A 144179-nucleotide genomic window follows, 5' to 3' on the forward strand; every position below is an offset into this window, starting at 1 on the left:
TGCAAGAGGGGGTCAAGAGAGCAGGGGCAGCAGTAGTAACCCACGAAAGAGAAGTTGTCTGGAGCGCAGCCCTGCCGCCTGGCACTTCAGCACAGAAAGCAGAACTTATTGCTCTCACTGAGACCCTGGAAAGAGCAGAAGGCAAGCGGGCCAACATTTACACAGATAAGCAGATTTGACTTTGGCACTGTCCATGTCCACGGTGCCATCTACCGAGAAAGAGGAATCCATTCCATGGAAGGGAAGAGACTGAGGAATCTGCAAGAAGTCCAAAGACTACTAGCTGCTGTCGAAAAACCCAAAGTGGTAGCAGTTATACATGTACCGGGCCACCAATCAAAGAAGACACCTGAGGCCATCGGCAACAGCCATGCTGATGCGGAAGCTAAGAGGGCAGCCCTCTCAGACTCCCTTGTACTTGCAGCCCTCGAAATACCCATACCTGAACTGCCCGCCTTGCCACCCAAAACTGAGTATTCCCCCCAGGATCTTGAGTAGATTAAGAAACAAGTCTCGGAGAAAGTGTTTGAGGAGGGAAATTAGAGTAGGGACCAAGAAGGTAGGTTGATCCTGCCAGAAGCATTGGGGCAGTACATGCTTGCTATCTGCATAAGTCCACTCATCTAGGCTGGAAAAAGCTGCTCAGCCTTTTCCAGTCTGCGCAGTTAGTGTTTCCCCACCAGAATGAGGCAGCTCGTCAGATCACGAAAGAATGCAGTAGCTGTGCAAGGCTAAGACCAGCCCCAAGAGGGCTGCACCCAGCAGGTACCTGGGAAAGGGGGAGGGCTCCAGGGAGGAATTGGGAAATAGACTTTACCGAAATAAAACCAGGGAAGTATGGATACAAGTATTTGCTGGTTATGGTAGATACTTTCTCTGGGTGGGTGGAGGCCTTTCCAACCCAGCATGAGACTAGCCAAGTAGTAGCAAAAAAATTAATTGAGGAAATCATCCCCAGATATGAGGTCCCTGAAGCAATAGGTTCCGATAATGGCCCGGCTTTCGTTAGCAAAATCCTGCAAGGACTAGCCGTAGCTTTGGGAGTAGATTAGAAGTTACATTGTGCTTATAACCCACAAAGCTCTGGGCAGGTAGAAAAAATGAATCAGACCCTGAAAGAGACACTTTCTAAATTAGTATTGGAGACTGGCAGGGACTGGGTGACCCTCCTTCCCTTAGCCATCTTCCGCGCTTGGAACTCCCCCTATGTACATAGTTTAACTCCATTTGAGATAATGTACAGGGCCCCTCCACCCATAACCCAGCGAGTGCAGCTTCCCGGTGCAGAGGACCCATCCCCTATTTGAATGTGTTGCAAGCTCTTGCTAAAGTGCAGCAAGAAATCTGGCCCCTGATCAGAGCATATTATGAAAGCGGGAAAATTCCGAGCCCAGAACATGGCATAGTCCCAGAAGATATGGTATAAGTCAAAAGACACCAAGTGAGGACTCTCGAGCCCAGGTGGAAAAGACCTTACGTTGTATTGTTTACCACCCCCACTACTCTCAAGGTTGATGGTATCGCTCCATGGGTGCACCACACCCACGTTCGAATCCTACCTCATAACGATCCAAGGAACCAAAAAGAAGAGTAGAAGGTGCAGCAGCATCCTGTCAATCCCCTAAAACTACACTTAAACCAAAGATGAAAGAGATCCTGCTAATAAGCTCCTTAGTATAAATCTTCATGGGAGCCACATCTGTAGAGATCAAATGCACCAACCCCCATCAACCAAAGAACCTGACCTGGATGCTGATTGATAGCAACAATAGGGAAGTCATCAACTCCACACAACACAGTGCGCCAATCGGAACCTGGTAGCCTGACCTGTATTTCTGCTTTCAGCAGATCAACCCCGTTTACCGATCCATCCCTCTAAATTTGGCTCGCTCCCATGAGTCTTATGCCTGCCCAGGAACAAGTAAAGGAAGGCACTGTGGGGGGGGGGGGGCATGACTTCTTTTGTGCCAGCTGGGACTGTGTAACCTCGAACGATGGAGATTAGAGATAGTTACAAAAATCGATTCTGTCAAATTTACTTATGTCAACAAAGGCATCCCTCGTCACCAGCCTATGACCCTTTACAAAACCAAGGCTTGTGACAAAATGGACCAAGATTAGGTAAGAGTTCAATTCACCGAGACGAGCATAAACACTGAAGTATCGTGCTAGATAAATGGACTAGCGTGGGGAATAGTGTATTATAAATGTGGGGGGCATGCCGGCTCGACCCTCATCATTAAATTAACCGTGTCAACTCCCACCACCGCCATAAGTCCCAACCCAGTTATAAATCCCCTGAAACCTTCAATCCAGGACAAAGGCTTGAGCAAAAAGGATGAGAAAATGCTGACCAGAACGCTTGCTCCAGAGCCCACAAGAGGACCGGGTCCATCGACCTCTGGGTTATAGGCCCAGCACACTCCCTCCGGGTTAGATAATCCCATGTGAGAAATGGTGCAAGCAGTAGTAGAGACTCTTAACCACACCACTTCCTCCCTCACAGATCCCTGTTGGCTATGCTACCCAGGTTCACCCTCCTTCTATGAAGCAATCGAGATAAATAGCTCCTACACTATCAACAACTCCCATCCCACTTACTGGGACGAGAGACCGAGGGGACTTACAATCGCTCAAATCTCAGTCGTTAGTACGTGTGCAGGCACAGTCCGGACGACCCAGAGCCAGTTATGCTCCTCCTATAATAACACTATGTAAGAGCAAGGAAAGTAGATTATACTCTCCTCGGGCTGGTGGCTCTGCTCAAAGACAGGCCGCACTTAGGCCCTATCCACCTCTGTGTTCAATGCTAACAGTGACTTTTGTGTGCTGGTGGCCATTCTACCTCGCCTAATGTATCATTCTCATGAATCTCTCCTTTCTTATTGGGAAGAAAGGCTGAGCCCCCACCAGAGCAAGAGGGACGTTGTTACCGCCCTGACCATTAGGACCCTCTTCTCCCTAGAGATAGCAGGGGCAGGCACTGGGGTCGCAGCCCTTGTGATGCGGGAAAAAGGGCTCACAGCCCTGAGGCTGGCAGTCGACAGAGACCTAGAACAGTCAATATCAGACCTGGAGCAATCCCTCACCTCCTTGTCAGAGGTGGTCCTACAGAACCGAAGAGGCCTGGACCTCTTGTTCTTAAAAAAAGGTGGGCTATGCGCAGCCCTAAAAGAAGATTGCTGGTTCTATGTAGATAAGACAGGTGCAGTCAGAGATTCCTTAGCCAAACTAAAAAAAGATCTTGACAGGTGGTGTAAAGAATATGAAAGCAGCAGCAGCGAAGGCTAGTTTGAGTCTTGGTTCAAGCACAAGCCATGGTTTGCTACCCTCCTCTCGGCCGTTGCAGGGCCACTGGTCATCCTGCTGTTTTTGCTTACCATCGGCCCATGTATAATAAACAGGCTGCTTAAGTTTGTGCAAGAGAAGTTTGACACCTTCCAACTCCTGGTCCTTCACCAGAAATATCAGGCCCTAGACACTGCTGCAGATGATTCCTTAGTCTGATCAAGAAAAGGGAGGAAATGGAGTGCAGAGAGCATCAAGTCAGGAAAAAGAACTAATGACACTTAACCTGACTGCCTAGAGCTAGAGCCACCCAGTCTTTTCTTGTGTAAATTACCCGAAGCTTCTGAGGAATGTGCCTACCCTAAGTTAGATAACTAGAAGTGGGCAACAGCCAGGGAACGCCTGGGGATGTAACCGGTGATAAGTCACATAGACATGCTTGAGTAAGCAAGAGATAACAATTGAAGCGGGCAGGCAACTGGCGCATTCCCTAAAAAGGTTACAATGTTTCCCATTAGTTACAATATAGAGTGTGTTTTAAACCTATTAGTTGTAGAACTGCACGGGCTTTGATGTAACTGCTGTGAAGATCCTATATAATCAATACCCAAAGTTGCTTCGGGGTCAGCAGCTCAGACTCGGCCTGCATGTCAGGAGAGGTGCTGTCGACCCCAGCTTGCTGGCTGAATAAAGACTTTGCTTAGATTTTCATCTCCGTGTCTGTGTATCTTGTTCTCTGAGAAACCCCAGAGTCCTAGACCCTAACAGGAGCTCATGACGGGGAGATCATGCAAGAAAAACAACTCTGAGGGGGGACATAAGATAAAACCACTCCTTCCCAACAGGCAATTATCTCTGAATTTCCCCCCTCCAAATAGATCACTAAACTGACAGAAATTTTAATAGAGTAAAAAAAATGATTGCTCCTTTGGACATCTCCTTCCTCTGCATGGCGTTTCATCTCCTCAGATGGTCTCACAGCCGCTGACCACTAGTACGGGCTCTCCCCTGCATTAAAATCATATTTCAGCTCAGAAACAACTTTGTTCCTCAACACTTCTCTAAACATATTTTTTAAATGAAATGTATTTTAAAACATTTTTATGGTATAGTATTCTATGAAATCCTTTGAATTAGTAATGATCACTAAATTAATATCACAGTTGGAATATTTAATGGTGTATTTCTATGAATCTTTTGAAAAACTAGTGCTAACCAAATAAATACCATACTAAGACAAATTTAGTCATATTGTATCTACATTTTCCTTTCTATCAGTTTCAATTATATATAATGTGTTTATAAATTTGAATATACACATTTATATTTAGGATCTTATAAACATTTATATTTATAATTTTATGTTATTTAACCAAATTCAGATAAACAATATTCAATAAGAAGCTCAATTAAATGGATTATATGCTTTACTTACAGAAGAAAGTTAATTTGTGGTAATACAATTAACATATGCATGTGAGAGACACATTCATGAAAAAACAATTTATAAGCACTCCTGCAAATATACACACACAAAGACAGTATTTACCTAGATAAAACATTAAAGAATTGTACCCTCCAAGATTCTGATCATAATTATACTTCCCATGACCTCCACACACCTTTATTTAGGTCTTGCCTTTGGAAAGAGGAAAAGGAAGAAAATCAGATTGGTCTGTGTGTGTGGACTGAGATGGTAGGGGGTAGTTTGAAAGTGAAAGAAGAGGGGAGGAAAAAAAGCATACCATGTTGATTTAAATGAAAAAGGAGAGATTACAAAATCAGCCAGATAGTTGGCAATAAAAATTGAAAAAGTTAAAAAAGACATGCCCATACCCCAAAGTGAACAGTGTCAAATTAAATATTTTAGTACTTCCCCTTTAATGTATTCAATAATGATTTTTTTAATCAATGCTCTCTTATGAATATTAACTGAGTACTCTATATGTACTGGGCACCCTCCAAGCTGGTGGGGATAGGTATCAAAAAAACAGACAAAGGTATCTCCCTGAAGGAGCTTACATTCTATTTGGAAGAAGAAAATGAACAAATGAATGGATAAATATATAACATGGCAGGCAGTGATAAGTATTAATGAAACTAAGTAGTCTGAACAATATAATGATATGGTAAAAGAGACCAGAAAAAGGCCTCTCTGATAATGACCCCATTAGCTGAGTTCTAAAGAGGCAAAGGCATCAACCATCTAGTTACCTGACATGCAGCGAACACACAAGCTTGAGCAGGACACTGTGGCTGGAGGGAAGGGACTGAGAAAAGCAAAGGTTAAAGGTGATATTGGGGAGATTGCATTTGACCAGGTTGCGTAGAATCTTGTAGAGATTTATTGCACAGTCTTGAAATTTTATTCTCCTTTAAGTGGAAAGACATTGGAATGTTTTTGGTAGAAGAGTCAGGCCTGATTTGCATTTTATTAAAGTTGAGCTGATGTACTAAATAGAATAGACTTGATACAAGTAGAGATTACTTGAACACTTAGGTTGATGATGTAGTCTGGGAATAGAGTTGATGGCAGGAGGTTGATAGCAAGTTTGTTTTCTGATTAATTTTTTCTGAGAGTCTGTGAAAAAAAGTCTATGGAAAAAAAAAGTCAAAGAGGTCAACTGTGAGACAGAGGGCCCCTGAGATGGAGAAGACTGTCTGAAGCAGACATCTGGGAGAAAGAGTGGGAGCCCAGTCTGGGACATAGGAAATTTGCAATGCTTATCATAAGTCCAGGGAGAGCTATCAAATACACAATTGGATACAGGAATCACTAGTGAATATGCATGATAATTAAAGCCTCATTTCTAGATACAGTCACCAAGAAAAGGAGAGCAAATAGAAAGAAGACAACCAAGAACTTACTGTGCTTCTGGTTCCCTCCCAACAATGTCAACCCCAAAGGCAGTAAAAAGGGAGACAGATGTTTGAGAACATTTTCTCCAACAATGGAATATGCAGATACTGCCTTGAATCCTTTTGTGTGTTAGGGTATGGGGAAGCCAATTTTGAGGGTTGGAAGAATAAAATAGGAAGGGAGATGTCAGAATTCTGCTCTTAATTTTCATCCAGTCCTGCCTTGGATGTCAGTGTGTTGTCACTACACAGGCACAATTCCTCAATTCCCCTTCCTCCTCTTCTTGTTCTTGATAAATGTCCTAGAGCTGTCACTTAAATGTCTGGTGCAAATGAGACTGTCTGAAAAACAGGTACGGACCACTAGACTTGGAGAGGTTTTTGCCTACCCTCCATTCCAAATCTAAAAGGTTGGTAGAATATGATTAAAGTATAACTTTGAAGCATATTATTCTTATTCGTTGGTATGTTATTTTTATTATATTTAATGTTTTATTTCCACACATTTTTGTTTTAATGTAATTTTTCTGAAAAAATATGTAGGTAAATATTATTTCATTGTGATTTTTCTAAATTGTATTCTTCTTAGAAAGGCATTTCTATTCAGAAATTAAATAAAATCTTCATGTGTACCTATACTTTTTGCTTCCATTTTATGCATTTAAATCTTTAATCCTTTTGAAATTTATTTTCACACAAAGTACGACGTGAGATGTAGACTGAATTTTTTTCCCCATACAGCTGCCAAGTTTTTCCAGTACTGCTTGAAAATACTCTATTCTCCAGTTTCTTGTGGAGATTGTTGCTTTATCAAACATTATGTCCCAATTATACTAGAATTTCTACTTTGTTTCATTGATTACACCAGTTTTCATGTGTACCTACAAAACTGTTTTAATGATTACATTTCTTTGTATTTCCATGTCATGGCTGGTACCAAGATCCAGCCTCATTATTGTTTTTATGAAATGTTTGTTATTCTTGCCTGTATTTCTTTCCAACTTTATTGTCAAGTTTCTGATAAATATGTTTTGAAGTTCTAACTATGATTTTATTACAATCATTTGGAAAGAATCAACAGCCTGGACCATAGTTAACTGTTAACTGGTACAAGAGAAACACAAATCAATTAGAATAGACAAGGAAAGTATCGTCTGGAAGCAGTTATCACTCTGTCTCAATGAAGTTAAGTAGTTTTCCTCACAGCTCCTTCACTTTTCTTTTTAGGATACCCCTTCTTTCCTCTACATGTTAAACAGTTTGTTATTTTTCACTCATGATATCTCCTGCTTGTTGCTTCCAGTAATTTTTGTGTATTTATCCTATTTCTAGTTTCTTGATGTCTCTTATTAATTCTAAGCATCCTTTACTTAATTCTCCATAGATTTATCTGTTTCTTTCTTTTACATAAAAAAACTGCTTCATTTTGCATTTTAATTATCTAACCAGAACTTCCAGAATAGTGTTAAGTTCATGTATACTTTTAAATGGATATATGGGGATACAAGTGTAGCTGGTAATTTTTCGCTGAATAGAAAAGTAGAAGAGAATGGGATTCAGACTGCAGAAGGGAAATATTCCAGATCACTCAGACAGTTAGACCTTGACCTTGCTGCTCCTAAGCCAGCCTCTGAGTGAAATAAGCTAATCTCTATATTATTCTTCAACCCAGCAATTTAGGAATCATTCCAGAATCTTCGTATCTACCCAGTTTCAATCTGTCATCAATTTTTGTTTACTGTTATTTCCTAAATATTTTCCTCCTAACCTACCGGATTTCAACTAAATTCTCAACATATGTAGTTAAAGTTATCACAATAGCTTCCTAACTAGTTTCACTATTTCCAATGAAAAATTTTCCTCCCTTCATCTTACACATTTCCAGTGTGGTATTCTTGCTAAGAATCCTGACCTGTACATCAGTCTCTTGCTTAAAATCTCCAGTGGTATTCAAACACATACAGAGTAGCTCATCCTTAAACATAAACATCCTAAGTTCTGTAAGACTGGATTCATTTATCTCTTAACTCTCAGTTTTCCAGTTTCTTCCCCTCTTTACCCTGTTCTTGTCATAATAAATTTACTGCACTTTCATGAAGACATGTGCTTTATCATAGCGAAGCTTTTGAACATCCTTTTTTCCCTTCCTGGAATGCCTTCTATATATCCTCTCTATTTTATAATGGCTTGTTTTTAGAGATGTAGGTTAAAAATCATTGTGACAGGAAAGTATTTCCAGAAATCCTCCAGGCTGTATTAAGGAGCCTCTTCAGGGCTCCGGCCATTCCCTATCTGCTCTTTGGTCACAGCATTTATCACACTGTGTAAGAAAACTGCAGACTGGGAAGTTATTTTCTTTATTTCTCTCTCTCTTCCTCCCTCCAATCTCTCTGTCTTTCTGTCTCTCCCATGCTGTTTAGGACTTTACCTAACATCATTATTCTCAAAAAAGGTTTTGTTATTAGATATGATTCTCCATAATGTAGATTAAAAACTTGAGTTAAAAGAAGAGTAGGAATATGTTGGAAATCTAAACCATACACATAAATAAGAGTATAATTATGTATAACTATGTTGAGTTAGTAATTTGGTGTCCAATAATTTTGAACCAACAAGGAATTAACTATCCCAGCCTTAAAAGTGGTAGAAATGAAAACATTTGAAAATAAATCAATGACATAAAATTAGGCAAATATGATCGTACAACCACAGAGATGAGAAATCCCAAGGAAGAGACCCAGCACATTCAGTCATGTATCCTGGGATTTTGAAAAGCAGAAATTAAAAAGTTAAAATATAAGCAAAAACTTATATTTACATGAATTCACTTTGTCCTACTCTAAATTTCTTTCTTCTAGGTAATTATTTTAATCAATAATATTTTGTTTCATGTTTAATACAGATTAAACACAAAAAATATGTTGAAAGGAGTCCTGCCATCAATAAACTCTAAATAAAATATGAAAATGGGAAATATTAATATCTGAGATGGATATTATGAGATATTTAGATAATCTCTTTGTTTTATAAGCCCAAAAGGGAACAAAAATCATACTGGGGATACAAAACATGGAATAGCAACGTTTATTTCCTTTTCTTTCCCAATTTCAACTTTCAATAGGATCTTAACCTCCCTTTAATGAAGTATCCAGAACAGTGCTTAATATATAGTAGACATTCAGTATGTTCCATTGAATGAATACATGAATGATTGTTACTTTTTTTTCCTCCTATTTTGGCCTTATTACTATTGAGAAAAATGGTACAATGGCCCAACTACTGACAGCCATGGTGCAGATTTAATTGCACAATATGTTGTAATTTTTTACTACTATTAATTCAAATGTCAGAGTTTTAAAGGAATCTCCTTCATATAAAATTCAGTGAATTACTGAATGCTTTCTTGAATAACAAAAAAAAAATGGAGTTACACTATTGCTTTGAACTGGTGTATAACTGAATACTGTGGGATTGATGGGATTAATACATAAATCAAGTAATATAGAAGTCAAATGTACAAATGCATATGACTTGATTGTTTCTCCTACAACTCCTGAGTCATGATTAATAACAAAATGAGTAAAGACAAAACAGTTCCTACAATTCGTGCCAGCCCTCACATGGTTTCGGTGTCCTTGAGGAACATCACGCCCTAGGGCTGGACTCAAGGTCAGATAGTGATTGTGTGTTGATCATGTGTTGAACCCCCTACTCAAAATTCTTTGGATGTTTGGGTTCATTTGCTCAATAAATATGAGGAGTGCCTTTTCAGCATTACTCTTGCGCTATTACACCTTGAGTCCCCTGACTGGCCCTTCAGATTTTCAAGATCTCATTGCGTCTCCTCCCTTATCTGAGGGACAGAGGCAGGAAAGGGACCGACATGTGGTGCCCGAACAGGGACCCTTGAAACTCAGAGCAGAGAAGCTCCGAAGATCATCGATTCGGTAAGACTCCCAGGAAAGTGTATGTAGGGATAGGATCGAGACGTCAGGGACACTGTAATGGACCAACATGAAACTAAAGCAGATAAACTGGAGGATTACTTAAAATTACTCCATGCCCTCCTAAAAACATCAGGAGCGAAAACTTCTAAAAAAGATTTTGCTCAGCTTCACAAATACATTAAAAAACATTGTTACTTGTTGCCGCCACAAGGAACCCTAAGACAGGCTGACTGGAGTAATGTATTAAGAGATTTCAAAAAGGCTCACAGACAGGGAAACATTATCCCTGTACCTGTTTGGGTGGATCCATGGCCCCTCAATAAAGAAAAACTGGCAGCTTTACACACATTAGTTCAACAACAGCTTCAGCTAGATAGATTCAAATTTTCCACAAGCCCGCAGAATTCCCCTGTATTTGTTACAAAACAAAGTCTGGAAAATGGAGACTCTTGCATTACTTAAGACAAATTAATGCAGTCCTTAAACCTATGGGTCCTTTTTAAGAAGGCCTCCCTTCTCCAACTATGATTCTGAAAGACTGGGACACAGTTATCATTGATCTTAAGGATTGATTTTTTTTTTTCGATTCCTTTAGCTGTGGCAGATAAGGAAAAGTTTGCTTTTACTGTACCCTCCTTAAATTTACAAGCTCCTTCAGAAGGATTCCAATAGAAAGTACTTCCTCAAGGAATGTTAAACAGCCCTACAATTTGCCAAAATTATGTGCACAGGGCTCTCTTGTCGCCAGGAGCTGTCTGTCCTCTCACTGTATCTCTAAATAAAAGCCTCCCCTTAACTCTCCTACCTTGACTGTGTGCTAAGTTCATTTATCAGCTCTGCAAACAAGAACACCGGCATCATCTTTGGGGGTTCGTCCAGGATAGTTTCGAAGGTGAGTATCGGTACCCAAACCTGCCTTTTCTCTTGCTGTCTTTACAGAAGGAAGCTGTCTACGGCACACAGCATCGGGCACTCGTCAGCCACTTAAAGGTACTAGCCTGGCTGTCAATCTCAGTTTTGAGCGACAGTGGATCCCCGGTCTCCCTTGGGAGCTGGGAAAGTCAGGGAGCTGGGAGCTGGGAGTGGAGGCCAGGATTCCCTTTCAGAGGCATCTCCTCGGATGCGAGGGACTGAGGAAGGTCATGGGCACCTGCGAGAGTCTAGGCTGAGGCTGCCCTTCAGCAGCTTCTCAGAGGGCTGCAGTCTGGATCAGGCCCGACAGCCCTTCTGGGTATCCATGAGGAGTGTCTCCCTCTGTCTCTCTGACTCCCAGCCTGTTGCTTCAGGCCACCCTGGCCTCTGAGTGAGGCCACCCTGGCCTCTGAGTGAGAGTTCCTAAGTCTCTCCTAACTTCATCAGTTTCACAGAACCTGATGCCCACCACTGCAAGGTAAGAGATTGCTCTTATTCCTGACTAAATGCTGTACTCTTTATCTCATAAAATGTGTCTCAGCACCTGTTAGCCACTTAAAAGACAATTAATGTTGGCTACCAGTCTTAAGTCTCTGATTAGAAAGGCTTGGCCCCTGAGTGAAGTATACAGTATAATAAGATTATGCAGCTAAATATATTTTGATGCAAAGAAGGGAAATGGTCAAAAATCCCATAGACTACAATATAGAACTAGTTTTCTAAATTATTTTGGTGGAAATCTATTCTTATTGAGTTCATTATCTTCAAAAATTGGGAGGTTTTTAAACTAGACTCCCTGAAACAGAAGAAATTTATCTTCTGCAATATATCCTGGCTTTAAATAACTAGTGCTAGAATTGTCCTTGCATTTCATTTCCAGCCCCCTGGACACACACAGTCCCTATCAGTTCAGAGCCTTCATCAGCCCTGTTAGTCTGGGGCCATCTAAACCTTAACCAAGTGATGCAAACTGCTCTCCTTTAGAGTGTATTCTTGAAAACTGAGGTACCTGTAGTGAAATAAGCTAAAAAGAAAGAAGGCAATTGGATATCAGTAACTCAAATCTCTGTATCAGTTTGTCTGTGTATATGTTCTTTTATGAAAAGTGATGCTAACTGCAGTCATTATGTCTCAATCTGTATCTTTGTGTGTGTAAGTGTGTAGATGAAAAATATTTTTCTACCTCTGGCTGGTACTATTAAAAATTGATTTAAAGACAAGTGCTTGTAAAAATTGGACATTCTAAAACTTCCAGAAAATTCTAATAAAAGATACTAAGCATTAATGCTAATTTAAGTTAAACTGAAATGGACATGTCCTTATGGTTATCAGCTGCCTAGTTTACCTAAAGTCATTGAAGTTGATGTTATCTGTTAAATCTTTCAAGAAAAAATGCTTAAAGAGAGTCTTGACTTTGTCTATTGTTTGGTAAAAGTTTTGTGAGCATACTTGTTAGGAATAAGTAAACTAAATAAGTGTAGCAAGTAAACATATTAGTAATAGTACGTTAATGTATTACAGTGTGTTACAGTGTGTATACACCTACAAACAGCCTGAGAATCTTTGTAGTAACCTAAAACCTTAAAGTTTTGCTAAGTAGACACACTTTGTGCTTAGTGAGAGATTGTGCTGTAAAGCTCATAGTTACAGAAATTACAAAATGTGTTAATAAATTTGTCAATCTAAAGAATGGTAGTGTAACAGTTTACAATAACCTACTTCTCAGTGTTCACTGAAACTTAAAGTTCCTAATGATTTTAAATTTTAATTAAAACTACTTGAAGTAATAAGGAAAACATTTCTGCCTGCTAAAAAAATGTGTCTTTTGGTAAAAGAAAGTAATTTTGTTCTAAGGTATAGCTATTTATTTAAAGAGGGAGAACACTGAATGTAAAAGAAAAGTTGTAGGAAGCTTGTGGAAAAATTGATACAGTCATGCTATGTGAAATTAAAGTAAAGGAGTCTCGATATCAAGTACACAGCAAAATTAGTATTTTGTTTTCAGTTAAAAAGACAAAGTTTTCTTAAACTGTTAAGAATGCTTTTAATGTTGAAAGATTACAAAAGGTTTTCTAATTGTTTTATCAAAGCAGTTTCTCATGCTTAAAGTCTCAATGAATTGTCTTGAGTATTTAAGAAAATGAGATCTTAATATTAAAAGGACTAAAAGCTAAACTTTGCTGACAACTGTGTAACCTTCTGTATTTGACTTTGAGGTATTTTGTTGTCATTCTGGTTAAATGGATAAGTTGCTTCATGGCGACCTATAATCTTATTTAAGCAAGTGCCAAAGAAACTTTCTCCTGACAACTTTCCAAAATCAAATTCAAAAAGGTGCTTTTACCTCTAGTTAACTCTGATATGTTCCAGAGAGCCTCTGGAACATGTCAGAGAAATTTTTTCTCCTCATCAGGGAAAATATTTGGCTAATTTGACTTATTTATCTGATATATATTTACCTGTAAAGCACTGTCAAAGGGAATGATGCTAAACTTTGTTACTGAATATTTTGTGTTACAAAAATATCCAAATTTCCTTATGTTAACTGTCTCATAGTAAGCTCTCATCAGTTCTTTAACCATTGTCATTTGTCTTTTGTCATTTATAGTCACTGTTTTATTACTCCTAACTAGTAAAGAACTAGATTTCAGCAGAGTAAGTATTGGTTACATAAGATTAAGTAAACTAAGGAAGATGATTTTGTGGCTTTTTGTTTCAAATGTTGCTGATGAGCTGACAACAGTTTAGTAAATGACTATCTTTATAAGCAGATTTGAAACATTTATCTTCCTCTGTACCTGATCCCTTGAGAATTTAAAAACTTTCAGTGAATATTTTTATATTTCATGCTAGTATGTTTATTTGCATAAGTTCAATAAGAATCTGCTTTCCTTACAAGAGGATCAATTAAAAACACTGTTATATTACCAAAGCTTTGACTGGAATGTCATACCTGAGAGACCCATGCATAAACTCAGATATAACCAGACAGCTTTAAGGAACTAAGGTTGACTTTATAAAGCCAACAAAACCCCTTGGAAGAACTGGCCTGGTACCTTGCTTACAGGGTTCCCAGCAGCCTTACCAGGTGAGTAAGGAAGGTCATTTTCTGGCAGGTGCTGGAACCTCCAGATGTCTTGGGGACCTCAAGAAGAGAGGAATTCACCCAAATCTACAGGTACTGCAGGCAAAACCTGATGGCAAGTCTGGCTTGGCTTTCTGGCCTCAAGAGGCCTTTAAAAGTCCAATATGAAATTCCTTACAAAAGGTTCCAGCAAAGTACATTTAGAAGAGCCTATGTAATCAATTGCTCTTCTTGCTGCACTTATGCAAATAGTCAAGCCAAGTGTTAATTATTTTCTTAATCTAGTTACTTCTAATAAAAATGAGGATGATTTTAGAGAAAGTATTGGTTCAATAATGCAGCCTTATCTATACAAAATCCCAATACTAGTCATTGGAACATAGACTAGATCCAGAATTCTAGTTTCCCCAAAATACCTAGCTATGATTCTCCAGATGTTTTAGTGTTCTCCCATTATTTCAATTAAAATTTTACTATTTCTAGTCCTCATATTCAGCCATACTTTCTTAATATTGTCAAGTTGCTCCAAAAAGGAAAATTCAACTCCAGATGTTGCTAACTTAACCTAATATGATTTGTCCCATCTTGCCTAAAAGCCATAAAACTGCAAATAGTAATAGAAATGGAACCTGGAATAGAAGTACTAATCTACCGAGGCCTTCTCAACTGACCAGTGATGGGAACCTAACTGTGCCCCCTCTCAGCATGAAGCAGCCAGAATGGTCATCACCCCTTTACCCTAGCAGGAGCTAGGTTCTCTATCTGTAGAGAGGGCAATGAGACAGGGACCATGGGCTTAGACAGAGTAGGGTGAGGGCCTCTGGAAAAAGCAAGGCAGGATATATGCAGTCAGAGCAATGTAACTACATGCAAGGAGACCCCCTACCAAAACTCTGTGTTAAACATTAAGCTCTAGAGTCATTATTCAGTGAGATTAGTTAAAGCTCAAAAGGCCAGGAGCAACTTGGCCTGGAATGTTTGAGTGTTCTGCAAATAAAGAAGGGTATCTCAGCATAACCAGTGACTTCACTGCAAACAGCCCTAGTAAACAGACAACCACCCAGCCCACATCAGGTGAGAAATTGGGGGTCAACAGAGGTGAGGCTTATAACCTCACCCCCACCCCCAGTTTTGAAAGAAATCTTCTGCACCAGTGGCTGTTTGGTTGACCTTGTCTAGCTCGGATCAATACCTTGTCTATAGGCACCTGATTGCCTGCACTTGCTTTCCCACTACACTAAACTCTACTTTCCATTTTTATTTTACACCATGAGATTTAAAAGATAGAACTTTTAGTGGGAGGATACCTGTAGGAGGTCAACACCCTCCTAGTTCAGGAGTAGGGGCTAGACTTGAATGGTAGAATGCTCAGAAAAAGCCAGCGAAAAAGAATACTTCTGAGATGATAAATAAGACTATGCCATATATTATACCATATAATCCAAGCCCTTTTTGGACTGTAGGTGTATGGTGGCCTTGAAAGGTACTTTCTCATACAATATCACATCATCATTGATACATTGTTAAAAAAATTTGTTGTTAATCCTAAGGATAATAAGATTATGAAGTTAAAGTGGAATCATATTGCTAGGCCTGACGTTATTAAGAGGGTGGATAGGGCTCTGGTTAAAGGTGAAGGGCTTGGATTTACTATGTGGTAAGAGTGAGTTTGGTGGGTCATTATGTGTTGTCATGTAAGTAAAGGCTAACTAGTAGAGTAAATACGTATGCTTGAATGAGTGTGACTGTGAATTCAAGAATTGTAAGTAGGACTAAGATAATGAAAGTAGTTGTTGCTACAGTGAGACTAATTGATATTAGGGCTAGAGTTGTGCTTCCAATTAGATGTATTAGTAAATGACCTGCAGTAATATTGGCAGTTAGTCGTACTGTGAGTGTTACAGGTTGAATAAATAGACTGATTGTTTCGATAATTACTAGCATGGGGATAAGGAGGGTTGGTGTACCTTGGGGTAGAAAGTGGACTAGAGATGCTTTTGTTTTGTGCCAGAAGCCTGTAATTATGGTGGCTGCTCATAGGGGGACAGCTATGCCTAGGTTTATTGATAATTGGGTTGTAGCTGTGAATGAATGGGGTAGTAGGCCTAGAAACTTTGTGAATGCAATGAAGATAGTGTTGTTAGTATTAGGGTTCAAGTTTGTCCTTTGTAGTTGTGGATGCTTATTATTTGTTTAGATGTTTGTTGTAAAAGTCATTGTTGAAAAGATACATGATTATTAATCAATCGTTTTCATGATGGGAAAAGGATTATTGGGAATATAATAATTGTGACAATAGGGATTCCTATTATCACTGGGGTAATAAAAGAGGCAAATATATTTTCATTCATTTCTTTTCTGTATAAATTTAATAGTGTGATTTTATCATAGTTTCTGTATTATGGGGATAGTGGTATTTAGAGATTTTTAATTGAAGTAGGATAAAGAGAGTTAGAATTATGGATGTAATTGTGATAAATCATGTTGTGGTGTCTAATTGGAGCATATCATTAAGGAGAAGCACATTCTCTGTCTCTAACTTAAAAGGTTAGTGCTACTAGCTTCTTAATGACTTACTGTATAGATGTAGTTTAGTTTTCAAATGTTTTTAGAGGTACTAGTTCAAGAAAGATTGGTATAAAGCTATGATTTGAGCCACAGATTTCTGAGCATTGTCCATAGAATAGGCCTAGTTGGGTTGATTATTAAGGTTGTTTAATTTAGACGTCCAGGAATAGTGTCTGTTTTTAGACCTAGAGATGGGACGGCTCAAGAGTGTAGAATGTCTTCAGACGAAATAAATATTCGGATAGTTATTTCTATGGGTAATACAAGTCAATTATCCACCTCTAAAAGTCGAAGTTCACCAGGCTTTAAGTCTTGGGTGGGAATTACATATGAGTCAAAACTTAGGTCTTCGTAGTCTGCATACACGCAGCTTCAGTACCATTGATAGTCCATTGTTTTTATGGTTAAAGAGGGGTTATTGATTTCATCTATTCTGTAAAGGATGCTTAAGGAGGGTAGGGCAATAAGGATTAAGATAATTGCAGGTAGGATGATTCAGATAGTTTCTACCTCTTGAGAATCTATTGTGTTTGTATGGGTAAGTTTAGTTGTTATGAGAGAAATAATATATAGGACCAAGGAGCTAATTAAGAAGATGATTATTAGTGTGTGATCATGAAAATGAAACAGTTCTTCTATAATTGGGGATATGGTATCTTGAAAGCCTAGTTGGAGTGGATATGCCATAGAAGTATAAAGGATTTAAACCTATAACTTAACTTTGACAAAGTTATATAAATTTTACTAATACTTCAGTGATTGAGAGAGACATAAAGGTTATGATATTGGCTTGAAACCATTATTTGGGGTTTGATTCCTTCCTTGTTTTGACTAGGTTTACAAAAGTACGTTCTTCAAATGTGTGATAGGGTGGCGGACAATCATGTAGTCATTCAAGATTGGTATTTGTTGATTCTACTATGAGAACTTCTTGTTTAGAGGCAAATGCTTCTCAGACTATGAAAGCTACAAGTATGACAGCAGTTATTAAAATAAAAGATCCTATGGAAGACACAGTGTTTCATATTGTGTAAGCATCTGGGTAGTCGGAGTAACATCGAGGTATTCCTGAGAGTCCAAGGAAATGTTGAGGAAAAAAGGTTATATTCATGCCTACAAACATAATTGTAAAGTGAATTATTGCTCATGTGCTGTTGAGAGTGTATCCTGAGAATAGTGGCAATCAGTGTACAAAGCCTCCTATGATAGCAAAAACTGCACCTATGTGAAAGTGGGCTACTACGTAATAGGTATTGTGAAGGACAATGTCTACTGACGAGTTGGCTAATACAATGCCAGTTAAACCCTCTACTGTGAATAAAAAGATAAAGCCCAAAGCTCATAATATAGCTGGGGCTCATTTTATGTTTCCTCCATGTAGAGTTGCCAGTCAACTAAATACTTTTATGCCTGTTGGGATTGCAATAATCATAGTAGTTGACATAAAGTAGGCTTGTGTATCGACATCTATTCCAACTGTAAACATATGGTGTGCTTATACAATAAAGCCTAGAAAATCAATGGATATTATTGCTCAAACTATGCCCATATATCCAAAAGGCTCTTTTTTTCCTGAGTAGTAAGTTACAATATAGGAGATTATTCCAAAACCAGGGAGAATTAGAATGCATACTTCATGATGACCAAAAAATCAGAATAAGTGTTGATGTAAGATAGGATCCCCTCCTCCGGCAGGGTCAAAAAAGGTTGTATTTAGATTGCGACCTGTTAAAAGTATAGTAATGCCAGCAGCTAGTACAGGCAGGGACAATAGTAGAAGTACGGCTGTGATTAGGACTGATCATACAAATAGTGGAGTTTGGTGTTGATTTATTGCAGGGGATTTTATGTTAATAATAGTTGTAATAAAATTAATAGCTCCCAGAATTGATGAAATACACGCTAAGTGGAGAGAAAAAATAGTCAGATCTACTGATGCTCCAGTATGTGCTAGATTACCTGCTAAAGGAAGATATACAGTTCAGCCAGTTCCAGCTCCAGCCTCTATTATGGAAGATGCTAGGAGAAGTAGAAAGGAGGGGGGAAGCAGTCAGAAGCTTATATTGTTCGTACGAGGAAATGCTATATCAGGAACTCCAATTATTAAGGGCACTAGCCAACTTCCAAAACCTCCAATTATAGTTGGTATTACTATAAAAAAGATTATCGTGAATGCGTGTTTGGGGACAATTACATTATAGATTTGGTCATTGCCTAGAAGGGTTCCCAGGTTGGCCTAGTTCAGCACAAAGTAGAAGGCTTAATGCACTATCTACTATTCTGGCCCAAGCACCAAATAGGAGGTATAGTGTGCCAATATCTTTGTGATTTGTTGAAAACAATCAACGGTCAATGAACATAGGTAAGGTGGCTGAGTAAGCATTAGACTGTAAATCTGAAGGCAGGGGTAGAATCCTCTTCTTGCCAGGTTCTGAGGTGATTACTTACTGAATAGCAAATTCAAAGAAGCTGCTTCAACTCTGCCGGGACTTCTCCTGCCACTTTTTCTTTATGGCGGGAGAAGTAGATTGAAGCCAATTGATTAGGGTTTTTAGCTGTTAACTAAAGTTTTGTGGGCTCATACCCCACCAATCTAGCAAGGATTTAGCTTAATAAAAGTGCCTGATTTGCATTTAGGTGATGTGGATTAAATTTCTACAGTCCTTAGCTCAGGGACCAGATAATTTATATTTGCTTAGAGCTTTGAAGGCTCTTGATCTGTGTAACCTAAGTCCCTAGTTTAGAACCGATATAATAGGGGTTACTGGTAATATCATTGTGGATACAGTGATTAGGGGTGAAGTTAGTTTTATAATTTTTGCTGTTTCAAATTGTCATTTTATTTTTATGTTGTTAGTAGTTGGAAATATTGTTGGTGTTGTGGAGTAGGCTAGGCATACATAAAAATATAAGTTTAGTAGTGCTATTACTGCCATTATTGTTGGTAGTATTACCATGTTGTTTTTAGTAAGTTCTTGGATAATCATTCTTTTGGGTATGAATCTGGTTAATGGGGGGAGGCCTCCGAGTGACAGTAGAATTAGCAGTGGGAAGACCGTGATTAGTGGTATTTTATTTGACAGGTGAGATAGGCATAGGTTGTTGTTGATGAGTTGTATAATAGTACTGTAAACATGGATAGTGTTATTATAATGTAGATTAGAAGGTTTACGATGGCAATGTCTGGGTTGTATGCTATATTGTTATTCAGCCTATATGAGCGATTGAGGAATATGCTATGCTATGATTTTCCTTAGTTGGGTCTGATTTAAATGTCCTCAGCCCCCAATTAGGATTAAAAGTGTAGCTACGATTGTAAGTATATTTATGTTGATTGTGGGTGCAATTTGATATAGAACTGAGATAGGTGCGATTTTTTGTTAGGTTAGAAGTAGTATGCCTGATGATAATGGGCTTCCTTCTGTTACTTCTGGCACTCAGAAGTGAAATGGGGCTGTTCCTAATTTTATGGCTATGGCCACAGTGATAATGATCGATGGTATAGTATTGTATGCTTTTGTGATGGCCCATTGTCCAGAAGATATTAGATTAATGGTGATAGCTAATATTAGTAGCATAGATGCAGTGTCTTGAATTAGAAAATATTTTGTAGCTGCTTCTATGGCTCGTGGGTTAAAATTTTTTATTAAAATGGGAATTATGGCTAGTATATTTATCTCGAAGCTGATTCAAATTATTAGTCAGTGAGAGCTAATTAGGACAAGTATAGTCCCTAGGAATAGGGTTATTAGAATAACGAATATAATGGGATTTATTAGTATGGGAAGGACACAATCCAACATTTTTGGGGTATGGGCCCGATAGCTTATTTAGCTGACCTTACTGTAGATTATGGTATAATTTGGTAGCACAGAGATTTTTGAGTTCTCAGGTGCAGGTTCAATACCTGTTTTTCTAGAAATAAGAGGATTTAAACCTCTATTGTTTACTCTATCAAAGTAATTCTTTTATTAGACATATTTCTTATGATTCAGGGGGGATGCTTGATATGGTGATTGGTATTGATACATATCACATGTATAATGCCAGTGTCAAAGGTAGAAAATTTTTTCTTAATAAGTATATTAGTTGATCATAGCAGAATCATGGGTAGAATGCTCAGATTCATAGGAATATGGCGGTTAGGGTGAGTGTTTTTAGTACAAAGTTAGTTGTGTAAAGGCTTGGAGTATAGGGATCGTGAAAAGCTCCTATAAAAAGTGTTACTGAGAGGATATATTTATTATGATGATATTTGCATACTCAACTAAGAAGAAAAGTGCAAATGGGCCTGCTGCGTATTCTACATTAAAGCCTGAGACAAGTTCTGATTCTCCTTCTGTTAGGTCGAAGGGTGCTCGATTGGTTTCGGCTAGGGTTGAGATAAATCTCATTATGGCGAAAGGTCATGTGGGTACTAGTAATCATAATTTCTCTTGGGTAGTGATCAGGGTGGTGAGTGTAAAGGATCCACTTATTAATAGCAAAGATAATAAGATAATTGCTAGTGTTACTTCATATGAAATAGTTTGAGCTACTGTGCATAGCACCCCAATGAGGGCATATTTAGAGTTGGAAGTTCATCCTGATCATAAAATAGAGAATACAGCAAAGCTTGATATAACTAATATAAATAATACCCCTAGATTTATGTTAACTAGGGGGTGTGGTATTGGTAGTGGTACTCACATAGTTAGGGCAAGTGCTAGTGCTAGAATAGGTGCTATAGTAAATATTGCAATTGAAGATGTTAGAGGTCACAGTGGTTCTTTAGTAAATACTTTTACTGCATCAGCGATTGGTTGAAGTAGACCTCAAGGGCCTACAATGTTTGGGCCTTTTCATAGTTGTATATAGCCTAGTATTTTATGTTCTACTAGTGATAAGAAGGCGACAGCTAAGAGAATTGGGATAATTATTAGTAATATGTTGATAATGTACGTTAGTGCTAGGGAGAGGAGTTGAACCTCTGGTTATAAAAGTTTAAGTTTTATGCAATTACCATACTTTGCTACCTTAGCCAATCATGAGCCTAGGACTGACAGTTGTTGTGAATTAGCTAAATTGAGAAGGATCATTTATTAATTCGAGGTCATCTGTGCAAGGTAGGTCCTACTTCTCTTGTCCTTTCTTACTGGGAAAAGTGTATAAATAGATAGAAACCGACCTGGATTACTCCGGTCTGAACTCAGATCACGTAGGACTTTAATCATTGAACAAACCAACCATTAATAGCAGTTGCAACATTGGGATGTCCTGATCCAACATCGAGGTCATAAACCCTATTTGTCGATATGGACTCTTGAATAGGATTGCGCTGTTATCCCTAGGGTAACTTATTCCGTTAATCAAGTGATTGGATCAGTTAACGGATTATCTAGATTTGTTAGTCTGGATTTGACCACTTGTAGGTTGTTCTTTGTTCTGAGGTCACCCCAACCAAAATTGACAGCTTAGGTTATTAATTTTTATCTCTTTTAGAGTGGTATTGAGTTAATTTTAAGCTGGTTAATTAAAGCTCCATAGGGTCTTCTCGTCTTATTATATTATTCCCGCCTCTTCACAGGGAGGTCAATTTCACTGGTCACAGATGAGAGACAGTAAAGCCCTCATTTAGCCATTCATACTAGTCCTTATTTAGAGAACAAGTGATAGTGCTACCTTTGCAAGGTCAGGATACCACGGCCATTTAATGTGGGTCACTGGGCAGGCAGTGCCTCTGATACTAGTTATGCTAGAGGTGATGTTTTTGGTAAACAGGTGGGGCTTGTGTTTGCCGAGTTCCTTTCATTTGTTTCAACCTTGCCTTTAAGTATGCACACCTGTGTTGGGTTAACAGTTCATTAAACAAAGTTTTATTTTTGAATTTATTTTTGTTGTTAATTATCAATGGATTATCTGTTCTGATATAAGCTTGTGCAAGGAGATTTGTTTCTTGTTACTCATACTAACAGTATTTCTTCTATTTGTTAATAGATTAGTCCAATATTAATTTAGGAGTTAATTTTGATTTTTAGTATTAGTCATGTTTTATTGTTGAGCTTGGATGCTTTCTTAATTGGTGGCTGCTTTTAAGCCAACTATGGTTATTCTATTATTTACTCTCTAATTAAGATTTAATTCTGTTTCTAAAAAGCTGTACCTTTTTAGACTATACTTGAAAGTTACATTATGGTTTTTAGGCCTTTAGGTATATTTCAAGTTGAACTTAAATTCATTTTTTGGACAACCAGCTATCAGCAGGCTCATTAGGCTTTTCATCTCTACCTGTAAATCTTCTCACTATTTTACCACATAGATGAGTAGGTTCTTTAAACTGCTCGCAGGTAGCTAGTCTGGTTTCGGGGTTTCCGGCTTAAATTCTCTTTATTGGAGGTTTTCTAGTTAGTTCATTATGCAAAAGGTATAGGTGGTAATCTTTGCTATTTTATACTGTAAATATATCTTTCATCTTACCCTTACGGTACTTCTTGTATAGCGCCACAGTACAATTTCTATCACCTATACTTTGATTTAGTAAATGCTTTGGTTTATAGATTTTTTAATTTTATATTTAATGTTAGTTGGGCTAGCGTTTGTTCAAAGTGAACATATTATTGAGATCTCCTGGGTGTAGACCAGATGCTTTATTTAAGCTACACTTTGATTGTCCAAGCACACTTTCCAGTATGCTTACCTTGTTGTGACTTGTCTCTTCTTATGCTTTAATATTTGCTTGATATGTTTAGTTGTATTTAAGAATTTGAAGAGGGTGATGGGCGGTGTGTGCGTGCTTTAGGGCTGGGTTCCGTTGAGTTTTCTATTCTCAGCTTACTACTAAATCCTCCTTTGGCTCTCATTTTCATGAGGGCATTCATTTGTATTCTATTTTAGAAAATGTAGCCCATTTCTTTCCAATTCATAGGCTGCACGGCTCTCATTTTCATGAGGGCATTCATTTGTATTCTATTTTAGAAAATGTAGCCCATTTCTTTCCAATTCATAGGCTGCACCTTGACCTAATGTATTTATATTTTAATAGTCTTGCTTACTGTATATCCCTTTTAGGGTTTGCTGAAGATGGCGGTATATAGGCTGCATTAGCGAGGATTGGTGAGGTTTATTGGGGTTTATCAATTATAGACCAGGCTCCTCTAGAAGGGTGTAAAGCACCGCCAAGTCTTTTGAGTTTCAGGCTGTTGCTAGTAGTACTCTGGCGAATAATTTTGTTTGATGAATTATTTAAGTTTAGGGCTAAGCATAGTGGGGTATCTAATCCCAGTTTGGGCCTTAGCTATCGTGTGTCAGTTTGATTAAAGTTACCTTCGTAATTTATTTTTACTATAACCATGGCTTTTTACATTTTGGTCAAGGCTTAACTTCATTTAAGTTGAATGCACCTTAGCACATTTTACGCCAATTTTTTATTAATCAGGGTCAATCGTATGACCGCGGTGGCTGGCATGAAATTTACCAACCCAGCACAATATGACTAAGTCGAACTTTCGTTTATGGCTTAATTTTTATCACTGCTGTCTCCCGTGGGGGTGTGGCTAAGCAAGGTGTTGTTAGCTACCTTATTGGCGTGCTTGATACCAGCTCCTTTTGGTTTTATATAACTTGAAGGGCATTTTCACTGGAAGGTAGATACTTGCATGTGTAATTCTACTGAAAATTAATAAACAGGCTGGGACCAAACCTATGTGTTTATGGAGTGTATGGACTCATCTAAGCATTTTCAATGCTTTGCTTTAATTTTAAGCTACATTAACTTTAGTTTTAAAGTCTTTTATGAAAAGGTAAACTGTGTTAAAAAGCTTTCTGTTAGAAACTATCTGCTTGCTACAAAGAAAAGGGGGAAATGTGGGATTGATGGGATTAATACATAAATCAAGTAATATAGAATTCAGATGTACAAATGCATATGATTTTTCTCCTACAACTCCTGCCTGCCCTCACATGGTTTCGGTGTCCTTGAGGACATCACGTCCTAGGGCTCAACATCAGATAATGACTGTGTGTTGGTCATATGTTGAAACCCCTACTCGAAATTCTTTGGATGTTTGGGTTCATTTGCTCAATAAATATGAGGAGTGCCTTTTCGGCATGACTCTTGTGCTGTTATGCCGTGAGCCCCCTGGTTGGCCCTTTCAGGTAGGTCTTCGATGTCTCATCGCATCTCCTCCCTCATCTGCGGGACAGAGGCAGGGAGGGGACCGACAGAATACATAAACATATGTATCTACAATTTCAAAAATGACTTATTTGTACTATTCATCATTTTTTAAAATTCACTGCCCACTCACCAATTTTTTCCCTTGCACTTTATTCTTCTGTATTTTTATTTATGCTATTTTCCCTTCTTTCTGAAATGCTGTTTATAACCAAACACCTTGGCATATTTCTACTTAAAGTTTCATCTCAACTATCACATCTCTGTGAAACTTGTCTTTCTTCTTGATTGCATAGCATTTTATACTGCCTCTATAATATGAGTAAGTATCTCAAAATCATATAAGTACTTTTCTATATATTTTACTATTCTTTGAGGGCAAAGAAAACAAAGTCTAGTACAAATAATGTTAACACTCCTAAATCCTTGATGAATGAAAAGTCTTAAAAAAATGCTTAGAACACTTACATGAACTACTTTCTGATGCTTGTTTGAATATCTGCTGTAGTATCTTAATGTGATTATCCAAACTTTTAGTTGAAATACCAGTTACTCAATCCTTCTTAACACAGCTCTTTCATAGTTATACAGATTAGAATAATTTTACCCATTTGAACCATGTTTCCCATTATTGTTTATTTTCTATCCTAACATAACCTTCGGGGTACTGGAATAAGTTTAACTCACCTTTTGAATGGATGTCTTTAAATATGTAAAGACAATTACACATATGCTACCCAAGTCTAGTTCCCTACTAATCTATAATTTCTAAATTAAAATCATTATCCCATTGCTCTTATTGAAACAAAAACCATAAAGCAACCTTAACCATTAAATAAGGCAGTTGTAAACCTACCAATTTGAATAACATAGATTGCACAATGAATATTTCTTTTAGCATCTGAACTGAATTAGACCCTGAAAACTTTGAGTGTGGCTCAGAGAACACATTTCTCTGCTAATACGGAAAAATACAACTATTTTCATGTCCCTCCACATGCTAACATGCAACTTAATTGAAAATCACCAAGAGGAAACACTGACCACATAATGTTGCTTTCAGTTAAACAAAAGCAATTTTAGATCTAAAAAAAGAGCAAAATTACTAAACACTATGCTTTCAAGACAAGTCTTGAAAATATAAGACAAATTTTATTTTTCATGGTGTTTTCCTTGCTTCATACCAACATATGTGGAAAACTTGCAAATGTCATTAACTCTTGTTTTTGTCTGTCTTTAAATGACTGGATGGATTTAACTTTCAATGTTTGCAAACAAACCAACCTTTCTTGAAGTAATTCCAAGAAAGAAATTATGTAATCACAGAACATTCGGACCACTGGTCCATGACTCTCCAAAGCACTTCTACCGAATAGCTCCGTGGCTCAGCCGGTTCACCTGCTATGTTCTTTGTCTTTGCTCATATACAACTGGTGGACAGACTGATCCTGTCTATATTTTAAATTGTAATCTACCAACCCTAACCATGCAAGCCTGACACCTGTTACTCTGTTCTACTCTTTCCTCATTAGCACTTACCACTTTTTTAACAAATATACACTTACTGTATATGTATATTTAATTACTCATTTACTCACTTATATTTATCTATCTCCATGTTAACCTAAAATGAAAGCTTCATGAAGCAACAGTTTTTATTTTATTCACTAATATACCCTCAAAATCTAAACAGTTTTGATGTAAAGATTGTGATTAATAAATATTTTAGAATAAACTCACTTTAATTTATTTTTGGTTGTGTTCACAGAAGAGCACAAGTGACAACTGGCCCCAGATATCAACCATGCAGCTGGTTGGTATATTCTTTTCCTAATCTTGTCAAAAAACTATATAATTAGGACTTTTTTTCCTGTTTTTGAATTTACCATAATGAAAGCATAGAGTGTTGAAAAATTAAATCTCACAGTTGTATGTTTACCAAATTGTCTTAATTGGAAACAATGTAAAAAAAATCTGGATATCTTGTACTTATAACCAGGGTGAATACCCTATAAATTTAAATTATATATAATTATTTCAGGAATCATGAATTTTTAGGTGATTTATCACTCATAAGTGCTTCAATACATGACTCCTGATAGAGAAGAGTGGAGCAAATTATTGCTAAGTGACGTGCATTCAAATCTAAATAATCAGCCTAGGTCTGCTGTGTGTTATATTTACCCCAGCAAGCATAACCAAATGGTACACAGACTAACTGATACAGTACATCCAGATACCTACACACTACTATTTCAGAATACTACCATGACTTTCTTTGAAACCAGGTCTGCATCTTACAGTTTTTTCTCTATTTTTGTGTATTCATGTTTACCAGTGTGGCAAAGAGGAAAGACAGACTTCCTAAGGAAATAAGGCAACTCAGAAATAATGATCATGACCTGTAACACAGTTTGATATAACTGCAATTCTTACTGGCAGAAAAGTGTCATAAAATGAATATATAGGCTTTTCTATAGACACATCCTTTTTACAGTCTTTTTCAAAAGAACTTTTGGTTTTGTCAAAGTTATGTACAAGTTTCTGAAAGGATTCTATGGATTATAGAAAGATGATTAAATGTCAACATTTATATATTCCATTAAACATTGTATAATGTTATAATACACATGATCTAATTTATTCTTTATAACTTTCCATGTCAGGTAGATTCATTGTATCTGCATTTTCCTTGTAACACAGTTTTAAGACGACAGCAGGGAAATAAAAACCATGAAATATCAAGCAGCATTCTTCTTCCTTGATCTGTGTTCACTTCCATTTTTTACTATCTGTCAACAAAGTCACATGAATAAATAATTAAACTAAGTTTATTTAATTATCTTCAAAATCTACACATTTGAAGGTTTTCTCTACCAAAACTGTTGAATTGGTATTTAATGATTAAGAGCCTCTCATAGAAACTGTATGTGTTTTGGCTTTTGTACATATCTGAACTCTCCAGAATGATCATAGGCACCTGAAAGCAACAAGCAAAATATTTGGGAGCCTCCATCTTAGACACCCCTGATTACTACTGAGTTATAGTCTTTGATTGGCTCTGTTCTACTAAAAGAAAGCTTTGGGGCTTCTACTTTGCAATTCAGTTGTGCTAATATTAACAATGAACCATCTACTGCTCAGCACAGAATTGTTTCTTACATAATGTTGACAGACCAAAAGACAGCAATGATTATTTTTTAAGAATAGGAAACATGTAAACACAATATACACACAAAAAAAGCAGATCAATAAACATAAAAATCTCACACATAAAAGGGTGAGTTATATTCCATGGTGCATTTATATTTCATGATTTTATGTTGACATTTTCAATTGTACGAAGGTTTTAAAATAAGCAAGATTTGATGATAGCACATTTGCTTTTCAATGAGCTTAGGAAGGAATATAAAATCTTAAGGGAAGTAGAATATTATTTTCCTGTTTATAATCCCCATCAATTATGATTGAGAAGACTGTTTTCAGTGATTATATGTTATAGTCATACCCACATGATGTAACAGGGTAAATGACACAGAAAGGGTCATACTGTTTCACAGTAAAGAAAGTTTCATGTAATGTCCAACATTGTAGTATATCTCATCATCTTGCAAAAACTCTCAATGGTGAAATGATAGTCTCGTGAGGGGATGTGGGTGTTTTTTCTGTATGTTACATATATTATTTACTGTAATCTTATGATAAAGTAAGGTAGAGAAAAGGAAAATTTTTTTTGAGAGGGCATCTCTCATATTTATTGATCAAATGGTTGTTAACAACAATAAAATTCAGTATAGGGGGGGTCAATGCTCAATGTACAATCATTAATCCATCTCAAGCCTAATTCTCGTCAGTCGCCAATCTTCTGAAGCATAACGAACAAGTTCTTACATGGTGAACGAATTCTTACATAGTGAATAAATTCTTACATGGTGAACAGTACAAGGGCATTCATCACAGAAACATTCGGTTTTGATCACGCATTATGAACTATAAACAATCAGGTCAAATATGAATATTCGTTTGACTTTTATACTTAATTTATATGTTGATCCCACATTTCTCCCTTTATTATTATTATTATTATTTTTATTTTTAATAAAATGCTGAAGTGGTAGGTAGATACAAGATAAAGGTATAAAACATAGTTTAGTGTTGTAAGAGAGCAAATGTAGATGATCAGGTGTGTGCCTGTAGACTATGTGTTAATCCAAGCTAGACAAGGGCATTAAAACATCCACGTATGCAGAAGATTTCTCTCAGAACGGGGGGGGGGGGGGTTCTAAGCCTCACCTCTGTTGATCCCCATTTTCTCACCTGATGGCCCCCTGCGACTGTGCCTGTCTTAGGTTGTTCCTCCCTTGAGGAATCTTACCCGTCTCTGACTAACCAGTCATCTTCCAGGGCCATACAGGGAAATGTTAAGTTGGTAAGTGAGAGAGAAGCCTTATTGTTTGAAAAGGTTAGCTTTTTACTTCTTTGCATATTTTATGCCCTGTGGCTTCTATGCCCAGCATTTTTCTTGAGGTGTCTTTACCACTTGGAAGAATTATGATACTCGGTAAATTCGATATGAGGCACGAATTCTACTTAAGGGTTATAATTAGGAAGGAAGAAGAAAAGCTATAGAAGTAGCAGGTGGAAGAAAACCTGGGAAGATTGATTATTTCTTTGACATACCTTCTTGTAGAGTAACTTCAGCATGTACAGGTTTTAAACTACTAATTAAATTGCACACACACATTAACATAATAGGAGTACAGTTACATAACCAAAGCATACCTGTAATTACCAGCCATCTCCAGTGAAACCAAGAAAACCAGTTAGGCACCTTAGGCATTTGTGAAAACTTGTCTATAATATGGTGAATATTGTCCAACTGAACTTGAACAGTCTGAGAGAAATCAGACAAATTAAAACAACCATTCCTGGGGACTGTTCACATCCCATATGTTCTTTTAACAGTAAATAATCTGTATTTGTAAGATTTTGGAGCGCTTCAATTTGCACTTTTCCTAATTCTTGGTTGAGTTCCAACAGTTTAGATCCAGTCAAATTTGTTGTTTTGCTGTATTCACAGGCCAGCTTAGATATCTCCTTCTTCATTCCCATGGCAAGTCCAGGAACTGGTGGGATGAGTGCATCTACACCTGTAGCAGTGCATGGATCTTTGTTGGGGTTTTTTGATGGTCATCTTTTGGCATGAGTCTTCCCGAGAGTGCTGATTTTGGAAGTTCTTTTTCATATCATATCTTAGTTCATTTTCGGGGTAGCCAAATTAGGCTTTCATCCTCTGTATAAACACAAACAGACCCTTTGCCTACACTTTTATATGCCCTTTATTTCATTGTGTAGAACTCACTGGAGGTCACCACACAGGAACTGCTTTTTCTTTCTTTTTTTTTTAATCATTAATCTACACTTACATGACGAATATTTTGTTTAGTAGGCTCTCCCCTATACCAGGTCCACCCTATATACCCCTTTACAGTCACTGTCCATCAGTGTAGCAAAATGTTGTAGAATCACTACTTGTCTTCTCTGTGTTGTACAGCCCTCCCCTTTTCCCCCCCCATGCATGCTAATCTTAATACCCCCCTTTTTCTCCCCCTCCTTTATCCCTCCCTATCCAACCATTCTCCCCAGTCCCTTTCCCTTTGGTAGCTGTTAGTCCATTCTTGAGTTCTGTGATTCTGCTGCTATTTTGTTCCTTCAGTTTTTCCTTTGTTCTTATACTCCACAGATGAGTGAAATCATTTGGTATTTCTCTTTCTCTGCTTGGCTTGTTTCACTGTGATAATACCCTCCAGCTCCATCCATGTTGCTGCCAATGGTAGGATTTGCCCTTTTCTTATGGCTGAGTAGTATTCCATTGTGTATATGTACCACATCTTCTTTATCCATTCATCTATCGATGGACATTTAGGTTGCTTCCAATTCTTGGCTATTGTAAATAGTGCTGTGATAAACATAGGGGTGCATTGGTCTTTCTCATACTTGATTGCTGCATTCTTAGGGTAAATCCTAGGAGTGCAATTCCTGGGTCAAATGGTAAGTCTATTTTGAGCATTTTGATGAACCTCCATACTGCTTTCCACAATGATTGAACTAATTTACATTCCCACCAGCAGTGTAGGAGGGTTCCCCTTTCTCCACAGCCTCGCCAACATTTGTTGTTGTTTGTCTTTTGGATGGCAGCTATCCTTACTGGTGTGAGGTGATACCTCATTGTAGTTTTAATTTGCATTTCTCTGATAATTAGCTATGTGGAGCATCTCTTCATGTGTCTGTTGGCCATCTGTATTTCTTTTTTAGAGAACTGTCTGTTCAGTTCCTCTGCCCATTTTTTAATTGGGTTATTTGTTTTTTGTTTGTTGAGGCGTGTGAGCTCTTTATATATTCTGGACGTCAAGCCTTTATCGGATCTGTCATTTTTCAAATATATTCTCCCATACTGTAGGGTTCCTTTTTGTTCTATTGATCGTGTCTTTTGCTGTACAGAAGCTTTTCAGCTTAATATAGTCCCACTTGTTCATTTTTGCTGTAGTTTTCCTTGCCCGGGGAAATATGTTCAAGAAGAGGTCACTCATGTTTATGTCTAAGAGGTTTTTGCCTATGTTTTTTTCCAAGAGTTTAATGGTTTCATGACTTACATTCAGGTCTTTGATCCATTTTGAGTTTACTTTTGTATATGGGGTTAGACAATGGTCCAGTTTCATTCTCCTACATGTAGCTGTCCAGTTTTGCCAGCACCATCTGTTGAAGAGACTGTCATTTCGCCATTGTATGTCCATGGCTCCTTTATCAAATATTAATTGACCATATATGTCTGGGTTAATGTCTGGATTCTCTAGTCTGTTCCATTGGTCTGTGGCTCTGTTCTTGTGCCAGTACCAAATTGTCTTGATTACTATGGCTTTATAGTAGAGCTTGAAGTTGGGGAGTGAGATCCCCCCTACTTTATTCTTCTTTCTCAGGATTGCTTTGGCTATTCGGGGTCTTTGGTGTTTCCATATGAATTTTTGAATTATTTGTTCCAGTTCACTGAAAAATGTTGCTGGTAGTTTCATAGGGATTGCATCAAATCTGTATATTGCTTTGGGCAGGATGACCATTTTGACCATATTACTTCTTCCTAGCCACGGGCATGGGATTCATTTCCATCTGTTAGTGTTGCCTTTAATTTCTCTTAAGAGTGACTTGTAGTTTTCAGAGTATAAGTCTTTCACTTCTTTGGTTAGGTTTGTTCCTAGGTATTTTTTTTTTTGATGCAATTGTGAATGGAGTTGTTTTCCTGATTTCTCTTTCTGTTGGTTCATTGTTCGTGTATAGGAAAGCCACAGATTTCTGTGCGTTGATTTTGTATCCTGCAACTTTCTGTATTCCGATATCAGTTCTAGTAGTTTTGGAGTGGAGTCTTTAGGGTTTTTTATGTACAGTATCATGTCATCTGCAAATAGTGACAGTTTAACTTCTTCTTTACCAATCTGGATTCCTTGTATTTTTTGTTTTGTCTGATTGCCATGGCTAGGACCTCCAGTACTATGTTAAATAACAGTGGGGAGAGTGGGCATCCCTATCTAGTTCCCAATCTCAGAGGAAAAGTTTTCAGCTTCTCGCTGTTCAATATAATGTTGGCTGTGGGTTTTTCATAGATGGCCTTTATTATGTTGAGGTACTTGCCCGCTATTCCGATTTTGCTGAGAGTTTTTATCATGAATGGATGTTGAACTTTATCAAATGCTTTTTCAGCATCTATTGAGATGATCATGTGGTTTTTGTCTTTCTTTTTGTTGATGTAGTGGATGATGTTGATGGACTTTCGAATGTTGTTCCATCCTTGCATCCCTGGGATGAATCCCACTTAGTCATGGTGTACGATCCTTTTGATGTATTTTTGAATTCGGTTTGCTCATATTTTATTGAGTATTTTTGCATCTACATTCATCAGGGATATTGGTCTGTAGTTTTCTTTTTTGGTGGAGTCTTTGCCTGGTTTTGGTATTAGGGTGATGTTAGCTTCATAGAATGAGTTTGGGAATATCCCCTCCTCTTCTATTTTTTGGAAAACTTTAAGGAAAATGGGTATTATGTCTTCCCTGTATGTCTGATAAAATTCTGAGGTAAATCCATCTGTCCCGGGGGTTTTGTTCTTTGGTAGTTTTTTGATTACTGCTTCAATTTCATTGCTGGTAATTGGTCTGTTTAGATTTTGTTTCTTTCTGGGTCAGTCTTGGAAGGTTGTATTTTTCTAGGAAGTTGTCCATTTCTCCTAGGTTTTCCAGCTTGTTAGCATATAGGTTTTCATAGTATTCTCTAATAATTCTGTGTATTTCTGTGGGGTCCGTCATGATTTTTCCTTTCTCATTTCTGATACTGTTGATTTGTGTTGACTCTCTTTTCCTCTTAATAAGTCTGGCTAGAGGCTTGTCTATTTTGTTTATTTTTTCGAAGAACCAGCTCTTGGTTTCATTGATTTTTGCTATAGTTTTTTTCTTCTCAATTTTATTTATTTCTTCTCTGATCTTTATTATGTCCCTCCTTCTGCTGACCTTAGGCCTCATTTGTTCTTCTTTTTCCAATTTTGATAATTGTGATATTAGACCTTTCATTTGGGATTGTTCTTCCTTTTTAAAATATGCTTGGATTGCTCTATACTTTCCTCTTAAGACTGCTTTTGCTGCGTCCCACAGAAGTAGGGGCTTAGTGTTGTTGTTGTTGTTGTTTGTTTCCATATATTGCTGGATCTCCATTTTGATTTGGTCATTGATCCATTGATTATTTAAGAGCGTGCTGTTAAGCCTCCATGTGTTTGTGAGCCTTTTTGCTTTCTTTGTACAGTTTATTTCTAGTTTTATGCCTTTGTGGTCTGAAAAGTTGGTTGGTAGAATTTCAATCTTTTGTAATTTACTGAGGCTCTTTTTGTGGCCTAGTATGTGATCTATTCTGGAGAATGTTCCATGTGCACTTGAGAATAATGTGTATCCTGTTGCTTTTGGATGTAGAGTTCTGTAGATGTCTATTAGGTCCATCTGTTCTAGTGTGTTGTTCAGTGCCTCTGTGTCCTTAATTATTTTCTGTCTGGTGGATCTGTCCTTTGGGGTGAGTGGTGTGTTGAAGTCTCCTAGAATTAATGCATTGCATTCTATTTCCTCCTTTAGTTCTGTTAATATTTTTTTCAGGTATGTTGGTGCTCCTGTACTGGGTGCATATATATTTATAATGGTTATATCCTCTTGTTGGACTGAGCCCTTTATCATTACGTAATGTACTTCTTTGTCTTCTGTTACTTTCTTTATTTTGAAGTCTGTTTTGTTTGATACCAGAATTGCAACACCTGCTTTTTTCTCTTTGTTGTTTGCCTGAAATATCTTTTTCCATCCCTTGACTTTAAGTCTGTGCATGTCTTTGGGTTTGAAGTGAGTCTCTTGTAAGCAGCATATGGATGGATCTTGCTTTTTTATCCATTCTATTACTCTGTGTCGTTTGATTGGTGCATTCAGTCCATTAACATTTAGGGTGATTATTGAAAGGTATGAACTTATTGCCATTGCAGGCTTTAAGTTTGTGGTTACCAAAGGTTCAGGGTTCGCTTCTTTACTATCTTACTGTCTAACTTAACTCGCTTGTTGAGCTATTATAAACACGGTCTGATGATTATTTCTCTCCCTTCTTATTCCTCCTCCTCCCTTCTTCATATGTTGGGTGTTTTGCTCTGTGCTCTTTTTAGGAGTGCTCCCATCTAGAACAGTCCCTGTAAGATGCCCTAAAGAGGTGGTTTGTGCGAGGCAAATTCCCTCAACTTTTGCTTCTCTGGGAATTGTTTAATCCCTCCTTCATATTTAAATGATATTCGTGCTGGATACAGTAGTCTTGGTTCAAGGCCCTTCTGTGTCATTGCGTTAAGTATATCATGCCATTCTCTTCTGGCCTGTAGGGTTTCTGTTTGAGAAGTCTGATGATAGCCTGATGGGTTTTCCTTTGTAGGTAACCTTTTATTTCTCTCTGGCTGCCTTTAATACTTTGTCCTTCTCTTTGATCTTTGCCATTTTAATTATTATGTGTCTTGGTGTTGCCCTCCTTGGATCCCCTATCATGGGAGTTCTGTGTACCTCTGTGGTCTGAGAGGCCATTTCTTCCCCTAGTTTGGGGAAGTTTTCAGCAATTATTTCTTCAAAGACACTTTCTATCCCTTTTTCTCTCTCTTCTTCTGGTATTCCTATAGTGCGTATATTGTTCCTTTTTGATTGGTCACTCAGCTCTCTTAGAATTCTTTCATTCCTGGAGATCCTTTTATCTCTCTCTGCATCAGCTTCTCTGCGTTCCTGTTCTCTGTTTTCTAGACCATTAATGGTCTCTTGCATTCCATCCATTCTGTTTTGAAGTCCTTCCAGAGCTTGTTTTATTTCTGTATTCTCCTTCCTTAGTTCTTGCATATTTCTATGCAAGTCCATCAGCATGGTTATGACTTGTTTTGAATTCTTTTTCAGGAAGACTGGCTAAATCTATCTCCCCAGGTTCCTTCTCAGGGGAAGATGTCTGGGTTAGTCTTGTCTGGATCATATTTTTTTGCCTTTTCATGTTGACAGGTGCAATTGACTGTCAGCTGGGAGGACCAAACTTTTCAGTTGCTACTGGCCTTTCTTTACTGGGACAACTGCGACCCCTAGTGGCTTGTGTTGGGTAATTGTGTGCAGGCTGGGCCTTTGTGTCTTGCCCGGCCGAAGTGTAGGAATTTTCCTTTCTGCCTTTCTGTGGGCATGTTTTGCCTTAGGCTGTTTCTCTGCTTTTGCAGCGCCAGGAGGGGTAATGGACTGGGGGGGAGCTGTTTGGCTGTTTACCCCCATGAGGGGTCTCAGAGCTGTTGCCCGGGGGGTTAGTGCACCCAGGTTTCCCTGTAATTTCCAGCCACTGGGCTGTGACCTGTGTTGTTTCCATCTAGCTGTTAAATCCCTGTCCCTTTAAGACTTTCAAAGAGCACTGGCTTTTCTTTGTCACAGGGGCATCAGCTTCGGCACCCACTCAGAGGTCTTGCTGCCCTATTTCCCTAGTTCCAGCCCTCCACGCATGCACTGTGTCTGTGCTCTGGTGCGGGTGGCTGGGGCTGGGTGTTTAGCAGTCCTGGGCTCCCTCTCCCTCCCTCTGGGAGCTGGGGGAAGGTGTGCTGGGGTCCCGCCGGCCGGGGCTTGTATCTTACCCCTTTCACCAGGCGCTGGGCTCTCGCACGTGTCGATGTAGTCAGGCTGTTGTCCTGTGTCTTCTGGTCTCTCTTTTAGGATTAGTTGTATTTGTTGTATTTCAAAAATATGTATGTTTTTGGGAGGAGATTCCCACTGTCCTACTCATGCTGCCATGTTGGCTCCACCCTCCTGATTTCTCTTTCTGTTGGCTCATTGTTAGTGTATAGGAAAGGCACAGATTTCTGTGTGTGAATTTTGTATCCTGCAACTTTGCTGTATTCCCATATAAGTTCTAGTAGTTTTGGAGTGGAGTCTTTAGGGTTTTTTATGTACAATATCATGTCATCTGCAAATAGTGACAGTTTAACTTCTTCTTTACCAATCTGGATTCCTTGTATTTTTTGTTTTGTCTGATTGCCATGGCTAGGACCTCCAGTACTATGTTAAATAACAGTGGGGAGAGTGGGCATCCCTATCTAGTTCCCAATCTCAGAGGAAAAGTTTTCAGCTTCTCGCTGTTCAATATAATGTTGGCTGTGGGTTTTTCATAGATGGCCTTTATTATGTTGAGGTACTTGCCCGTTATTCCGATTTTGCTGAGAGTTTTTATCATGAATGGATGTTGAACTTTGTCAAATGCTTTTTCGGCATCTATTGAGATGATCATGTGGTTTTTGTCTTTCTTTTTGTTGATGTGGTGGATGATGTTGATGGATTTTCAAATGTTGTACCATCCTTGCATCCCTGGAATGAATCCCACTTGGTCATTGTGTATGATCCTTTTGATGTATTTTTGAATTCGGTTTGCTAATATTTTGTTGAGTCGAGTGTTTTTGCATCTACATTCATCAGGGATATTGGTCTGTAATTTTCTTTTTTGGTGGGGTCTTTACGTGGTTTTGGTATTAGGGTGACGTTGGCTTCATAGAATGAGTTTTGGAGTATTCCCTCCCCTTCTATTTTTTGGAAAACTTTAAGGAGAATGGGTATTATGTCTTCTCTGTATGTCTGATAAAATTCCGAGGTAAATCCATCTGGCCCAGGGGTTTTTTTCTTGGGTAGTTATTTGATTACTGCTTCAATTTCTTTGCTGGTAATTGGTCTGTTTAGATTTTGTTTCTTTCTGGGTCAGTCTTGGAAGGTTGTATTTTTCTAGGAAGTTGTCCATTTCTTCTAGGTTTTCCAGCTTCTTAGCATATAGGTTTTCATAGTAGTCTCTAATAATTGTTTGTAATTCTGTTGGGTCTCTTGTGATGTTTCCTTTCTCATTTCTGATACTGTTGATTTGTGTTGACTCTCTTTTCCTCATAATAAGTCTGGCTAGAGGCTTGTCTATTTTGTTTATTTTTTCGAAGAACCAGCTCTTGGTTTCAGTAATTTTTGCTATTGTTTTATTCTTCTCAATTTTATTTATTTCTTCTCTGATCTTTATTATGTCCCTCCTTCTGCTGACTTTAGACCTCATTTGTGCTTCTTTTTCCAATTTTGATATTTGTGACATTAGACTATTCATTTGGGTTTGTTCTTCCTTCTTTAAATATGCCTGGATTGCTGTATACTTTCCTCTTAAGACTGCTTTCGCTGTGTCCCACAGAAGTTGGGGCTTTGTGTTATTGTTGTCATTTATTTCCATATATTGCTGGATCTCCATTTTGATTTGGTCATTGATCCATTGACTATTTAGAAACATGTTGTTAAGCCTCCATGTGTTTGTGAGCCTTTTTGCTTTCTTGCTACAATTTATTTCTAGTTTTATACCTTTGTGGTCTGATAAGTTGGTTGGTAGGATTTCAATCTTTTTGAATTTACTGAGATTCTTTTTGTGGCCTAGTATGTGGTCTAAACTGGAGAATGTTCCATGTGCACTTGAGAAGAATGTGTATCCTGTTGTTTTTGGGTGTAGAGTTCTATAGATGTCTATTAGGTCCATCTGATCTAGTGTGTTGTTCAGTGCCTCTGTGTCCTTACTTATTTTCTGTCTGGTGGATCTGTCCTTTGAAGTGAATGGTGTGTTGAAGTCCCGTAAAATGAAAGCATTGCATTCTATTTCCTCCTTTAGTTCTGTTAGTATTTGTTTCACATATGCTGGTGCTCCTGTGTTGGGTGCATATATATTTATAATGGTTATATCCTCTTGTTGGACTGAGCCCTTTATCATTATGTAATGTCCTTCTTTATCTCTTGTTACATTCTTTTTTTGAAGTCCATTTTGTCTGATACTAGTACTGCAACACCTGCTTTTTTCTCTGTATTGTTTTTATGAAATATCTTTTTCCATCCCTTGACTTTTAGTCTGTGCATGTCTTTGGATTTGAGGTGAGTCTCTTGTAAGTAGCATATGGATGGGTCTTATATTTTTATCCATTCAGTGACTCTTTGTCTTTTGATTGGTGCATTCAGTTCATTAACATTTAGGGTGATTATTGATAGGTATGTACTTATTTCCATTTCAGGCTTTATATTTGTGGTTACCAAAGGTTCCAGGTTACTTTCCTTACTATCTAAGAGTCTAACTTAACTTACTTAGTATGCTGTTACAGACACAATCTAAAGGTTCTTTTCTATTTCTCATCCTCTTTCTTCCTCCTTCATTCTTTATATATTAGGTATCAAATTCTATATTTTTCTCTATCCCTTGATTGACTTTGGGTAGTCAATTAAATTTTGCATTTGCCTCACAATCAGATGCTCCACCCTTCCTACTGTGGTTTTACTACCTCTGACGACAGCTATCCAACCCTAGGAACACTTCCATCTATAGCAGTCCCTCCAAAATAGACTGCAGAGATGGCTTGTGGGAGGTAAACTCTCTCAGCTTTTGCTTATCTGGAAATTGTTTAATCCCTCCTTCAAATTTAAATGATAATCTTGCCATATAAAGTAATCTTGGTTCCAGACCCTTCTGCTTCGTGGCACTAAGTACATCATGCCACTCCTTTCTGGCTTGTAAGGTTTCTTCTGAGAAGTCTGATGTTAGCCTGATAGGCTTTCCTTTGTATGTGATCTTATTTCTGCCTCTGGCTTCTTTTAACAGTCTGTCCTTATCCTTGATCTTTCCCATTTTAATTACTATGTGTCTTGTTGTTGTCTTCCTTGGGTCCCTTGTGTAGGGGAATCTGTGGATCTCCATGGCCTGAGAGACTATCTCCTTCCCCAGATTGGGGAAGTTTTCAGCAACTACCTCCTCAAAGACACTTTCTATCCCTTTCTCTCTCTCTTCTTCTTCTGGTATCCCTATCATGTGAATATTGTTCCACCTGGATTGGTCACACAGTTCTCTCAATACTCTTTCATTTTTAGATATCCTTTTTTCTCTATGTGCCTCAGCTTCTTTGTATTCCTCTTCTCTAGTTTCTATTTCGTTTATTGTCTCTTCCACCGTATCCAACCTGCTTTTAATATCCTCCATCGTGTTCTTTAACAATTATATCTCTGACCTGAATTCATTCCTGAGTTCTTGCATGTCTTTCCATACCTCCATTAGAACATTGATGAGTTTTCTTTTGAACTCCCTTTCAGGAATAGTCATGAGGTCCATATCATTTAAATCTTTCTTGGGAGTTGTATTAACAATTTTACTCTGGACAAGTTCCTTTGGCATTTCATGTTTGTATATGGTGCCCTCTAGTGTCCAGAGCTATTCTGGAGCTGCTGATCCCCTGAAGCAATGTCAGGGGTCCCAGGGGAGCGGTACTTGGGGTAGGAAAGACTGTTCCCTGCCTCCCGGCTGCTGTGCCTGTCTCCATTGCCTGAGCCAGTGGGCCCTTTACACAGGTGAAACTTTTTGTCCCAGAACAGCCAGATATGGATCCCTGCTTTCCACAAGCAGCCGGAATCCCAGTCTCCCCAGGAACTCTGTATTAACTTTCCAATCCAGCAGTCGTGCGAGTCTCAAGAAAGCACCATGAAATGGAGGTCTGTGCTCCCAGCGCAGATCTCCGGAGCTAGGTACTCAGCAGTCCCAAGCCTTCCACTCTCTCCCTGCTCTGTTTGTCTTCCTTCCGCTGGTCAGCTGGGGTAGGGGAGGGGCTCGGGTCCTGAGGAGCCCCACCTCCGATACGTTACCCTGTTCACTGAGGTCTGCTCTTTTCTCCAGGTGTGTGCAGTCTGATGCCATCCTCTTTCCTATTGCTCTCTCAGAATTAGTTGTGCCAATTAAATTTTCTAATTGTATCCAGTTTTAGGAGGAAGCCTCTGTCTCTCCTCTCATGCCACCATCTTTTCTCTGTAAACTTTTAAACCTATTAAATTTAAGATATGCAGAAAAACCATGTGAAAACATATTTGTATTCTACACTGCACATTCAGTTACCTATGGAAATAAATTATGTATGGTTGGTGATACATAGAGTTCAGAGGAAATGTATTAGAAACAGAAACACTGCCATATCTTAAATTAAAAAATGCATTAAGGAATTAGCTAACTCTTGCATCAATGTAAAAATCACACATGCCAAAGCCAGAATAAATTCACTTCAACCTTAAAGAATAGTACTAGTAATTAAAGAAAAGGAACACTTAAAAAATATACATTTGTACATATCTGTGTACTTACTTAAAGCTTTTCAAATATGAAAGACTATTTTTAGATTCATGACTTGAGCCTAATAACTGCTTGCTCTGTGACTGCAATTTTCTTTTTTCTTTTTTCTTTTTCTTTTTTAATTTTGGTATTATCAATGTACAGTTACATGAGCAACATTATGGTTACTAGACTTCCCCCATTATCAAGTCCCTATCATATACCCCATTGCAATCACTGTCCATCAGTGTAGTAAAATGCTATAGAATCACTGCTGTTTTCTCTGAGCTATACTGACTTCCCCGTGTCCCCCCCACCTACATTATGTGTGTGAATAGTAATTCCCCTTTTCCACCTTATCCCTCCCTTCCCACCCATCCTCCCCAATCCCTTTCCCTTTGGTAACTGCTAGTCCATTCTTGGGTTCTGTGAGTCTGCTGCTGTTTTGTACCTTCAGCTTTTCTTTGTTCTTATACTCCACAGATGAGTGAAATCATTTGATACTTGTCTTTCTCCACCTGGCTTATTTCACTGATTTCACTTATTTCACTTATTTCACTAGCTCCATACATGTTGTTGCAAATGGAAGGATTTGTTTTCTTAAGGCTGAATAATATTCCATTGTGTGTATGTACCATATCTTCTTTATCCATTCATCTACTGATGGATACTTAGGTTGCTTCCATTTCTTGGCTATTGTAAATAATGCTGTGATAAAAATAGGGGTGCATATGTCTTTTTCAAACTGGGCTCCAGCATCCTTAGGGTAAATTACTAGGAGTGGAATTCCTGGGTCAAATGGTGTTTCTATTTTTAGTTTTTTGAGGAACCTCCATACTGCATTCTACAATGGTTGAACTAATTTACATTCCCATCAGCAGTGTAGGAGGGTTCCCCTTTCTCCACATCCTCACCAACATTTGTTGTTGTTTGTCTTTTAGATATTGGCCATCCTACCTGGTGTGAGGTGATATCTCATTGTGGTTTCAATTTGCATTTCTCTGATGATTAGTGATATGGAGCATCTTTTCATGTGTCTGTTGGCCATCTGAATTTCTTCTTTGGAGAAGTGTCTGGTCAGATCCTCTGCCCATTTTTAAATAGGGTTATTTGCTTTTTGTTTGTTGAGGTGCATGAGCTCTTTACATAATTTGGATGTTAACTCCTTATCAGATATGTAAATTATGAACACATCCTCCCATACTTTGGGATGTCTTTTTGATCTACTGATGGTGTCCTTTGCTGTACAGAAGATTTTCAGCTTGATATAGTTGCACTTGTTCATTTTTGGTTTTTTTCCCCTTGCCTGGGGAGTTATATTCATGAAAAAGTTGCTCATGTTTATGTCCAAGAGATTTTTCCCTATGTTTTTTCCTAGGAGTTTTGTGGTTTCATGACTTATATTCAGTTCTTTGACACATTTTGAGTTTACTTTTGTGTATGGGGTTAGACAATGATCCCGTTTCATTCTCTTACATGTAGCTGTCCAGTTTTGCCAACACCAACTGTTGATGAGAGTGTCATTTCCCCATTGTATGTCCATGGCTCCTTTATCATATATTAATTAACCATATATGCCTGGGTTTATATCTGGTCTCTCTAGTCTCTTCCATTGGTCTATGGGTCTGTTCTTGTGCCAGTAGAAAATTGTCTTGATTACTGTGACTTTGTAGTACTGCTTGAAGTCAGGGAGCATAATTCCCCCCACTTTATTCTTCCTTCTCAGGATTGTTTTGGCTATTTGGGGTATTTTGTAGTTCCATATGATTTTTAGAACTATTTACTCTAATTCATTGAAGAATGTTGTTGGTATTTTGATAGGGATTACATTGAATTTGTAGATTGCTTTAGGCAGAATGGCCATTTTGACAATATTAATTTTTCCTAGCCAAGAGCTCAGAATGTGTTTCCATTTATTGGAATCTTCTTTAATTTTTCTTATGAGTGTCTTCTAGTTTTCAGAGTATAGATCTTTCACTTCGTTGTTCAGGTTTATTCCTAGGTACTTTATTCTTTGATGCAATTGTGAATGGAATTGTTTTCCTGATTTCTGTTTCTGCTAGTTCATTGTTAGTGTATAGGAAAGCAACAGATTTCTGTGTATTAATTTTGTATCCTGCAACTTTGCTGAACTGAGATATTAGATCTAGTAGTTTTGGAGTGGATTCTTTAGGGTTCTACAATATCATGTCATCTGCAAATGGACCATTTGATGTCAGTCCCTCCCTGCCTCTCACCCGCAGTCAAGGGAGGAGACACGATGAGATCGAGGATCTGAAAGGACCGGCCAGGTGGCTCAAGGCTTAACAGTGCAAGAGTGGTGTGAGAGGGCACCCTTCATATTTATTGAGCAACTACATGTTAACAACAATAGAATTCTGTGTGGAGGACTTAATAGACAACCATTAACTAACTCTAATCTTAATCCTCAGCAGTCTCCAGTCTCCTGGGACACGACATCTTACATGGTACTGAAACAATACCACGGGCAATTATGTAACAGAAACTGTTTTGGTCTTGTTTGTTCTGTTCTTGATCACTTATCAGGAATTACAGGAAAAACAGTCAAGTCATATATGATCATACATTTTATTTCTGTACTTGATTTCTATATTAATCCCACATTTCCCCCTTATTTTTTAATAAAATGTTTAAGTAGTAGGTTGACATAATAAAGATTACAGTTTCTAATAGAAAGCTTTTCAACACAGTTTACCTTTTCATAAAAGATAATCTATCTTTTAAATCTCATGATGTAAAAAAAAAATGCAAAGTAGAGTTTAGTGCAGTAGGAAGGCAAGTGTAGGCAGTCAGGTGCCTATAGACCAGGTATTGATCCGAGCTAGACAAGGGCAACAAAACAGCCACTGGTGCAGAAGACTTCTCACAAAACTCGGGTAGGGGTGAGGTTATAAGCCTCACCTCTGTTGTCCCCCAATTTCTCACCTGATGGCCACCTGCAACTGTGCCTGTCTTAGGTTGTTCCTCCCTTGAGGAATCTTACCCATCTCTGGCTAACCAGCCATCTTCTGGGACCATACAGGGAGATGTAAAGTTGGTAAGTGAGAGAGAAGCAATATTCTTTGAAAAGGTTAGCTTCTTACTTCTTTGCAGATTTATGCCCTGTGACTCCTATGCCCAGCACTTGTCTTGACATATCTTTACCAGCTGGAAGGATTATGATACATGGTAATTTTAAGTATGAGGCATGAATTCTAGTAAAGGGCTGTAATTAGGAAGGAAAAAGAAAAGTTATAGAAGTAGCAAAGGAAGAAAATATGAGAAGATTGATTATTTCTTTGACATAACTTCTTGTAGAGTAATGTAAGCATGTATAGGTTTTAACAACCTACTAATGAAATTATGTACCCACATTAACAGAACAGGAATACAGATACATAACAAAAGCAGACCGACAGTTATAATTCCCATTGTTAGCAGGATCCTCCTTGATTTCACTGAAATTCTCCTTCCTTCTCTTGGGAGTTTGGCTTCTGTTACTCTATAGAATGTCATGATTTGTGGATATGAGGGGTTTAAATCCCACAGCTGGAAATGCTCCTTGATTTATAAGTAGAAACAGTCTCACTACCTCAAGACAACTAGATTGAAAGTGTATAGGGCTACTAATGGCTAATATTAATTAGTACTTATCATGTGCTCCAAGGGCTCCTGTAACAAAGTATCATAGGCTGGGTAACTTCGCCAACAGAAACTGATTGTCTCACTGTTCTGGAGGCTAGGAGTCTTAGGTAAGGTGTTGGCAGGGCTGGTTCTTCTGAGGGCTGAGGGGAAAATGTTTCTGGCATCGTGTCTAGTGTCTGGTGGTTTCCCAGCAATCTCTGTTGCTCCTTCACTCATAGGAGCATCCTCCTAGTCTCCACGATCATCCTCACAAGATGTTCTCCTTGTGTTGGTGTTTCTGTGTCCTGACTTCCTTTTAAAACAACACTAGTCGTACTGGATTAGGGCCCACTGGAATTACCTCATTCATATTAACTAATTAGATCTGTAATGACCTGTCTCCAAATAAGATGACACTTTGAGCTACTGGGGGTTAGGACATATGAATTTTACTGCTTCATTGCCCTGTCTTATATCTCCTTATGTCATTTTTACTTCTCTTTCCCTTATATAGCAGTTAAGTTACTTGGGAGAAACTAATGAACACTAGCAATAAAATTTTTATGATGACCCAATACTGCCACCTAGTGGTTAAAATTTAAAGCAGTTTCCAACGTGCTGGGAAAGTTGGATTGTGTGAAATGCTCAGCAGCCTTTCAGCTAGTTATGCCCACGTAGTCAAGCAATTATGGATTTTGCTTGATCCTGCTTTGACCCAAACACAGGGCATATAAGTAAGAGTGATAACAGAGCAGCACAAATGTTGAGTCACTGAAGGGATTTAAGTTTTGCTGATTAAAATATGTAACCCATCATTGAAAACCCTTGAGAACCTATTCTGTGATAATATGTATTTAACAGCTTTATATTTATTATAACTATACCTGGTCTTATTCTGTTTTGAAAAACTGGTTTCTCCTGATTCCCTCGCTCTGATGACTGATTATAAATACTATTTCTTTCCACTGTTCAAACTTGGGATTCAAAAATAACTCATGAGTAGTTAGAAATTTCTAATCATGTACTGCTTTTTGAAATAAAAGAGAGGGGCTGTACAGAAGAATTGACTTTGTCAGCTTTTCCATCTCTGGTTGTGTAGTTTCCTAGGTTGTGCATGTTCCTAGGAGATCTGGCACATTTCCTAAAGTTTGCTGTCCACATTAGATATGTCATACAATTCACAAGTAATTTTGGCATAACATGCTCAGCAAAAAGCTAGAAAATAATCATATTGAAATTAAATAATTTTAGAGCTGAAAGACACCTTAAAGTTTATATAGCCTAGATCATACCATCTCTTTTCACAGGGGAAACATGGGGACTTAGATGAAAGATTGAATTGACTTATGAGGGTGGTAGCCAAATCAGAAATTATTCATAGAGGCCTACTCTGATCTGTAGGGACATGGCCAAGGTGAGATGTGGATACTGGAGGAGGGGTTCTGATCAACAGCTTTAACAGTGGTTCACTTTTGTCTTGGATCAAAGACTCTCAACAATACTGTCATGACAAACTGGCCTGCTCTCAACCACAACATGTGACAAACTAGCGCACTGAGCTGAGAGGCTAGGAGGCTGCAAGTAATGTTCCTCATACTTTTGGTACCACTGTTTGTAAATGCTCTCCCTTAAACAATTTCAAACTAAGAAAAGTTGCAAGTACAGTGCAAAGAACTTTTTTTAATTGAGGTATCATTGATATACAATCTTACAAAGGTTTCACATGAAAAACATTGTGGTTACTACATTCACCCATATTATCAAGTCCTCACCCCCCACGCCCCATTGCAAGCAGTATCCATCAGTGTAGTAAGGTGCTATAGAGTTAATACTCATCTTCTCTGTGCAATATTGTGACCCCCTATATTTTGCATGTTAATAATAATGCTCATCAATCACCTTCTCCCTCCCTCCCCACCCACCATCCCCACCCCCTTCCCTTTGGTAACTGCTACACCTTCTTGGAGTCAGTGAGTCTGCTCTGCTATTTTGTTTCTTCAGTTTTGCTTCATTGTTAGACTCCACAAATGAGGGAAATCAGTTGGGACTTGTCTTTCTCTGCCTGGCTTATTTCACTGAGCATAATACTCTCTAACTCCATCCATTTTGCTGCAAATGGTAGGATTTGTTTTCTTCTTTTGACTGAATAGTATTTCATTGCGTATATGTAACACTTCTTCTTTATCCATTCATCTACTGATGGACACTTAGGTTGCTTCCATTTCTTGGCTATTGTAAACAGTACTGCAGTAAACAGGGGTGCATATATCTTTTTGAATCTGAGAACTTGTTTTCTTTGGGTAAATTCCTAGGAGTAGAATTCCTGGGTCAAACGGTATTTCTATTTTCAAATTTTTGAGGAACCTCCATATTGCTTTCCACAATGGTTAAACTAGTTTACATTCCCACCAGCAGTGTAGGAGGGTTCCCCTTTCTCTGCATCCTTGCCAGCATTTGTTGTTTCTTGTCTTTTGGTTGTTGTCCATCCTAACTGCTGTGAGGTGATATCTCATTGTGGTTTTAATATGCACTTCCATGATATTTAGCGATGTGGAGCATCTTTTCATGTGTCTGTTGGCCATCTGAATTTCTTCTTTGTAGAGTTGCCTGTTCATATCCTCCACCCATTTTTTAATTGGGTTATTTGCTTTTTGGGTGTTGAGGCATGTGAGTTCTTTATATATTTTGGATGTTAACCCCTTATCAGATATGTCATTTATGACTATGTTCTCCCATACTATAGGATGCCTTTTTGTTCTAGTGATAGTGTGTTTTGCTGTACAGAAGCTTTTAAGTTTGATGTAGTCCCATTCATTCATTTTTGCTTTTGTTTCCCTTGCCTGAGGGAGATGTGTGCAGGAAAAAGTTGCTCATGTTTAGATGCAAGAGAGTTTTGCCTATGTTTCCTTCTAACAGTTTTATAATTTCATGACTTGCATTCAGGTCTTTGATACATTTCAAGTTTTGTGTAAGAAGTTAGACAATAATCCAGTTTCATTCTCTTGCATGTAGCTGTCCAGTTTTGCCAACACCAGTTGTTGAAGAGGCTGTCATTTCCCTATTGTATGTCCATGGCTCCTTTATCACATATTAATTGACCATATATGCTTGGGTTTATATTGGGGCTCTCTAGTCTGTTTCATTAGTCTATGGGTCTGTTCTTATGCCAGTAGCAACTTTTCTTGATTACTGTGGCTTTGTGGTAGAGCTTGAAGTTGGGAAGTGAGATCCCCCTTGCTCTATCCTTCCTTCTCAGGATTGTTTTGGCTATTCAGTGTATTTTGTGGTTCCATATGAATTTTAGAACTATTTGTTTCAGTTCTTTGAAGAATGCTGTTGGCATTTTGATAGGGATTGCATTGAATCTGTAGATTGCTTTAGGCAAGATGGCCATTTTGACAATAATTCTTCCTATCCATGAGTACAGGATGTATTTCCATTTATTGGTATCTTCTTTAATTTCTCTCATGAGTGTCTTGTAGTTTTCAGGGTATAGGTCTTTCACCTGCTTCATCAGGTTTATTCCTCAGTATTTTATTATTTTTGATGCAATTGTGAATGGAATTGGTTTCCTGATTTATCTTTCTGCTAGTTTATCATTAATGTATAGGTATGTAACATATTTCTGTGTGTTACTTTTGTATCCTGCAACTTTGATGAATTCATGTATTAGATCTAGTAGTTTTTTAATGGATTCTTCAGGGTTTTTTTATGTACAATATTATGTCATCTGCAAATAGTGACAGTTTGACTTCTTCTTTACCAATCTGGATGCCTTGTATTTCTTTGTTTTGTCTGATTGCCATGGCTAGGACCTCCAGTACTATGTTATAGCAGTGGGGAGAGCGATCATCCCTGTCTTGTTCCTGATCTTAGAGGAAAAGCTTCCAGCTTCTTGCTGTTAAGTATGATGTTGGCGATGGGTTTGTCATATATGGCCTTCATTATGTTGAGGTACTTGCCCTCTATACCCATTTTGTTGAGAGTTTTTATCATGAATGGATGTTGAAGTTTGTCGAATGCTTTTTCAGCATCTAATAGAGATGATCATGTGGTTTTTGTCCTTTTTGTTGATGTGGTGGATGATGTTGATAGATTTTCGAATGTTGTACCATCCTTTCATCCCTGGGATAAATCCTACTTGGTCATGATGGATGATCTTTTTGATGTATTTTTAAAATCAATTTGCTAATATTTTGTTGAGTGTTTTTGCATCTATGTTCATCAGGGATACTGGTCTGTAGTTTTCTTGTTTTGTGGTGTCCTTGCCTGGTTTTGGTATTAGAGTGATGCTGGCCTCATAGAATGAGTTTGGGAGTATTCCCTCCTCTTCTACTTTTTGGAAAACTTTAAGGAGGATGGGTATTAGTTCTTCATTGAATGTTTGATAAAATTCAGCAGTAAAGCCATCTGGTACAGCAATTTTATTCTTAGGTAGTTTTTTTTTTATTACCAATTCAATTTCATTGCTGGTAATTGGACTGTTCAGGTTTTCTGTTTCTTTTCAGGGTCAGTCTTAGAAGGTTGTATTTTCTAGAAAATTGTCCACTTCTCCTAGGTTATCCAATTTGTTAGCATATAATTTTTCATAGTATTCTCTAATAATTATTTGCATTTCTGTGGTGCCTATAGTATTTTTTCCTTTCTGATTTCTAAATTTTGTTTATATGTGTGCACTCTCTTTTTTTCTTGGTAAGTCTGGCTAGGAGTTTATCTATTTTGTTCATTTTCTCAAAGAACCAGCTGCTGGTTTCATTGATCTTTCTACTGTTTTATTCTCAATTTTATTTATTTATGCTTTTATCTTTATCATGTCCCACTTTGGGCCTCATTTGTTCCTCTTTTTTGAATTTCATTAATTGTGAGTTTAAACTGTTTATTTGAGATTGTCCTTCTTTCCTGAGGTAGGCCTGTATTGCAATATACTTCCCTCTTTGAATGGCTTTCACTATGTCCCACAGATTCTGGGGAGTTGAGTTGTTGTTTTCATTTGTCTTCATATATTGCTTGATCTCTGTTTTTATTTGGTCACTGATCCATTGATTATTTAGGAGCATGTTGTTAAGCCTCCATATAGTTGTGGAATGTTTTGTTTCCTCTGCACAATTTATTTCTAGTTTCATACCTTTGTGGTCTGAGAAGCTGGTTGGTACAATTTCTATCCTGAATTTACTGAGGCTCTTTATGTGGCCTAGTATGTGAGCTCTTCTTAAAAATGTTCCATGTGCACTTGTATCCTGTTGCTTTTAGGTGGAATGGTCTATAGATGTCTATTAGGTCCACCTGTTCTAATGTGTTGTTCAGTGTCTCTGTCTCCTTACTTATTTTCTGTCCATTGGAGTGAGTTGTGTGTTGAAGTCTCCTAAAATGAAGCATTACATCCATTTTTCCCTTTAATTCTGTTAATATTTGTTTCACATATTTAGGTGCTCCTTTGTTGGGTGCATAGGTTTTTACAATGGTTATATCCTCTTGATATTTGCATGAAATATCTTCTTTCATCCTTTCACTTTTAGTCTGTGTATGTCTTTGGGTTTGAGGTGAGTCTCTTGAAAGCAGCATATAGAAAGGTCTTGTTTTTTTATCCATTCTACTACTCTGTGTCTTTTGATTGGTGCATTCAGACCATTTGCATTTAGGGTGGTTATCGATGATACATACTTACTGCCATTGCAGGCTTTAGATTCATGGTTACAAAACGTTCAACAATAGCTTCTTTACTATCTAACAGTCTAACTTAACTCACTTATTATGCTATTTCAAACAGTCTGTAGGGTTTTTTCTCTCTCTTCTTTCTCTTCCTCTTACAGTCTTTTTGTATTAGGTGTTATATTCTGTACTTTTTGTGTATCCCTTGACTGACTTTGTGGGTAGTTGACTTAATTTTGCACTTGCTTAGTAATTAATTGATCTACTTCCTTTATTGTGGTTTTATTTTCTCTCATGACAGATTCTTAGCCTTAGGAGCACTTCGGTCTACAGCAGTCCTTTAAAATACACTGTAGAGACAGTTTGTGGGAGGTAAATTCCCTCAACTTTTGCTTATGTGGAAATTGTTTAATCCCTGCTTCAAATTTAAATGATAATCTTTCTGGGTAGAGTAGTCCTGGTTCAAAGCCCTTCTGTTTCATTGCATTAAATATATCATGCCACACCCTTCTGGCCTTTAAAGTTTCTGCTGAGGAGTCTGATTATAGCCTGATTTGTTTTCCTTTTTTTCTCTCTCTGGGTGCTTTTAATCCTCTTTCCTTATCCTTGATCTTTGCCATTTTAATTATTATATATCTTGGTGTTGTCTTCCTTGGGTCCCTTGTGTTGGGAGATCTGTGCACTTCCATGACCTGAGAGAGTATTTCCTTCCCCAGATTGGGAAATTTTTAGTGATTATTTCCTTAAAGAGACTTTCTATTCCTTTTTCTCTCTTCTTTTTCTGGTACCTCTATAGCGGATATATTGTTCAGTTTGGATTGGTCACACAGTTATTATTATTCTTTCATTCCTAGAGATCCTTTTTTCTCTCTGTGCCTCAGCTTCTTTGTATTCCTGTTCTCTAATTTCTATGTCATTTACTGTCTCCTCTACCTCTTCTAATCTCCATTGTATGTTTCATTTCAGATACTGTATTTTTCAAAGTTTCTCTTTCTTGAAGTCCTCCCTGAGATCTTGAATATTTTTATGTAACTCTGTGAGCATATTTATGATTTTTATTTTGAAATCTTTATCAATAAGATTAGTGATTTCAATTTCATTTAGCTCTCTTTCTGGTGTTTGAGAGATTGTGGTTTGTACAACGTCCTTTTGCCATGTCATATTTCTAATGATTAGTATGAAATAATGACTTTATGGAGGCACTTCCCTCTAGTGCCCAGAAACTATACTCTGTGGTGCTTCCCAGCACTTGGAGCAATGGCGGAGGTCACAGGTGAGTGGCACTGGTGCCTGTCAGGAGGAAAGAGCTCTTTCCTGCTTCCTGGCTGCAATGCCTGCCTCCACAGCCAGGGCCAGTGGGCTGAGCATGTAGGGAGGAACCTCTGCGTTACACCCCTGTAGCTGCTGTCGGTAGGGCTGCCCTCCAGCTGGCCTTGTGCAATGGAGGGGACAGTAGGTTTATTAGCAGTTGCTGGCTGGGAGAAAGGAGCAACAGGCTATGTATCATGGTGGGCGGCCTCAGTGCTACATTGCCAGCTGGGAGATAGAGCGCCTGAAGCTCCTGGAAGTTCTGAACTTGTTGGGGTATGTGGACTGGGATGATTTATTCCACCTGTCCTTTCTCCTGAGCAGTAAGCTTTGTGTAATCCTTGCCCCTTTAGCAGCCCTCTCACTTTAGGGAAGTCTTTCAAAGCACCCACCTTCTTTTTTCCGGGAGCAGCTGGTTTGGGGTACCTGTTCTCCACGAGTAGCTAGAATCTGTCTCTGAGTATTCTGCCTGTCTGCTTTCCAGCCCCTCTAATCTCCAGAGCACCATGCAATGTGGGTTTGTGCTCCTGGAGCAGATCTCCACGGGTGGGTGTTCAGCACTCCTGGGCTTCTGCTCTCTCCCTGCTCCATTTCTCTTCCTCCCACCTATGATCTGGGGTGAGGGAAGGACTTGTGTCCTGCCAGATCATGGCTTTGATACTTTACCATTCTCTGTGAAGTTTTCCCCATATGTAGTAGTCTGTCTCAGTCTTCAAGTTGCTCTTTCAGGATTAGCTGTATTTGCAGATTTTCATGTTACATGTGATTTTGGGAGGAGGTTTCTGCCTCACTTCTCACACTGCCATCTTTTTCCCTGCCTCCCCCAAGAACTTTTTTCCCTCAGAGGGATCTGAGAATGTTGCCACTCTGATGTCCCACCTTCACTTAACCCTCTAATGTGTATTTCCTATAAACAAGGATGTTCTCTTAGATAACCTCAGTACAGCTATCAAAATCAGGATGTTAACACAGATACATTATTACTGTCTAGTCCTGAGACCCTATCCAAGTTTTGCCAGATATTCCAGCAATTTCAGTGGCAAAGGATTTGGTTCACAATCAAGCAGTGACATTAGTCATCATTTTTCTTCTTTGAGGACCAGGTTAGAGTAGTTCCATAGTCTTTCCTTGACTTTCTTTACCTTGAGACTTTAAAAGTCTGCAGTTATTTTATAGAATATCCATCAGTTTGTTTTGGTAGGATGATTCCTCAGGATTAGATTCAGATTAAGAATCTTTGGCAGAAATACATGTCATAGATGTGATGCTATGTTCATCTCACTGGATCCTATGAAGTGGTATAAATTTCGATTTGTCCCATTACTGATAATCTTCACATCAATCTTTTGACTAAGGTGGTGTCTGCCTTTGTGATTAGTGTGCATTTTGTGGGTGAGATGCTTTGAAACTTTATACTTCATCAAAATTTCAATTTATCAATTAATATATCAGTGTGGACTCATGGTTTCCTGTTTATCCAATGGGTTATAATGCTCACTATATGTATTTTGATGGTCAAATTTGGTCACATTTGGTCACTATAAACTGGCTCTTATGATCCAGTGACATATCCCCATCTTCCTTGACTATGTCCTTGGTTTCTGGCAGACATGGCCTTCTTACCCACTCAGGCTGCACCTGAGCCAGATCTCTTCTCTGCTTGGACCCCTTCCTCATCCTATTCAGGCCTAACACCCTATTCTGAACTACCAAGTCCCCTCACCAATCTGGACAGGGATGTCTATCGTTCTCTGACCTACCTATTGGCTTTTTTTGACTTACCTAATGGCTTTAGGACTGAAGTGTTCAGGAACAGAAAGGAAGGAAAGGGAAGGGAAAGGGGAGGGAAAATAGAAAGAGTTACATACAATAAAAAAATTGCAACAATTCTCTTTCATTTACTTATATTCCGATGTTTCTTCATTCCCCACTAGAATGTAAGCTCCATGAGATGGTGCTAGTTTGTCTTATTTTACCATTATATGCCTAGCACTTAGATTATTTCTTGACACAAAGTAGGCATGTTTTAAACTTTTTGAATAAATTAATGAATGAATGACATGAGAAAAAATTATCTTTATAGCTACTATGTTGGAAAATGTACAGAACCTACAACCCAACTTACGCAAGCCTTGAACTGAAACCTGGCTTGAGTGTCACACCCAGCACAGAGCATGGCTCCTAGTAGGTGCTCAGGAAGTTCTTTCTGAGTGGGCACACCCAAGGAGTTACCTGATATGTACATTTTACTTGCTGTGTGTGTCACAGTGGAAGAAAAAGCTGGCAACTATGGTTTTAAATGATGAAAGAAGTTTACTCAATTTTCATATGATAACAGGATGAATAGGTTCAATGTTCAATTTGAACATAACAAACATTTAACACTTAACAAATGTTTGTTAAATAAGTGAGGTGGAATAATCATCAGAGGTGGAAATGGAGTTGGATAAATTCAGGCTAGTAAATATGAGAAGGAAAACCAGAAATTAAATGATTTAAATGCTGGGTTAGACAGAAGGCAGAGATCTGTGGGTCTCAGTAGAGACAGACTAATGACAAAGAAAGATGCTGAAGGGTGTACTCTGATTATAGTTTAAAACCTCATTTCAAGATTTAGTGACATAAAGTAAATTACTAACATGATTTGCCAGCATCTGTCTACTTATAACTACGGTTCTTTCCTCCACAGCAATAGGAATGCTTTTCAAATTAAAATAATTCATTTACCTCCCCCATCCAGGTGGAGTGTAAGAAAAAAGGTCCTACAGACTTTTAACCAGATGTATTTAGGCTATTTTGTATCAACCTGAAAGATGAATTGTTCATCCTTTCAATAAATACTGATGGTCTAGTCTGTGCAAAGGTGCTGTCTTAGGTGCAGGAGGTACAACACTGGGGCAGGGAGGATCCCTACCTCCTTGGACTTTGCAGCCTGATAAAAGCCAGAGTAGACAGAGACAGGGGAGGCCCAAGGACAGACTACAGAGCCAGGACATCAAAAACAAAATGGAAAAGTCAGTGTTTTGGAGCAATGAATCAGTCCTTCAGAACACGTAGTCACTGCTTTTGCTTGAGATATTGTCGTTTCACAAAACACACTTCTCCAAAGCAGGCATGAATGTTTTCGTTATCCACCCTGTTCTCTGCCCCAGCATGGCAGGTGATTGGGCAATCATTATAATCCAACTGCATCTGATGCTAGTTTGACCCAGACTATTTAACTGTGTAGAGTTTGGGGTTCCATATGTGAGGCAAAGTTACAAAACTCTTAAAAAATAGGATATATGAGGAAAGACTAAAGTAATAAGAGGGAGGTTGCTGGTGATAAAAATAATAGCCTTCAGGACCTTCAAAGTGTGACTGATGTTAGGCCAAGAAAGTTTTCTCAGATTTGAATTTAAAAGTGTTTGAAATAGACAAAAAAATATATTTAAAACAAAAAGGAAAAATTGCAATCATGATTAGTAGTAGTGTTATCTCCACACTGCAATAAAAGGAACACAAACAGAACAACATGCAACATTGGGCCTGGGAACACAGACCAGCCTAGAGACCAAGACTCAAATTTAAGTTTAGTTTCTAAACTATTTTCAAGTTGAATATGTTCAAGTTTGGATGTCAAGAGAAAGAAATAAAGGTCCCCTGAGGCCATGCAGAGGAAGAGCTGTAGACACAGACTGACTAATGTTCTGCTTCCTGCTTTTTATTTGACTTGCTATAAGAATTGCCACCCAATGGCCAGCATACATGGGCTTTGAAAAGATCTGTAATTTCTTTCTCTTCGTGATTCTGTGCGCTGCTGTATAGAGCAAGAAAAACAAAACTAGAGATGGTTTTCCTGATTCCCACAGCCACAACCTGCCCTTGCCAATGAAAGCCCCAGCCCCTGAAAGTCAGACATAACCCATCAGTCGATGTTCATTTTCTACTGTGTGTCAGGGCAAGGTGCTTTCTCGTAAGGGTGACCTGGGTGAGAAGCTGGGATAAGGGATATACCCAAACCTGGGGACCCAACAGGAGCTAATGCGGATCACATGCTCACCCCCAGGGCCTGATCTGAACATCTTCATAGAACTTGTAAGTATTTCTCTTATAGAAAATAAGAGAATTTTGCTTCTCTTTTCTTTCCCATTCTTGTCAGTTCAAGTTTTTTCGTGTGTCCTAATAACCATATATTTCATTTTCCACCCATCCAGACTCCTCGCTTCTCCCCACTCGGTCTTGGGAGAACACATAGATGTTATTGGTCACAAAGCAACTCTCCATGCTTGCCAGAGTCACAAATCCACTTTCGGATGGGTTCACAGCAATGTTGTCATAGTCACAAGACATGTCATCGGGAATGGCTTCTCTTGAACACACTCGGAATGAAATGTTCTGCAGGTCTGGCCGGGTCTCAGCCAGATCAGCCTCGCTTTGTTTCCGTATGACCTTATAGACCTCTAGGTCCGGGCTGTTTCCTTGGTGAGGAGAGGGCCAGATGGCATGCTGCCCCTTTGTGCTGGGGCCTGGCTGCTCCCATTTCCTAGGAGGAAGGAAAACCAGGGCTGAGTATTTTAGACAAGGGGATCAAGTTACCTCTATGCCTCCTGTGCAGACAGAAGGAAGTCATCCTTGTAGTCACTATGCTGTACTTCTCACCCACCTACACTTATAGGTCAGGGCTTGGGGTGGGGTGGGGTAACAAAACAGGAAACTGTTATGTTCACTGTGATGGTGTATTTATCACTCCCTGCTGCCAGAGCACAAAACAGAGGTGGTCATACTGGGATCCCCAGATCCCCCAGAGGCCCATGGATAGAGCTGGATGGGGAAAAATATCACATTTTTAGAAACTTGTCTCTAAGAGAAATCTAGCTTGTCTTCCAATTTGTGTAGAATAAGTAATATCTTTGACTTGGTCACCAATAGAAATTAGTATTTTCATATTACATCACTGTTATTATAGATGCCTTATAATAGTTTGCTTTCATCTCTATTTCAAAATTATGATCATTATACCCACCACTAAATAATGGAACATTAATAAAGAAGCACATGCATTACTGTATCACCTCTTCAGTTTTGGAAATATTTGGTAAGCTGCGTATCAGCATAATTGCTTCCCTTACAATCCAGTGTATTCTGGGAAGAGGTCTATAAGTTTCATCAGACAGCTACAGGGATTTGTGGCACAAAAAGGGTTAAAACTTCCTGAGATGGACTCCTGCTTCAAAGTCATAATTCCCAAATCCTGGTGAGGTGCTAAATAGGTAGAGAAAGAGAGGGAAATCAGGAATGATTTGTAGCTTTTGAAATGGATTCAATTTTTAGATTAAAAGGAATTAACTAATAAAAATGGTCAAAGTAAGAGCTATCATTTTTGAGTGCTTACATATGCTTGTTCTGCATGTATTAATTGCTTTTATTTTCCTCCTAATAATCCTATAAGGAAGTTATTATTAAATGAAGTAGGGTCTATACTGGAATCTTACTAATTCATCTTAAATTGCTCATCTAAGATCTAAGTCAAATTTTAAATCAGACATTAGTTTTCCTGCTGTGAAATGGGCATACCGGCCCTCTTCTATGCTTATCACATTGATGGGGAATAAATGGTAACTGAGAAGAGCTCTGGGTACCTAAAAAATGTTGGCACTTCATGGGCAAACAGAGATGCTCTAGGCTACTTAGTGTAGTTATTTTGTGGCAACCTACAATTGTGTATTCAAGTAAAGGAAAAGTCAGTTTAAAGGATTTGGTTATTTCATTTTGAACAATATGATTTAGTTTCAGATGTTTGCCAGAATGCTTTAAAACAGTCATTTTTCATGTGGCTCATTATTCATTCCTTCACTTACCCAACAAAAAATTTTTGTTGTGAGAAAGTACATTTGTGAGTGCACTTTGCTGAATGATATGTGGATACACGGGAAGTGAATAACACAGATTCATCCCTCAAGTCATTTAAAATCTTCCACACAGAAAAATTAAAGAATGTTTAAGACAACTCTCTTAATTCCAGCTAAGCACAAATGCTTAGTACTTCTGAATACTCTGAGTCCATCAGAGATATTACTTTCAAATCTGCCATGATGATTCTCTTGGAAAGGTCATGGTTTTTAATGAGTAAACAGGGCAATGTTGAAATGTTAGAGTTCAGAACTTACAAAGATTTACATGATGAAGGTTTTACTTGCCTCCTTCTACAGACCCAAACCCAACATACAACTGTGGTGACCACGAGGAGGAGGAGAAGGGGAATGCTGGGGATTAGGATGTAGGTAAGTTTCAAGGCAGCTTCTGAAAAGAAAAATGCACATTATTAGCATTATGTGCTCCAAAACAGGCTTAAAAAAGCATAATCAGCACAGAGTATTCCAAGGAGCACATTCCTAGAAGGAGATAGATATACTGTTACTCAGTTAGGAAAGTCCCCTAGTTTTAATAAATGAGGATTTTCTACCTGTCCTATTACCCTAACCACTAGAGAAAAGAAGTTTAGATTTTGTGGTCTCTCGTAAAATATCAGAAGGGCACTTCTGTTAACTAAAATTTTTTTTCAGAGGGAAGAGATTCTCTCTTTTCTTGTTCTTCCTCTCCCTTAATAAAGCAGAGGCTGCTGGATGGCACGATGTCTTGATTCTAAGGACAGAAGTAGTGGTCTCAAGGTGGGATCGGAGAGAGGGAGCGAAATGAAGCAAGCTGGAAATCTCAGTGTTTATTACCAAGAAAGACAAGGTTTCAGGAATCCCATGCATCAGACTGTACACCCTTCCCAACATTTCTAAAGCTGATTGGATCCAGCAGGGCCATGAGCAGGGATTGCGGGTCTACTGTCCTGCCCTGTCTTCTCCTCTACAACTTAGGACCTGAGGAATCAAGGATTAGGGACTGACCCCTTTCCTGTTCTCACTGGTCCAAGGTTTCCAACCAGGCAGAGGGTGTTGCTTGTCTTTCTGTTAGGTTGCAAACCTGATGACCACAACAAACAAACAACCAAAAAAGAAAAAACCTACTCTGACCACCACCAGAATAATAATGACCAATAAAAATGCCACCCACCTCTGTGTAGTACTTTGTACTTTTTTCAAATCACTTTCGTGTATTATTTTTGTTGTATAATAATTTGACTGGTCTTTGTCCCTGGTTTATGGGACATAGGTTCTAAATCTTTGGAATTTCTCAGGAGTGACTTTTTGTTTTAATTTTTTATTAAGGTATCATTGATACACACTCTTATGAGGTTTCACATGAAAAAACAATGTGGTTACTACATTTAACCATATTATCAAGTTCCCACCCATACCCCGATGTAGTCACTGTCCATCAGTGCAGCAAGTTGCCACAGATCCACTATGTGCCTTCTCTGTGCTACACTGTTCTCCCCGCAATGCCCCCCACCATGTGTACTAAACATAATACCCCTCAATCCCCTTCTCCCTCCCCCCCTGCCCACCTTCCCCCACCCCTCCCCTTTGGTAACCACTAGTTCATTCTTGGAGTCTCTGAGTCTGCTGCCATTTTGTTCCTTCAGTTTTGCTTCATTGTTATACTCCACAAATGAGAGAAATCATTTGGCATTTGTCTTTCTCCACCTGTCTTATTTCACTGAGCATAATGTCCTCCAGCTCCATCCATGTTGTTGCAAATGGTTGGATTTGCTTGTTTCTTATGACCAAATAGTATTCCATTGTGTATATGTACCACATCTTCTTTATCCATTCATCTACTGATGAACACTTAGGTTGCTTCCATATTTTGGCTATTGTAAAAAGTGCTGCCATAAACAGAGGGATGCATATGTCTTTTTGAATCGCAGAGGTTGTATTCTTTGGGTAAATTCCAAAGAGTGGAATTCCAGGGTCAAATGGCATTTCTATTTTCAGTTTTTTGAGGAACCTCCATACTACTTTCCACAATGGTTAAACTAGTTAGTTTACATTCCCACCAGCAGTGTAGGAGGGTTCTCCTTTTTCTGCATCCTCACCAGCATTTGTTGTTCTTAGCCTTTTCAATGCTGGCCATCCTCACTGGTGTGAGGTGATATCTCATTGTGGTTTGAATTTGCACTTCCATGATGATTAGTGATGTGGGGCATCTTCTCATGTGTCTGTTGGCCATCTGAATTTCTTCTTTGAAGAACTGTCTCTTCATATCCTCTGCCCATTTGTTAATCGGGTTATTTGCTTTTTGGGTGTTGAGGCATGTAAGTTCTTTATTTATTTTGGATGTTAACCCCTTGTCAGATATATTATTTACAAATATATTCTCCCATACTGTAGGATGCCTTTTTGTTCTGTTGACAGTGTCCTTTGCTGTACAGAAACTTTTTAGTTTGATGTAGTCCCATGAGTTCATTTTTGCTTTTGTTTCCTTTGCTTGAGGAGATGCGTTCAGGAAGAAGTTGTTCATGCTTATATTCAGGAGATGTTTGCCTATGTTGTCTTCTAAGAGTTTTATGGCTTCATGACTTTCATTCAAGTCTTTGATCCATTTCGAGTTTACTTTTGTGTATGGGGTTAAACAATAATCCAGTTTCATTCTCTTGCATGTAGCTGTCCAGTTTTGCCAACACCAGCTGTTGAAGAGGCTGTCATTTCCCCACTGTATATCCATGGCTCCTTTATCATATATTAATTGACCATATATGGTTGGGTTTATATCAGGACTCTCTAGTCTGTCCCACTGGTCTATGGGTCTGTTCTTGTGCTAGTACCAAACTGTCTTGATTACTGTGGCTTTGTAGTAGAGCTTGAAGTTGGGGAGCATAATTCCCCCTGCTTTATTCTTCCTTCTCAGGATTGCTTTGGCTATTCGAGGTCTTTTGTGGTTCCATAGGAATTTTAGGATGATTTTCTTTAGTTCGTTGAAGAATGCCGCTGGTATTTTGACAGGAATTGCATTGAATTTATAGATTGCTTTAGGCAGGATGGCCATTTTGACAACATTAATTCTTCCTATCCATGAGCATGGGATGTGTTTCCATTTATTGGTATCTTCTTTAATTTCTCTCATGAGTGTCTTGTAGTTTTCGGAGTATAGGTCTTTCACCTCCTTGTTTAGGTTTATTCCTAGGTACTTTATTATTTTGATGCAATTGTGAATGGAATTGTTTTCCTGATTTCTCTGTCTGCTACTTCATTGTTACTGTATAGGAATGCCACAGATTTTTGTGTATTAATTTTGTGTCCTGCAACTTTGCTGAATTCAGATATTAGATCTAGTAGTTTGGGAGTGGATTCTTTAAGGTTTTTTATGTACAATATCATATCATCTGCAAACAGGGAGAGTTTAACTTCTTCCTTACCAATCTGGATGCATTTTATTTCTTTGTGTTGTCTGATTGCCATGGGTAGGACCTCCAGTACTATGTTGAAGAGAAGTGGGGAAAGTGGACATCCTTGTGTTTTTCCAATCTTAAAGGAAAGGATTTCAGCCTCTCACTGCTAAGTATGATGTTGGCTGTACATTTGTCATATATGGCCTTTATTACATTGAGGTACTTGCCCTCTATACCCATTTTGTTGAGAGTTTTTATCATGAATGGATGTTGAATTTTGTCAAATGCTTTTTCAGCATCTATGGAGACAATCATGTGGTTTTTGTCCTTCTTTTCACTGATGTGGTGGATGATGTTGATGGATTTTCAAATGTTGTACCATCCTTGCATCCCTGGAATAAATCCTACTTGATCATGATGGATGATCTTTTTGATGTATTTTTGAATTTGGTTTGCTAATATTTTGTTGAGTATTTTTGCATCTATGTTCATCAGGGATATTGGTCTGTATTTTCTTTTTTTTGTAGTGTCTCTCCCTGGTTTTTGTATTAGAGTGACACAGAATGAGTTTGGGAGTATTTCCTCTTCTTCTACTCTTTAGAAAACTTTAAGGAGGATGGGTTTTAGGTCTTCACTAAATGTTTGATAAAATTCAGCGGTGAAGCCATCTGGTCCAGGGATTTTGTTCTTTGGTAGTTTTTTAATTACCAGTTTGATTTCATTGCTGGTAATTGGTCTGTTCAGATTTTCTGTCTCTTCCTTGGTCAGCCTTGGAAGGTTGTATTTTTCTAGAAAGTTGTCCATTTCTTCTAGGTTATCCAGTTTGTTACCACATAAATTTCATAGTATTCTCTAATAATTCTTTGTATTTCTGTGGTGTCCATAGTGATTTTTCCTTTCTCATTTCTGATTCTGTTTATGTGTGTAGACTCTCTTTTTCTCTTGATAAGTCTGCCTAGGGGTTTATCTATTTTGTTTATTTTCTTGAAGAACCAGCTCTTGCTTTCATTGATTCTTTCTATTGTTTTTTTCTTCTCGATTTTATTTATTTCTGCTCTAATCTTTATTATGTTCCTCCTTCTACTGACTTTGGGCCTCATTTGTTGTTCTTCTTCTAGTTTCATTAATTTTGAGTTTAGACAGCTTATATGGTATTGTTCTTCTTTCCTGAGGTAGGCCTGTATTGCAATATACTTTCCTCTTAGCATGGCCTTGGCTGAGTCCCACAGATTTTGCAGTGTTGAATTATTATTGTTATTTGTCTCCATATATTGCTTGATCTCTGTTTTTATTTGTTCATTGATCCACTGGTTATTGAGGAGCATGTTGTGAAGCCTCCATACATTTGTGGGATTTTTCATTTTCTTTGCATAATTTATTTCTAGTTTTATACCTTTGTGGTCTGAGAAACTGGTTGGTACAATTTCAATCTTTTTGAATTTACCAAGGCTCTTTTTGTGGCCTAGTATATGATCTATTCTTGAAAATGTTCCATGTGCACTTGAGAAAAATGAGTATTCTGCTGCTTTTGGGTGTAGAGTTCTGTAGATGTCTGTTAGGTCCATCTGTTCTAATGTGTTGTTCAGTGCCTCTGTGTCCTTACTTATTTCCTGTCTGGTTGATCTCTCCTTCAGAGTGAGTGGAATGTTGAAGTCTCCTAGAATGAATTCATTGCATTCTATTTCCCCTTTTAATTCTGTTAGTATTTGTTTCACACACATCGGTGCTCCTGTGTTGGGAGCATAGATATTTATAATGGTTATATCTTCTTGTTGGATTGACACCTTGATCATTATGTAATGTCCTTCTTTGTCTCTTTGACTTTCTTTGAAGCCTATTTTGTCTGATACAAGTACTGCAACTCCTGCTTTTTTCTGTCTATTCATTGCATGAAATGTCCATCCCTTCACTTTTACTGTATGTATGTCTTTGGGTTTAAAGTGAGTCTCTTGTAGGCAGCATATAGATGGGTCTTGTTTTTTTATCCATTCAGTGACTCTATGTCTTTTGATTGATGCATTCAGTCCATTTACATTTAGTGTGATTACTGATAGTTATGTACTTATTGCCATTGCAGACTTTAGATTTGTGGTTACCAAAGGTTCAAGGTTAACTTCTTTACTATCTAAGAGTCTAATTTAACTCACTTAATATGCTATTACAAACACAATCTAAGGGTTCTTTTCTTTTTCTCCTCTTTTTTCTTCCTCCTCCAGTCTTTATATATTCAGTATTATATTCTGTACTCTTTGTCTATCCCTTGATTGACTTTGGGGATAGTTAATTTATTTTTGCATTTGCTTAGTAATTAGCTGTTCTACTTTCTTTACTCTGGTTTTATGTCCTCTGGTGACAGCTATTAAACCTTAGGAACACTTCCATCTACAGTTGTCCCTCCAAAATAGACTGTAGGGATGGTTTGTGGGAGGTAAATTCTCTCAGCTTTTGCTTATCTTGAAATTGTTTAATCCTTCCTTCAAATTTAAATGATAATCTTGCCAGATAAAGTAATCTTGGTTCCAGGCCCTCCTGCTTAATTGCATTAAATACATCATGCCACTCCCTTCTGGCCTGTAAGGTTTCTGCTGAGAAGGCAGGAGTGACTTTCTTATTCATGAGACCCTCAGTTGGTACCAGAGTTTAGGCTGATGAGATGTCTCAGGAAAGGGACCTAGAGATGGAGCTCAGTTATACAAACAATGATCAAGTCACTCATGCCTAGGTAATGAAACCTCAATAAAATCTCTGTGTAACAAGGCTCAGTGGAGCTTTCTGGTTGGTGAACACACTGACTTGCCAGGCGAGTGGTGCATCTGACTCCACAGGGCAAGGACATGGAAGGTCTCCATATCTAACCCTATGTGTTTCTCCATTTGGCTGCTCCTGGGTCCTTTGTAATAAAATGTAGTCATAAGTATAGTGTTTTCCTGAGTTCTGTGATTGTTCTAGTGAATTATCATACCTGCGGGGGTTGTGGGCACCCCCTGAATTTGTAGCCAGTTAATCAGAAGTGCAGGTGGCTTGGGGACCCTCCTTCAGCTTGTGGCTGAGGTCTGTCATGAGGGCGGTCTTGTTGCCAACTGAGCCCTTAACCTGTGGGGTCTGTGTTAACGCAGAGTGTCTAGTGTCAGAATTGAATTGCAATATTGCAATATCCTATTTCATTTTATGGACACAATAATGCTCTCAGGTAAGTGAGAAAAATATTATTACTTCCATTATGCAAATGATCAAACTGAAGATAATGAACTGGTTTTTAAAAATTGCCCAGTGACAAAAACCCAGATCTCCCTCTTGAAACTCCAGGTGAGAGTTGAGGTTGAAAGTCCATTAGCACTATAATTTATCACCCCATTTTTAAAATATTTTACGATTTAACTCTTAAAATGTTTTTGCCCATTTCCTCTATTTGTTTCACAAGTGAACGTTAACCATGCTGTCATTCACTACAGCCTGGGTCTTTCTCCCACTTCTCGACATCCATTTTCCTTAGGATCTCCCACCCCCACCGAGCCATGACTTCTGGGTGGCTCCCAAGGCTCTGCTTTCACACTAGTTTTTCACCTCCTGTCTGGTCTAATCTCTCCCATTGTCTCAAGATAGCTCCATTTGCATACTTCTCTGATAAAATCTAACACTTAACACAGTTTCCGAAAAGTCACAAATGCCCTGCTAGTTCCACTTTTAAGTGGCTATGGGAAAGAACAAAAACAGAATGTAACCACAGTTGACTTGTGATTGGGAGTGTTCCATTATCTGCTTTTCCCTGGACACATCTGTCCATACCTTTGTTTGCTTTAAATGTTTCTTTGTCATCTTCTTTCTCTGTGTCTTCTGGAAGTATGGGTATTGCTGGCTCTGTTTTTACCCCTGGAGAGAGACACATGGACCTGAGACCCTGGGGAAAAGCAGCATAATCCAGATATTCTCTGAGGTCCTACCAGGTTCAAGGTGGGAGGCCAAAAAGCAATAGCAATCTGACCAGTGCCATGTATAAACATAGAAAAGCAAAGAGTTTAATTTGTTTGTCTAGAGGTTCAATTGTTTTCATTTTTCTGGTGAGACTCTTATTGCCAAGAATCATGCACTGAAATGACCAGCAAGTAGCTGGCACTGAGGCCTATAAAATGCTGAAGAGCCAAGGGGAAGGGCCAATGACTCACTTCTTGGACCAGAATTTATCACTTTGGCTTCTTGTCTCATTAGATGAATTATTCCTTTCATATTGTCAATGATGACAAGTAATATCCCAAACTGAATTTGCAGTTGTTGCTTTTCAGCTTTGAGAGAAGTAAGCATTGTTAGAGAGTGAGATTAATGAACTACTTGTCAAGGCCAGATATGGCATATACCTGTCCAAATGGTCTAGGTTAACATCAATGGTCTCTCTGTTGAATAATCTGGTCTACCGAACATGATTCTAGGCTTATGAAGAGGGGCTGTGAAACAGCCCAAATTAACCCAAATCTCAAATAACAGGCTTACCTCCAGGCCTTTTAGGAGCTGTTGGTTTCTCTAGCAGAAACAAAAATGAAAATGATTACTAAATTTGTACCATCTGAATTAAATTGGCCAGAACATAGCATCCATTTATTTGCTCATTCAGTCATCCAATAAACTGCATTCAGTGTTACTAGATACCAGAAACTGGGTTAGTAAATCAGAAGAGTCACTTCTGCACAAAAATTAGCCCTCCCCCAGCAGCTGCTTATGAAATTAGAAAGTCGAGAATTCAATCACATAACTTGGGAGCAGACTCATTACCACTGGAATATTTGCAAATGAAATTGTTCTTCACGTTGCATCGGTCGTCATTCCACTGGAACATGTAGGGGCCACCAGTGCCAGCAGGTGCAGACGGCTGATAGTACATAACCACACAGACCTCACTGCCACAGGAAGGCTCATCCATGTACCAGTTCCTGTAAGAAAGGGGACAAGAATGGAATCAACTGGAGAAGAATGCCCAAAGATTTCAAAGCCTTTGTTTTCCCATCAGCTTCTATTGAGCCATGAACTTAAGATTCTGCTTCAGAACATGATACAGAGAGAGGAACAGAAGTACTGCCAGTAAGTAGATCTGCATGCTTTCTAATATGGACATCACAATCAATCATCTGACATTTGCCATGACCTCTATGCAGGGAGGAATATACTACCATATGATGTCTGCAAAGTACCATGAGAAAAAGCAGCTAGCCCAGCCAGTTTTTATCTTCTTAGTTCTTTCTTGCTTTTTGCTATGTTTTGTTCTTCTTTTCTAGAAATCAGATGCACTGAGAAGAGGTATGGTTTATCTCATCCAGATCTTGCCCTGAATGCATCTCCCTGTGCTTTTCAACAGTCATTGCTGCTTTCCTAGCCCTGGAATTAGATGGGATTCAAGCATAAGAGCAAGCCTTCAGAAATGCAGAGGCTGTCAAAGAAGGTGAGTGAGTGAGAACAAAAGCAGTAGTCTTTTTTCAGTTTTTCAGTTGTTTCCACTTCATCAGGCTAATGAACCCCTCTGTCAATTTCTGCTGCTAGATTTCTTGTCTTTGTCTCCCTAGTTTTTCGAAAAGATGAATTAGCAGCCTCAGCAGTACTTGGAATTATATGGTGCTGCCACCCAGTTGGATATATGGGTGCCAGGTTAAGGACTTGGATTCCAGAGTCTGAACGCTGTGAGCACCCACTCCATGTATTAACTTGGGGCTGGCATTTGTAGTCTGCTGGTTACACATCTAAGCTCTTTCCTTCTGAGGCTCAAGTACTGCCCTGATGTTCAGGTTGTCTAGCTGGGCCCTGCTGCTCTGCCTAGCTCTTGTCAGAGCCCCTCATTGTCAGAGCCCCTCATTATGAGATAGCTATGAGACAGGGCTCCTCACAGGACTGTGGAATGGCTCTGCTTGATTGCTGTGTTGCTGTCTACCAAAATGAAAATCCTTTGTGCATCCACTGGATAATTGCTGAGCTTGCAACACTGCTTGGATGCTATGCTGGGACAGCTGGAGGCCCTGACTGGGGCTGGGCTCTGTACCTCATTAGTAACCTCCAGGCCATTTTCCAAACATTGGTGGACCACCTGCCTTGACTTGCCTTGTTTTCCTCCCACACTGGCTTCATGTTATTTAATTTCACAGATGATGGAATAGATGGAATATTAGGCCTGGCACCTAGTTTCTGGACCCAAGTCAGATTTTAGACTCAGAACTCCTGACAGAAGGACAGGCCAGGTTCCCAGGAGGAAGCACCCTGCAACACCATTACAGGTTTACATGGGAATAAGGTCTCCTGTTTTGTCCCACAGACACCTATGACCATTTACTAAAGTATACACTGGGGAAAGGGGAATATCCAAGTATTACAAGTACCATTGGATATGGGGTACAAGTTGATATTGATACCCAAAGACTTGAAGTATCATCAATGCTACTTATTAGAGTGGGAGCATATTGAGGCCAAGTGTTAAGTGGACTTCTGGCCTAGGATCAGCTCACAGTGTAACTCATCCAATGGTCATTCCCTAGTCCCCGGAATAGACATATTTGGCAGTTGGTATAGTCCCACATTGGTTCCTTTGCCTGTGGGGTAAGACCTGTAATAGTGGAGAAGGCCAAGTGGAAGCTTCTGAAACTTCAGTCTTCCCCACCTTCTTCAAAACAGTAAATAAGAATCAATACCTTATCCATGGGAAGATAACAGAAATCAGTACCACCCTTAAAGATTTAGAGAACACATCATATACCCTATCATATCTCTATTTAATTCATCAATCTGGCTTCTGCAAAAACCAGGCAGTTCCTGGTGGATGATACTAGAGCATAAACTCAACCAAGTAGAAGCCTCAGTTATAGCTGCTGTGCTATAAATGGTATCTTTGCTCAATAAATCAGGTTAACATGTCCTTGGGTACCTTGTATATAGATCTGGTGAACACGTTCTTTTCCATTTGTATCAGAAAGAGAATCAGAAATAGTTTGCATTCACTTGGAATGAACAACCACATATATTTATGGTCTTGCTTCAGAAATACATTAATTTTCCAACCTTCTGTCATAATCTTGTGTAAAGAGACCTGGATTGCATTGACATCTTGGAGAAAATGACACTGGTCTACTATATTGCTGACATCATGCTAACTGAACCAGATGATCAAGAAGTAGGTAATACTTTGGAGGCCTTAGTAAAAGTCATGTACTTTACAGGGTTAGAGATAAACCCTGTGAAGTTTCAGGAGCCTTCTACTTCATGAAGATGTGTAGGTGTCTAGTGATCTAGGAAATGCCAGACATCCCTTTCAAGTTAAAGGACAAACTATTTCATTTTGCAGTAATTTGAAACATTCTACAATAATTTGAAGAAGGAAGAACAGCAATTTGTAGTCTTCCTTGGCTTCTAGAGGCAGCATGTCTTACAACTGGGAATATCGCTCTGGCCCATATACCAGCTGACACAAAAGACAGCCAGTTTTGGCTGAGGTACAGGGTAGAAATGGATTCTGAAGCAGGTCTAGGCTGTGGTGCAAGAAGACTTGCACTGGGCCATACAAACCAGCAGAACCTGTTATTAGAAATATCAGTGGTGGGAAAAATGCCTATAAAATTTGTGACAAGCCCAAGGTGCTCAAGATAGCAGTGTGAGGAAGGTGGTGGAAATCTTCTCCCAAAACCATATATATTTTGAAAATATAGCAAATACAACTATTCCTAAAAGAGAGACCAGAAGATACAGTACAATGGCCAGGCTACATCTACATCTCTGAGAACTCAGCATCCCTTGCAAAGGGTAAGATGCAAAGCTGTGACCTGGCGGGACCCAAGCAATCCCCCTACCCCAGCTCACTGGAAGGAGGAAAAGAATCATAGTGGGGAGGGAGTAGAAGCACAGGACTGCTAAATAACCAGCCCTAGTAATCTGCACCAGGAGCACAGACACACATTGCATGGTGTACTGGATATTTGAGAAACAGAAAAGTAAAATCTGAAATGGAGACTGTGAGTGGGTCCCCACAGATGGCTCCCCTGGGACAAATTAAAAGAGGGTGCTTTTTAAAAGTCTTAAAGGGACATGTGTATAACAGGTGGACAAAATCTTTCTGGTACACTCAGCCCAGCAGGCTGGGAATCTTAAGGAACTTAAGGCGCCCTAACCTCCTGGGGGGGCAACACAGCTCCGAAGCCTCTCATGGCGATAAGCAGCCTGCCATTCATTACCCCCACTAGCACTGCAACCAAAGTGGCAGACCTGCCATTGCTGTGGAACATTCGGGGAGCAGCCCTGCCCACAGCAACCACACAGAGTCTTCTCCCAGTGTGCAGCTAACAGGGCCAGACCCAGAGGCTGCCACCAGCATGCAACTGCCCAGCACAGACTGAGGAAGCCAGCACAAAGACCAGCAAGCACAAAGGGACCCCATTCTCACAGAACACACGCTGCGCACCTGTGAACCCCAGCAGGGTTTAGGCTATCTCAAGGGCTGTCTTGCCCATGGAAGCTCGGAATTAACCCAGAGACTGCTCCCTGTGTGTGGGTAACTGGCACAGGCAGTGGATAAGGGCAAGGTGACCAATAAGCAGGGAGCGACTTTGTTCTCCCAGCTGACACATGCGCCAATTGCCGGGGAAGACTTCTATCACCATGAAAAGGCAGAAGAATCTGCTGCAGTCCAAAATCACTCAAACAATGCCAGAGAGAGGGCCTGGTGAGATATATATAACCAATCTTCCTGAAAAAGAATTCAAAATAAAAGTCATAACCATGCAGATGGAGCTGCAGAGAAATATGCAAGAGCTAAGGAATGAAGTCCAGAGGGAGATAACAGAAATGAAACAATCTCTGTAAGGCCTTAAGAACAGACTGGATGAGGTGCAAGAGACTGTTAATGGAATAGAAATCAGAGAATAGGAACACAAAGAAGCTGAGGCAGAGAAAGATAAAAGGATCTCCAGGAATGAAAGAATATCAAGAGAACTGTGTGACCAATCCAAACAGAACAATACTCACATAATAGTGGTACCAGATGAAGAAGAGAGAGAAAAAGGGATAGAAAATATCTTTGAAGAAATAATTGCTGAAAAATTCCTCAAGCTGGAGAAGGAAATACTCCCTCAGACCACAGGAACCCACAGATCTCCCAACAGAAGAGACCCAAGGAGGAAAACACCAAGACATATAATAATTAAAATGGCAAAGATCAAGGACAAGGACAGGGAATTAAAAGCAGACAGAGAGAGAAAAAAGTTCACTTACAAAGGAAAACACATCAGCCTATCATCAGATTTCTTAACAGAAACCTTATTGGCTAAAAGAGAATGGCATGATATATTCAATGCAATGAAACAGAAGGGCCTCAAACCAAAAATACTTTATCCATCAAGATTATCATTTAAATTTGAAGGAAGGACTAAACAATTTCCAGATAAGCAAAAGTTGAGGGAATTTGCCTCCCACAAACCACCTCTACAGGGTATTTTAAAGGGGCTGCTCTAGATGGAAGTACCCTAAGACTGAATAGATGTCACCAGAGAAAATAAAATCACAGCAAAGAAAGCAGACCAACCAAATACTAACTAAAGGCAAAAAATAAAATCAGCTTTCCACAAAAGGGTCAAGGGAAACACAAAAGAGTACATAAAAAAAACACCTAACATATAAAGAGTGGAGGAGGAAGAATAAGAAGGGAGAGAAATAAGGAATCATCAGACTGTGTTTATAATAGCGTAATAAGTGAGTTGAAGTTAGACGGTTAGATAGTAAAGAAGCTACCCTCGAACCTTTGGTAACCACGAATCCAAACCCCACAATGGCAATAAGTACGTATCTATTGATAACCACCCTAAATGTAAATGAACTGAATGCACTAATCAAAAGACACAGAGTAATAGAATGGATAAAAAAGCAGGACCCATATCTATGCTGCTTACAAGTGACTCACCTCAAACCCAAAGACATGCACAGACTAAAAGTGAAAGGATGGGAAAAGATATTTCATGCAGACAATAGGGAGAAAAAAAGCACATGTTGCAGTACTTGTATCAGAGAAAATAGACTTCAAAACAAAAAAAGTAACAAGAGATAAAGAAGGACATAATGATAAAGGGGTCAGTCCAACAAGAGGATATAACCATTATAAATATCTATGCACCCAACACAGAAGCACTGACATATGTGAAACAAATACAAACAGAATTAAAGGAGGAAATAGAATGCAATGCATTCCTTTTAGGAGACTTCAGCACACCACTCACTCCAAAGGCAGATCAACCAGACAGAAAAGAAGTAAGGACACAGATGCACTGAACAACACATTAGAACAGATCGACCAAACAGACATCCACAGAACTCTACACCCAAAAGCAGCAGGATACACATTCTTCTCAAGTGCACACAGAACATTTTCCAGAATAGACCACATACTAGGCCACAAAAAAAGCCTCAGTAGTGCTTGCTTTGGCAGCACATATACTAAAATTAGAATGATACAGAGAAGACTACCATGGCCCCTGCGCAAGGATGACATGCAAATTCATGAAGCATTCCATATTTTAGAATACTCCCAAACTCATTCTACAAGTCTAACATCACTCTAATACCAAAACCAGGCAAAGACACCACAAAAAAAGAAAATTACAGACCAATATTCCTGATGAACATAGATGCAAAAATACTCAACAAAACATTAGCAAACTGAATTCAAAAATACATCAAGAGGATCATACACCATGGCCAAGTGGAATTCATCCCAGGGATGCAAGGAAGGTACAACATTAAAAAATCTATCAACATCATCCACCACATCAACAAAAAGAAGGACAAAAACCACATGATAATCTCCATAGATGCTGAGAAAGCATTCGACCAAATTCAAAATTCATTCATGATGAAAACTCCCAACAAAGTGGGTATAGAGGGCAAGTACCTCAACATATATGACAAACCTACAGCCAACATCATATTTAACAGTGAGAAGCTGAAAGCTTTTCACCTAAGATCTGGAACAAGACAAGGATGTCCACTCTCTCCAGTTTTGTTCAACATAGTACTGAAGGTCCTAGCCACAGCAATCAGACAAAACAAAGAAATAAAAGGCATCCAGATTGGTAAGGAAGAAGTAAAACTGTCTCTGTTTGCAGATGACATGATTTTGTACATAAAAAACCCTAAAGAATCCACTCCAAAACTATTAAAACTAATATCTGAATTCAGCAAAGTTTCAAGATACAAAATTAATACATAGAAATCTGTTGCATTCCTATACACTAATGATGAACTAGCAGAAAGAGAAATCAGGAAAACAATTCCATTCACAGTTGCATCAAAAAGAATAAAATACTTTTATTAGGAATTTAAATTAGGAATAAACCTAACCAAGGAAGTGAAAGCACTATACTCTGAAAACTACAAGACACTCTTAAGAGAAATTAAGGAGGACACTAATAAATGGAAATTCATCCCATGCTCTTGACTAGGAAGAATTAATAATGTCAGAATGGCCATCATGCCTAAAGTAATCTACAGATTCAAGGCAATTGCTATCAAAGTAACAGCAGCACTCTTCAACGAACTAGAGCAAATAATTCTAAAGTTCATATGGAACCACAAAAGACCCCAAGTAGCCAAAGCAATGCTGAGGAGGAAGAATAAAGCAGGGGGGAACCTTGCTTCCCATCTTTAAGCTCTACTACAAAGCCATAGTAATCAAGACAATTTGATACTGGCACAAGAACACACCCACAGACCAGTAGAACAGAATAGAGAGTGCAGATATTAACCCAAGCATATATGGTCAATTAATATATGATAAAGGGGCCATGGATATACTATGGGGAAATGACAGCCTCTTCAACAACTGGTGTTGGCAAAACTGGATAGCTACATGTAAGAGAATGAAATGGGATCATTGTTTAACCCTATACACAAAAGTAAACTCAAAATGGATCAAAGACCTGAATATAATTCATGAAACCATAAAACTCTTAGAAAAAAATATAGGCAAAAATCTCTTGGACATAAACATGAGCAACTTCTTCATGAACATATCTCCCCAGGCAAGGGAAACAAAAGCAAAACTGACAAATGGGACTATATCAAGCTGAAAAGCTTCTGTACAGCAAAGGACACCATCAATAGAACAAAAAGGCATCCTACAGTATGGGAGAATATATTCATAAATGACATATCTGATAAAGGGTTAACATCCAAATAATATAAAGAGGTCATGCACCTCAACAAACAAAAAGCAAGTAATCCAATTAGAAAAACCATAAAACTTTTAGAAAAAAACAGAGGAGCTGAACAGACACTTCTCCAAAGAAGAAATTCAGATGGCCAACAGGCACATGAAAAGATGCTCCACATTGCTAATCATTAGAAAAATGCAAATTGAAACCACAATAAGATATCACCTCACACCAGTTAGGATGTCCAACATCCAAAGGACAAACAACAACAAATGTTGGTGAGGTTGTGGAGAAAGGGGAACCCTCCTACGCTGCTGGTGGGAATGTTAATTAGTTCAACCATTGTGGAAAGCAGTATGGAGGTCCCTCAAAAAACTCAAAATAGAAATACCATTTGACCCAGGAATCCCATTGACCTTAGGAATTTACCCTAAGAATGCAGCAGCCCAGTTTGAAAAAGGTGTATGCACCCCTATGTTTATCACAGCATTATTTACAATAGCCAAGAAATGGAAGCAACCTAAGTGTCCATCAGTAGATGAATGGATAAAGAAGATGTGGTACATATACACAATGGAATATTATTCAGCCATAAGAAGAAAACAAATCCTACCATTTGCAACAACATGGATGGAGCTACAGGGTATTATGCTCAGTGAAATAAGCCAGGTGGAGAAAGACAAGTACCAAATGATTTCACTCATATGTGGTATATAAAAAAAAGAATAAACTGAAGGAACAAAGCAGCAGCAGATGCAAAGAACCCAAAGAATGGACTAACAGTTAAGAAAGGGAGAGAGACCAGGAGGGTTGGTTGGAAGGGAGGGATAAGGGGGAAAAGGAGGCATTGTGATTAGCACACATGATGTAGTGGGGAGGCCATGGTGAGGGCAGTGCAACACAGAGAAGACAAGTAGTGATTCTATGGCATCTTACTATGCTGATGGACAGTGACTGTAATGGGGTGTTGGGTGGGGACTTGATAATGGGGGAGTCTAGTAACTGTGAAGTTGCTCATGTAGTTGTACATTAATGATACCAAAATAAAAATTAAATTAAATTAACCAAAAAAAAAAGAATTTGTGACAAGCCCTAATGAGAGAGTCACAGTAGAGATTTCTAGGATACTTTAGCAAGGCCATGACATTTGTAGCTCTGAAATAATCATCTTTGCAGAACATCTCCTGGTTTGTTACTAGGCATGGAGCACCAAGAGACCATGCCATTCAACTTGTCCATCATGAGTAAGGTAACTGTCAGACATACCTAGTCACAGGCTGGACAGGCCTGGAATTAGTCCATTATAAAACAGAAGAGGTATATCCAGGATCAAAAGGCACCGTATAAACAGGTAGAACAGACTGCTGTGGCACCTACATCTGTCGTAGCAGAGCCTGTCCCTCAGCTGACACCATGGCAGCATAAGGGAATCCTATGACTAGCTGACAGAGGCAGTCTGGGTCTCGTTCATGGATAGGTCAGCCAAATGGACAATAGTGGCACCAAGCCACACTCAGAGGTGGCCTTGAAAGATCAGGTGGCACTGGGGCATCCCCCCAATGGCCAGAGCTTAGTTGGTGCTCCAAGTTAACTATGCTGTATGGAAAGAGAAGTTACTGGGGGTTAGCATATATAGGGACTCTGGTAAGGCAAAGAGCTTGGCCAGTGAGTGGATCAGGAGTCCAAAAGGAGACAGAGTGGGAGCCTGGGGACAAGGGGCTCTTGGATAGAGTGGTGTGAATAGATATATGTGAATAGGCATAAATTTGTATGAGAATCTATCATATATGTTAAAGCCCACCAAACCATTCTGCATGGAAGAAGCACTAAACAATCAGGGAGACAAAATAACCCACCCAGTTGATGTCAGCCAGCCTATTTTCAGCCACCCCAGTGCTAGTGCAGTAGAACACTCCAGGGTAGCCATGGTGGCAAGATGGAGGCTATGGAAGAGCTCAACGGTATCTGTTCCCACTCACCAAGGTGATCTAGTAACTGCCAAGCATCGAACTTGCCAGCAATAGAGACCAAAGCTGAGTCCCTGGAAGAGCACCAAGTCTAGGAGACATTGATTCACTTTAATAAGAACAGACATACAATCTGGGTATGGATAGTCAGTACCACTACCCAAAGGCTCACACAGTATTTGATCTACCAGCACGGGATCCCAAATAATGTATCAGAACAAGGGACCTGCTTTATAACAAAGGAGGTATGGGAGTAGGCACCTGGCCCGGGGATTTACTAATCACATCACAACTTGCACCATCCTGGAGCTGCCAACCTGACAGAGCGTTGGAAGAGCTTGTTGAAAACAAAGATGAAGCACTAGCTTAGAGGCAATATTTTGTGAAATGGGGCATCACCCTCCAAGATGCAGTGCATAATTTGAATCCATGACTTCTGTTTGGTCCTGTGTCCCCACAAGTAAGAATATATGGGTTTGGGAGCCAAGAGATGGTGCAGAAGTAGCTTTGCTTACCATCACTGATGGCAACTGACTTGAGGAATTTACACTTGTCTCTGCAACATTGGGTTCTGCAGATTTAGAGGTCCTGGTACACAAAGGGGGAATACTTCCACCAGAAGAAACAGAAGGAGTCTTACTAAAATGAACTATGAGCCATGACTGCCACTTGGGCATGCTGGGATCCTTGTGTCCAGGCACCAGCCAGCAAGAAGAGAAACCATTATCTTCACAGGAAGTAAGTGACCTCAGTCATGAGGAGGAGGTAGCTCTCCTACAGACACGGAGAAATGTGTTTGGCACCCAGCTTATTTACATGGGTACCTACTGGTGCTCAAGTGCCCTGTTTTGAAGGTAAACGGATAATTGTAATTATTCCAGCCTAAGAAGAGCAAGGTGAGGGGGCCTCACACTCCTCAGGGAGGGTCCGGACATTGCCACTTATGCTCCCTGAGCAGAGGGCGAAGGGAATCTTGAGGGAATGGCAGAGGAGGGAGGTCAGGATCAGCTGTGGCCCCAGGAGCAGCTGCAGCGGTGCGGAGTGTAGTTCACCCTACTAACCTTCCTTTTTCAAGTCTCTCCCAGGAAGAGAGGCCCATGAGAACCCTGGAGGAGCTACTCCTGGAACTTAGATGAAATGGATCTGAGTAGTAACAAGTGGACTTTTATGGACACTGATGCTATTGTAAATGTAACAGGTGAAAAAGATGTATTTTAATCTTCATTCTTTTGATTGGTAATAAGTTAAAATTTTTCTTCCATATGATTGTTTACCAGTTAGGTTTTCTGTTATGTGAACTGCCTGCTCAGGTCTTTTGCCTCTTTTTCTTTTGGGGCTTCACTGACTAATATAAATTCTTTATCGTGAAAAGTTAGTAACTCTGTTAAATTTATCACAACATTTTTCCATTTTATGTCTGCCTTTTAATTTTGGTATTTTTTGATGTTTGACATGTCAGTGCATTTCCTAGGGGGGATGGTGGCAATGCCATCATGCCAGGGTGGGGTGTGAAGTACTAGGTCTTGATGTTGTGGATTCACCAGGGTCCTCCAGTCTGCAGGCTTCCATAAGGCCCATCTTGGCCAACCCAGAGAATTAGATCCTGGCTCTGATTTTTTGCCCATCACCACAATTCCCTGTGGTTTGGAGTCCTGTGTTGAATTTTAGCCCCACAGACATTCAATCTCTCACTGGGGTTCTAATGCAAATGGCCAGACAGCCAGAACCCTTGACTTCCAGCACTGCATGCCATTGAAACCATGCCACTGGGCCACATCCACCCGAACAGAGCTCTTTGGGTACTAGTTGGGCCCAGATCAAAGCTGGTGCACCACCTTTGCCAGATTGCTTAGGGCGGTGGCTGTTCCGGTGCTGCTCTCCCCCCGGGGCGTTGACTGGCTGCTCTCCTCCCCACTGATTGGGCATCATGGATTAGTCATCTTCACTCTTCTGACTGATAATGAGTTTGAACTTTGCTTCCAAATGGTATTTTTTAGTTATGTCAAGTGGGTTAGCTGCTGCGGGTTCCCCAACTTACCTGAAGGTTGAAGGGCTGCCATCTGTCCAAGCATAAAGGTCCTGGCAGGCGGTGCTATTGCTTTGTTTCTCTTCCTGCCTTCTAAGCCCAATCCAAAAGTCGCCATCTGATGCCAGGAGGTTTTCAATGAACTTTTCTATCAGTCTCTGCTCATCTTCAGACTCAATGCTGACTAGCTGGCCCCCGGCCCTCCTGCAGGCTGCTCTGGCTTCCTCAAAGTCCAGTCTTCGAGAAGTATCGTGGAAGTAAATGACTTGATAACAAGGCCTCTGTGTCTCTCCCCGGCAGACTGGCTGTCCTAGAGAAAAAAGAAGCCAATCTATTTTAGTGCCCCCCAGTTTATACCAGGGCAGGGATGGGACGAGGCACCTCAGTGTAGCTGTCCCTGTGCAGGAATTCTGATCACTCATCAGTGGGCTGTTATGTCATTTAGATCCTCAGACCAAAGTAAACATGCCTTCCAGTGTGGAGATGCAGTGATTTAAACCTGGGTGCCTATTTCGCCCATCTCATCACTCCTTTCCCCTTTGGCAACCACCAGTCAGCTCTCTGTGTTTATGAGGCTGTTTCTGTTTGTTTTGTTGGTTTGTTCATTTGTTTTTTAGACATGTTTGTTTTTAGTACACTAAGATTTATGCATTTTATTGTTGTGTACCTCAGTTAAAAAGCAAAACAAAACTGGTGCTTATGTTGTGCAGGGTCTCAATGTTTTGTTTGTTCCATTACAGTTTCTTGCAAAATAGGCATTTTTTACTATTCTTTAAAAGAGAGGTAGATGAAGATTTGTGGTTTCACTTAAAGGCCCACAAATGACACTGTGATGCCATTAGGGAGTTGCAGGGGGCAGTGTGTTTTAAAATGAGTTATCTCTGGTGGCTCCTTCAGGTAAGAGAGCTGTTCTGAAGTCAGCGTGGGCTCCTCTGCCCTGGAACCCTGTGCATATGTAGCAAGACTGAGAATTCACCTCATCTGTGCTATAAGCAGAAGCTAAAAGCATTAGATCCATGGTTTTTTTTGCTACTGGTCTTGCCTAAAGACAACAGTTAAGGTTTACGAAACTATTACTATGTTGCATAAATATGCTAAGGGCTTTTACATTTACATAAATACTTTACCTCATTAAACTCTCATAGTAATAATCTCCTCATGTAGATATTGTTTACATCCCATTTTACAGATGAGAAAAGTGAAGCTCAGAGAAATTTAGTAATTTGGCTAAAGTCACATAGCATTGCCTGAGTCAGAACCCAGGTCTAATTATGAAGGTAAGTCTGTAACTACTGAACTATGCTGCCCACTCCCCATATTAGTCCGGGTTCAGGTTTCCCTGGGAGCCCGTGTAATGTACCTTATCTGACTGACACCAGAAGGCTGAAGACTATGTCAGACAAATGGATGGGATTCTACTGAGAAATGAATAACAAATTGTTCACTAGTACATACCACCCAACTTGCCTGAACCCTTGCTGTACTTGATCTTTGTTCAATCAACATGTATCGTGTGTCCTCTCTGTAGCTAGCACTGTGCTAAGTGTGGGGAATACAAAAACAAGTGTTAGTTCCTAGCCCACAGGAGGACACAGCATCTGTTTTTGGACCTAAACGTACAAGTAAAAACCAAATCTCAACAAGGGGAGTCCGTTGCAATGAAAGAGCCAAATCGTGGGCAGTAAGTATGAATTTCTGCCACAGAGAGAGGGGTGAAGAATTTTGACTTGGGAACATCTAACCAGCCTTCATGGAATGTTGTCATTTCTGAACTTGTTTTGCAGCTGTGCAGGGAACCAGATAGCATTCATTATTCCCAATACTGTCCAGAATTCAGGGCAAAGGGCACAGACAGTTAATTACATTTTCAGTGCCAGATGGTACAGAGCACAGATAATACAGAAAGCTCCTGTGAATCCTCATTTCTATTTCTTCTTTCATCACTTTTGTAAAGAAATTTTCAATAAGCAATGAGTTATAAAAGTTTTGCATCTTCTCTTTCTCTGTCATTCTGCTATTGCTAAAAAAGAGAAACTCTAACAGGGCTGGTCCATCAGCAAATTAGGAGGCTGCAAAAGTGGAGATTCTCAATAAGGAGGTGTTCCAGAGAGACTGAGGACCACTGGTCAGAGGGATTTTGGCTGGAATGCTGCCTGGGGAGAAAGCTGGGCTAGCTGAGCTTTTAAGAGTCCCTAAATGGTAGCTCCAAATGACGCAGCAGGGGAGAAATGAGTACCAGGAACCCCCAACCTGGCTGCCAGTGTTACATAAGCTGGAGCTGAATTTAATGACAGTCCCCACTTTTCCACCATAGGATTATCAAAGGAAAACAGAACACCTTAAACAAGTTTCCTGCATGGTCAAGCCTGGCCACCCAACAAAGTCAGCGAGTGTCAGAGACAGAGCTGGAGGGCGGACGAGGCTACATCTGGTTCCCCTGCCTTGAGCAAGTGTCTTCCTCTTCTCATTTTCAGGAAAAGGAAGGTCAGGAGGGCCTGCTCTTCCCCACGACCTAGACAGAGCCCATGCAGACCTAATCCAAGCAGTTTAACATCTCACACAGCCTGCCCTCTGCGGCGTGGCGCCCCACCTCATCCGGAAACCAACTTTATAGATTCTTTGAATCAGCTTCGCGATCACGGATGACGGAGTGGAGGTTTTCATTCACTTCCCCAACCTTTGGCCAATCTGTCCCCGCTTGCGAAAGGGGCACGTACATCCCCCCAACCCGCCCACCCCCCAACCACCAACATGCAGAACAAACGTAAGAGGCAAGAAGCCAAAGCACTGTACCTCCTCTGAGGTCCAGGTCCAAGGCTGCAGTGACACGACAGGGGGAAGGAAGCACAAAGAGTGATTCCCTAGTCAGGCGGGGCTTGTCGCGGGCTAGTAACTAGGCTTCGTTCTCGAGCTCTAAGCGCTCTCATTCCAGGGCTGGATCCAGCCATCCTCCCCCAAGACGAGACCAGGAAGAATTGGCCAGGTTCGCAACGCACGGCCGATTCAGAATCCCTACTGCACCGCCACCTCTGGGGCAGAACACTTCAGTGGGCAGCACAACGGAGTTGGTGAGACCGCTCTGAGTGGGGTTTCCCGGACTACTGCTTGGCTCCTGTTGTTTGCAGATTGCCGCTGTCCCACCTAGCCTACGTCCTCCGAACTCCTGTAACCCTGACTGCACTTCCAGAGTTCCAGGACCTGCAGAGAACCGGCGCCGGTTTCCGGCGCGGGGCGAGGGTAGGGAGCGGGAGGATTGAGCCATTCGTGGGGCAGGGGCCACGCGGAGGGCCGCTGAAGAGGCAGGGTGGTCCTGAGGACCGTCAGCAGCGGCTGGGGTGCAGTGGGTGCAGCGGGTGCAGCGGCGGAGCCTAACGGGGAACCGGCCCCCGCCCCAGAGCGCGCACTCACCGCTCCGCAGGCGTCCGGTGGCGCGACGGGGCCCCACGAGCAGCCACACCAGCAGCGCGGCGCGCAGCACGGCTCGCGGCTGCATGGCCAGGCTTGGGCGGGCAAACCGGCACCAGGGTGCACAAGTGCAAGGGTCGCAGCACCATCTCCTGAGGACCGACGAATTTGGCACCCTGAGGAAGCGTCGAAGGCTCAGAGTCAGCCCGTCGCCCCTCCACCCACCGGGACGTCACTGATGGGAGGGCAGCCCTTAGCTGGTCCGCCCCCCAGTGGCCTCCTACAGTGTGCCTGGCGTCAGACACCAGGTCCGCCTGAGGGTAGTGAGAAGTGAGGAGTCAGCTCCCGGCCCCACTCCAAGCTTCCCAGGGAGATCCTGCACTTGCCAAGGGGGCAGAACCGAGGAAAATCCCAATCTGGCATCTGAAATCTGAGAAGAGAGCACTGTGGCTAAAAACAGGATTGAATCTCGCCCACACCTCTTGGGCAAAGCCAAACTCACCCTAGGTTCTGCAGTGTCGCCAGTGGGAGAGGCGAGTCACTGGGACTACTGGGGACTTGGTAGGCCACAGTTCTGGTGCTTGGAGCTACACCTGAGAAATGAATGCTGGATGCAAAGAACAAATGTTTAAGTAGGCAGTGTGCCTATTGGCCAAGCCAGTGATGGGACTGTTAGGGTCCAGGCTTCCGAGGCTTCCCCAGAGAACAAACTACACAGGCATAGAGATGTAAATTCAAGCAAAGTCTTTATTCAGCTAGCTAGCTGAGGTCCAAGTCAGCCCGATGCAGCGGGTCTCAACAAGGACGCCGAGCACTCAGAGCCAAGGGTTTATATAGCAATTTCAAAGCACTTAACTCATAGCAATTTTCTATAACTATACATTATTCTTGCAAGACATATATCCTGGGGTTAAGCAAGGGCAGGGTAAGACTACTCCTCAATGGTTAGGGAGGTTCTGCATGATAAGCTTGGTATGTAAGATTTACTGACCAAGGTTAGCTGACCAAGGGTCACAGCTGCCCACCACCCGGTGCTCATGATTAACTTGTTTTTCAAGGCCTTACCCAGGCCCAGGGTTTGTTTGTTTTTTTTTTTTTTTTTTTCTCTGAGTCACACTCTCAGAAAATGGTTTCTAGGTTTCTAAGATGGCTATGCTTATGCTAATTTACTAATCTTACTAATGCTTAGATTCTACATTTCCCCACTTTCCTTTGACCATTCCAATCATGGAATGTTTGTTTCTTCCTGCTGTGTGAGTGAATGATACTGCGGTCTCAGCATTAGCACCTGAACAGCACTCACTCTTTCCCTAACAAAGGCTATTAGCCGGTTTAAGATACAGGGACCTAAAGTGAGAAGCAGTATAAAAATAAGCAAGGGCCCTGCCAGGGTGGATATCAGGGTTGTAAACCATGGGGATTTAGTAAACTAGGATTCAAATAGCCCTTGGCTGGCCTCTCGCTCTCTCTTCCTTTGATCTGGTCTCTCTCTAAGATTTAGACATTGAATCTCTTACTATTCCGGAATGGTCTGCTGTTAAGGTTTAGTTAAGTTTTATTAGTTCTTCTTCCTGACTCTTAATGCTCTCTGCACTCCTTTACATTTCCCCCCTTTTCTTGATTAGACTGTGGAATCTTCCACAGCGGCATCTGGGTCCTGATACCTTTGACGAAGGACTAAGAGTTGGACAGTGTCAATTCTTTCCTGCACAAACTTAACAAGCCTGTTAATTATGCACGGGCCAATCGTAAACAGCAACAGCAGGATGACGAGCGGCCCCGCAACGGCCGAGAGAAGGGTAGCAAACCAAGGCTTGTATTTGAACCAAGACTCAAACCAGCCTTCGCTACTTTCATATTCTTTATGCCTCTTCTCTAAATCTTTTTTCAGTTTGGCCAAGGAATCTCTGACTGCACCTGTTTTGTCTACATAGAAACAGCACTCTTCTCTTAAGGCTGCGCATAACCCACCTTCCTTTAAGAACAAGAGGTCCAGGCCTCTTCGGTTCTGTAGGACCACCTCGGACAAGGAGGTGAGGGATTGCTCTAGGTCTGATATTGTCTGTCGGAGTTGTTCTAGGTCTCTGTCGATTGCCAGCCTCAGGGCTGTGAGCCCCTTTTCTCGAGTTACAAGGGCTGCAACCCCCGTGCTTGCCCCTGCCATCCCTAGGGTGAAGAGGGTTCCAATGGTCAGGGCGGAAACAACGTCCCTCTTGCTCCGGTGGGGGCTCAGCCTTTCTTCCCAATAAGAAAGGAGAGATTCATGAGAATGATACATTAGGCGAGGTAGAAGGGCCACCAGCACACAAAACTCACTGTTAGCATTGAACACAGTGGTGGATAGGGCCGGAGTGAGGCCTGTCTTTGAGCAGAGCCACCAGCCCGAGGAGGGTATAATCCACTTTCCCTGCTCTGGGTCGTCGGGACTGTGCCTACACACGTACCAACGACTGAGACTTGAGCGATTGTAAGTCCCCACGGTCTCCCGTCCCAGTAAGTGGGATGGGAGTTGTTGATAGTGTAGGAGCCATTCATCCCGATTGCCTCATAGAAGGGGGGTGAACCTGGGTAGCATAGCCAACAGGGATCGGTGAGGGAGGAAGTGGTGTGGTTAAGAGTCTCTACAACTGCCTGCACCATTTCTCACATGGGATTATCTAACCCGGAGGGGGTGTGCTGGGCCCATAACCCAGAGGTCGATGGACTCGGTCCTCTCGTGGGCTCTGGAGCAAGCATTCTGGTCAGCATTTTTTCATCCTTTTTACTCAGGCCCTTGTCTTGGATTGAAGGTTTCTGAGGATTTATGACCGGGTTGGGACCTAAGGCTTTCTTGACTATTGGCTCAACTTTTAATTTGACTTGGATAAGGGTTCCAAAGGGAGGGGTCTGATAAAGATATAGGCCCCAGGTTAACCCTGTCTGCCATTGGGTGTTTTTTTTTTCCTTGTTCTGTGAACTGGAGCTTGAGCAGAGTACAGACTGGGCTGTACCTAGTTAGGGTACACGGTTTAACAAATGAGAGAGTGATGAGCTGGGGAGTTACTTGCCACTTCCACTCCCCGTCATTGGTGGTAACACAACTCCAGCATGCACAGTATCGGGCCTCAGCCCCTCCACACTGCTGCTTCGCTGGCCCTGTTCGAAACCCTGGGCACGCATAAAACCCATTTCGACTCACAGAGACACTGTGCTGCTTTTCTCGCCAGGCTCCTCCTCCCATTCCAACAGGACAGAACTGAGGGGCGCAGGGAAGAGGGAGGCCTGAATGCTGACTCTTGCCTTTTCCGCCTCTCTTTTCTAAGTCCGCTACTCTATCTAGGTTAAAGTACAGGTTAGGGAACCACGTGCCTAAGGGAGTCGTGTGGGAAGTGCGGTTGTATATTTCATGAGTTTCCCAGTTCTCTATTTCCCAGGCGAGCTGATAGGGGACATGGGAGTTAGGGTTCTGGTGGGTTGGAGGTAGCAGGAGCATCAGAATCACCAATAGCATGGTTCTTTTTATACAAGCGAAGCTTGAGGGGGTTATTAGTCTGAGTTACCCACCAATCCGGGCCCGGCAGGGGTCCCCGTTCTGTGTCGTCTCACGTAAACAGGGTCTCTCACCCGGAACTGATGAGGTACCGAAAGGTCCTCTGGCCGATAGGCTTCCTGGATGGACAACTTCTAGGAGCCGGTCCCATTGCCTCGACGAGATGTGGCTCCTTTCATCTTCGGCTTAGGTGTAGTTTTAAGGGATTGGCAGGATGCTGCTGCACCTTCCACTTTTCCTTACAGGCCCCTGGGTCTTTATGGGGCAGGACCTTCCGAACGTGGGTGTGGTGTACCCAGGGAGCGATACCATCAACCTTGAGAGCAGTGGGGGTGGTAAACAATACAACATGAGGTCCTCTCCACCTGGGCTCGAGAGTCTTCACTTGATGTCTTTTGACCCATACTATATCCCCTGGGACTATGCCATGTTCCGGGCTCGGAATTTTCCCGCCCTCATAATATGCTCTGATCAGGGGCCAGATTTCTTGCTGCACTTTAGCAAGAACTTGCAACACATTCAGATAGTCAGGGGCCGGGTCCTCTGCATCGGGAAGCTGCACTCGTCGAGTTATAGGTGGAGGGGCCCCATACATTATCTCAAATGGAGTTAAACCATGTACATAGGGGGAGTTCCGAGCACGGAAGATGGCTAAGGGAAGGAGAGTCACCCAGTCCCCACCAGTCTCCAATACCAATTTAGAAAGGGTCTCTTTCAAGGTCCGATTCATTCTCTCTACCTGCCCAGAGCTTTGTGGGTTATAAGCACAATGTAACTTCCAATCTACTCCCAAAGCTAGGGCTAGTCCTTGCAGGACTTTGCTAACGAAAGCCGGGCCGTTATCGGAACCTATTGCTTCAGGGACCCCATATCTGGGGATGATTTCTTCAATTAATCTTTTTGCTACTACCTGGCTAGTCTCATGCTTGGTTGGAAAGGCCTCCACCCACCCAGAGAAAGTATCTACCATAACTAGCAAATACCTGTATCCATACTTCCCTGGTTTTATTTCGGTGAAGTCTACTTCCCAATTCCTCCCTGGAGCCCTCCCCCTTTCCCGGGTACCTGCTGGGTGAGGCCCTCTTGGGGCTGGTCTTAGCATTGCACAGCTACTGCATTCTTTCATGATCTGGCGAGTCACCTCATTCTGGTAGGGAAACACCAACTGCGCAGACTGGAAAAGGCTGAGCAGTTTTTTTCCACCTAGATGGGTGGACTTATGCAGATTAGCAAGCAGGTACTGTCCTAATGCTTCTGGCAAGATCAATCTACCCTCCTGGTCCCTACCCCAATGTCCCTCTCCAAACACTTCCCCCGGGACTTGTTTCCTAATCCACTCAAGATCTTGAGGGGAATACTCAGGTTTGGGCGGCAGTGCGGGCAGTTCAGGTATGGGTATTTCGAGGGCCGCAAGCACAAGAGAGTCCAAGAGGGCTGCCCTTTTAGCTTCTGCATCTGCATGGCTGTTGCCGATGGCCTCGGGTGTCTTCTTTGATTGGTGGCCCGGTACATGTATAACTGCTACCGCTTTAGGTTTTTCAACAGCAGCTAATAGTCTTTGGACTTCTTGCAGATTCCTCAGTCCCTTCCCTTCCGCGGAACGGGATCCTCTTTCTCGGTAGATGGCACCATGGACATGGACAGTGCCAAAGGCGTATCTGCTATCTGTGTAAATGTTGGCCCGCTTTCCTTCTGCTCTTTCCAGGGCCTCAGCGAGAGCAATAAGTTCCACCTTCTGTGCTGAGGTGCCAGGGGGCAGAGCTGTGCTCCAGACAACTTCCCCATCGTGGGTTACTACTGCTGCCCCTGCTCTCCTGACCCCCTCCTGCACAAAGCTGCTCCCATCCGTATACCAATTTAGCTCACAGTTCAGTAATGGTGTGTCTTTCAGGTCTGCTCGCACCTGGATAATTTCGGAAAGGATATCTCTACAGTCATGGATGGGGGTCGTCAGATCTGGGTCCGGCAGAAGGGTGGCAGGATTTAGGGTTACCGGGTCAGAGAAGGCGATTCGGGGAGAATGTAGTAGGAGCCCTTGATAGTGGGTGAGTCTTGCGTTCGTCATCCATTTTCCTGGAGGATGCTTGAGGATCCCCTCCACGGTATGTGGGGCTGTTATTCTCAGATTTTGGCCAAAAGTCAGCTTGTCTGCCTCTTTTACCAGTAGAGCAATGGCTGCTAGGATACGCAGACAAGGTGGCCACCCGGAGGCCACTGGGTCTAGCCGCTTGGACAAATAAGCCACAGGTCTCTTCCACGGGCCCAGCTGCTGAGCCAGAACTCCTTTAGCCACTCCCTTCTTTTCATCTACAAACAGGATAAAGGGTTTTTCTGGGTCTGGCAGAGATAGGGTGGGGGCCCGGAGGAGAGCTTCTTTTAGTCTGTCAAACGCCTCTTGTTGTTCCTGCATCCATTGCCAGCCCGGCCCTTCTTTGGTTGCTTCATATAGTGGTCGGGCTATTTCTGCGTACCCTGGAATCCAGAGCCTGCAAAACCCGGCTGAGCTAAGAAATTCTCTCACTCCCCGGGGTGAGGAAGGGATGGGGATAGCCAGGACAGTTTGCTTCATGGCCTGTGTTAGCCACCTGGCCCCATTAGATATTGTGTACCCCAAGTAGACTACTGACCTCTGACAGATGTGGGCTTTCTTGGCGCTGGCTCGATATCCCAGTTCACCTAGTTCAGCCAGCAAGTTCCCCGTGGCTTCTTCGCACTCTTCACGGGTTTCTGTGGCCAGCAACAGGTCATCTACATACTGCAGCAACGTCACGTGGGGGTGGCTCCTGCGAAAGGGCTCCAAGTCCTGGCTTAGGGCTTCATTGAATAAGGTGGGAGAGTTCTTGAAGCCCTGAGGCAGTCTAGTCCAGGTAAGCTGCCCTTTTCTTCCTCCCCCTGGCTCTTGCCACTCAAAGGCAAACAAAGGCTGACTAACTTCAGAGAGTGGAATACTAAAGAAGGCATCTTTCAGGTCCAGAGTAGTATACCACACATGCGTGGGTGGCAGGTGGCTGAGTAAGGTGTAAGGGTTAGGCACTGTAGGATGTATGTCTTCTACCCTCTCATTGACTTTCCGCAAGTCTTGCACTGGCCTATAATCTTTACTGCCAGGCTTCCTCACTGGAAGCAGAGGCATATTCCATGCAGATTGGCAGGTCTTAAGGATTCCTGTCTCTAACAGTCTATGGATATGGGGTGCTATCCCTTTCCTAGCCTCTTCTGGCATTGGATATTGCCGGACCCGGATGGGTAGAGCTGCGGCTTTGAGTTGAACAACAACCGGGGATAGGTGTTTAGCGAGACCAATTCCTCCGGTCTCGGCCCATGCGGAAGGGAACTTCTGTACCCAAGAGTTTATCTCTCCCTGGCCCCCCTTTTCTTGATCTGCCTGAAACAGACGATGTTCATCGGCCAGGGAAAGAGTTAACACATGCGCCGGTTGTAGGGGCTGCCCTTCTTTGTCCATGATTTTTATCCCTTCGGGTTCAAAATGAATGCAAGCCCCGACCTTGGTTAATAAGTCTCTGCCCAGCAACGGTGCGGGGCTTTCGGGTACGACCAGGAATGAGTGAGAGACCTGATGCCTTCCTAGGTCCACTTTTCTGTTAGTAGTCCAGGCACATTTCCTGGACCCTGTCGCTCCCTGGACTATACTTGTGCGTCCTGGGTTTAGGGGGCCGTGGGCCTGGTTGAGAACTGAATACTGTGCCCCAGTATCTACCATAAACCCAATGGGAGTCCCCTCCACGCACAGGGTTACCCAGGACTCGGGGAGGGGTGCCGAGCCCCGTCCCCATCAATCTCCTCTCCTAGGTGCAGGGTCTTAACAGGGTTCCCTCTCCCTTGTTCCCTCCTTTGGGGGCACTCCCTCTTCCAATGTCCATATTTCTTACACAGGGCGCACTGATCTTGTCCTAGTCAGGATTGAGGGGGTCCTGTTCCTTGAGGTGGCCTAGGGCCCTCCTTCACCCCCGTCAGGAATATCCTGGCCATCTCTTCCCTCTGCTTCTTGTTCTCCCTTTTATGAAATTCTCTGTCTTCCTTCCTATTTTTCTCCTGCATTACCCATTTCTGTTTCCTCAGCCTTTCTTCTCTATCTTCCGGAGTTTCTCTAGCATTGAAGACCTTCTCTGCCTGCTGCAGCAGCTCTCTAATAGAGATCTCCCCTAGGTCCTCCCGCTTGTGGAGTTTTCTCCGGATATCGGGGGCTGCCTGGTTGATGAATGAGAGGACTACAGCTGACCTATGTTCCTCTGCTTCCGGGTTTATGGGGGTATACTGCCGGTAAGCATCAAACAGCCTTTCCAGATACGCGGCTGGGCTTTCCATTTCCCCCTGAACAATAGTTTTTACCTTAGCCAAGTTAGTGGGCCGTCTGGCGGCCGCCCGGAGACCGGTCATCAGAGTCTGGCGGTAGACCCGGAGACGCTCCCTACCTTCTGCAGTTCCGAAGTCCCAATCTGGGCGCGTAAGTGGGAACGCCTCATCGATGATGGGCTGGAGGGTAGTGGGTCTTCCATTTTCTCCGAGGACATTTTTCCTGGCTTCATTGAGGATACGCTCTCGTTCTTCCGTTGTGAAGAGAGTGCGGAGTAATTGCTGGCAGTCGTCCCATGTGGGACGATGGGTAAACATAATGGACTCCACTAAACCTATAAGACACTTGGGGTCCTCTGAGAAGGGAGGATTCTGAGTCCTCCAATTATAAAGGTCACTAGATGAAAAGGGCCAATATTGATATTGCTGAGCAATGCCGGTACCAATGGCACGCACAGGCAGAACTGGCACTGCTCCTTCTGAGGTGGAGGAGGGAGCCTCCCCTTCTTGTTCCCTGGCCCCTCGAGACCTTAGCTGCATTCCTCCAGTTCTACCTGGCGCCCAGCGTGGGGCCAGGGCGGGGGAGTGTGAGGAAGCTCTTTCCAGCCTCCCGCCTCCCTCTGCTGAAGAATCTGGGGAAGCTGCAGTCGCCTGGTTCCTGCTGGGTTCCCTAGCCGCATTTTCTATCCCCCTGGCAGCTTCACCCCTCTCCTCTGCATACGGGGGTGGCTGCTCAATCGGCGGGAGGGGGTAAAGAGGAGAACTGTCGGGGAGGACAGGCGGCGCACTTGGGCGCACAGGATTTCTGGCCCTGCGATCAGAGGACTTTGATTTTTCCTGGGCAACTAGGACGGAGGTCTTTTGTGGGTCAGTATGAGGTTTCTCCACCAAAAAGGGCTCCAACCAGGAAGGGGGATTCTCGGTCAAATTTTCCCAGACAAGAATATAGGGAAGTTGGTCAGGGTGGCCCTCAGGACCTGGCCGGGAGATAATGGCTTTGATCTTGCCAATAAGGTCCAAAGAAAGAGACCCCTGGGCCGGCCAGCCTACTCCGAAGGAAGGCCACTCGACTGAGCAAAAGGTGTCGAGCTTACCCTTCTTGATGCCAAGGCTCATACTTAAGGCCTGTTCCTTGACCTTGGGGAAATGGGAGAGGATCAGACTCTTAGGAGTAGCCTGAGTCTGACCCATGGTGAGAAAGAAGAAGGAAAAAGAATATGAGAGAGACAAAGGCGAAGGATGAAGATGCCACTTCAAACAAAATGACTGTTGTATGTGCTTATAAACGAGTGCCTGTCGTTGCACAGTTTTTCTTCCGCGGGGGACACGAATTTATCTGGAATTCGCGCCTGTGACCCCCTTATCCTGTTACGGGAGTCTTCTAGCGGCGGGCGCCCTAATGGCTCTTAATTGCCCGACCCGTGCCCGCGGGGAAAGATGTAGTGGCAGAAAGGAGGAACGGAGAGAGCAGGAGAACCTTAGAACTAAAATGAGAAGTGCAAAGAGAAATATAAACCAAAACCAAAACACAGTAAAACAATCAATGATAACACCAAACATACACACCACATCTGATCACACTCGTTCGGACCGGTCCTTCTCTCACTCCGGTGCGCACCACACTCACCACTTTCAGGGTCCTCAAAAACTCTCGTAATTCTCCCGAAGGGCGTCCACTCGGACTGCCGCAGGGTGACGAGCTCGATCTTTTCCTCCTCGGGTGCCAGTTTTCTGCTGATCGGATTTGCCTTCCTAAGGCCGAGTCACTCAGACCCTAGGGCCAGGATTGGTTACCTGGACTTTTACCCAGGGTCACTAACCTGGGGGCCGGGACTACCAGCTCGGACTTCCTCACTCGGGACCACTAACCCAAGACCATACACGGGATGGCGACTCCCGCTTTATAATGGATTTATGCAGACAGGAGGGGGCGACCCTCGAATTACACTGCCCCGTTCGGACAATTAGACCTTGCCTCCAGCTGTCCTTTGTTCTCAGGGAAGCCACTCGAATCCCGGACGAGCCCCCAAATGTTAGGGTCCAGGCTTCTGAGGCTTCCCCAGAGAACAAACTACACAGGCATAGAGATGTAAATTCAAGCAAAGTCTTTATTCAGCTAGCTAGCTGAGGTCCAAGTCAGCCCGATGCAGCGGGTCTCAACAAGGACGCCGAGCACTCAGAGCCAAGGGTTTATATAGCAATTTCAAAGCACTTAACTCATAGCAATTTTCTATAACTATACATTATTCTTGCAAGACATATATCCTGGGGTTAAGCAAGGGCAGGGTAAGACTACTCCTCAATGGTTAGGGAGGTTCTGCATGATAAGCTTGGTATGTAAGATTTACTGACCAAGGTTAGCTGACCAAGGGTCACAGCTGCCCACCACCCGGTGCTCATGATTAACTTGTTTTTCAAGGCCTTACCCAGGCCCAGGGTTTGTTTGTTTTTTTTTTTTTTTTTTTCTCTGAGTCACACTCTCAGAAAATGGTTTCTAGGTTTCTAAGATGGCTATGCTTATGCTAATTTACTAATCTTACTAATGCTTAGATTCTACATTTCCCCACTTTCCTTTGACCATTCCAATCATGGAATGTTTGTTTCTTCCTGCTGTGTGAGTGAATGATACTGCGGTCTCAGCATTAGCACCTGAACAGCACTCACTCTTTCCCTAACAAAGGCTATTAGCCGGTTTAAGATACAGGGACCTAAAGTGAGAAGCAGTATAAAAATAAGCAAGGGCCCTGCCAGGGTGGATATCAGGGTTGTAAACCATGGGGATTTAGTAAACTAGGATTCAAATAGCCCTTGGCTGGCCTCTTGCTCTCTCTTCCTTTGATCTGGTCTCTCTCTAAGTTTAGACATTGAATCTCTTACTATTCCGGAATGGTCTGCTGTTAAGGTTTAGTTAAGTTTTATTAGTTCTTCTTCCTGACTCTTAATGCTCTCTGCACTCCTTTACAGGGACGGTGTGGATAATCCCCTGAGAAAGTGGCTAAATTGGAGTTCTGGCTAGAGGAGAGTAGCTCTAACCTGAAGGTAAAAGAAATAGCACTGCTTTTTGCAGGGCAGGTGTTGGGAGGTGGGGGGATTGTTCAGCCTTGGATTGGTGTTAGAAATAGATGAGTCTTTTGGGTAAAACTGTAATATTTCCTGAATATCTTGCCTGGCTTTAGTATATCTGCATAACAATAGGCGTTTTCCAGGGGTGGAGAGAAAAGTTCATCTCTATATCAATGGGTAACTACGTGGGCAACTGAGGGCTTATCCGAACCTGAGAGGTTAGGGGGAGGTCGTGGCTTGCTTCTGCCGGAGCAGGAAAGAGACGGCCCCAGACCGCAGTTTGTAAGCAATAAACGGGTTTTAAACTTTATTTCTCCCTTTGACCAGTTTCGGTTTTAGAGGTATTTTGACCCGTGGATTTCCTCTCTCTGGAGTTACAAGCCCTCCTGGGAAAGAATGGTCCCTTTTGATCTTTAAAGCATTCCCTACCAACTCACCACAATGTGTCCCCTCTTCTAAACACCCATTATAGCGGTGTTTTACATTTGCTTCTTATAGCCAACAAAATATTTTCAAATATATTCAAATGACAAAGTGAACCTCATGTACAAAAACTAAGTGGCAGGAGGTAGATATGATTTCCTTGCCTTTTCCCTGAATATCATGCTTTTGTGAAGTATAGCAGAAGCCCTATCTGGGTCACTGAATTCTGGGTTTTGTCTCAGCTTGACCCACTGCAGGCCTGAATACAGGGTGGATGGGGTGGGGATCTAATTCAGTATCAGCTGATAACATAGAGAAGCTCTGCTACTGCAGAAAACAGCAGCATCAGTGGAATGAAGATTGACATTTATGCTATTACAGCCCACCCTTATGTCCTAATTAGAATATTTCATGTCCAATATACATTTTTTTCTAGAGATTCCTGGTTTTCAAAACAAAGAGAGAACTGCTATGGTGAAAAGGAGCACTTGAGTTTACATCTGATATTCTGTTTCCAAACCTGTTTTTCTTCATTTAATGTCTGTGCGGCCTTCAGCAATTCCTTTTGCTCAAGTTTCAATTAACTCTTGGTAACACTAAAAGTTACCTTAAGAGTTCTGTGAAGGTTTGATAAGGCGAATAGATATGTAACTGTGCAGATAGTTGGGCATTTAACAGCAATTGAAATGAATTTATTTACAATTTAGAGAAGTTGTTACCTTGGCTCAAATAATTAAATTGTGCCCTGAGTTCTCCCTTTGACACTCAGGCCTTTGCTCCATGGCGAAGATTACAATAAGAATCCCACTTCTTCAAATGGCTTTGTATCTACACCCTCTATGGTGTGACTTTGCAGTTCCTCTTACTAAAGAAGCAGAATATCCGGCCTCTAGTCTTTGTGTTTGACCATGTGACTTGTTTAACGATGAGCCAGAAGCTTCTGAACCTAGATGGCAGAAGGCCTCACACGTTTTTGTTTGTTCTCTTCCATCTCTCTGCCACCATCTCAGAGGCACATAGCTCAGATATCCCAAAGGTCTGTGTGTAGCCCAAAGAAGGTGATCCATGGAGCAGATCTGCCTTAATCAACAGACATGTAGTGAGAAGCAGACCTGCCCTTGGTGGTGTGGCCTGAAGCAGAGCTGTTCTGACAGACCTACATCAGCCAAACCCACGGTTAACCTGCAGATGTGTAAGTAATGATACTGTTTTAGATCATTTGTTATATGGCGGTATTGCGGCAGTACCTACCCATTACATCTGCTAATGCAGAGTGCTGTCACCAGGGCAAGGCTGGTTGCCAAGGAAGCTGGCAAAGTAGAATTTTTCCTGGTAAAATTATCTTAGTCCAGGATCTAATACTTAGTTTGATAAGCCCAAACCAAACATAAGAGACTAATATATTTACAAATTGAGAGACACAATTGTCAGATAAAGCTGAGGTAGTAGAGAGACATGGGACAACTACCATGGTTAATTTTTCCTGCCTATGATGAAAAATACTGAGATATAAATAGTATAGTTAGAACAGAAGGGACTCCATTTTAAGGCTAAGATTCCTTTTAAAAAGCAGGGAGTTACATGGTACGATTCCTAATATACTTTATGGTAATTAGCTAACAACTGACCCTATCTTAAGGCACAGCAAGCAGTTCTAAACTTTCCACTGCTTGAGGGTTACCATTATTTTGGAGAAGAACAGAATCAATAAATTCCCTGTGTTAAGTTTATCTTACAGAATATCTAGAGGACTGACTATGGGTGATGACATAATGTCTCTCACTGAGATAGAATCTTGAGACCACATGTCAAACCTATGCTCTCTTGGCCCTTTACCTGATTCTTGAAATAAAAGACACGAACCCTAAGCCTTTAAGGGTGCCTCCTCTGAGGCTGCCCACACTCCCTTTTCTTCGCTTGTATACTTTGCCTTAAATAAAACCTTCTTGCTGCTTAGCTTATTGCATTTTGTCCATTTTGTCTCCACACTCTTCCAATCCTGTTAGGAGATTAATGGGAGACCTCTTTCCCAGGGGTAAGCATCTTTGTTACTTTGTTATTTTATTCAATTTTCCAGACTTAAGAACAAGTCTTCACTCTCTCTGTCCTACTTCTGACAAGTAGGGAAAGGCTACTCAGATCTCTGATTTGGGCTTGCAAGTTTCCATCACCTGGGTGACCCAGATGTGACTGCAGCTATACTATTATGCCCTTTACTAGCCTGCCCTAAAATCTTCTTTCTTTGCTTTGGGTAAATTCTCAACACATAATCTCACTCCATCCAGTGCTCTGTGGCTCCCCCAAATCTGCAGATTCAAGTGAACACTGGATGACAGTTGACTCTGGCTTTAGGAGTTGGCAAGGGATTTGCCTTACGCTTAGCAGGAGTTCAGTGCACTTCCCTTTTCTCCCTCTGTTCTTCCATGCTCTCTGCTGCCTGCACAGTTGCTGCCATCCACTACTACTCTCTCTTTAATGAATTCCTTCCTTACCTATACTCATCCAACCCATTCATGAATTCTTCTTCAATCAGAGTCAAGAACCCTCCCTTGTCTGGAGTGAGGTTTCACCAAGTGTGCAGAGTGAGACCACCCAGATGCAGTGGCCTAGCAGCAGAGCGATGTCTGCATGAGCCTGTTGAGGACATACTCTCCCTGAGGGGACTGAAAAGTTTTCTCAGTGGGCATAAAATCAGAAGAGAAGAAATTAAGTTATATATTTTGAAAGGTTAGGCTTTGATAGCCTGCTGTGTCCATCTTTACAACAGTTGTATATCTTCCTGGCAGACAAATATATCACCCTGATAGGGCACCTTTCAGTCTTGATAGTGCTGAGATATGCCCAATTTACATTCTAAATTTCCCTTTTCTAGGTTTGACTACCTTATTCTGTTCAAAACATTCTTCTCCAAATAGAGTTGTTGCAGAAACTGCTAGTTGTTCACTAACATCCATTCTCTACTTCTTTTAGTGATAGAGTCCTGAATTTTAACTAGACAGATGACCTCCCCAACTCTCTTTTAAAGACTTACTTTCCCAGGCACCCTTGCCATTTGGTATGATCTTGTGATTAAGTTCTGACCAGTGGGGCAAATACTTTACCTTCTCTTTTCCAATATATACCAAATGGATTGACCTTTGAAAGTGAGGGAGGTTGGCACTGGGATTACGACATGCGTTAAAGAAATGAGAATGCTAAGCCAGCTCTTCACACAATTAGAAGGAATTCATTTCTAACTTCAGACATGTTCCAGAAACTGAATAAGCCAAATTTTGGGAACTGGATTTTTTTTTAACAGCAAGAAGACTTGAAAGTTTTCAGGACTGCCCTTTCAACACTATTGCCTTATTGATTGTTTTTACTGGTAGTCTACAATTTGGGACACATAAAGCTCCTGTTTTTGTTTATCTGATACTCATAATATAGATCAAATAAAACAGTTCTGGAAATACCCTTCAAATGAAAACAAGATAAATAGGAGGTTGAGAAAGTATATGAGACAGATGATTACTATGTGGAGTCAAATACTGTAGCATCCAATAAGTAAAATAGACACAAGTTTTCAATAACCAGTAAAATTCATAGAAGTCAGCATATTTACCTTTTATTTCGTTGCCTGTTTTAACTAAGAGATCCTAATTATCCTAACATAAGAGCAGGTTGGTTCAAAGGTAAAGACCTAAGTGAATCATCTTCTACAACGTGTCAATCAGATTAGTCCAAGGCTTTGACTTCTTCCTGGTCTTCATTATCAGACTCTGATAACACTTTCCTGTTGATGATAATAAGAATCAGTTCCAGTACACAGAACTCTGTGGTTGCTGTGCATGGAAACAACTTTTGAAAGTCTCCCTAGTAAAGATTTACTGTCAGATTATGACTATTCATTAGATTTTGCAACTAAGTATAAACTTGTATGTGGGAGAAGTGGTCGTTATACTGCTAAGTGTGATTTGAAGGGTGTGGGAAAATATGCTGCTACCCACCCTCAATATATTTTGCTCACCCCAGAGCCAAACTTCTGAGCTTTCATCATTCATAACCAGTTTCTTTGCATTACCCATTGTTCCTTCTAGTCAGCCCTCTTTTAAAATGTAAACATTCCTGGGGTGGATAATAAACCTATTGACACTAAAACCTTACTATGAACAAACTTTCTAGTTCCTTGTTTTTGACAGAAGTGACCTGGAATATCCTAAGATCTGTTGGAGGAGGGATGTTCAGGGTGTATCTGTGAAATTAAAGTATTCTATAATTGTGTCTAAACTACTAAAATTTAAAAGATGTTTATAAGTTTATGAACAGTATAGTATAAAAACATCATTTTCTAAATTAGCTAATACTGAACTACATAATGTTTTGAACTTTACTTTTTTGTTACAAATATTTTCTGAATTTCTACATTTAGGCAGTGTACTAGGCACTTTGAGAGCTCTCATGGAGCTTATCACATAGTCATAGACAAGTCAAAAGTATATGAAAAGTTAAATAACTGAAGAGATAATAAGATCTGAATAATTATAAAATATGGGTACAAAGTAGTGAGTGATTAGTTTTCAAAAGAATGCAATAGACAGTACTGCATGAGAAACTCAGAGAAAGAAGATGTCACAAAGAAATGGAATAAAATTTAAGGCTGCAGTAACAGAGGAAAGAAAATGGGCAAGCTGACAGAAAAAAAGTAAGCAACCATTTAAACCATTAAAGGGAATTATCTGCTCAAGCTGTGAAATAATATTTTATTCTTAGGCGAATCAACATGGTTAACAGCAAGAATGTTCTGATCATTCCTGTAAAAATATGCACAGAAATCTAAGGCATCCTGACATATCTGCTGATGCTATTCAAGCGGAACTTTTCATCCTTTATTTGAATCATGCAAATTAATCTTTCAATTAGACTAGTTTGCTCCACCCTTAAATGCAAAGTCAAGTCATTTGGTTAAAAAGCAAGACATTAAGTTGCTGAGCACTGTGTAGACAATGTAAATAGGGATTAAATGATTATTTTTCATTTTTTTCAGAAGTTTTTTAAATTAGCATAGACATATTCATTTTTCTTTAAGAGTATTATTTTGATAATATTAAAGGGAGTTAGCCTCACTACTAATAAGAAAAAAATTCGAATACTTTGTTATTTCCTGAATATATAGTATGTGAATAAATATTCATCATGGTAATGTTGAGTTAGCCACATTGGTTTTCAGACATAAAACAAAAATGGAGAGGTTTTTCAATAGGGTTTATTTAATGCTTGACTGGTTTCCTTTAAAGTCTTCTAGACTATGTGCCTGGTCCTGTTCTAATATTATTCTAAGGCTAAGGCTATTCACGCACCATTGTGAGGCTAAAGCCATTACTATGTGAATTCAGGTTTAGCAATGTTAGGTGTGCCTTTGGTGGTATGAGAGCTGATACCTAGAAGACCTGCTGACTTGCTAAGTGAAAGGCAGGAGGCACTGGAGTGAGGGGTGAGCACGTCAGACGAGCTCAGCCCTCAACAAATAAGGAAAGCGGGCAGCTAAGTCCCCAACCCCAGCCTAGTAAGGCAAAGAGACCAACAGATTCCGGCCTGATGACGTGCCTGAGGCTAGCCAATCCTCGCGCCACTGTAGACCTATGCTCCCCTGCCCCTAACTTCTTTATAAACTCACTGCCTGCCCTGCTGGGCGCGACTTCTCTGGCCTGTGACTAACCAGACCGGCAAACATAACCCGGAATTGCGCCCTATTAAACTTTTGGCTCCTTTGTTGCCTCCTTGCCTGGTCATTTCAGCTCGATTTTACCTTACACTAAGTGTGGTGAGGCTAGTTGAAGGTAGGGGAGAGGGAAGTGGAGAGGGTGTGATGGCAGACAAGGAGGGGGAAGAAAATGTGCATAGAGATTCAAGGTGGATAGAGATTCTGCTCTCCTGTTTGCACCAATTTATGCTTAAAGATTGAGCAGATATGCTAATGGGCACATTATTCAAAGCAAAAAGTCTCTGATATGGTGAGTGGGTTTTAGATTTGAGGGTAGGGGGCAAAATGAGTGAAAAAAAAGAAATGCTTCTCTACAGGAAAATGAAAAAGGTAAATTTTTGACAGAAGTAAACTTACTTTGCTTTGTGTACTTTGGTCATTGGTTTATAAGGAAGGGAAACCAGTTCTTTCTAAAAAACAAAACAAAACAAAAATAATTTTTACTTCCTGCACTGACTGATATTTAATTACTTAAAAGTAATCTGAGGTAAAATTATCAAAGAGTACATAGACTAGCTTCTTAAATCTGGAGACTGTAGGGTCAGTAATGTTCCAGATAGGAAATTTGAGGTTCATTCAGGGGAATGGGTGTGTGGATAAAATTGTAATAGTCCACCTGGCTTTAGTGCATCTGCTTATGAACAGGCATTCCTAAGGGGAGGAGAGAAGTAATTCATTTCCATATCAGTGGGTAATGACCTGGGCTTATCTGAACCTGAGAGGTTGGGGAGAGAACTCAGCTTGCTTCTGGCAGAGCAGGAGAGAGACAGCCTGGACTGCAGTTTGTAAGCAATAAGTGGATTTTAAATTTTATTTCTCCCTTTAACTGTTTTCGGTTTCGGCTAGGTATTATGCCCCGAATTTCCTCTCCCCAGAGTTAGAGGGTATTTGTACATCCATAAGTTTATTGGGTGTTCTTGTTATTCTTAAGTTTGTTTCTCTTCTTTTAACATTTTTTTTTGTATAATCTAGGCAAGAACAATCATTGTAAAACAATTAGCAGTGAAGTAGCCCATATTAATATTCTACAGCTTTATAATAGGTGAAGATAAGCCACTGACAGTAACTCCTCATTTCTATGCCAGCAGAACTGCACACTCTGTTATCTTTGGCTAGATATCTTTGGTGTGATTGTCTTTGATCTATCAAGGATTGCCAAATTATTTGATGTCCATACCCTGCCCCCACTCTGGTACAGACAGGGCCCTGGACCATGGGTATCTAGATTATTTAAGGGGTCAATCTATAAAGCCTCTAATAATTTGCCATAGTTCACCCCTGCAGATAAAGTTAGAGGAATGCCTTGATACCAGTCTTACCGAGATCCTTTCTTCTCTTTGTTTTCTTAAGAGTTGGAGAATCTCATCTCTTCTTTTAACCTGTCAAAAGGGGGAAGAAAAGTGGGTGAGTCTTTTGACACATAATAAAGCTTTTGTCTGTAGAGGGTAGATTTTTTTCCATTTTTCTTCTGGTATACTTTGACCGAATTTAAAATACTTTTTTCCATGATAGATTTGTTGTAAGTCCAGGGAGAGGAAATCTGGGGGCAAAATACCTCTAAAAACTGAAATCAAAGGGAGAAATAAAGTTTAAAACCTGTTTATTGCTTACATACTGCAGTCCAGGGCCGTCTTTTCCCTCTGCTCCTGAAGAAGCAAGCAAGCAAGCCCCTCCCTTTAAACTCTCAGGTTCAGACACAGGGTTGAACTTCTCTTCAACCCTGAGGATATGCAAATGCACTAGAGCCAGGAGAGATATTCTGGAAATGTTACTGTTTTACCCACATTTGTACTTTTTATTTGTAACACAATTCAGTTTTTATTAGTTTGCTGTTTTACAAAATAATTTGATTTTGATACTAAATGGATGGGCATTTTTTACTAATAATAACTAACTTTAATTAAGACTTTACTACATGGACTATGTAAGAACTTTATATCCATTATGTCATTATTTTCTTATAACACTTGTAAGTTTGATGCCACTTGTAAGTTTGCCCTGTTTTGCAGATAAGGAACTAAAGCTTACCAAGGTTGTATAACCTACCCAAGCTATTAAGTGGCAGAACTGGATTCAACCCAGGTCTGTTTGACAACAAACCCCAAGTTATTGACCACTACATTGAATTGGCATTAAATGGTTAGGAACCTCAGAGAGCATGCATACCTGAGTCCATGACAAGAGTGCACCTCCTAGAAGCTTGCATGTGGAACAGACCCTTGTTCTCTCATCTACCTTACATATCTAGAAATGCATCTTGTAAGGAAAGTTTTCCTAAGTGTAAAAAAACTATTTTAGTGAAGGCATGAAGATTTATCAAGATGTAGACTATATATAAAGAGAGGAAACTATAGCCACAATATTTTTTTTCATAGAACCCAGTTATGCTCAGGTTTGGAGATAGCCAAGCAGAAAATTGCATATGGAGTATTTAAGACCAAAAGAAATCCCTGAGAATCTGACAAATAAAATTTGTAGCTTCAAATGACCAAATACAATTAAAGAAGCTCTATTCAGATCAAGGCTAGAAACAGACAAAACAAACTGAGGATAGATAGAATAGATTTGTCATAGTCAGGTAAAAATTCTAAGTCATCCATTCACCCATCCATCTAATCAAAATTGTTGAGCAACTTACTATTTTCCTAGAGCTATTGTAACAAAGTACCATAAACTGGGTGATTTAAAACAACAGATATTTATTGTCTCATAGTTCTGGAGGCTAGAATTCCATGATCAAGGTGTTGGAAGGACCATGCTCTCTCTGAAACCTGCAGGGAAATGCATCCTTGCTTCTTCCTAGCTTCTGATAGTTGGCTGGCAGTCTGTGGTGTTCCTGGTCTTGCAGCTGAATGATTCTAATCTCAGCCTTTATTGTCACACTGCCTTTTCCCTGTGTGTTTCTTTCATCACATGTCTCTCTTATAGAGACACCAGTCATATTGGATTAGGGGCCCACCCTACTCCAGTATTAATTTATCTTAACTAATTTACTCTACAATGACTCCATTTCCAAATAAGGTCACATATTGATGTACTAGGAGTTAGGACTTCAACATATCTCTTTTGAGCGACACACTTCAATCCATAAAAACACCTACAATGTAAAATTACTGTGCTAGGGGATGTCTGCAAGGTGATTGCAGACCTTTGGAGGAAAAGACACATAGAAATGGATTTATATATGTGCTACAATGATGTTAATCTAGGGTACAATTAGAGAACTAAGAGGGACCCTTAATTCATACTATGGTGTGTAGTATCTATTGGGAGGACTCTGAGAAGATATCTCAAAGGAGACAAGCTTACATCTAAAAGTGATAGTCACCAGATAACAATAGAGACAGGATGGGGATGAAAGCTTTTGAGGTAGAGGAAATAGGGTGTATAAAGCCCTAGGGGCTGCTGCATCATTGAGCAATTCCTCAGGATGATTCTTCAGTCCTGATGGCTGCAAAAGAAGCTGCAAATCTTACAGCATGCTCCACTGGGATGCAGGAGAGAAGTCCCTGCTGGGGCAGGCGGAGCCCGCAGCTGGGCCAGGTACACTGGGGCCCTGGCTTTGTATCATTTTGTTCAAGTCACATGAGTCTTGACTTTTATAAGCCTACAAAGTTACAATTTTATTTATTATGGGATAAGATTTCTACTTTCTATTTGAATTTTAGTTATATATGAAAGTTGTTGGGGAAAAAACTCAAGATTCTTTTAAAAACTAAGCTAAATTTCATAATACCTGTCAACTTGATATGGATTGAACAAAATATGTCTGTAGATAAGACCTGGTATATTTTCAATATAGGTATTTACTGTTAGTTTCTTTTCTAACTTTTTTATTACACATGTACTCTTCTGGAATTAATTGCTCCCATACTGTGATTACATAGCACTTTATACCTTATTAAGGTATTGATCTTACTTTTGCTACCATATTTTGTTTGCTACTATATTTATTTCCAAGACTTACTCATCTTTTTACCTTCCTGAAGCTTAGCAGTGCCTTGTATATGATACTCAATGAATTTTTGTTAAATTGATTGATTCAGAATGCCTGAATGGAATCATTGTACTGTCTAATACAAAATTATTAGCCTAAATAAAAAAGAAAAAAAGGAAAGGAAAGGGGAGGGGGAGGGAGGAGGAAAGAAGAAAGAAGAAAGAAGAAAGAAGAAAGAAAGAAGCTCAGGAAAGTGAAATTAAACAATGGCTAGGTTTAGATTTTAAAATTCCCTATGAAAAGAACTATGTGATTATTTTCTGTGTATGTTTTGGGTAGCCATAGGCAAGTTATGTTGTCATCTAAGCAGACAAACATTCAGTTACAAGAACCTAAAATAATGGAATTAAAAAAAATTTTTTGAAGAGATATTTGTTTATTCCATGATCAGTACAAGACCAAATGCATGTTTGCCATTTGAGAGTCAAACCAGTCAGTGACTCTGGAGTTTGGCACCCTGAGGTGCCAGCCTCATGGTTGTAGAGTGAGTTCTCAGGAGATGTATAGCCTCACTCAGGGCTCCAGTGATGATTTTTATTTTTTAAGTGGGGGAAACAGCAGCTGGCTGGGCTGGTAGGCTGGGCACCTAGTGGGGAGCCTCTGCCTCAGTCTGTGAACCCTGGCCCTGCGCTCACTTTATCTCCTGGCTTTTCCTTTCCTGGAAAAAACAACTCAAACACATTTTATTGATGTTAAAAAATAATTCATTTTTTTTCTTTTGATTTCTGCTCTTTTTTTTAAATTGTAGTGTTTCTTGGCATTTAATCAGTTTTATAATACTGTGTAATGCACCAGAAACAAAGGTTTCAAATCTGATTTACTTGCTGCTTCCTGGACATGTTTCCTGAGAATGAATAACAAAACTACTGTAAGCAACTGTGTCATCAAATAAAAGCAATGAGGACTATTCTAATAAATCTCGGCCTTGATAACTAAATAAATTCTGTAGCAGAGAAAATCCTTACAGTAATTTGCCTTATTAGTAGGAATAAACTACTTACTTGTTAATTTCATAACAAAGAAATAATCATTTCTAATCACATTGTTTCAGTTGTGCTCCTTAATGGAATGCTATATCTATTTATAAGACATTTTAATCATGTACTTTATTCTTAATACGATATGAGGGCCAAAATTTATGTTTATAATATTTTAGTATAATATGTATTTTCTTATATTCATACATTTTATTTATAGTATACTTATCTACTATTCTTGAAAAATAAATTATGGAATATAAATTGATTCTAGGAAATTAGGATATGATAATATATAAATTTAATATCTCAGAGATGGTTATTGCATTCTAGTGTCACTTCAGGAATTAAATTGCTTAGTCTCTTTTCTTGGCTTTTCAGAGCCAAACAACTTGAGTATTAACATAGATTTGTGGAGTCAAATACATTTGGGTTTGAATCCCAAATTCTGCTATTAATGGCAGATACTATTAATGACAAATAGTATCTTAACAATCTCTCTTGGTTCCTCCTTTCTTCTCAACAACTGTAATCATTAGCCCACAGTTAGCCCACAGTTTAAAGGTCTGTGATCCTGGGCAAATCAAAGAACCACTTCTTTGAGTCTTGGATTTCTCATCTCTAAGGAAGATTGTTGTAAAAATTTGAGATAATACAAACAGTGCTTAACATAATGTATTGTATATGGTAGATATTTAATAATTGATAGCTATTATTATTATTATTATGAGAAAAAATTTTTCTTTCAAATGCTTTCAAAATGTGGAAGAGTATGAAAGAGGAGAAGGGTGGATTGGCCACCTTCTCTGTACGGGTATGGAGGGCATCTGGTGATTCCTCTGACCTATGAATGAATTGGCAGATTGAATTGAAAGGAAGAAAGGAGAAATAAGGAGGGTTATATATGATATTATTTGGCTTAAATTATTCAGAGCAATCCCTCTGTCTAAAAATTCCCTAATGTATTATAAACCTTCTCTTTAATCTTCAGTTATTTAAAAAACTCTTAATGAACACCAGATTTTAAAAGAAAGGCCCTTTTCAAGACCTGGTTCTCATATGAAAAATGCATTTCTTCCTTGGATTATTACTGAAATTTTTTGACTGAAATATTCATAAAAAATAGCATATGGTAGTGTTTATCTGATTACCTATCTACATGACCAAAAGAAATTTTCTATGATAGTATAAAAAGTGAACTACTGAATTTAATCTTAAGAATATCTTGGAAGAGTATTGAATTGATTTCCAAAATCAACTCTCTGCTTAGTAACCTGACAACCATCCCAATACTTAGAGAATCTAGAAACCCTTGAAACCAGTATGCTACAGAAGTTAAGCACGTTGATTCCATTCAGATGGACCCAGATCAAGCTGTCTTTACTATATTTTAGCTGTGTGTCCTTGAAAATGTCACTTACATGTTTCAGTTTCAGCTTCCTCAGTGAGGTATGTATCATCATTATTACCTCTTTACAGATAGAAGGAATTCAACTACATAAAAATTAACCACTTTTTTTCAGTTTAACTAAATAGTAAGTGGCAGAGCCACAGATTCGAACTCATTCCCCGTTCTGTTTGACTCTTGTCTTCTGCTTCTTTTGCTATACTACTTTGAACAAATACTAGGCATTTTGGGGAACTTGCACACACACACATAGTAACAGATAGTTTCCTCTTTGAATTTTAATTTTGAAAACAAAGAATTAATTAGGGTTAACCATGGTGAAAGAGACAAATATAATCTGCTTTCATAGAAAAAATGTATTCTATGTGTGCTATGGGAATACACAGCAGGGGGAGTTAATTCAGTTTGAGGCCAATTTTGATCAGTTAATTTACTTAATTTATGGTATACCATGTATATAACATACGATATGGAATATCACTTTGCAAAATGTAGTTAGAGGGTAATGAATAGTTGAATGTGGTGTTTTTAAAATGATAATCTTTCTTAAAATCTCATTTAATATACATTAAATATTTATGATAGGATTTTTATTATAAGTTAACTATCAAATGGGAATTACATTCCAAATTAAGAATGTTACCTAAACAGAACCAAGGTTCTGTGGTTTAACAGAGGTTAAGATTATGTTTTTTTTCTTGAGGCTCCAGAATTTAATTTTTAATCCTATGCCAATGATTGGGAGTTGACCATCCATAAAAGTACTAGAGAATTTTAGTTCTTATTCTACAGAGTCTTAATCCTTAGTATGTTCCATTTCTCTTCTATGTTACAACTGCCATCTTGAGGAAGGTGAGAATTACCTTGCATCAGTAATACCATGAATCAGTAAAAAGTCTCACGTCTGGGTTTAATTCCAGAAGGTATGTACCTCTTACATTGTTGATTTTGATAGCAGAATGCATCAATTATGAATTTATGAATTTACTGTTATTCCCTGTGCCTACTAATTAAAATCTGCCATGTAGATTTTAAATTTATACCTACTATAATGATAAGATACAAAACTGTTGAACCTTAAATGATTTACTATACACTTCAAAAGATAGCCTAAATAACCAGTGAAAAGGCATTTTCTAGCACTAATCTGATTTTGTAAGGTAAACTGAACAGCAGTAATGTATGGGAGTGGGTGGAAAATGTTAGAGGATTATTAATTGGGAGAAGGGGGAATGCTGACTTGCAGGAAAAAGATGCATATCTAAGCACTTTTCCAAACCTCTTGGAAATTGCTTGTTCCTGGCTCAACTCCCAGCTCTGACATTCATAATTTTCATTTAAAAAATACAAGCTTACTAAAATGAGAAAAACATATCAGTCATTACATAAGAGAGAGTCAATACAATTTTTCTAAATCTAGATTTCAATAAAATGTGAATTTATCTGTTGTGAAGAGAAATTTTTTCTTGGTTCTGTTACATACTTTTTCTTAGTTCTCTTAGACATACTTTAATGGAAACCAATAATTACCTAAAGAGCATAGCTCTTATTTTAAGACTTTACACTATGGTTACTATTGGTTATATAGGTTGTGTGATAGGACAGATGAAAATCTCATTCCCAAGAAGTATATCTGGGATGTTCTATAGATTGAATAATTTCCTTCTAAAAATCTTCAGTTCATATTCACTCAATTTTAAATTTTGTTTCTAGATGGACATTCCCCAATATGTCATGCACGTATATTTTATATACTTTAAAATACTGCTCTGATCTCTTCTTTCAGCAAATGAATTATTTATAATTCTTTTCATAAAGAGATAATCAGCTAAAGAGCTTTCTTAAAGGTGGTGAAACTAAAAAGCAAAGTAGTTTTATGGTTTCAAAGAATTACCTGAGTATTCATTTATTATATTTTCAAACTACTTTAAAACTCTCAAAGGAAGAATAATGGTTCAGTATACTACTATATGCTTTCCTTTATGGACAGAGGAAGCCATTTAATCTTGACAGACTCAATTGTTTTTTATTTTCTGCCATGGATATCCATCACAGAAATAGTAGTTGTGATTAATAGCATTTTATCCACTGATCAAAGCACTTATAATGTATGCCTGGAAAATATTCCAAAATGGAGGATAACACTAAAGTTTTTAAGAAGTTCAACAACTGAAAAATCACTTGTCAGTTGGAGGGAAAAGCATAAGGTACTTTTAGGAGAGATGGAAAATAAATTTTTAGATTTTCATTAATTTTAAAGAGAAAGGGGAAGAGAAAACATTTAAGTGAATTGATGGGAAGTATTTTTTCCCATTTTAAAATAAAAATTATAACCAGGAATTTACTTATCAATGTATATGTTCAAAACATGTATAAGATTCTCTTAAAAGACCATTGTAAATATTTTACTGGTTAAAAAGAAACTCCCACTCCCATTTAGTTTTTCCTATGAAGCTAAAAATTCTTTAATGGTGGTGAAGGCAATGCAGATAAACTACTATAGATTTAGAAAAAGAGAAATGATTCTATATTTTAATATTTACAGGGAGTCACATTTCCTCTCATCATATATAGTCCCGTAAGATAAATACAAAATGGAGAAGAGAAGTGATGTGCTAAAATGGTCCTAAAGCAGACCTGCAAACAAATTAGTTTTAGGGAGTATTCTTGCAAAAATTACCAGCCTAGAAAAATTTTCCAGATGGATATATACAGAAAAGGCTAAACAAAATGGAAATATCACTGCAGAGCATATGTTCACTCATTAATTAATTCAATCATGCATTTATTTATTCAACCAACAAATATTTACTGAGTTTCAATAACTGGAAAGGCAGTAGGGTTAAGCAAATAAGAAATTACCTCTGCTCTCATAGAGGAAAAGAATTAACATTTGTTAAGGGCAAACTATGGCCAGATGTTTCACATATATGAACTCTGTGAGCTGGTTATTTTTATCATTTCTTCTTTTATATCTAAGGAAGCTAGTTTCACAGGGGTAGATGGATTGTTCAAGGTCACAAATAATAAGTGACAGAGTTAGACTTCTAAACTTTGTCTCCAAGGTCCACTACACTATGGTGCCTATAATCTAGCAGGAAAGACAGAAACATACACAATTACGTACAACACAGAACAAAAACCATGATAAATACTATACGAGAGGTGTAAGTGCCTTGCTATAGGAGCACAAAGAAGGAAGCTGTTCATTCTGCTAGTGTCTAGGTCATTCCTGGAAAGCTTCACAGAGAAGTTGGCATTTGGGCTAGGCCTTGAAGGTAAATGGGGAAAAGCATGCCAGGTAGAGACATACAAATAAGTGCATTGTAGGTCAAAGAAACAGCTTATGGTCCCACAGGGCTGGAAACAGGTAATCTCATGCTTGCTTTATATATATTACAGTTCTGAATTTTAGAATATTTGACAGCATACCTGAACAATGCCATGGCCAGCAATCATTACCATGCAATGAATCTCATAAGCTTTGGACTTAGAATATAGGCTTTGAATGTAGGCTCTACTACTTACCGACTTTTAAGCGTTGTTTGATTAGATAGTAGATAATCATCATGAGGCTATTTTAAAGAGAATATGAGTTGATATATTTAAATTGCTTGATATATATATATGGCACATGGTATGCACTAAATTGGCTGTTATGAATACTATGTTACAATAATATCTGAGGATATCTATAAAGCATTCAGTTATTGCAGGATTCTCTTGGTTATCTTTTGCACCATGGCATTGTTTGAATAAAACCCTACTGTGCAGTACTGACTGAGCTCTCCTATATACTCACAAGGTACAGTTTCAGTAACATTCTCTTTCTTCCCTGCTGGCTTGCTGTTCTGTTAGGCCTCTTTTACTCTCAACAAACAGAATTAATGTACAATTTGGCATACATCACAAAATAATATATGTATTTAGGTTTAGAAAAAATATATTTTATCCATTCATTTCAATTGCACATAATGGGAAGGGTTCACGTGTGCCCTAGCTTAGTGGTTGAGAACGAGTTGTATAGAGTAGGCTGCACTGGGGGTGGGGGGGTGTATAGGGAAAGGAGGAGAGTGGCAGAAGTCAGGTTATGGTCACATTGGAAAGGAACTTGAATAGCATGCTGAGGTGTTTGGTCTTGATCCTCCAGAAATGAAGAGCCATGGGAAAAAAAGAAAGGTGGATGGACTGAATTGTGTCACATCCCTGCACCGCAGCTCCTGTGTTGAAACCCTAAACCTCAGGGTAACTGCATTTGGAGACAAGGTCTTTAGAGAGGTAATAAAGGCTAAGTGAGGTCATAAAGGTGGGGCCCTAATACAGTAGGATTAGTGTCCTTATGAGGAGACACTAGAGTTTTCTGCCTCTGCCATATGAGGACAGTCAGCAGGTGGCCATCTGCAAGCTGAGAAGAGAGGCTTCATCAGAAACTAACTCTAATGGCACTTTGATCTCAAATTTCCAGCCTCCAGAACTGTAAGAAAATAAAATTCTGTTGTTTAAACCTACTCTGTGTATTTTCTAGCAGCAGCCCTAGCAGACTAATTAATGTCATAAGAGAGCAGCATAATTGGATTTAGGGTTCTAAGACAGTAACTAGTATGGTAAGGAACACTGGTTTCCATATTCTTTGGCCAACTCTATTTGAAACTCAGCTCCTTTGGGAAGATTTCTTGATTCCCTAAGTTTGATTCTGGTGTCCTTCAGTCTGTCCCCATAGTATTATGTTCATACGTCTATCATAATAAAATGAATCATAATTTTTGGCTTTAATTGAATGTCTCCCACCCCAGACTGTAAACTCCTTGAGATTAGGGACCATTTTATCTTTGCATCCCCAGCATTTACTGCAGCACTTAGCACACAGCAGGTTCTCAAAAAATATCTGTGGAAGAAAGTAACTAATAATGGAAGAACCTGAGGCAGGAAACCAGTTCTAAGATTACTAACATAATAGAACATTAGTAGAACATCCAATCTGTAACTCATGCCATATTGTCTTGTTTGAGAAAAGATGATAAAAATTGGTAATAATTTGTCTATAACCTTTTATTTCTAATCCCTTTAACAAATTAAAAAGTGTTGAAGAAGTTGACTTTTAATGATTTTTATATCACTGAAAATTAGGCTCCTCCCTCCATTTAAGTCCTGGTATAAATATACAATACCTAATATCCTCAAGAGAGAAGAAAATGCTGACTGGACTATTTCTAATCACTGAATTTGTTTGGAGGAATCACCAATTGTCTACAGAATGAATTAATGTGATAAGCAAACTCAAGTGCATTGTTCTGTAATTTATGTAGAATTCCCGATAAGTCTTTCTGTGTTTGCCAATATAGCCAATGATTAAAGACACAGGCCAAAACGAATCCTCTCTGTTTGCTTTTAATAGTGCAGAAACAGTCACAGGAATGGAATTTATCCATTAACCAAACAGAATGTTTCTGTAAGTCGCTGTATTAATTGCTGAGTTAAAGGCTGTGCTTGCATCATGAAAAGCAAACAAGGGACGTTGTCAAAAAATAATGTGTTCAGTTGATCTGAAAACACCAGTGTGTTTAATTTTAGCTTTTAGTCAAAATGTTCTTCCAAACAGATTCATTTGCCTGGTCATTTAATTTTGACCTATGAAGGTATTCAAATTTGACCTATTTGATTTTTCCAGTTTTCATAATATTTCTGTTCTTAGAATAGTGTATATGGTCTGCAGCCTTACTGGATGAAAGTAGTAAATCCATCTTTCCTCATTTCCCTCTGGTTCTATTGCTCCTGTACATCTTTGGCCTTTTCCAGAGACTGAGATTAGTCAGTGTCAATAGGATTTCTTAATCTTCAATTAAAATTCTAATAAGGATTTACTTACTGTTCAAGCTGACACACCAGGGGTAGGAAGTTTTTATATACTTGTATTAAAAAAAGAATAACTGGGATTATTTAGAAAAGAGTGAAATTTTAATGAAACTCAGATGACCTTTTGAATTAGTTGCCTACCTTTTGGAGATACTTTTTTTTCTCTTCAGATTCCTGAATTGTTGGGGTTTCAGCAATGACATTGGTGCTCTCTAAAGGAAACAAAGTCAAATATGAACTGAAATAATTTTATCATGAGTTTACAATAATGTTGACATAAAATTGGATAAGGGTTAAAAGGTAGTAAGTAGAATAGGAAGGCTAACAGAACAGCTGTCTCGAAACCTTATAAACCAGATTTATAAATAGTTGGAGACTGAATCAGATAGCCATGGCTGCAGGGAACCTCTGATCTGTGTAGAATGTAGTAAGCCTAGTCTAGAGACAAGAAAAGGTCTCAAAAGAGAACACATGTGCAGCTATCAGAGATTCCAACTGCTACATTCCCATTTAACATATTTTAGGGCTTTAGACATTTTTCTCTGGATAAATATGTTGGTACCTGAGGCAGGATCCGGTATCCAATTCAGAAAGTTATGCTAAACTGTAAAGTTGCATCCTTATACTTATTACCTATTTGCTGAAGAATGTAGGAACCAGGATGTTGAAAGGTATAAATCTGATACTTACTGGTTTTTTCAAGGGGATAAGGCTGGAAGTAACTTTTCTCTAAAAAAAATAGAAAAAAGAAGAAATTATTGGAAGAACCACAGCATTAAAGGTATTTAAGCCTTTAATATGTATAAAAATCACATAATTTTCATAATAACAAAATAAATTTCCACATCTAATGTCTAACTAAGGTCTTACAGGTCAGGGAACTTGGGTTCCTAATGAGACTGCCTTCAACTTTCTTAAGGGTTTTCATGTTTGCATTTTATTATGTAAACAACCAACCTTCATATCTTTTCAGCCAACATGTAACATTTCCACAGATTATTCTACATGGTGTAGCCAAACAGATGCCATAACCTAAGGGATACTTTTACAATGTACATTTAGATGTGACAAAAAGAACACGCATCCTCTTTGGGTGGAAGCATTGCCCGGAAGATTCAGTAACTGTTTTGTACAGGGTTTCAGACACGGGAAATGAAAGACTATCTTAGAATTAAGTTCGGCAATTCTCCTGAAAGAGGCTCTATTATTTCTCAGGTTGGTTATGATGGAAGTAGGAATCGTTGACTGGAGGCAGCTACTCACCAGGCACGCTGCTCCTAAAGGACCGTGCCACAGGCAGACGCTGACTGCTGCCTCTGAGCAGCACCAGCTGAGATTCTTGATGAGGATACATTGATGCCGCCATCCAGAACTGCTTAGCCAAGTTGGCATTCCGTTCTGAAGAGCCGGCGAACACCAGTAATCCCTGGTGGCAGATTGCACAGGACTTCCTAGAGCTGCTAGGATTGCTGCTGAGCCTCGTGTCCATGGCAACTTAGGACGCTTCTCCAGCTGCCCTTTCCCTCTCCTAGCTCTGTCCCTCAGAGAACCACCAAATTGACACCAACTACTGACGGAAGCTCTTCTTTTCCTGGGTAGTTGGGGTCCAGTGCACGCTTGTGGGGCATCTGAAGCCCACTTCTGCAGTGATCACAGGCTTCCGGATGGATCCAAGTCTTGGAGTCGAGATAGAAGTCAAAACATCAACTTTGGGGTGTGTCTCGTCCTGTTGGGGTCAGTGAAGAAGGTGGGGGGCACTTTAATCTCTTATGTCCCCAGTCAGTCCTCTACCTGCCCACCCAGCTTCCTTCCCCACAAATATATCTAAAGCTTTAAGTTCCTTAGCCCCACCGCCCCAATAACCGGTTCCACACCAGACTGCTGTAGCTCAGCACCATTTGGAAGTTCTGGGCCTGCATTTGTTGGAGAATTCAGAAAGTCAGCTAATATCCTAGTTTATGGGAGCTAGAGGCCTGAATTGGGCCTGACACATTCCTAGTTTGTTACACATTTTTCCCTCCTGAATCCTTCAAGGTACATTTTACAACAGAAGCTGGACATCACTGTAACTGCATTTACTAAGGCAGTTACACTAAATTCACTAAATAAACTGCAATTACTAATCAGTACCACTAAAAGCTGACTAGACTTCAATCAACAGTTGTAAATGGTTACTCGAAAGAAAGGATATATCTGACAAGTGGACTCAGTCCCTTCATAAAAAATAAATTTATGAATTTTTTAAATGTATTCTTATAAAAATATTAACAAGGGCATGTGAATAGCTTAAATTTTGTTAATCTAGGAATAATTTAAGCATTTCAGCAACAGGAAAGTTGTAATTACTGCAGCAGGAATTCAGATGGACATCATAAAGCCAATTTAGGAAAGGAAATGGACACATGGTAACAACCACAATTAATGACCTTATAGCACTTTATTCTTTCAAAGTATTAATACAGTCTTACAGAAAGATACTTCAAAAGTTGATAATCACAAATCTATATAATGACATAGGTCAGTTAAGGAAAAAAATCCTATTCTCCAATATATCTGAGCCTGAAGGAAAATAAAATATTATATACAAAGATATACATATATGTTATATATTTAGCAGCTAAAATATTTCTTTCTTGGCTGAGTTATTGACAGGCAATGGGCAATATTAGCAGAGTTCAATCCACCTGTTCTCCCCCAAACACAGTCATCTTGCACAGGCAGCTCATTTGGGTGAATTCCCAGGTCTTTTTACCTGGCCGTGTGGTTAGTGATTGGTACTAACAGCAATCAGCTAACTACACTGCCTAGTAACGAGACTAACACTAAGTTTTACTTTTCCCCACAAACAGCTGTCTCAAATTGGGGCCCTATACATTGTGTTAGGCAAATAATCGGTTCAATTGTAGCTCACTTTAGCTGAGAGGTTGTGAATACCCTACTAAATAATGAAAAATAGGCACAATGAGTCACAGCACACAGCATTAAACGTTACGGGGCTCTTACCAGCAGTTTAAATATTATTTTATTACGAAAGCCATTAACTCCACAGATTTCGCTTTCTTTACATGGGATTGCATAATCTTGCTTTCACTCCTAGAGAGAGTTAACAGCCGCCGCCAGTGTGTGCAGTTCACTCGCGTGCTGACAGCGTGCTCAGCGAGAGCCAGTACGCGGAATAAATGCTGATACTGAAAATCTCGAAACACGGCTTCCTCCTCCCGAACGCCCGGGGCCTGGGGCGGCCGTTGGCTGGGGCGGCGGGTGATGCTGTGCCTTGTTTTGATGGCAGTGGAGTTAGTGATTGTCGGCACCAGAGTACAATCAGCTAATTACACTGCCTACAAACCGAGCACCGAACGCCCGCGGGCTGCTGCTCTGGGATGGTCCGCAGGGCCAACGCGGTGTCCCCGAGAGGAGCGGACGCGAACCCGGGGCCTGCCTCGGTCCCACATTTCGCCCAGGCTTCCGCCCGGCAGTGCCTGAGCGCAAGAGGCCCGAGGGGACGGGGACCCCCGCCCCACCCACCCCCCCCCGGACTCTGGACAACTTCTCTGGCCCCTGCTGGACTCGCTTCGCACGCCTGGCGTGGCCCAGCCCGCGGGCAGCGCCCCAGGGGGGACCTGCAGCCCCGGGGCCCGGCCCCCGCCCCCGTGCTCCCCCTCACGTCCCGGCCCTTTCCCGGGCCATTCGCTTTCCCGGGCCCGCTCCCACCTCCTTCCCTCCCGCTCCGGCCCGTCCCGGAAAACTTCTGTCCGGCTCCCAGCCCAAACCCGGGCCTGCCCTCTCCCGCCCGCGCGCCCCGCGGCCGTGGCGGGTCACCAACCGCCCTTGGAACCCCGCAGGGAGGAGAGGAGGGGCGGGAGGAGGGGGTGAGGAGAGGGGGCTGCTGGGGGGCCCCTGCAGGAATAAGCCCCGGAGGGCGAGGCGTAGATTCTTGAGAGGCTTTGCTTCCAGTTATGGCAGAAGGGACAAAGAGCTTCTCCCCTTCTCAGGAAGCCCCACAAGCCCACCCAAATTTCATGTCCATCCCCAGCGGGGAAAGCGGCTTGCCAGGTGCCAAACTGTAGGCTCAAAATTCCCAGGTGGAGATGGGCCTGGGGCGCCTGGGGCGCGTGTGGCCAGCGGGTCACCTCGTCTTCCCCTTTGGGCTCCTCGGGGCCCTGGAGCGCCATGCCCTGGGGGGCAGGCGGGATCTTCTCCTCCAGCTGCGAGTCAGCCAGCTTTGCGGGCAGATCATAGTGAGGCCCTTTTGAGGTCAGGGCCACAATTTTGTACTTTTAAAGTCAGCCTTAGGGAAAACTGTACCTACTCTCAATACGTATTTATTTAAATATGTTCACATATTTATGTTCAGCCCCTAAGGTCATTCATTTTACCCTCCATATGTACTTGCAATCTTGGTCTTAACACCAAGTGAACACACATTATTTACCATTCAAGACAGTATATAATAAATTACTAAACCAGGTAGAAATAGAAAGGGGTAGGGTAAGGCATCCATGAGAAATGTATCTGGTCGGTGAAGGTTCAAGGAGGAGTTGACAGTTAAGTCCTAGCAAGACTAAATTTGGATATTCAGGGAGAGGGCTGTGGAGGCTAACGGAACAGCATCTTGTGACCTGTCACATTTTCTTATGTGATGATACAGATGTGTTTCTGTGTGTATTTGGAGTAGATTTGGCACAGAGGACAGTTTCAGAAGATTTCTGGGACACCTCTACTAATAATTCTTTCCTCTAGTTACTCCTTCCCCTCTTTTCCTTCAGTGTAGGGATCAGGAGAGGATAAAGCATATTTTCTGATTACACACTGTGGAACTCAATTAGAAGTAGCCCCCTGGACCTCAATAGGGTCTTCATGCATCCGGTATAGGTCTCTCGTTGTTGACCTCAAAAGCTTAGTTTTAAATTGTTTACCGCAGATGAAAACTTCCCAGGTACAGACTGATGCCCTAAACCCAGCAAGTGGTTTCACAGATGCCACACTGGTAACATGGATAGAAGCAGGTAATCGAGATCAATACAAATTCCAAACTCACACTGTTTAAAACACCAGAACAACTTCTCAAGGATGAATTTGAGTTGTAGCATTATTTTTGAATATGGAAGCACATTTTTTCACATGCATCATTTGTCCTGTGAACACCAAAGTGAAAATAAGATACCAAAGAGAAGTATAAAGTGTACAGTATAGGAAATGTTAGTTGTAAAAATTAACTTGTAAAGTTAAATTGCAAACAGCAGGTCATAAGTAATTATAATTTGTATTCATCTTATCTTTGGGAGAGGCACAAGTTGTACAACACATTGCATCAATCTCTCACACTCCTTTAAATGCACAATATACCAAACCATATCAGGCAACACACTGAGATCAGAGCTAATTAACCTGTGAGCTCTCTAGAGCTAACTATAGAGTCAATTTTGTTTTTTTATAGTTAAATATACACATATAAATAAACTCAGGAATGAAATAGCCTTCATTCCATTAACAATATGCAGGCTTATAAGTCTTGGTTAGCACATAGGTACAAAAAAGTTCTGTTCTTTCAAATTGTTAGTCATTTTTACTCAATACAACATTTAAAACCTCTTCTTGATTGATGTTTCATGATTATTAGTTGCATCTTACATGTCTTACCTGAGCTGGATTGCTGCCACCCAAGGCAATAGTTGCAGTAGATGAGTTGAAATTTATGCTTTTAAAAGTTATCTTCAAAGATAATAAAAAATAAAACTCACATGTAAAAGCCTTCAAGGCCCATTGTTTTTTTAAATGAAGTTTACTTTGCAGACAGTACAAATAAAAAAGTAAAATAAGGAGAAGAAATGTGTGTGGCCTAGTTCTGTTTAAGAAAACAGAATGCTTGTTCTTAGGGTTGCTGTTGGTTTGGCCTGCAGTTACTAGAGAAACTCCAAGGATCTCATTCCCTTTATGGTTCATGTCTAGGCATGCCTGGAGACCAGGGAGACCCATGATTTAATCTAAGTAAGAATGCTTGTGGTGTTCTAAAGGCCCAAAGAGAAGGTCACATTTGTTTTAGACAGCACCAGGAAGGTAGCTTTCAGGGCAATTGTTAAGTGTTTCATTTAATTTCTGGGCTTTTAGTGATAAGGGTGATGAGGAAGGAGTACTGAGGAGAGGAGGTGAGAGTGGTGATTAGGAGGAAACCAAGAAAAGTATAGAAAACAAATACCTTCAGTTTTAGCTTTGGCAAATTTATATTGGCCTAATTTCCCACCCCTTCCCTCGTTAAAACTAGAGGGATGGGAGTTGGGAATTACAGAAGATGGAGACAACTTACTCTCTCCTTTCAACACATTCAAACACACCACCTGAACATTTCTTATTTTCCATATCTTTTTTTAAATTTTAAAGTCAGCTTTATTGAGATGTAATTTATAAAGTGTGAAATACACCCATTTTAATTTTGTAGTTAAATGAGTTTTGACAAATGTATATATACAGTCATGTAACACCATCACCACCAAGATACCGACATTTTACTCACCCCCAAAATCCTCCTGTTCGCCTCTGTATTCACTCCTCCTTCCCCACCCAGACCTCTGGCAATCATGGATCTGTTTTCCTTCATTAAAATTGTGACTTTTCTATAATTTCATATAAATGGGATCATACAGTATGTAGGTTTTTAAACCTGGATTATGTCAGCAGCATAATGCATTTGAGGTTCATCTATGTTGTCGTGAGTACTAGTAATACTGCTGTAATAGTAGTGCATGGTATAGCTATGCCACCATTTGTTTATCAGTTCACCCACTGATGAATATTTGGGTTGTTTCCAGCTTTTGGCTATTATGGATAAAACTGCCAGGACATTTGTGGACATATTTTTAGTCATATGGTGAGGATATACCTAATTTTATAAGAAACTGACAAACTATTTTGCAAAGTGGTTAAACCATTTTGTATTCCTATCATTAATAAATGAGAGTTCCAGTTGCTCCATATTCTAACCTATACATGGTATTGTTAGTTATTTTGAATTTAGCCATTCTAGTAGTATGTAGTGGTACCTCAATGTACTTTTTTTTTGTATCATTAATATAAAAGCACATGAGCAACATTGTGGTTACTAGATTCCCCCCCATTATCAAGTCTCCACCACTTATTTTCCATATCTTTTGATAGAAAGGAAGAAGTGAAGAATCAGAGTTATTGGAAATTATTGGAGTTAACCTTTTTTAAAATGCACATTTCCTCATAGGAAATACAAAGCCATGTTTTGATTTCTATATAGATCAGTAAATGTTAGATTACCTTATTAACATTCACGATCCTGAACTAGTTTATACGTTGAAGCAAGACTAGATTGAGGTCAGTCCACTACCTATGAAGAACTAAAAATCAATGGATCTGTTTAATTATAAGAAGAGATTTTCTTTCTAGCTAAGATGAACTGCCAGCAGTTTTTATAATTTTATATTTTTGATTCCTTCATTATACTCTTGTTGGCAAGAGTGCACCAGATTCTTAATTAGCTTCTTACTTATATTTATTGATTAATCAAAACTGGTTGCTTTCAATATGAAAATATTAAATTTGTCTTTTAGTAAATCAGTAACACTGAAAAAAAATAGGCTTTATAATTAAAGTTTCTTGAGCTCTTGCTGTGGCTTCAGGAATAGGAGCAAATGTCACATATTCACCATCTTTAGAGAACACAGTCTATGGGTTTATGGTCTAGTTGCACAGAGATAATTTGTATACACAGATAATATAGTTATAGCATATTGGTTACATTATAGCATACTAATGTATAAAATATAATTTACACATAATTTAATATTTATTATGTTAATTATATAAGTACTAACATGGTTAGGTTAATAGATGCTTCAAGACTGAATGCTAATGTAAGTTTCATTATTACCAGCATTAAGGAAAAAGAAAAGGAAAATCATCAAAGGTTGGGACACAGAGAAGGCTATATGGAAACTATGGGATCAAAGTGAGTCTAGAAAGAAAATTAGGACATAGATAAAGAGTGAAGATAGAGAGTGGGTGTTCTTGGCAGGAGGAGCAACTTGTGAAAGAAAAATGCAAGCAAATCCATGGAGACTGTAATAGACAGTGTCACTGGGAGAGTGTGTCCCTCTTGGGGAAATAAAGATTAGAGGGACAGGTAAGTGGGGGACAAATCAGAGAGGACTGGAGAGGGCAGGGAGTTGTTGCCTCATTATTCTGACTGAAGGGCCTATGATTTATATGATGTGTTGTTTTATGTAGGATAGACTAAAAGAGGAAAAAACAGAGGAGACTGCAAGAACATTTAAGAGATTGTTTTAATAGCCTAGGTATGAAGTGATATAGACAAGATGGTATGATCAAGAGAGATTTCAAAGGAAACTTCACAGGACTTGGTGACTAGTTCAAGTGAAGAGAACAAGATTAACTTTCAGGTTACAATGACAAATAGAGGCACATCTAACCAGAGGATAATGATGGTATGTTTGGGTTTATCCACGTTTGGTTTTAGGCAGTGGAAGAACATTGTGGTGGAGTTGATATATAGAGCTGGAACACTGGAAAGAGGTCAGAACTGAAAAGAGAGATTTAGTAGTTTTTAAAGATGTAGTAGTAAAAATCACAAGGACAAGAGAGATCTTCAAGAGAGGTACACTGTCTTATTTTTCATTGGCCCTCCAGCACCTGCTATAGTTCCCCCAGGACAGAGTAGGTGACTAACTGAAATGGGGTTTTTCTTGAACAAGAATAGAATGAGGAAAGAAGAAGGCTTGGAACCAAATGGGAATTTGGATACACTGAGAGTATCTATGTTTACTTATTCTTGTTTTTATTTCTACTCTTCCCATTTGGCACTTAAGCCTAGGTGGATTTTCTAATATCATATTCTAGGTGGGATTTATATTATTTAGTTTAAAAATAATTATGTAACTCTCATTTGTTACCTTTATTTCCTCTATACCCATGGAATATATCTCAAGGACTGCATTATGCTTACTTTTAAAAAAGTTCATATTGCTGCTCCCATTCTTAACTCATCTATGGCTTGTTTAAACCTGAAGTTCAAATCCTATTTTCTGGGTAAAATTTTCCTTGGTGACTTTAGCTCATCTTGCTTTTTCCCTTTAACTCTTTTTGCATTAAATATATTCACTCTATAATTAATATCTTTAATTAGTAAGAGAGTATTATTCCCTAACACTCTAATTGCATCTTTGAAATCAGCATTTTATTATAAGAGAATGCTAGTATATATAACACATTTATTATATTAGTACAAAATACTGTATGTATATATATATATATTTACACCTTGAATTATCTGTAGTGGGCTTCTTGGTTGCCAACTTTATATAATATTTTCATTTTCTTCTAAAATCAAGAAGACAAATGTAGAATCAGACTTTCAAAATTTACCTACTGATGAACCTTAGGGCTTGAAGATACTTTAGTGATCAAGTTGGATTCCCTCATATTAAAGTGAAAAAAAGCAATTCTGGAAACTGTTAGTTGTAAAAGGTCATTTTGGTTATTTTCATATTTTAAACCATTTGATTCTCTGTTATGGGCTTAATAAGAAGGTAAGATATGTCTGGTGCTCCCCCTTAGTTCTCTGTTCTTCGTCCTCATTCCCAAAGCCCAGTCTTGTTTCCCCCATTTTCTGTGATACCTCCTCCAGGCTTCCTCCCTTCTTCCAAATGTCTCCAGACAAAACATCATTCTTTTGTTCTACAAAAGATAAGTCATCTGACATTTTCCTTTTTTATTTTACTAAAGCTCAATTGGTACAAAATATTATATTAGTTTCAGGTGTACAACATAGTGATTCAGCAATTATAAACATTATGAAATGTTCACCATAAGTGTAGTTACCATCTGTCACTTATTTGACATTTTCAAAAGGAAATCCTGGAAAGACAATGCCTTAAGAGAATAAATGTCTTATAATGGGTATTTTAGACATTACGTAAAACAATGAAAGAGTTGTTTTTTTCTTCAAATTTCAGCATCATTTTCTATTCTATTTATATATGAGGCTGGCCCAGACTAAATCTGCTAGATTCTAATATCCTTTCAATGAGCATTACCACCTCAGTGTTTAATTGCCATTGAAAACTCAGTATACCTCAATCAGAGCGAACTACTGTTCTTTTTATACTGGCTTTTCTTAAGAACTTAAGAAATTTCTTAAGAACTTAAGAACTTAAGAAATATTGTCTTGGTTACTAATGCATGAAACTTGCAGTGTTTTGAGTATCCTATTTCTCAAACTCTGCATCCAAATAGTAACTTGTGTACATAACTGATTTCCTTCTCTAGATTATAAACCTCTTGAAAAGAAAGGTTTTTTTTTAACATCATGGCACTTGGCAGTGTCTAATATGTGGTAGGTGAGTAAGCAGTCACTGAGTGAATGTTAATTAAACAGAAGGTATAGTTGTAATTAATGTGTAGGAGGTGACTTAAATAAGTTGTTTACAATTACCATAAACCAGTAACTGAAGGAAGTCTTGTGTGATGTTTAGTTTCTATTTGATTATTCTTTCCTGAAATCTAAGTACATTGTTATTCTACTGTTCTATTCATAACATCCAAGGCCTGCCTGGACATGTTGCAGAAAATAGTGCAAGGAGAGAGTTCAAAGTCTCATCAGCTAATGTGTTTCACCAACTCAAAGTGCAGTATAACAGTATGTCATCTGGAAAGGTGAAATAATAAAAGAATTATTAAGCACCTGGCACCATTTTAATATTGCAAATGCAAACACTGACCATTTGAAAAGGAAAAATTTGAGTATGTGCTAATGTATATGTTACTGTAGTTATAAGTAAATTTTATTTCAACAATATGCAAGTGGATTCCCTGATTTTCAATTTTGTTACTTCTAACACAAATTACAACAATAATCTTTGCAAAAGTTATCCCAGCAAAGGCTACAAAAGATGAGAGTGATACAAATTTTTCATAATAAGATACTACTAAGCAATAAAGATTGTAAAATAAATGTAAAATCTTCCTTATAGTATAGCTAGGAGATATCTATCTTAATATTTGTTTTCTACCTTCACTGCATGTTAGAATCACTTGGGGAGATTTAAAAAATTCAGATGCCCAGGGTGCATTCCATCCCAATTAAATCGCAATGTCTGGGGGTAGGAGTAAGACATCTGTACTTGTAAGAGATACTCAGATGACCCCAAAGTGCAGCAGTTTGGGAATCCCTGCAGTTAAATAAGGGTAATGAGAAATATATCATGTAAAGCTGAAATAAATAAGATTCTGTGAAAGTGGAAGATCATTAAGGCCCTAGTTGCACCTTTATTTATTTTGTATGTTCTGAGAATATAGTAGATAATTAACTATTTACTGAATTGAATTGAATGAACCTTATTAAATCCTGTTATTACTGGATATCATGGTGCTCAACCCTCTGTTTCCATAGTCCTTATGCTGTCATTTCTCATACCCCTTAAGCATCAAAGATATTACACTAGCCAGTGTAACTTCCAATATTTGATTTCATCTCAGTTCCTTCATGGTGAAGGTTTTCCCAGATGTACCACTCCAGCACGGCAGCAGCCATCGCATTCATATTCTTCTATTACAAGCAATGAAGTCTGTATGCCATCCAGCAGGTGACTAATCCATCTCCAAAATCCCATTTTAGAGTCTGCTTCCTTAAAACATTCCTGGTACAAACTGTCTTATATTGGATTCCTCAGAAACAGACTCTGAGATGGGGACTGCGGTTTACTGGGGAGTCCTCTTGAGGGATATACCCATAAGGGAGTGAGACAGGACTGGTCAGAGGGAGGGGTAGACGAGGGGATGTGGGGGCACTGGAGGCCTCAGCCTCTCTTATGGGGAGCTCCACAGATGGGATGGCCCTTCAGAGTTGTTTCGAATTGAGGCAAGGGGGCCTGGTTTTTGCATCCCCAAGTTAGCCACTCAATGGCCGCAGGCTACTCCTTTACCATGAGGTCATTTCTGAGAGCAATTCCCAATGAGAAATGCGGCTATGAGCCTTCAGTACTGGATGATTCCAGCAGCTGGGGATGGTGGTGCTGACCTAGAAGAGGGGAACTGGTGGAAGGACCTCAGTGTTCAAGATGGCTTACCATTGGCCAATGGGAGCTCTTTGTGTAAGCTCTTAGGTCTTTTGACAGGACCCTTTGGTTTTGTATAGCTTCTGTGCTTCTGGTATGATACATCCCAGGCTCATCTAATACATTAACTGAACTAGAACTGGAATCAGCCATTTCTCCAAGAAATCATTTTAAATTGAGAAATGGTATTTAGAGATCGCAAAATGAGTTTTAGGATTGTTTGTCGGTTCTAAGTTTTTTCAATGGACAGAACTAAAACCTTTAAAAAACTGATATATAGTTGATATGCAATATTATATTGGTTTCAGGTGAACAACATGGTGATTCGGCAATTATACACATTACAAAATGCTCACAATAAGTGTACTTATACATATTTTTAAAGAGAAAAAATCTCAAGTTCATATTAATATTGCCATTACAAATTTACCATTACAGGATTTATACTTAATTTTTTTTATTTTACATTTACCCCTTTTTCCTTACTTTGAAAATCTCAGTTCATAACATTAAATATTTGTATTACCTTATTCTAATTCTGTGTGTGTATGTGTATAATAGTTTCAAAATAGTAATACTAATATTACCATAAACAGGCTACAGAATAACATTTAAAAAATATATCATATCCTTGAAGATCCCCCTAGAATATATTTCAATGTGTTCTAGTGTCATCAGGATTTTGTCTTTATCCTGTTCAACTTGTTTATTCATTACTTGTAACAGGAGGACATATTCTTGTCAAATTTACAGAATAACAGGCAGCCAAAAAGGTAAGAGAATTTATTGGATGACAAAATTGGGATCACAAATAATCTCAGTTCCCTAAATTTAATGTAATGAAATATGATAGGTATAGCTGTAATATATAGTTGTTTTATATGCCACTTAAGTCACAAAATGCTAGGAAAGATTTATAATAAAATGATAAATATAAACATGTTTATTAATAAGAAAGACTAACACTTTTTGAGCTCTCACTGTATACCAGGCAATCTGCTAAATGCTTCATGTAATTTTATAATTTAACCTTGACAAGAACCTCATGGGACAATAATAGTAGTATGGTAATTGTACCAGTAGTAGTGGTAATAATATCTAACATTTATGGAGTATTTACTTAGTACCAGGGACTGTTCTAGGCATTTTACACTTAAAACTTGTAAACCCTACTTGGCCCTGGGCAAGTTTGTTATGGATTCAATGTGACCAAAGAAATGACAGTAAAACGTTCTTGGGGTGAAAGGTTATACCCAACTTTATTTCTATGGTGGCAGGTCAGTCACTAGAATCCCATCCACTCAGAGCGAGTCTGCATGCAGCAAGCCAGTCTCTGCCTCTGGGCCTCTCTGTCCTCACAGCAGTCCTCTGAGCCTCTGTCCCTGGCACTGTCACCACTCCAGCCTCTGCTCTCTTGCAGCCTTGCAGCCATGCCACCGTGTGGCCCAGAGGCCTGGGAGGAGCTCTTTATATAGAGTCAATAACAACATATTGCCCACACGTGTGCAGTGAGCAAGCTGACCAGGGCCAGGTGAGAATCCTGGCCACAGGAACTTTCATTTCATCCACAGTGAGGAAATTGAGGCACAGAGAAGTTAAATAACTTGCTAAGGTCACACAATAGCTAGGATCCAAATCAGAGAGTCTGATTCTTATCCCTTCTTACAGATAATGTTTTGAAGATTAGAGAGGTTGAGAAACCTCCTCAAGTTTCTTGTAAGCTAAGGATTGGGAATCAATGCCAGATGCTTGATTTTATAGCTGATAATTCTTAACTTCTCTGCTATATTGCCTTCCTGTAACAACTGCTAGGCACACTGTAGAACAGGTGCTTTAATACATTGTGATTGTAATCTTGATAACAACCCTGGCAGATTGCTATTGCCCCTTCCATTTCACAGACAGGAAACAGTTTAAGAGCTTAAGCAAACTGCTCTAGGTTACACAAATAGTGAGTGGTAAAGTTGTAATTCACATTCAGGTCTGTCTAATGCCAAAGCCCATATTCTTAAACATTATACTGTGTGGAAGGGAAAGATGTGACAGAACAGGAGTATTAGTGAGAAAGACTACATAGAAGCTCAGTGAGAGGCAGTGGTGTGATAAAGACTGCCCCCTGAGGTTGCATTCTAGACATACACTATTTAAAGCAAGGGAGGTGACAGCCCCACTCTGTTCTGTAATGGCAGAGCCCACCTGGAGCATTGAGTGTGATTCTGGGCTCCATACTTCGAAAGATGAGAGCTGGGCATTGTGAAGTGTCCCAGTAACTAGTCTATAGAACACCTGTTAAAAAGCTGTGACTAGTTCCCAAAAGAGAAGACTCGAAAAATAGCTATTGTTTGGAGTGTCATGGAGGGTTAGATACAATTTGTATAGTTCCAGTGGGAAAAACTAGGCTGGATGCATAGAGAATTACAGAGGTAGATTTGGCTCTTCATAGGCAGGAAGGACTGTCTGGTATTTGGAGCTTTTTAGAAATGAAATGGGCTTTCTTGTAACAGAATGAATTTGTTTCACTACAAAGAACCCAAATGACCACTTACCATGGGTTTAAAGACTGATATGTCAGGTGTGGGGTTCTTAAAACTTTAGTGGGTGAAAGAATCACCTGGGGACCCTTGTTAAATACTGATTCCAATACCTTAAATTTAGAAGCATTGATTCAGTAGATCTGGGATGAAGTCCAAGAATCTTCATTTTTAACAAGCAACCCAGTGATTCCAAATGTGATCATTAAGTGACCTACAGTTTGAGAACCAGTGAGACTAGATTAACTCTGAGATCGCTTCCACTTATTTTACAAATAAACATTTTAGTGAAAATGTTTGTAGTCAACATAATGATTGCTCAAAGAAAGTTGTCTTTTTATAAAAGATCCAATACAAACTCTTTTAATACTTTGACAGAGTTAGAGATAAAATTATTGGAATCTAGATTATTAGGATATGGAAGGAGAAGACTTGATTCTCAATCTGTCATAAAAGATATGACTCTAGTAGCAAAAAAGAAGATACAAATCCAGTTTGAAAATCTTTAACCAGTTTAAATAAAGAATTCACTTTACCTCCATGCCAAGGAGTAATCTGATGAGGGAACTGGGAAAAGCTGCCTGATTATTCTAAGGACAGCACCTGTGTGAGGCTAAAAGCCTCTCAGGCTTGGGGTCGGGGGGGGCGTCCCAAGATTATATAAGCTTCAGCCTTAAACTGACAAAACAGGTGTGGGGGATAGTGTCTTCTAACTCTGGCCCACTTTCTGTGGTGGCTAAAGAGCTTTTGCTGGCAAGTATAATATATGTCTTAGTTAACCTTAACTTTTACTTAAAGGGTGCAACCTGAGAGCCACATTTTAGAACCACTGTATCCTGAAATGTTTTTGTTCTCTGTAAAATGTTCTTAAAAAAGTAGTTCTTGGTATAGTTTACTATCCCATATCAGGGCTTTTTAAATTTAAGTTGCATGATTGTGTTTCATTTCTTTCCTAAGTGTATTAAAGTTTTAAAAAGATGGGTTTTTTTCTTTGAAAATTGTTAAAAACTGGCTAGTTGAGGAATTGGTGTGTTTGGCTCTTTGTTGAGCAATAGTACTGATGTGCTTATTTAGTTCATTAAGGACTGGCAAATGATTTATGTTTTAAACTTAAGGTATATAAAATTTCCAAATGGCAATTATGTATTAATAATAAGTTAGAGTCATGTTTCTATTTAATTTCTTTTAACTTTCTTCTAATGGTTGCAGACCTCATAGGTTTTTCTTGAATCATGAGAGATGAAATTGCAACAACTGTTTTCTTTGTCACAAGATTGGTGAAAAAACATGATAAACTTAGTAAACAGCAAATAGAAGACTTTGCAGAAAAGCTGATGACAATCTTGTTTGAAACGTACAGAAGCCACTGGCACTCTGACTGCCCTTCTAAAGGGCAAGCCTTCAGGTGAGAGCTAGTGTTTGGTATAGCAAAGGGGCTAACAAGCAAGCTGTAACCACCGGCGATGATTCTGCTGGTGGTCTGTAAGTAACAAAAATTTTATGGGCTCACATTTATTTGTTGGAATGTGAGCTTGAAGAAAGAAGTGCAGTAAGTGACAGTGTAGTTGAAAACTCTGGAGCAAATCCCCTTATGTGAGGTGTATTAAACAATTCCTAATTTGAGTTTACCATGAATGATAGGCAGTGAGCATTCAGTGAATTGTGTGACTTAGTGATGCAACCCACATGCTGAGTCACTGTGTAAAAAGTCGATGTTTTACTCTTGTAAAACTGTAGGGTTGGGAGGGGTCCGGGAAAGGAGGGGTGAGGTGGGAGCTGTGTTTATTGGAGCAGTTTGCCTACAACATGATTCTCATACTAAGCCCCTGTTGTCATATCATTGTTTTCCTTTTCTTGTTTTTTAAGGTGTATCAGGATAAACAATAATCAGAATAAAGATCCCATTCTAGAAAGGGCTTGTGCTGAAAGTAATGTGGATTTTTCTCACCTGGGACTTCCAAAGGAGATGACCATATGGGTGGATCCCTTTGAAGTGTGCTGTAGGTGAGTGATCTCATTGGAGTTAGTTTGCGTGCTCTGTGATCCCTGGAAACCTGAAGTTGTTCAGTCCGACACATACACCTCTGTGAAAGACAACACTCCAAAGCCCTGTGTTAGCACTGAGGGCACTGGTCAGGATTTTAGATGGAAACTTTGTTAGACAACACAGACTTCCATTAGGAGTGGTTGGAGTGGGAAGCACAAAGATTTTGCTTAGTATTTGAAACTTGACTTTAATCACTCCACACTATTGCCATCTGTGGTACTGTTTCCCCTGAGAGTTTCAGCCCTGGGCAAGTTCACTGTGGTTTTGGTGACCAAGAAATGACAATAGAATGTTCTTAGGGTAAAAGGTTTTATATCCAGCTTTATTCTCCTGGTCATAGGTGGAGCACTAGAATCACGTCTGCATCCAGCAGTCTGCAGGTCCATAATCCACCTGCCTCTGCCTCTGCCTCTGCCCAGAACACCGGGCAGAGCTCTTTGTATAGTAACTCAGTCAATAACAGCTTATTGCCTACAGGTGTGGAAGCAGCAGCCTAGCCGCAGACCAATTACATCATCAAGTAGTTCAGGGTCAAGGGAGGATCCTGGCCAGAAAAACTTCCATTTTCCCCACAAGTATACAACATCTAAGTGTTATAGGCAATGTTACGGGGAAAAGGAGCTAACAACCATCAGGTAATTCAGTCCACTAGTTGAATCAAAAAAACGAATCTTTCTCTTTTTCTGAGTAGTTAATCAAGGTAACTATTACAGCATACCCACTAACTATGACTGTGGTAGGTGAAGGTCATGAAGTCTCTCAGTTTGCTTTGCTGTCAAGCCATTTCGGTTTTTTAAAATAATTTTTTATAAATTAGTGAGTTTCTCCAGAAAAGATTAGAGACAAAACTTGAGAAAAGTAGAATCCCTAATGAATACTTTTTCTTTTTCTGCTTTAGGTATGGTGAGAAAAATCAACCATTTACAATAGCTTCTTTTAAAGGCAGATGTGAGGAAAGGGAACTCTCCCAGCAGATCGGCTGTGCCGTCAGCAGAGCTGCCTCGGGCAGCTCCACCGGTGCTCCCTCGGATGAGGAAAGCTGTGACAAAGAGCCTCGGATGATTCCCAAAGTCAGCAACCCAAAGAGTGTTTACCAGGTAAAGCGTATCCCAGTTCTTCTATGCACTTTATTTTTTCCTAGTCTGAAAAGACTGTATGTACTGCAAAAGCAAAGAAACAAACAAGTAGAAACATGGAAACAAACTGTGAAGATTAAAATCACAGTATTAACATTCTGGAAACTGTTCCTGTTTACTGGGCTGGGTGCTCCGGATCTACCCAGTCTCTGTAGTCCCATTTTTCCATCTAATATTTAAACATATATGTTTCCTTTCACTTATATTCTGTCAGAATTAAATATTAAAATTAGTGGGCTTTTTTACCAACAGAAAATGTCATACTACTTGTAGAAAATTTGGAGTTTTAATGGTCAAAGGTCTGTAATCCCATCACCAGAGAATTTTTCTTCAAAAAAAAAAAAAGTTTTTTAAACAACTCTTAGAAAGATATGCATATCTATATATTGGAAATAGGTTTCATGAAACTTACCCTACTTGATACAATGCCCCTGACACTTCTGTTAAATTAACTTGGTTTCATGACCCACTAACAGTGGCAACCCATAACATGTATATACTTGTTTGCTTTAATCACTTACGTATTAACATGTTAAAACAATTTAAATACTTAACATTTTAGTGTTCATTTGCTTTGATGGCAATTTACTAAGCTAATCTATTATTGATAGTCATCTAGATTGTTTACACACTGTTGTGATATAAAAAGGCTAATAACTTTTATAATAATGTCTGAATTTAAGTTATTTCTGGAGATTTGGGTCTCAGATATGAAATTACGGGGCCATTGGGTATGGACACCCTACTGTTCTTAATACATGACCAAAGTACATCCCAGAAAGTTGTGTTTATCTGTAGTCTGACCAGCTGTATGTGAAACTGTTTTATCACTTTTCCTAAAATATTCTCACTTAAAAATAATTTGCTAAAAATCCTATCTTATGGATAGTAATTTAAGTAGACATTAAACAAAAATCTCCATGTGCCCAAATGTTTTGGGTACTTTCTCATGAATTTTCTCTTCTCACATTTATCATTTGAGGTCCTAATGTATTATTTATTATAGACTCTTCAAATATTAGGAATATTTTAACCCCTTGTTATATTATTGGCAAATATTTCTTTATCTCTAGCTTGTTTAGTTTTTTAAACTGCATATATAGTTTATATAAAATCCTATATGTATTAAAGTTTAAAATTGTGCAGTGAAATATTTGCCCTTAATTGTATTCTTAGTTTAGAAAAATCTTGCATCTATGGATCAAATCTATAGTCAGCTCTTTTAGAGCAATGTCCTTCTGGAGCGTGGCCAGCAAAACACCTCCATTAGTCATCTGGAATGTTTAAAATGAGTATTTCTAGACCTCAGCCTTAGAGATCATGACAAGACAGTGTGGGGTTGGCAGGCATTGAGGTGGGACTGGGGAGAACCCAGCAATACATACAAACTGGGGTAACTGTGCTTTAAAGTAGTTTAGTTGAATCAAAGAATTAATTTTGCTAAAAGATGCAACATGGCTTACTTAATACTTCCCCAAATGCTAGCCAATTTTCCAAAGATGTTAACTTTGATTTCTATTCATTTGTACTTCCTATGCTTTTGAAAGGCTTAGCTTCTGAGTTATGGGTTTGTATTTAGTCCTTAGAGCTAGCTTACTAGTTTACAAAAGATCTTCACATCCCCTTTTCTACCTTTTTTTTGTTTACAGGTTGAAAACTTGCAACAGCCCTTTCAATCTTGGTTCCAAATTCCCCGCAAAATGAATATGACAGCCGTTGGCCATATGAGCCTCCTAGGAAATGCTTATCATGCATTGCATAAGAACCCTAAAGGTCACAGGACTGCTACCATACGCAGGGGGGACAGGTACCACTGGGTGAGCACAAAGCGCTAGTGTGGGGAGGGGCACTCAGTGGGGCAGAGCTCAGAGGAGCAGCTCTATTTTCTCTAACACGAAAATAAGTCTAAGGTTCAGAGGCCCATGAAACAGAAAAAATAACCACATAAGGGGCTAGGGTGCATAATGGTGAATCCTCTCACACAGATCATGACTATGTTCTTACCTGAACTTTTAATTCTTAATTTTATGTGAAGTTTTATGTAACACTAATGAATGTACCCCATAAGTTAATAGAATGAAGATTTTGACTTGTGATAAGATTCAATAAGTTATGAAAAGTAATAATTTAAATAAACATACTGTGTTTTTAATATCTTTCTAGTCCAGGTTTTTGCAAGAAAGTTTTTTTAAAATTTATTTTGGTATCATTAATCTACAATTACATGAGTAACATTATGTTTACTAGGCTTTTCCCATCATCCCATCATCAAGCCCCCCCCACCACATACCCCATTACAGTCACTGTCCATCAGCGTAATAAGATGCTGTAGAATCACTACTTGTCTTCCCCATGCTCCGCCCCTAAATTATGTCTGCTCCCTTTTTCCCTCTTATCCTTCCCTTCCCACCCATCCTCCCCAGTCCCTTTCCCTTTGGTAACTGTTAGTCCATAGTTTGTGTTTCTTCACTAGTTATCAAAAAAAACGTAGAACCTCATTTAGTGAAGCATGATACTCATAATGTAGTATTCTGGTTCTGCTTTATTGCCTGCCATCACTGTTCCATTTCACAAAGCCAATGAGAGCTATTTTAAAGTTGCTGTTTAAGGTACAAAATTCCCTTGTTTGTATATCTTTAAAAATTTGGAACCTGTTAATAGATCTAATTAAGACTTATTTTATAAAAGTGATACATGCTCATTACAGAGAATTCAAGCTCAGTAGAGAAACACCGCCACTAAGAAAAAAAAAATCCATACCATCCAGCCAGAAACCATTATTAACATTAAATGGTGACCATCTTACTAGTCATCCCATGTGTATTACAGCTGTAAGAACTGATACATAGTTTAGTTAGAAAACCATCCTATAGCTGCTACTTGTTAAATATTTGGATTTAATTTTACTTGATTTTATCACAATGAAGAAACCTAAAGTGAAATATTCATAAGCCTTTCTACAACAAAGTATTTTATATCCTGAAAGATTTCTCTAGGGTTTTTCTAAAAAAAAGTAAAGGGAAACATCAGAAAGCTGCAACCATCTTTATATTTTTTTTCAATCTTAGATAGTATTGATTATTTGATGATATGCAAGCTGCAGAAATTAGCATTCATTTTTTTCCTTGTCTCTTATTTTGCATGTCATGTTTAGTGTCAAGGTTTAACATTTACATTCTATCCTAAAAAATTATTCATACACTTGTTTTTTCTCAGTTCCACATTTTAACTGATTCAATACTCACAATAATCTTTTCTTTAAATCAAGTATATTTTGATTCATTTTTGGTTAGCTGCATTTTTTTTTAAAGCAGCTTTCTCACAAATGGCTCGTAGGACTTAAAATCTGTGAGTTCATTTATGCCTGATATTTACCTCTGTCTTCTTATATTTGAAGGACAACTTGACTGAGTATTAAAATCTGAGGTCCTACTTTCTTCCCCTTAGAACTACACAGACATCACACTGACCTAATGTTTTTGCCATTGTAAGTTCCTGTGGAGCGATGAGACCAGCGTGACTGCTCCCACTCCACATCACTCGCCCCATATCCATCCATTTTAGGGACACCAACTCTCTTTATGCTGGGTCATTTTTTAGTCTGTCATAACTTATTTATCTGATTGCTTTATATCTTTCCTTCATCTTTTTTTTTTTAAACCATGATTGTCTTAAACTTTCTTTTTGCCATTTTGATTCTCAGTCCTGCCTAGTTTCTCCTCTTACCTATTCCATAATGATGTTATTTTGAATTTCAGTTAGTGACTTTCTCTGTTGGTGTTGGTCACATGTACAATTTCTTGGACTGGAAAATAAAAAAGAACTCTATAAAATAGTTACTATATGCAAAATATAACATAATTAGCTGTGACAGAAGAATGGATTTCTAAGAACCTTTGCACAGACGGTTTTATTAACAAAGTGTCTCTTGAAGTTTGTGAGATTGGTTTTTAAAAATCTCCCAGCCAACAGAGATGATAAATCTGTGGCACCAAATTACCACTCTTTTACACCAGGCTCATGATGGACATTGCTTATCAGTCACAATATGGTTATTTGGGTGAAGAGATTGCCTCAAAAATCTATGCATGCAGTTCTAGAGATGCCCATTAAAATAAATTGTTCCATGTTGGTACTTGGAGAAATCAGTTTCATTACCATTCTAGGATCTGGCCCAGGGTGGAGCCATCCATGAATGTTAGTGTCCTGGGTAATTCTTTAGAGTTTCTCATGTGGCTCTGAAGCAAAAGTGTAGGGAAAAATACAGTGGACTTTATGTTTTTTACTGTGGTTAAAAGTAGGCAATACAGTTGAAAAGCCTCCCACCCAAAATAAATGAATACTGTATCAGTGTATCAGTATGATAACCAAATTAGATCTTCCTAATTGGCACTTTGAAATTTTCTATGTACTACTATTATTTCTTTAAAAAAAAACTTTTTAAGAGAATTGTAGAAACACATGCAGTTAAGAAATAAAGAGATCCTATGTAACCTTTACCCAGTTTCCACCAAAGGTAACATTTTTCAAATCTATACTGTAATATCACAACTACATACTCATATTGATGTGATCAAGATACAGAGCATTTCCATCACCATAAGGATCCCTCATGCTGCCCTTTTAGAGTCACACCACTTCCCTTCCAATCTCATCCTTTTCTTAACTTCTTGGCAACCACCAATCTCCTCTTTTCTATAATTTTGTGATCTTAAGAATGTTATAAATGGAATCATACTATATATATTGGGATTGACTTTTTTTTTTTAACTAAGCATAGTTCTCTGGAGATTCATCTAGATTGGGTGTATGTAGCAGTACTTTGTTTCTTATTATTGCCGAGTAGTATTCCATTGTATGGATATACCATAATTTGTTAACCATTTACCTGTCAAGGGGTGACAATGGTGTTGTTTCTGCTGGGGAATTAAGAAAAAAGCTGCCATGAACATTTATGTATATAATGTGTAAACAGACTTTTTTCTCTGGGATAAATTTCTGGGTCATATGGTAGATGCATATTTAGTTCTTAAAGAAACTGCCAAACTGTTTTACAAAGTAGCTGTACCATTTTATATTCCCACCACCAATGTATGAGTGATCTAGTTTCTCCATTTCTGTGCCAGCCTTGGGTGTTGTCATTACACATTTATTTGAATGGCTAAAATAAAAAAAAGTCATCTCATTATAGCTTTAATTTACATTTCCCAGATGGCTGGTGATATTGGACATTTTTTCATGTGCTTGTTTACCATCTGTATATCTTCTTGGTGAAATGTCTCTGTGCATATCTTCTGGCCATATTTTTAATGGAGTGTTTGCTTTTTTTATCCTTAATTGAGTTTTCAGAGTTCTTTTATATTTATTATGTATTATATAATATTATATATATTATAAAATATATATATATATAATATATATATATAATATATTATATTATATTAGTAGGTACTGGCCCCTTGTCAGATATATAGTTGAAAGTATTTTATTCCAGGTTGCAGCTTGTATTTTTATCCTCTTAATAGGGTCTTTTTCAGAGTAATAGTTTTTACTTTTAATTATATCTAATTGATTAGTTTTTCCTTTTATGGATTGTGCTTTAGTGTCAAATCTAACATTTATTCTTTGGCCAGCCCTAGATCTGAAAATTTTGTTTTTCTTTTCTTCCTAAAAGTTTTATACTTTTAGACCTAAATGATTCATTTTAAGTTAAATTTTGTGTGAGCTATGAGACTTGGAAGTTTTTTTTTTCTGTGAATATTTACTTACTCTAGCACCATTTGCTGAAAATGTGATTTCTCCTTCATGGAACTGCTTTTGCATTTTTGTGAAAACTCAGACATAAATATATGGATCTGTTTCTGTCTTCTTTGTTCTGTTCTATTGATCTATGTGTTTATTTTTCCACCAATACCACTTGATTATTGTAACTGTATAAGTCTTGAGATTGGGTAGATTGATTCTTCCCAGTTTATTCTTCTTTTAAAAAATGTTTTAGCTATTCTAGTTCCTTTCCTTTCCATAAAAAAACTTCAGAATAATCTTGTCTATACCTGTGAAAAAAAGCTTTATGAGATTTTGAAAGGAATTACTTTAAATTAAAAAAGGATTACTTTAGATCAGTTTGGAGAGAATTGACATCTCTACTATGATGAGTCTTCTAACCCAAGAATACAATATGTCTCTCCATTTATTTAGATTATCTTTGATTTCTTTCATCAACATTTTATAGTTTTTAGCATATAAGTCCTACACAGGTACTTTAGATTTATACCTAAGAATTTCATTTTTTTTAGTAATTATACCTGGTGCTGTGTTTTTTAATTTTGGTATCCATGTGTTCATTGGTAATAAAAATACTTTTTCTGTATCACTTGATATGACTATGTAATATTTCTACTTTAGCCTGTTAGTATGTGGATTACACTGATTTTTATTTGAATATTGACCCACCTTTATATCCATGGAATTAAAGCCCACTTGACTGTGGTGTATAATTCTTTTTATATATTGTTGAATTTTATCTGCTAATATTTTAAGGATTTTTGCATCTATACTTACAATATATGTTGGTCTACAGTTTTCTTTTGTGTACTGTCTTTAATTTTGGCATCAGGGTAATAATATAAATATACTATAAATATATATAAATATACTTTATATCTCAAAAAAATTAGGAAGTGATCCCTCTTTTATTTTCTGGAAGAGGTTTTATATAATTGGTGTTAATTTTGTTTTTAAAGGTTTGGTGGAATTATATGGTAAAACCATCTGGCCCTGGAGTTTTCTTCTTTGGGAGTGTTAAGATTATGAATTAATTTTTTTCTATTGGGGTACATATAATAAAATGTACAAATCTTAGTGTATAACTCAATGAGTTTTGACATGTGTATACACTCATGTCACCATCTCCAAATTAAGATATTAAACATTCTCACTAATTTTCCACCCCTTCGCCTCAGCACACCCCCACCCCATCCCCTATGGCCACCACCAGTCTGTTCTCTGTGTCCATTTGTTTGTTTCCATTTTGTTTGTTTAGTTTTTTATAGATTTCACATGTAAGTGAAATCATATGGTATTTGTCTGTCTCTTATTTCATTTATAATATTCTATAGGCCCATTCACATTGTTGCCAATAGCAAGATTTCATGAATTCAATTTCTATAATAGTCTAATTAAATTATTTCTAAATTAAATAGTTACAGGGCTATTCAAAAGATCCATTTTATATTGTGTGAGTTGTGGTAATTTGTGTTTTTTGAGGAATTGGTCTATTTTACCTGTCAAATTTATGTGTATAGCGTTCTTCACAATCTTCGTTATTATCCTTTTGATGTCTGCAGGGTTTATAGTGATATGCCTGTACATTTGTTCCCGATATTGGTAATTTGTGTCTTCTCTCTCTTTTTTATTGTTAGTCTTGCTAGAGGTTTGTCAATTTTATTTACCTTCCCCAAAAAACAGCTCTTTGTTTTATTGACTCTTTTTTCCCTATTGCTTTTCTCTTTTCAATTTCACTGATTCGACTATTATTTCCTTCCTTCTGCTTCCTTTGGGTTTATTTTGCTCTTCTTTTTCTAAGTTCTTGAGGTGAGACTGAGATTATTTATATGACACTTTTCCTTTTTTCTAGTTTATCCACTTAGTGCCATACATTTCCCTCACAGCAGAATAGAAACCTGAATTCCCTTTATGTCTCGTTATCTTCCTCCATTTATAATATAATTGTATTAAATACTTCCTCTACATATTTAGAGGCACATCAGACAGTGTTATAATTTTTACTTCAACTGCCAAACATAATTTAGAAAAGTCAAGAGGAGAAGGAAAGTCTGTTGTATTTATTCACATTTTGCTTACTATATCTTTCCTTCCTGGTGTTCCAAGACTTTTTCTTTGGTTTCTTTTCTTTTTAGAGAATTTCCTTTAGCGTTTCTTTTAAGGGAGGTTGGCTTGTGACATATTCTTCATTTTCTTCATCTGTGAATGCATTGTTTTTTCTTTTCATTCCTGAAGAATATTTCACTGGATACAGAATTCTGGATTATAGCTCTTTTCTTTCAGCAATAGAAAAATGTTGTGCCACTTATTCCTGGCTTCTGTGGTTTCTAATGAGAAATCTACTGTCATTCAATTTTTTCCCTTGATAGGTAAGGTGTCATTTTTCTCTGGCTGCTTTAAAAAATTTTTTCTTTCTGATTTTACTTTGTAGGAGTTTAATATTGATGTGTCTTTGTGTGGATTTATTTGGGTTTATCCTGTTTGGAATTCACTCAGCAACTTGAACCCATAGTTTTATTCTCTTTCCAAATTTGAGGAGTTTTCAGAGTACTTTTACAACCTGCTTTTTTGAGATTTGGCTGACTTGTATGCTAATGTATGCTGTACTTGATTGTATAGACTTGAGGCTCTACACATTCATCTGTTTACTCTTCTTCCTCTCTATTGTTCAGAGTGAGTAATTTCTTTTCTTCTGTCTAAAAATCCGCAGACTTCCTCCCCCTGTCCCCATCCCCACCATCCCTTTTTTACTGTTGAGCCCATCCAGTGAGCTTTTTATTTTGTTTTTTATATTTTTTCAGTTCTAAAATTTCCATTTGATTCTTCCTTGTCTTCTATCTCTTTGCTGTGACTTTATAATTTCTTGCTGAGACTTTCCATTTATTCATTCATTTCAAGCATGTTTATAATTGCTTGTTCAAACTTTTTATAATGGCTCCTTTAAATCCTGTCATATAATTCTAATATCTTTGTCATCTTGGTATTGGCACCTATTTATTGTCTTTTTTCACTTGGTTTTGTATATCTTCCTGGTTCTTAGTGTGATAAGTGATATATTGATAGAAACCTGTACATTCTTTGTCTTAGCTATTTCCTTTGACACTATTCTAGTGGTGGGGAGCACTGTGTATTGTGTTATTATTCCCTGATGGGAGAGAAAAGTTCAGGTTCCCTATTTGGCCTCCATGATACCTAAGAAAGGGGTTTCTCACACCTGCTGGATAGGTATGGGAATTCCAGCTCCCTACATGGCTTCCAAAAACACTATGTCAAGGGTGGTCTCATTACTGATGGACAGTGGTGAGAATGCTGATTCCCCATGTGGCCGCGGCTGGTGCCATTGCTGCAGGAAGGTGGTGGCGAGGGGACCCATTACTGCTGTATGTCAGTCCAGATAGCTCATGAGGTCTCCACTGACACCATGGGATACAGGGGTGTTCTTACTGCCCTATGGAGGTAGAAAGAAGAAAATTCCCAGCTTTCTGCTCAGTCTTCAGTAACATCAACCAGGAGGAGGTTGGGGGGTGCCTTGCATAGCCAGGCAAAGGTAGAAGTTTAGACTCCCCACTCAAATTTTGCTGGTTTGGGTAGAGCCAGTTTTTTCTGTGTTTGGCTGGAATAAAGCAGTTATTGTTTAAAAGTTTTCTATATTGCTAGGCTGTCCCTTTCTTACTTTTTTGACTGGAGAAAGCAGACTTTGGGGGGCCTTTTACGGTCTGTGCCTATTGGTGTTTATGTGTTGCTGTTTTCTTTATTTCCAAGTCTGGAATAAATGAGGGAAAAAGAGAATCTGTGGAGTGTACTGCCATACCCTGCCTTGAGTTTTTAAATCTCTGGCTGGTCTATTTTCTTCTCTACACTTTTCAGAATCTTATTTGTTTTTGTATATAATGCCCAGGAATTTAAGTTGTACTTAATAGGAGGAGTAGGGAAAAGTATGCCTACTCCATTTTCCTGGAAGCAGAAGTCCATGTATCACTTTTGCAACAAAAAAATATTCTTAAAGCAATTAAGTATTATATTTCTGGGAAAGTTTTTTTCTTAATAGTTGGTATAATATGGCTTCTATGTCTATTGAAGTTTTTTTATTTTTCTGGTCAGTGGGGTGTGCATGTGTGTGTATGTGTATATACACAAGTTAATTCCTTAAAGATAATTAGAATCTCAAAACTTAAAAAGAAACTTGCGGCTGATTCAAATCAGCCATAAATACACATAATGCAATAAAGGGAACATGATTCCTGCCTTGTAATCTGTGTAAACATGTGATCACTAAAAGCCTGAAGCTGTTAGTGTATTAATGAAATCCAATGGAAGGCCCAAAAAGTCCATCCAGAAGTTCACAAGGGTCATGTTTCAGTGGGTGCCCCGCTCAGCCAAGAATGAGGAATAAAAAAGAAAGATCTTTCACTTCTGCTGGACATTTTCTTTGCCACCTTTCTCAGAGGTCCTGGAGTCATGACCTAACTATCCTAAATAGTCTTGTCTGTTTGGTTTAATTAATCTTCACTCTGCTTTCTGGGAAATACATTTCATAATTTATGTGAGTAGCTAAATAAAGTTCTCAAGGGGAACACTCTCTATATTTATCTGATATATTAAACTAAAATTTACCATCTTCTTGAAATACTGGAGAAGACTTTAATCTTATGAATTTGTTATGCATTGATTTGGGTGGGGAGGTGCTTTATTTAAGAATTCCCAGTTCATGAAACAATAGTTGCCTCATAGTCCATTCTTATGGCAACTACCATTTGATGGGTGTCTGTGTTATGAAGGCAGCAGATGATTTTAATTGAGATAGTAACTAATGAAACAGTTTTAAGGCTGACAAATTTGGTGTTTATTCTGCCTGATGGCTAATCTAATGTTTTAAGATGATTAGGTGATCAGGCCCTAACAGCAAAGAAATGATAACTCAAGTGTCAGTGTAAGATGGGAGAAATGGAAGAGTTAGATGTAGTGAGTTGATTCTGAGCAGATCTTCCCTATGGCCTGATCTCAAACTCCTTCTTAAACCTTAATTGTAAATCTTCTTATCTCACAGTCTCATGGTGTTTTTATTTTATTATCCCTAAAGTAATTTGCCATTAGTACTTTGGCAGGATTTAGAGCTAAATCCTCAGCTGTGTAATACATATCTTAATTATGGCAAAAGACCTACAGTGCTAAAAATGTTCCCTCTGAGATGGACACTGAATCCACCCAGGAGCCGAGGAGTTATCATTCATGATCTATCCACATGGCATTTGTTTAAATAGAAGTTTTCTTTACCAGCGTGCCTTCCTTGCATTGTTTAAGACACTCAGTAAAATTGTTTTATTGACAAAAAATCCCTTTTGCTACTCACTTGGAGCACAATAAACAGAATTATCCATGTAAAAAGCAGCTTGAATTGCTGGCATTGGATTCATAATAGGAGGTGGCTTTAGATTTGGAGTTTGTATTTTAAAAAAACTTGTTTGCTCACATTGAATGCATGCAGTAGCTGTATCTCTCCTGAGCAGCTTTCAGATCCACACTGAAATTTCAGCTTCAGATGATTGCTTACCTTTTGAGGTGTTCTAACTGGGGCCTTCAAAGTGAATTTTGCATGTGGCCCATATTTTATGTACTCTCATTTCAGTTCACCCATATTGTGAATATATATCTGACTACTTGGTGTGACTTGGTAACTGATGATTTTAGATAAATCAGCCAGCCTGATGAGTCATAATATATACAAAATTTTTGTTTCTAGAAAGAGATTCAATCAGTATCTTTAAATAGTGAATAATTTAATAAGATATGTTGTCTAATGATCTTTTAGCCACAGTGAAAACATCAGCAAGTTCCTTATCTTCTGTGCCAAATATTAGCCATTGTTATGGTACATATCCAGCTAAGATTCTACATTTATGTGATTTATACATGAATATTCTAGTTATTCCAAAAAATTCTCTTATCAGCATTATGGGATATTGTATTGATGTATTTAATACCTTTTAATCATGCAGACTGAAATGAAATCACCATTTTCTTTCTAGATCTGAAATTGAAACAAGAAGAAACATGTAATTTTATAAAAAGGCATTCTATAGAATGAGGAAAAATCACTGCAGAATAAAGAATTGTACAAATGAATTAAATAGTCAAGCCAATGGAAAATGGGCAAAATACTTGAAAGGGCACTTCACAAGATAGGGTGTTCAAATGGTGTGTCAATACATACACTGTCACAGCAGTCATCAGGGAAGTGTGATTAGAGTCACACAGCCAGAAGAACAGATAAAATGAAGAAGCAAAATACTAAGTACTAATAGAGATGGAGAGTGACCAGAACTCTTATCCACTGCCAGTGGCATTACATATTTATCAGTCACTTTAGAATTTGATTGGTAGTGTTTATTAAAGTTGAACATATCTATACCCTAAGGTCCAGAATTCTAGTTCTAAGTAATACCTGACTAGGTATAGTCACATATAGTCAACAAAAGGTACACAAGACTATTTGTAATAACCACAACAGGGAAAATAGCAAATGTGCCTTAGTACTAGACAGAATAAATTTTGACATATCCACATAATGGAATGTTTTACAGCAAAGAGAATCAACAAACCATAACTACATGCAACAATGTGGATAAACCTCACAAACATGAAGCTGAGCAAAATAAGTGATAAAGTAATTCATATTTTATGATTCTATTTATATAAAACTTATGAATAAACAAAAACTGATGTTTGAAGTCAGATTAGAGGTTACTCTTGGGGGCTAGGTTACTGGAGGGAGGAGACGTGGGTGCTTCTGTGCAGCTAGTAATGTGTTTATTGATCTAGTTGCTTATATGGGAATGTTCACTTGGATAATTCATGAGGTGTACATTTATGACATGTGCACTTTTAAAAGCTCTCTTCCATTTTAATAAAGTTTTAAGAATAAACTTAGACATTGGTGATGACTTTAAATAAAATGGACCGGAGTCAGTGCCCACTTATTTCTCTAGGTTGATAGTTTCTGATCTTGATATCAACATGTTAGGGCACCATTCTACATGAGAAAAATGATATTTGGGGGGTTTCTCTTTGTTATTTATGCACATCCCTTATAAAATATTAGTTTTGGTGATTTGGAACAAAAATAGTTGTGAGTTTTTAAAGATATAACATTTTAAATTCTTGTAATTAAAAAAAAACTTTTATAAAATGTGATAGGTATCATTATAGTGTAGTGGAAGAAACCCTGAACGTGAAGGCAGTGGACCTCAGTTCGAGTATTTTTTGTCCTCTTCCAGCTGGGTGAACTAGAGCAAGTCTGAGTCTCAGTTCCTGCTCTCTAGGATTAATAATTCACCTGCCTGAAGGTAGAGGATTAAACTCTGTGATCTTTTGAGTCCTTTTTAGCTCTGAAGTCTAAGACCTGCCATCTGTTAGTACTGGGAAAGCTCTTAAAGTAATGATGTAACTTATTTATACCACCATTAATTTCCAATCATTTACTCTGTTGACATGTTCAATTATAATATAGCCCCAGACACAATAAAAAGTTTCAAGGTGTATAGCAAAGTTCAATATCAGTGCTATAGATTATAAAGACATCTTACCTTATCTTCACCCCCAAGCTGATCTCTTGGTTTTCCTGGGATTTATTGCTCTGTGGTGAGGATGCTTTTCAGGAAACGTTCCATATTAGTGAAGAGGAGATCTTTGCTTTCCTTAATATACTGCAAAAAGTGTGGAAGACACACTTAATACCTTTGCTTTCATTTCTTTTAAGTACTCTTGGAACTTCTTAGGCATAATATAGACCTGAGAGTATTATGTAAAATTCTGCTTTTAAAATAAAATGAGGCCTCTTCATAGATGGTGGTTGGCAGAGAACTAACAACTGTCTAGCTCCACAACTGTCTCTGTTTTGGGAAAGTTGTTTTTAACAGTACCAAGCCTCAGTTTTCTCATCTGTAAGTTAAGAATAGATGTAGCATCTTCCTTATAAGGGCATGGAAAATATTAAATGAGATAATGCATATAATACTCAGCAGAACATCTGGCACATGGCAAATATATAATCAATGTTTGCTATTATCTGCCTTATTGTTAGCTCTGGTTAGATGGGAATATTTCAGTACATAGTATCAGGGTTCATATAAGCCGGTTCATTAAGTTAGCATAGTGAGAGCCTACTTATGAGCCTGGCACATGGGCTACACCAGGAAACAAACACCTCTGCCCTCATGGAGCTTGCATTTTAATGGGAATAAAAACAATAAACAATCATTATAAGTACATTATGTAATACACTAGAAAGTGATATAGGAGAAAAACACGTAGAGCAGAGTAAGGAGGAGCTGATGAAAGAGGGCTGCAAATTAAGATGGGCTAGTCAGGGTTGCGTCTTTGAGAAGGTCGAACAAAGACATGAAGGAGGCAAAGGAGGAAGACATTCTCCTACTCCTTAGACCAGGGTTTTTCAACTTCAGTGCTACTGACATTTTGGGATGGATAAGTTTTTGTTGTGGAGGTTTTCCTAGGTGTTGTAGTTAGTAGAAGCATCCCATCCTCTGAGCAGAATGATAAAAAATGTCTCCAGACATTGCCATATGTCCTATAGAGGAAGAAATTGATCCTGGTTGACAATTGCTGCCTTAGAGGAAGGAGTGTTGTAGGCAGATGGAACCCTTCAGAGGGGGTGTACCTGGTGTGTTTGAAGAACAGCAAGGAGGAAAGTGTGTTTGGGTGAATGAGAAGAGGAGTAGAGTAGTAGGTGAGGGGGCCAGGAGACAAGGGGACTTGGCTTCTTTGACTTTCACTCTAAATGAATTTGGGGGCCACAGCAGGATTTTTACCAGATCCAATTTTCATTTTAAAAGGCTCATTCTGACTACTGTCATGAGAAGAGACTTCAGAAAGGCACAGCTGGACTCTGGGGGTCCAGGGAGTATTATTGTAATCCAGGCAAGAGATGTTGGTGGCTTGCACAAGCCTGGTAGCAGTGTAGATGATAAGAATAGTCAGATTATGGATATTCTGTGCAGGCAGAGCAACAGGATTTCTGGATGGACTAGTTAGAGGTGTAACAGAGAGAGAGAGAGAGGCTTCAGTGAAGACTTCGGCATGAAAAACTATCCGTTGAGATGAGGAAGGTTTGTAGTGGAGCAGGTTTGAAAAGAAGATTGGTTTGGGGTATGCTGAGTTTGAGATACTTACTAGACATCCAAGTAGAGATGGCTAGTAAGCAGTTAGATCTATGAATTGAGTTAGAGATTGGTTTGGGGATGAGAAAAAAATTGAGAATACTTGACCATCTTTAAAGCTAGAAGACTGGATGAGATTCCCAAGGACAGTGAGTGTAGACAGAGAAGAGATGAGGACAGGACTGAATCCTGGCCCTCCAACATTAAGAGGCCAGGGAGAAGAGGAGAGACAGCAAAGGGTACAGAACAGCCAGAGAGGTAGGAGGAAAACCAGCAGAAGCTGGTGGGGAGCCAAGTGAGGCAGACATATTGAGGAAGAAGTGATCAGGTGTGTCAAATGCTTCCATTACATGAGGAGAGAGAACTGGCCATTCTCTGCTTTGTGGGAGCCGGCGTGACAGAATCCTGTGACCCAGATGGGTGCTGTTGCCGTCACCATCCCAGACCACAGTATGAATCTGTGACTCAGTGACTAATGGAAACTGATTACAGAGCAAAGTATATGAAATGTTTACTTAGGAATCAGGAGATCTAGAAGTCATTTTCAACTTTACCAGTACAAACAACTTCATGATTTGGGGCAAACTGTTTAATCTCTCCTTAAATATGAAATGTGATTAAAAATGTGTACATTACCTGTTTTGTAGGACTGCTGGGTGGATCAAATGAAACTATATATAAACAAGTGCCTTGAAATTGATGAAGTTTTATATAAATATGATAGAGACATGTTTTTGTTTATAACTCAAGAATGAATTGACCTTTAATGGACGATGAGCTTTTCAAGACCACAGATTTAAATTTTATGATATTTTAATACTTAAAAAGATGGATGATAACATTCTTATAAAGGTGCTTTAAATAACACAGTATTAAGAATATCATTGTCAAGTTTGCACAGAAAATAGCACAGTGTAAGTTTGGGTTAATAGGCTACAATTTAGACATCTAAATTTAGTCTGAGTCACAGTGAGTTTTATGGATGGAATTCTGCTTACTTACTGATAATATGTTAGTGGGACATGAGTTAAGTAACTGAGGAGCCATATTTGCAGTTCCCATGACTGAAAGAGCTGGGTACCCATTGTCTGCCCTGTAGAATACAAGATTTAAAAAAATATTGTCATATGTGGTTTGAAAACCAGGCCGATTGTCAAACAAACAGTGATTGGAAGATATCTCAGGATGCCAGAAATGCCTGAAAAGGTCAGATATTGAGGCATTCATTCTGTGAAGTCAGTGTTCATCAATATTAAATGCTGCCAAAGTTCAAGTTCTTTACCTCTTGTGGTGATTCTGGCTTCAAGTGAGACTCACACTCCCTTTCAAGGAGCCACAAAGGCCTTGTTCTCTTGCAGAGATGCACTGCTCTCCCAGCAGTGTGGTGCTCACGCTTTGGTCAGGCCTCCTGTCCTGGGCAGCTGCTGACATTTGCAGTGTGATAGAAAATGCTTCCCTGAAATAGGCCTTCAACCCCGGGTGAAGAGAAAATGAGGGGGGCAGATCAGTTCAATTTTAGGTAATTACTGTTAAAGCTTTAAATAATAGTTGAAAGAAAAATGGGGATTGGTATTTTCATCTTTACTTATTCTCACCATAGGTTATTATTGTCATTAGCAATTCTGGTGAGGTTTTTGTTTGGACAAGGAAATATGCACAGAAAGCTGTGATGTCTTTCTCACAGGAAGACCACTTCTTTCTGAATTTTACAGAGTGGTGAGTGCATTTTGTTACATGCTGCCACAGGAAATTTGATGAGGAAAGTCTCCTCCCTGGCCAGGCAGTAGGTACCAGAGGCAATAATGGGACTTAAGTAGATTTGAAATGTTACAAAGCTTAAAGCATTTATTATCCTGGGGAATGGCATCTGAGTCACAGAGAAGTAGAAGCAAAAAGCTCTGTGCATGTTACACATACCTTGTAAAATGACCTCAGAAAGGCAGCATTGGAGTCTTGGTAGAGGCCCTCGGCAGCAGTGGTGGGCCAGGCAGCAGGTCAGCAGCAGAAGAGAGCTCCCCACACATGCCAAAGACTCTACCGGTGAACAGTGTGTTCTCAGCACTCTGAGTGAAAAAATAGTGCCTCTTTCTTTTTCTAGTTTCATATGCTCTGAAATAACTTCTGGAATCATGAAGTCAGAGACTCCTTGAGCTTAATGGAAATTTACTGAAGGGATGATTCAGATGACAAGGGA

The 144179-nt window shown here is 39.4% G+C and overlaps 3 protein-coding genes, 1 long non-coding RNA gene and 1 other non-coding gene across 12 annotated transcripts in view; 2 read left to right on the forward strand and 3 right to left on the reverse strand.

Annotated features, from left to right (window-relative positions):
- Positions 1 to 54776: 54776 nt before the first annotated feature.
- On the reverse strand, positions 54777 to 80266 carry LAYN (layilin). 5 transcript variants are annotated; one of them, XM_017649957.3, is made up of 7 exons: positions 79919 to 80256; positions 76523 to 76820; positions 65121 to 65278; positions 64842 to 64871; positions 64143 to 64226; positions 57274 to 57376; positions 54777 to 55619 (listed from the first exon to the last, which is right to left on the reverse strand). In XM_017649957.3, the coding sequence occupies exons 1-7, from the start codon at positions 80001 to 80003 to the stop codon at positions 55256 to 55258; spliced, it is 1122 nt and encodes a 373-aa protein (XP_017505446.1). In that variant the 5' UTR covers positions 80004 to 80256; the 3' UTR covers positions 54777 to 55255. The 5 variants fall into 5 exon arrangements, with proteins under 5 accessions (XP_017505446.1, XP_017505445.1, XP_073095360.1 ...); XM_017649956.3 differs by having other exon boundaries at positions 57244 to 57376; positions 79919 to 80251; XM_073239259.1 differs by lacking the exon at positions 64143 to 64226 and having other exon boundaries at positions 79919 to 80266.
- On the forward strand, positions 70779 to 70885 carry LOC118973971 (U6 spliceosomal RNA). Its single transcript, XR_005063534.1, has one exon. It is a non-coding gene; the product is annotated as a U6 spliceosomal RNA (small nuclear RNA).
- A 14560-nt stretch (positions 80267 to 94826) lies between the features above and the next one.
- On the reverse strand, positions 94827 to 115123 carry HOATZ (HOATZ cilia and flagella associated protein). Of its 4 annotated transcripts, XM_073239262.1 has the most exons (8): positions 112931 to 112983; positions 112223 to 112492; positions 110483 to 110945; positions 109910 to 109948; positions 109361 to 109431; positions 98304 to 98363; positions 97342 to 97394; positions 94827 to 95016 (listed from the first exon to the last, which is right to left on the reverse strand). In XM_073239262.1, exons 3-8 carry the CDS (start codon positions 110706 to 110708, stop codon positions 94959 to 94961), a joined length of 507 nt encoding a protein of 168 aa, XP_073095363.1. In that variant the 5' UTR covers positions 110709 to 110945; positions 112223 to 112492; positions 112931 to 112983; the 3' UTR covers positions 94827 to 94958. The 4 variants fall into 4 exon arrangements, with proteins under 4 accessions (XP_073095363.1, XP_036882501.1, XP_073095364.1 ...); XM_037026606.2 differs by lacking the exons at positions 112223 to 112492; positions 112931 to 112983 and adding an exon at positions 114860 to 115123; XM_073239263.1 differs by lacking the exon at positions 112223 to 112492 and having other exon boundaries at positions 112931 to 112989.
- Positions 115124 to 124965: 9842 nt separating this feature from the next.
- BTG4 (BTG anti-proliferation factor 4) lies at positions 124966 to 129287 on the forward strand. The gene is made up of 4 exons (XM_017649955.3): positions 124966 to 125250; positions 125712 to 125849; positions 126791 to 126989; positions 128678 to 129287. The coding sequence occupies exons 1-4, from the start codon at positions 125078 to 125080 to the stop codon at positions 128861 to 128863; spliced, it is 696 nt and encodes a 231-aa protein (XP_017505444.1). The 5' UTR covers positions 124966 to 125077; the 3' UTR covers positions 128864 to 129287.
- The window catches only part of LOC118973951 (uncharacterized), a 22044-nt gene continuing 4785 nt past the window's right edge, over positions 126921 to 144179 (reverse strand). Inside the window, exons 3-8 of the long non-coding RNA XR_005063506.2 lie at positions 143903 to 144048; positions 143268 to 143452; positions 140396 to 140515; positions 138794 to 138840; positions 130755 to 130833; positions 126921 to 127052 (exon numbers count right to left, since the gene is read on the reverse strand). This is a non-coding gene — a long non-coding RNA (uncharacterized lncRNA). The remainder of the gene's footprint in view (positions 127053 to 130754; positions 130834 to 138793; positions 138841 to 140395; positions 140516 to 143267; positions 143453 to 143902; positions 144049 to 144179) is intronic.

This window comes from Manis javanica, chromosome 6, assembly GCF_040802235.1.
Source record: "Manis javanica isolate MJ-LG chromosome 6, MJ_LKY, whole genome shotgun sequence".
NCBI classification, from domain to species: Eukaryota; Metazoa; Chordata; class Mammalia; order Pholidota; family Manidae; genus Manis; species Manis javanica.

Excerpts from the sequence above, each read along its gene's own strand:
- HOATZ (XM_037026606.2), bottom strand. The coding sequence starts at position 110,708 with ATGGACACGAGGCTCAGCAGCAATCCTAGCAGCTCTAGGAAGTCCTGT. Across the intron at positions 109,949-110,482 it reads CTTTAGGAGCAGCGTGCCTG|AGAAAAGTTACTTCCAGCCT; the intron begins GTGAGTAGCTGC and ends TATTTTTTTTAG. Across the intron at positions 97,395-98,303 it reads AAAGAGAAGAAAGGATCTCG|AAAGAACTGGTTTCCCTTCC; the intron begins GTAAGACTGGTA and ends TTTGTTTTTTAG.
- LAYN (XM_017649956.3), bottom strand. The coding sequence starts at position 80,003 with ATGCAGCCGCGAGCCGTGCTGCGCGCCGCGCTGCTGGTGTGGCTGCTC. Across the intron at positions 76,821-79,918 it reads CACCGGACGCCTGCGGAGCG|GACAGCCAGTCTGCCGGGGA; the intron begins GTGAGTGCGCGC and ends TTTTTTCTCTAG. Across the intron at positions 64,872-65,120 it reads CATTTGCAAATATTCCAGTG|AGAAACCAACAGCTCCTAAA; the intron begins GTAATGAGTCTG and ends TGTTTCTGCTAG.
- BTG4 (XM_017649955.3), top strand. The coding sequence starts at position 125,078 with ATGAGAGATGAAATTGCAACAACTGTTTTCTTTGTCACAAGATTGGTG. Across the intron at positions 125,251-125,711 it reads TCTAAAGGGCAAGCCTTCAG|GTGTATCAGGATAAACAATA; the intron begins GTGAGAGCTAGT and ends TTGTTTTTTAAG. Across the intron at positions 126,990-128,677 it reads ACCCAAAGAGTGTTTACCAG|GTTGAAAACTTGCAACAGCC; the intron begins GTAAAGCGTATC and ends TTTTGTTTACAG.